Raw genomic sequence first — 138,827 nt, 5'->3', positions numbered from 1 at the left:
GGGATCGACCATATTATTTCTATGTGTGGGATCTTGATTGTCCCAATTGGGCCACTGTAAGGGCCATTTTAAATCTCTGGCTGGGCCATGTTGGTGTCTCTGATCCCAGTGTCTCATGCCTGCCATTCTGATTATCCCTCGTTCTTCATTTGTAAACAAGATCTTTAAAATAGCCTCCATCTCATCCCAAGTATAAATGTTGGGGCCGAGGAATTGATCAAAACATTCTGCTACCCCTAATGGGTCTTCTAACAAGTGTCCCATTTCTTTCTTAAATTCCCTCACATCCCCAGAGTTGAGGGGTACAGATACATATCCAACTCTGGGTTGTGGTCCCCCCATAGCAGTGTCCCTTAATGGATATAATAGATTTTCCTCCCTCCTTTCTCTAGTTTGACTTCTAGACATTCTTCGATTAGGAGGGGCCTCTTCCTCAGATTGGGGGGGTGCTGTTGGAAGAAGATCATGCTCAGGACCTTGTGGTAGCGGAGGAGGGGGAATATAGGGTGGGGGAGATACTGGAAGTTCGCCTTTTCTTTCTATCCTTTTTCTTTTCTTTTAATGGGAACAAATTAGCGGTCTGGGCTGTACCCAGGATCCATAAAAAGGCATATTCACTCTCCTCCTTATTAAATGGCTGTTTATTGTTAACACATATATTCAGTTGTTGACATATCCAATCCTCAAGGGATCCAAAAATAGGCCAATATAAATCCTTTCTTATTTGTTTTCCTCCCCATACTTCCATACAATAATGGACCATTTTCTCCTTGGACTTCCCCTTTCGAGAAGGGGAGGTGTCCCAATATTGGATCATTAGGCCTAACAGGCTATCCTGGGGTATATCGGGGAGCCCACCCCCACCCCATATCTCCTGCATGGAACCAGAAGCCTTACTCTTCTTCTGGCCCATCTTCCAAGAGTGCCTTCTTTCACTCAAAATTCACTCGCTTCCCTCCGTTCATTCCGTTCATGGCCCACACCCTCACGGACAATGGGAACCGCACTACAAGGAGGTCCACACTCACTTTGCCTGGTGGACTACTAAGTCTGGTAGACGTCTCAGTCACTCGCACCCCGGGTACCCAATCCCCGACCAAACGGAACCACAATATACTCACTCACTCCCAAGTCTTCATCTGGCTCTTCATGCACAAAAATTATGGGGAACTGCAGTATCTCCTTTCTCTTTCTTTTTGCTTTCCTATCTCAGTTCGGAAAATCCAGGTGAGCTAAGTCGGAATCTCCTCTGGGACCATCCGAAGATGGGGCGCCCTCCCAGAGTTGAATTCAGAGTCAGCTGTCTGGATCCGAGTCACGGCACCAAATCTGTTATAGTTGAATTTAAACAAATAGAGTCTGAAATAAATTCACTAAGTATTTATTAAGGCAGGAAAGCAAAAACAGCGCGCTGGGCGGCCAGGGAGTCGTAGTTCCATCCAGGCTCACAAATTCCAACAAGTAACACAGCCCTTTTATCCTCAGCTTCAGGGCCGATTTAAGCAAACAGTTATGCTCTCAGTCCCATAGCAGGAAGCTGTATATTACAAAACTAATCTATTTTTACACTAAGGTCTGGACAAAGACAAAGGTTGTCATAGTAACATGAGATTATGGTTTAACATTGGCCTTGAGAAAGTACATCTCAAAACCTCATGGTTAACTCTTTTGTCGACAGACAGAATGTTCTCAAATTTGTTGCAGCAAGATCATTCCTTTTGTTAAAAGCCCATTTGATCAGCAAATTACCCTTAGTTACTTATTACAGTGATCATTGTGGGGGGATACATGGGGTGACAACAGTGAGGAAAAAACAAGGAGGGACAATACAGAGGGAAACAATTGAGAACAAACACACAGATGTGGAAACATAGAGATGGGGAACACGGGATGGGAGAAAGAAGGCCAACAGCATCCTGGGCTGGATTAACCTGAATACAAACATCAGACTGAGGGAAGGGATTATCCCTCTCTACTCAGTGCTTGTTATACCACATCTAAAATACTGCATCCAGTGTTGGGTCCTCCAGTAAAAGATAAACATTGATAAACTGGAGTGAGTTCAGTGGAGGGCCACCATTATGGTAAGGTGGCTGGAGTACTTTCTCTGTGGGGAAGAACTGAGGGAACTGAGATTGTTCATCTTGGAGAAGAGGTGGTGTTACAAAAATTCACAACTGGCCTGTGCTGACCAAGGAGAGAGACTAAGATGCAAAGTATAGAATTACAAGGGTAATTATTTATTCATGCACATGAGGAGTCCCAGCCAAATTGGGGCACCCTGAATGTCATTTTACACAGGGTTCTTGTACCCTTCAAGCATTCAAGTATAACACGATTTGACTAATCACTAACACCCATGCTACCAATTGCTAATCATAGTAAAACTTTGCAAAGCAACTATATTTCTGCAGCATTCTTGCTGCTTGTCTATTGGTCCAGATGTTTCTGGAATCGGTCTTGCTACAGTCAATTATCTATGATGCCAGATTGTAGTTGACCAGCTCACAGATATGTGATTAATAGAAGGCCAGTCTGTTATTTAACTTGAAATTGAGACAAAATATGTAAATATCTATAATGAAAATTTGAAAAACAGAGGATGTTAGAAAAATCCTTACAGTTAACAAAACATAACCTAGAGAGATGGGAGAGACACCATGAATACCTCAAACTAAGAAATAACAAGCTCAAGGAGAACCAAATGGTTAATGAAACTAAACAGAAAATTACTGGAACTGTGTGTGAACTATCCTAATCAGCATACTAAAAGATCCACCCTCGAGCAAAGAGAGCCCCCTACTAACAAAGCCCCCTCCCCACAGAACATGCCTGGTGAAAAAAATAATACTGTACCTTTAAATGGAGACAAGGTGTTGGGGTCTGCAGCGGGTCTGCAGACAAGTTAGTTGACTTCAAAGACTTAGCCGTGTACCTGTTATAGATTTGCTAATAAGTTAAGATTGATTGACTTTATTTGATTGATTATTTGATTTTATAAAATCAATCATGTAATAGAAATATAGAAGGATAAGAAATATATTTTAATGAAACTTATAGTTATAGTAAAAAGCTGCTATAAAAAATCCTCTGTACAGCCCCGTACCAAGGCCGGAGGAATTGGTCAGAATCACCTAGTAGGAATGTTTAGAACTTAGATAACAGACTTAAGATTTGAGATGATTGTTTATATGTAACCTAGGAGGATGTACTAAAATGTCAAAATGAGAATTTATGTGGACTGGGAAGAGTCGAGTGAAGCAACCCATAGTTGCTGGCCAAGAAACAGTTACCTTAAGTGAAAGGTAATTCCGGCAGGGGGAGATCGCGACCACCGACTCATATACCACCTACCCAAATCATACCCCAGACCCATTTCCGGACCTTTCTAACCTTTATTGCGCAGAATCGGATATGGGAGGAGAGTATGTTAATGATTTATGGGAAACCTTATGATTATGCATGAATACTTAATGAATATGTATGAATAAGTTCTATATATGGTGTCTGATTTTGAGACCTGGCATGCGTTGATCGTGAGAGGACTCGCTCACGCACCCGGCCGTCAATAAAGAAGTGTCTGCTTATCTACATCACATTGGTGTCAATAAGTTCTTCAGTCCGAGATTTCGGTAACATACCTTTAAGACAGCCACAGATTGTCAGGTCTGTAAACAGGGTGTGAAGAACCGGAACTTAGAACCGCAGCATACGGGCACCTACAGCAACAGCAAATAGCGAGCAAGAAGGAAACAAAAGCCACGCAGACATAGTGTTTCTTTTCAGTCCGCCTCGACTTGCGTCACCACATTTGGTGACCCCGACGTGCCTATCTGATCCCAGTAAAAGGTATCAAAAAGAGACCCTGAGACTGTGCCGATGTGACCCCGGTAAGGGGTGTCAGGAGCGATCCTGAGACTGTGACCAGCGGGTTGCTGGGGAGGCGGAGCCTGGTGAAGCGGAGTAGCGCAGCGAGGGGCTGCAAGATCCCGGGAGAACGTGACACCGGTAAGGTGAGCCACCAGGGACAGCATGGGGAGTAAGTTATCTAAAGATACCATGGTGCTATCAATGTGGAAATTAGTATTAGAGAAGTATTAGTATTAGAGAAGCGTGGAATTACTTTAGATGGGCTTCGGTTAAAAAATATGTTATTGTGGGCCAAAACACATGGAGTGGAAGTGTCCCCCGCGACTGCTCTTAGTGTGTGGATCTGGGACAATTTAGGATCAACACTGTCAGAAGCTGTGGAAAAAGGAGACAAAGAGGCGTCCGGGTTTTTGCTTACCTGGGGACTGCTTAGACATGTTGTAGGGGGCTTCAAGAATCCGCAAGATGCAAATGGAGGCTTGCCAAATCAGCAAAATGTGAATGGAGACTTGCAGAGTCCACAAGACGCGAGTGGGAGCTTAAAAAGTCAGCACAATGCGAATGAGGGTACGTCGTTCAAACCTCCCCTGTATCCCCCTCCGGAATACTGACAAGAGGATGAGGGGGTGGGGGAGGGGGAGGGGGAGAGTCTGTGTCCCTTACCAGACGCCACTCCCCAATGCCCCGAATCCCCTAAAACTCTCCAGCTGCATCGACTTATACTTAATACCGATTCCGAGGACTAGGACGACAAGCAGAAGCCTCGGTGGACCGATCCCAGCCCCCCTGACTCCCCCCAGCCCACACTCCAGCCTCCCGCGGCTGCTCCGGCCCCCCGCCCACCCCCTCGGCTCCGGCCCTGCCTGCGCAGGATGGAAATGCCGAAAACCCGGATTCGGGTCCAGCTACGCCAACGTTATCAGTCACAGGCAATGAAGAAGGTGGAGGTGGTAAAAATCCAGTTTCCAGTGGTACAGTAATGACGCGCGACCCTCGGCGATTTTGGCAGGCTGTAAGAGATGGGGCATTGAGAGACGGGAACTGGGATTTAGTAGAACAGATAGGCGGACCGCTCCTTGATCTTCCTACTCCTTCCACCGATGCACCGCATGCATATCCTATTGTATTGGGAGATGTGGCTGCTGGTAATCCTCACGTTCACACACCATTTGCTTGGAAAGTGGTACAGGGTGACTGTGTTCTGTCACGCGGAAAAACTGTCTATAATCTACTGTATTACAGTGGTTGAAAGGTATTTTGCTGTTAAAAAAAAAAAAAGGAATTGTAGAATTGTACGGAACAGAGACAGTGGGTTGTTTTGACATTGATAATGTGCAGTTTTAGCCTTGCTTTGAATGATGTGCAGCTGCGATCCTGCAGCAAAGAGTTAAATAACTTTAAGGGAGTATGAGTAGAAACTAGGATGAGATGGAAGCGTGTGAACAACCTATCACCTTTTAAATAACAAAGTCTGCCTAGCGTGTGTATTTTTAGCTGGGGGTACACATTGGTGTGAGTCTATTAATAAAGTGGCACTAACTTAAAAAAAAAACCAAAACAAAACCAAAAAGGGGGAATGAAGGGAATGACCCCAGAGGCACGATTACAGAAAGCATGAGGGTGTCTTAGTACGCATGAAAGACCCTTGTACCGGGCATTGGTCGGGACCACATGAATTGTTGACTTGGGGGAGAGGTTATGCTTGTGTTTCTACAGATGAAGGTCCATGATGGATACCTGCTCACTGTGTACGGCCTGAGCTTAGCGTGCCGGATCGTGGGAGCACTGCTGCTGCCAGTCAACCCTACAACTAATGTGCGGCCTCCTTACTGAACCAGTCCTTGTTTGGTGTGCCCTTCCTTGAAACTGACTTGCAGACATTGTTGCAAAAAAGTGAATGTATGCAGGGAATGAAGAATCTTACTGAAAGTCTTGATATTTTCAATAATTGATTACCTCTGTCTAATGTTAACCCAAAAGAAGTTGATATTGTTTGCACTTTGAATGTCGATACCTTGTTTGTTAGGCAGTTAAGAATGTGCGTCAAATTTGCCACCATTACATACAAAACAGAGCAACTATTGGCTTTTTGTTGTTGGCTCAAGGACATGGCTGTGAGGATTTGGATGGTATGTGCTGCGTGGATTTTAGGCGCCCCATTGCAGCAACATGTTACCAAAATCTGAGAAAATGTCAGCCTTTTTGGCATCCATTCACTCAATTGGCAGTATTGTTTGTTTGCTATTGCCTTGGTTGCCGTCATGTTTGCAAGGGCCCTGCAGAACATGGCAAACCTGGTACTAGCTGTTCAAAAACAAAAAGGGGGAATTGTTGGGGTCTGCAGCGGGTCTGCAGACAAGTTAGCTGACTTCAAAGACTTAGCTATGTACCTTTAAGACAGCCACAGATTGTCAGGTCTGTAAACAGGGTGTGAAGAACCGGAACTTAGAACCACAGCATACGGGCACCTACAGCAACAGCAAATAGCGAGCAAGAAGGACACAAAAACCTATCAGGGTCTGACACCTCCACTTTCTAAGATATATAAATAGTTTATATAAACAATAAAGGCCATTTTGTCCGAACCCAGCCACGCAGACATAGTGTTTCTTTTAAGTCCGCCTCGACTTGCGTCACCACAACAAGGCTTGTAAGAACCAATGAGCACTTTGTGCAAACTAGAATAAAAAGATAGAGATACCTCTACTTGAAGTGTGAATTGGTGCTGCACACTAACAGACCCGCTTATAGGACAAGATGATAAAGAGAGAGTTTCAAAAATGTCTTAGAGGGGCTAGGATGATGGCATTAACTAGATTGTCCAGGAGTATCCTTTATCCGTAATGGACAGCTTTAAGATTCCAAGAAGCAAAGCCTTTATTTCCTGTGCCAGGCTTCCCTTCTGGTCCTTTACTTAAGTGTGAACAATACCAAAGTCTCCAGTAAAATTCCACTACCTCATTACATTGCAGTATGTAATGTAAACAAATATTTATTAACAATATTAATGCACTTTCATACTATAAAGAATGATTGACATAATATTTAGGAAAGGAAATTTTCATAACAAACGTTTAGGGGGGATTTATTAGCAGCCTTCTGTATCGGTTTTGGCTGGGATAGAGTTAAATTTCAAAGGAGTTTGTATGGGGCTATGTTTTGGATTTGTGATGAAAACAATATTGATAACTGTCATGGTTTTGGCTGAGACAGAGTTAATTTTCTTCCTAGTAGCTTGTGCAGTGCTGTGGTTTGGATTTGGTGTGAGAATAATTTTTAAATTATACCAATAATTTTAGTTGTTCCTAAGTAATGCTTATATTAAGTCAAGGACTTTTCAGTTTCTTAGACCCTGCCAGTGAGAGGGCTGGAGGGGCACAGGAAATTGGGAGGGGACACAGCCAGGACAGGTGACCTGAACTAGCCAAAGAGGTATTCCATACCATGGGACATCATGCTGAGTATATAAACTGGGGGAAGAAGAAAGGGGGGGTTGTTTGGAGTTATGGTGTTTGTCTTCCCAAGAAACCATTATGCGTGATGGAGCCCTGCTTTCCTGGGGATGGCTGAACACCTGCCTACCAATGGGAAGTGCTGAATGAATTCCTTGCTTTGCTTTGCTTGCATACGCGGCTTTTGCTTTACCTATTAAACTGTCTTTATCTCAACCCTTGAGTTTTCTCACTGTTACCCTACTGATTCTCTCCCCCATCCTGACACAAGTGAGTGGCTGTGTGGTGCTTAGTTTTCGGCTGGGTTAAACCATGCCAATAACAAAGAGATGTTTTAGTTACTGCTGAACAGTACTTAGACAGGGTCAATGCCTTTTCAGCTTCTCACACTGTCTCGCCATTGAGTAGGATGAAGGTGTCTGTTGGGTTTACATGGCAAGGTTTTGGTAGCATGGTGGCTATAGGGGTTGCTTCTGTGAGATGATGCCAAAAGCTGCCCCCATGTCCAACAGAGCCAATGCTAGCCGGCTCCAAGACAGACGCATCACTGGCCAAAACTGACCCAATCAGTGATGGTGGTAGTGCCTCTGTGATAACATATTTAAGAAGGGGGAAAACCTGCCGCACAATAGCAGCTGGGAGAGAGGAGTGAAAAAATGTGAAACAACCCTGCAGACACCAAGGTCAGTGAAGAAGGAAGGGGAGAAGGTGCTCCGGGTGCTGGAGCAGAGATTCCCATGCATCCTGTGGTGAAGACCATGGTAATGCAGGTTGTCTCCCTGCAGCCCATGGAGTTCACGGTGGATCAGATATCCACCTAGAAGCCCATGGAGGACTCCACAATGAAGCAGGTGGATGTGCCCTGAAGAAAGCTGCAGTTTGTGGAGAGCCCATGCAGGAGCAGGCTTCTGGCATGAACTCCAGCCCATGGAGAAGAGCCCACGCTGGAACAGTCTGTTCCTGAAGGACTGCACCCTGTGGAAATGACCCATGCTGGAGCAGTTTGTGAAGAACTGCAGCCTGTGGGAAGGAACCCATGCTGGAGCATGGGAAGAGCACGAGAAGGAAGGAGCAGCAGAGACAAAGCACAATGAACTGACTGCAATCCCTATTCCCTGTCCCCCTGCACTGCTCAGGGGGATGAGGTACAGAAAATTGGGAGTGAAGCTGGGCCTGGGAAGAAGGGAGGGGTGGGGGGAAGGTGTTTTTAGATTTGGTTTAATTTCTCATTACCCTACTCTGATTTGATTGGTAATAAATTAATTTCCACAAGCCAAATCTGTTTTGCCCATGATGATAATTGCTGAGTGATCTCTCTGTCCTTATCTCAACTTCTCAACAAGAAGTTGGGAGGGGACACAGATGGGACAGCTGACCCCAACTGAGCAAGGGGGTATTCCATACCATATAAAGTCATGCAGAGAAATAAAAGCTGGGGGAAGAAGGAGGATGTGGGTGGATATTCAGAGTTATGGTGTTTGTCTTCCCAAGTAACTATTACGTGTGATGAAGCCCTGCTTTCCTGGAAATGGCTAAACACTTCCTGCCAATGGGAAGTAGTGAATAAATTCTTTATTTTGCTTTGCTTATGTGTGCAACTTTTGCTTTACCTATTAAACTCCCTTTATCTCAACCCACGATTTTTCACAAGACAGAGCCAAGCTCTTCACAATGGTGCATGGTGGGTGGATGAGAGACAACAGCCATAAGTTGAAACAAAAGAGTTTCATACTGGATATAAGGAAACAGTTTTTCACCATGAGAACAGTCAAGCAGTGGAATAAGGGCTCAGAAAGGTTGTGTGGTCTCTGTCCTTGGAGGTTTTCAGGACCCAACTGGAGAAAGCCCTGAGCTGCCTTCATAGCCAACCATGCTTTGAGCAGGAGGTTGGACTAGAGACCTACTGAGGTCCTTTCCAACCTGAATGATTCTGTGATTCTATTCCATATTCTGTATTGCTCCTTTGCAATCTTAAATGCATAATAAAAAGCAATTAAAATTAGAATTACTTTTAAAGCTATATTTACTATATACTTAAGCTATATGCACGTCTTTCAACTCTCAAAAATTCAATTTTCAAAAACCATGATGAACTTGAATCTTTTTCATTGCAACTTGTCAGGACAAAAGTGTACAGGGGATAGCATGATGGGGAAGGCTTTTGTATTTCCCCTGGTGAAAGCAGCATGGGTGTGGGGGTGTGTGTGTCCATCTTATGCGCCTGTATACAAAGGCACACAGCATGGGAAATAAACAGGTGTTAGGAGTCCATGCACACTTGCAGAGCTATTATTTCACTGCGATTACAGAGATAAAATGATCAAGAACTTTTTGATAAGGATCACTGCTCTCCCCTTATCCACCAAGCTAGTCATCTCATTGTAGAAGGTTATCAGCTTGGTCAAGCATAACTTCCCTTTGGTGAAGCCATGCTGACTACTCCCAATCACCTTCTTGTCCTTCATGTACCTGGAAGTGGTTTCCAGGATTAGTTGCTCCATTGCCTTCCCAGGGATTATGGTGAGGCTGACCAGCCTTTAGCTCCCTGGGTCCTCCTTCCTGCCCTTGAAGATAAGAGCAATGTTTGTTTTCTTCCAGTCCCCAAGAATCTTTCCCAATCTCCATGACCTTTCAAAGATAATTGAGAGTGGGGTCTCAATGACATCAGCCAGCTCCCTCACACTCATGGGTGCATCCCCTCAGGGCCCATGGACTTATGTATGTCCGATTTGTTTAAGTAGTAAGGGCCAGGACTGTTTATCATTGTCCTGGTTTCAGCTGGGATGAAGTTAATTATCTTCTTAGTAGCTAGTATGGTGCTGTGTTTGGGCTTTGATGTGTGACACTTCAGTTCCTCAAGCCTTGCTAGCCAAAAGGCTGGAGGGGCACAAGGAACTGGGAAGGGGGGACAGCCAGGACAGCTGACCCCAACTAGCCAAAGAGGTATTCCATACCATGGGAAGTCATGCTTGGTATATAAACTGGGGGCTTAGCCGGGGCAGGCAGGTCATTGCTCAGGGACTGTCTGGGCATTGGTTGGTGAGTGGTGAGCAGTTGTGTTGTGCATTGTGTTCCTTTCTTCCTTTCCCTCTGGATGTTATTCTTTCCCTTCCCCTTTTCATTATAACTATTATTGTGATAATTGTTATTATTGTTCATTTGTATTCTATTTCAATTCTTAAATTGTTCTTCTCTCAACCCTTGCGTTTGACATACCTTTCCAACTCTCCTCCCCATCCCTTTGGGTGATGGGGAAGTGAGCAAGCGGCTGTGTGGTACTTAATTACCAGCCAGGGTAAAACCACGACAATCATAAAGAAAGATTCAGCAGAACTGTTTTTCTGAAGTCTCAAAAACCAAGGAACCTTGTTTTTGTAGTGTTGTGCAATTTAGTATACTACTTATATAGAACTTGCTTAGCATAACTTGCTTAGCATTAGTACCTAAATTTGCTGAAGCCTTAGGCCACAAGCTGTGAACTTTCACCCAGATATGCTGAACTTTTACCTAGCTAAGTAAAAGAAGGCCCCAGGGCTGGTTCAAGCCAGAAGATAAGGAAGATACAGTCAGCAGTTGATGCAGCAACCTTAGAGATAAGAGAAGAAAAGGCCCGCCTAGAGACAATGAAGGGACCCAATGAAGAACAGGAAGACTCCAGACCCTAATATTAGTACTGGTCAGAACTTTTGCATGAGGGGTGGGGAATTTAGATTGTAAGGGTATAATTGCCCAGGGTTTTCTTTGTTTGGGGTCCCTCTTCAGAGGCATCCAGCTTGAGCTGCTCTGCATGTCAGATAAATAAACCACTTATTTGCTCAGTGTATTGGCTACTCATCTACAAGCAGAAACCTAGGGCTGAGGCCTGTTGATGGTGGCATAATTCCTGCAGGTGGCATAATTCCCTCAATGTGTTGGCAAATGCTTTAGTCATAAAAGTTGAATAATATTTTGATATCATAATAGTCATCCACTGTAAGATTGTAAGAGATGTTTGAGGCTTCTTTGAATTGCATACAATATTAGCACAGACTGCATGTCTCAAATACTCATTAAACATACCTCAGTCACTCCAGATAGTATATTAGCATATACTAATATATTAGTATAAGTGAGTCAAAAGGATTCACATCTGCATATCTCAAGCTCTTCAAAATATGACAAACTGACTTTGTTATAGAAAAACTACTCATCTTTAACCAGTTCCAAATTATTATTTTCCCCCTCTTCCCCTCTATGCATTTAGTGATAAACTTAAAGCACTCAGAATACTTGAAGAAAACTCACTATATAGCTTATATGCACCTTTTGCTCTTTTTGGAATGTAATTAATAATACCTGAAACGGTTTTAAAAAGAATTTAAAAGTTAATCAAGTTTCAAAACATTGAGGGCTTGAAGGAGAAGCCACAGTCCTTTTTTACTTCCAGAATAGCATACTACAAACATTGGCCAATGCAGCAAGCATTTTGAGATTCCACCTTTAAATTGTAAGCTCCTTAGAGCAAAGAAAGCATCTGACAAAGCCAAACAGTTTTCAAGATCAAGTATAAGCTTACATTAAGTCCTTATTAATGCTAGGAAAAAAGTAGTTCAGAATCTATTTTTGGTACTAGTTGGCAAAATACAGTGGAAGCTCTCCACTGAGGAGTTCTTTATTAGAAGAGCACTCAGCAAAAAACACCAATAAATGTAATTAGTTTAGCAGTAAATGTTGTCTTCTAGTGTAGATGATGCAAAGATTTACTAAGCTGGGGGAGATGGACTGGTCTTTCAAAATAAGAGAAACTTAAAATTTTAGTTTCTTATGTAAATTTTATTGTACTATATGCTACAGACAACACTGGAATAAAACCCAAACAAAACCCCCAATGAAGTTTAGAGTATCTTCTGTCCATAAGCCCTGGTTAAGCCCCTTATATATAGCTTTTTGAAAAAGAAGCAACAACATTGGAACATATAACTACACATTTGCCATGGAAGAAAGAACATTTCACAGTACAACCAAATATAGTAGTTTTATTACAGACCACCAATGCAGTTTCAGGAGACGGAGAAAGAAGAAAAAAGGGATTGTAAATAATATACATACTGTGGGATAATCCATCTTAAAGGTTTCCAAATTGTTGATCAAATTAGAATCCACATCTTTTAATGGCTTTAGAAGTAAAGCACCAAAAGGCTTGCTATACAGTTGATTGAGTGTTGCATTTTTATTAATGTGGAGGTCTCTGCAAGGAGAAACAGCATATACCACATATTAATAAAAAAAAGATGAAAAAATTATTTCACTGAAGAAGTAATAGTCAAACTGACAGCAAAGTCTGAAAGTTTTTAAATTACTGCAAGTAGGTTAGCTTTGTTTGCAGAAGCATTAGCTATTTTTATACCTGCTAGTTGATGCATCAGAAACCTTGTCTAAAACCCTTAGAATTTTACAAAAGTTGCCTGATTTTGTGCCCTCCCTCAAAACTGAATAGTTACTAGTAAAAAGACATGAGTTTCCTCAAAACTCATAACAATATATCAAAAGACAAACGCGTGTGTTTGACAGTCTGTTCCTATTTTCATGAGTCTTTCATAAATTAAAAGGAAAGTGTTAAAAGAATAAAAGGAGTCTGAGTACAACAAAAAGACATTTGAAGTTACTTTTAACCTTTTAAAAATGAGTCAGAGTCCACATTAAAACTGATGATCAAAACATATCAGAATGAATGATCATAATACTTGTCACGGGGAGGGGCAACAGAGATTTTCTCGACTCTTAGTGTTTGATCTCTATCAGCACCCCAGGAAAGCTGAGACCCTTGTGCCCAACCAGTCTGTCAGCGTCCCATTATAGGGACCCTTCACTGAACAGACCCACTGGATCGGAGGGCGATTTGACTGACTTGTTCAGGGAAACATGTCAAAAGCATAAGGGAGACCCTTCAGTGGGTCTTCTTGCTTTATTTGAATATGTTACCCACTGCTGGTGACTGCTAGCACCCACGAAGGATTAACACTAACAGTTTACAGAATGACACTCTATTAATATTAAATCATGACAGAATAAGGTTTGAAGATTGCTGGTGATAAACACACTGACTGCAAGCAAGTTTTAAACAATATATCTAATAACAGCTAACATATGTTAGTCATAGAAAAAAGATTCTTACCCAATAGGCATCCCTATGAGGGACAAGACAGGCTCAGCCTGTCGACAGAGCCCAGAAGTTAAGGTGGACTCTTCCCTAACTTCTCCCCTCATCTGTCCACTTTTTATACTTCATAGTACATTGCATATTCATTCATCATACACCAGACCAGTTACAAGTTTCTAGCTTCTAATGCAAATTAGTACGCATCCTCAGATACCACTACTGAAGTACTCAACTAACTACACATGCTCCTCAAGTGGGGTTTTGCACTCTTTTGGAGGGGCTATTTGAGTTGGAGGTCAGAGTCTCCCACTACCACAATTAGTTTGTCCTATTGTCATGGTTTAACCCCAGCCGGCAACCAAGCACCACACAGCCATTTGCTCACACCCCACCACCCGGAGGGGTGGGGAGAAGAATCGGAAAGGAATGTAAAAGTCAAGGGTTGAGATAAGAACAATTTAATAATTTAAACAGAATAAAAAGGAAAGAAGAATAACAATAATGATAACAATAATAACAGTTATAATGGAAAGGTGGGGAAAAGGATAAAGCCCAAAGGAAAAGGGAGAAAGGAAAACAAACGATGCACAGTACAACTGCTCACCACCTGCTGACTGATGCCCAGCCAGTCCCTGAGCAATAATCCCCCCCCACCCTAGCTAACCCCCCAAGTTTATATACCAAGCATGACGTCCCATGGTATGGAGTACCTCTTTGTCTGGTTCAGGTCAGCTGACCTGGTTGTGTCCCATCCCAATTTGTTGTGCCCCTCCAGCCTTGGGCAAGGCCCAAGAAACCAAAAAGTCTTTGACTTTGTACAAATATTATTCAGCAACAACTAAAACCATCAGTGTCCTATCAACATTGTTCTCACATCAGAGCCAAAACACAGCACTGCACCAGCTACTAAGAAGAAAGTTAACTCCATCCCAGCCAAAACCAAGACACCTATTGATGTCAGTGGACTGCAACACCTTATCATCCTGTTTCCTCTCATAGCCAGAACTTTCCTCACTTGAAGGCTTCTCTCTGCGTAACTTAGATAACGGTGTTCTTTTCACTGTCTGTTCTGTGTTTCTCATGCTCCCCAAGGCTGACTCCCTTGATTAGAAGTCCCTTCATTCATAACTACTTCAGAGAGTGGGTCAGATTGACCTAGCTTTGTGAACACTGAATCAGAGTTGGGTAATCTGGGAGTTTAGACAACAATTCCCCCTGCCCTGGACTTATTTCAGTCCAGGACCAGTCCATTTCCATCACATTTGGGTGGAGCTTGAGTGACTCCAGTCATACATATTGTTGTTACTAACTGGTGTTGTGTGCCCAGTGAGGTGTAGTAGTACCCTGGAGGCGGGTAACTTTAAGATGGAGGTGTGCATTAGTATTACAATGAGATTATTTCAGCTGAGGAGAGTCATTTCACCACAATGGTTGGCTCAGCCACAGACATCTCATGGATTCTTCATGTGACAACTGGTATGCAGTTTATCAGCTGTGTGGTGCCATGAGTTCCCATTCCTGCAGGGAGCACAACAGAGCATGGCCGCAGTGTCTCCACTCTGCTCCACCCTCTGTCACTCCTATCAGCATGTGCTGAGCTGGCAGGGTGTGTTGCTTAGGGAACTGTGGTGATGTAGATTCCGTGCATGCCAACCATCCTGAAAGCGATAACTGTATTTTACCCTTTAAAAAGCTTTCTGTAATACTACGCTTCTATTAGGTTCCAGTTTTCTCTAATTCCCCCTCCAAAGTGATTTTCCCACAACACATCAGCCTCCATTACTTAAAATTTTGTATTAATTGTCTAGAGCAACTAGGAACCTTCTAATATTGAATCATCATTATTGATTAGGCATATTTCTTTGTGCCATGGTTTAACCCCAGCCGGCAACCAAGCACCACACAGTCGCTTGCTCACTCACCCCCCCCCACCCCCCCCACACCCCCCCACCCCTTTTCCACTGCAGGAAAGCATTTATCAGCTTGGTGACAGATCCTGACTACTCCTTGCCAAGTGTGGACTAATTCTACTAACAGTGAATAACCAGGGGAGGCTGTAAACTTCCACTGACAGCGTGGCTCTTTTCAACACACCGTCAACAATGGTGATTCTGTCCACACTTCCTCTGCCCCCAAAGCTCCCATCACTGGTTGCAGCAACCCTCACAACCCAGGACCAAGCACGGGAAGAGGACAACTCAGACAATGATTCCATTGACACTGATAAACCTTTTGTTCCAGGTCCTATAGATCCAGAAAAGGAACCAGACCTTTTTCCTCCCTCCCTGATGAGTTGACTGTGTTTTTGGGGGAGGGTGAAAGGGGGTCTGGAGGATCGGTGGCGGGAATGCAAGCAGGAAGCGCTTAAGTGAGGGGATTTGGGAATCGTGATGGCATGTCCAGTATTTTATCGGCCAAATCAGCCTCCAGAGTGGAAGCCTATGCAATATGAGGCTATTAAAGAGTTAAGAAAAGCAGTGCAGGAAGGGGGGATTCATAGTGTGTTTGCTATGACCCTTTTTGAAGCAATAGCAGAGTCTTATACACTCGCACCACATGATTGGAGGTCATTACTTCACATGATACTCACTCTGATGCAGTATATGATGTGGTTATCTGATTTTCATGAACTATGTGTAGTGGCCTTGCTTGAAAACCTTAATTGGGGGATTGCTGTTAACTGTGAGCAGTTGGCTGGACAAAATAATTATGCCGCTTCCATGACTCAGGCAGGGTATCCCAGGGATGCCTATTTACAAATTAAAGGAATAACTATTAAGACAGTCTGGAAAATACCAGAGTCTGGGTGTGCCTCTAGTGAGTCATTTTCTACAGTCTTGTAGGGTCCTAGAGTGTCATATACTACCTTTATTGATTGGCTTCAGAATATTTTGCAACAACAAAAGCAAATATTTTGCAACAACAAAATTCCTCGAGCATGAGGAAGCTCGAGGTCTGCTTTTAAAACAACTAGCGTATGATAATGCCAATGAAGATTGCAAGCAGACATTGCAGCCCTTTCACAATTGCAACCCTATGCTGTCAGACATGGCAAGAGCATGTCAAAATATAGGGACCACAGGACATGTTAATCCCACCATATGTCAAATGTTTGTAACACAGGCCTCACAGCAGACTGTAATTCTCAAGTTGAGTTCTGGAATGCAGCACAACGCATTTTCACTTCTCTAATCTCTTCTATAGGAACAACACACACCCTTAACTTGCTTAATAAATTAGGCTGCTGGCTTGCTAAAGCAAGTAATACTACAAACACTACTTTTTATGGCTTATTAGCTGATGTTGATTCTGTCCATCATGCGTCACTACAGATCCGAGCTGCTATTGATTTTTTATTGTTGGCACAGGGACATGGGTGGGAAGACTTTGATGGGATGTGTTATGTGAATCTGAGTGACCACTCTGAATCAATTCACAAAAACATACAAAACTTAAAAATCTTAAACAAAGATTTGCAGCAGAGCCAGGGGTGGGATGCCTTTGGTCTCTTCTCATGGCTGGGAAACTTCGAGCTGCGGATCAAAAGTATTGCAGGATGTATTCTAATTGCCTTAACCACTTTATTGATGTTTGCCTTATGTCTCCCATAACTTTTTTCCTGTATTCAGTGTTTAGTTGACTGTAACATAAATCAGGTCATGGTCACCCAGCTAAACACAACCTTTGCCTTGTCACAATTAACAAGCAAAAAAGGGGGAGATGTGGGAGAGGAGGATGGAGACTGTGTGATTGTTACTAACGGGAAGTAAGCAAACATCTGGGTCTTATGAAGGAAAGTAAGAAAGAAAAACATGTTTATTTGGCCAAAAGGTGTTTGCATATTTATAACCATATATAGCTATGTAACTGCATGAACAGCTTCCGCCCTGAGCCTGGTGGAACATACAGCTGGAATTTGTATCTGGGCTCAGAGATATAAATATGACCTTCTTTGCACAATAAAGTGTCTCTGGTTCCACCACAACCTGAGTCCGTGCCTTCATATGCCAAAGAAAGACATTGATAAACTGGAGTGAGTTCAGCAGAGGGCCACCAAGATGGTCAGGTGGCTGGAGTACTTGCACTATGAGGAAAGGCTGAGGGAACTTCTCTTGTTCAACCTGGAAGAAAGTTGATAGCAGCCACCCAGTACCTATGAGGAGGACAGCAAGACAGAGCCAGGATCTTCACAGCAATGGTGGGGGCATGAAAGATAACTGGTATGAATTGAAACAAGAGAGGGTCAGACTGGATATAAAGAAGCAGTTTTTCACCATGAGGACAATCAAGAAATGGAGCCACGGCCCAGAGAGGTTTTCGAATCTCCATCCTTGAAGGTTTTCAAGCCCTGACTGGAGAAAGCCCTGACCAACCTGGTCTGATCCCATAGCTGACTGCTTTAAACAGGAGATTGGACTAGAGGCCTGTAGAAGCCCCTTCTACCTGAATAGTTGTCTTAAGTTTTTTATTTCCCGCCTGAGAATGGATTCTGTGTAAAGTGGAACTGCCAAAGAAAAGACACGTAAGCACAGTGTCGAGTTTGGAAGGCAGCTGTTGCATTCTCTTGTTTAGTCTTTTCCTGGCAACAGCAGCAGGAAGAATTTGGGAATGCAGAGAAGCTACCTGAGTGTGCTTGTGTTCCCAAAGCTTTCAAGTTCTGCTGTGTAGACTGCCAACAGCTCCTTGGGAGCAGGTGCTGCAAAGCTTGCCACCTTCATGGGTAAGAGAAAGGAAACAGCTGGAATTCCAGGTGGCTCACAGCACACTGCCATGTGCTGCTGTCATTCTACCTACTCCTGTCCAGCCATCGCCTACTCCATAGCATGGTGGAACACCTCTCCTGTGGTCTCCTGAGGAGTATGTCCCAAGACTTCATCCCCAGTCATGGGGATAATGTCATGGAGACAATTCACATCCCAGATCAAATTGATGCAGCCCAACTCCTGTCAGCCAGCTCTGATTCCAGGTGCTCTCCACACCCTTCTACACTGTTCTGACAGTCTAGGGTGTGCATGCTCCAGAGGCAGCAGCAGTCCAGGCCTGTGTGACCTTCCCCACCAGTAGAAGTCCCTATGAGACAGGCATCAGGAAAGAGAGAGAAAAAGGGGCCATGTGGGGCAGCCCTGCCAGTGGAGAGAGATGTGAACAACCGCACACCCTCTCCCTGGTGACTCACCTGTTGTGTCTTCCATGCCACCTGGAAATGCAATTTGGAGATAAAAGTTGCCACTTCCGCTGACTAAACTTCACCACCTCACATACTTGATGACGTGGCAAGTACAGCACAGAAAACCAACTCGTGTCAACTACATGTGATCAAGAGAAAGAGCAGCTAGGAGAAGTGAGACACTGGAACAGGTTGCCCAGAGAAGTTGTGGATTCCCCATCATTGGAAGTGTTGTGTGTGCCTAGGGTTTTTTGGTTCACATATGAGGCATTGTAACAAGAAGGTGGTGTAGGACATTTGAAAGGATGAGTCCTCTGCAAGGGGTGTCAGGAAGGGCTGGTGGGAAGGAGGGAAGACACTGAGCAGTGAGATCCAATTCCTCCACCAGGCAAGGAGGGTTCTGCTCCCTGTACAGAGGAGGGGCAATGTGGGTAGAGTAAAAAGAGATATTTCAGGGGCATTTGGGGCATTCCTAGCCAGGAACTTCAAGTTGATCCATTTTCCCCCCCTTGTTCCCTCTTGCCTGTGGGAAGAGCTGAGTGGGGATGGACCTGTCAAGAGGGTCTGTGCAGATACAGGAGTTTGACTTCTGTTCTGTTCCTTTCTATCTCAGCCTTTTAAGGCTTGGAGAAGGACATCAGCCTCTTGATCTATTCTCTGGTGACTCAAACCATCCTCATTCTGAAAGCCTCAGGGAAAAAGTCTCCATACAGATACAGGCTATAAGTCTTGTGCTACCAGCTCAGAAGAGTGTGGGAGAGGTGCATCCCTTCTCCAGAGATGGCTATGTTTGCTGCTGGAGCTCTGCTCAGCCCTGATCCAAGGGTACTCTGCATACTGGGGCCACCTGAGCATGCTGGGAAGTCTGGGTGGTTCCTGGCATCAATACAGTAGAATAGAAGCTGGTGATGAATTTGAGGAGAATGACTTTCAGTGTTTTTTGACATGCCTCAGAACTCCACATTTGCCTTTTGTTGTATATCACAGCTATCGCTTGACCTCTGATTCCCCCAGGAGCTCTCTCTTTGTTGTTCGGTCTGCTACAGAGCCCTCCCTCTGCCCTCTGGTTATCTCCACCTGCCGTTTGGTATGCCCAAGGGGCCTCTGTGTGCTTTTTGGTTTGCCCCCAGGCCCTATGTGAGCAGCTGTAACCAGCAGGTCTTTAGGACCTGTATCTACCCTTGCTGATAATTTATTTTAAATTTGCCAAGAACAAGAGATTGGACAACTTTGGTGAGTTGGCAAGGGTTTACAAACCTTCGTACAATGCACTACCTTCTGTAGAATGTAGGGAAGATACTTAGTTGCTACATATTTGTGATCTGGGAGTTTAGATAAGGGGATGTAGAACCATAAGGGTATGTCATAAATAACCTTTGACAATGATAAACGAGTGCTACAAAGGAAGATGTACATTTTCTTTAACTAAAGTGTGCCTCTAGGTTTGCCCCAGCTGCCTCTGGGCCTTTCAGTGTAGCCAGGATGGCTCATAGTCTGTATTGGCCCTTCCCAGCTGCCTTGTTGTGCCTTTCAGCATGGCTCAGAGGCCTCGGTGTGCCTTTCTGTGAAAACCATGTACCTTAGTGTGTCTTTTGGTCTTGCCCAGGTACCTTAGTGTTCCTTTCTGTGTAGTTCAGCTGCCTCTGTGAACATTATGGCATAGTCCAGATGCCTCAACAGGTCTTCCAGTGTGACCCAGATTTCTTGGCATACCATTCAATGAGGCACACCTGTCTCAGCAGGCCTTTCAGAATGGAACCTTGGAGGACCTTTCTGTGAGTCCTGGCTGCCTCGGAAGGCCTTTCAGCACAGCACCACTTCCTCAGCAGGCTTTTTGGCATGGGCCAACTGCGTTGGGGGGCATTTCAGTGTGTCTGAGCTGCCTCAGTGCACTGCTTGTTGCCCAGCTCCAGCTGCCTCAGTGGGCCTCTCTGTGAGGGACAGTTGACTCAGTGGGCCTTTTTATCTTGGCACTGGTCCCTCAGGAGGCTTTTGAACACAGATCACATGCCTTGGGAGGCTTTTCTGAGGCCAAGATGCCTTGGTGAGCCTTTCAGACTCGCCTGGTTGCCTTAGAAGGCCTTTTGGTGTTTCTCAGCTTCCTTGGAGGGCGATTCTGTGAGGCCCATGTGCACCAGTGGGCCTTTCTGTGTGATTCACCAAACTCAGTGGCTATTTCAACATGGATGAGCTGCCTCAGCAGTATTTTCTGTGAAGCCCAGCTGCCTCAGTGTGACAACTGCTTTGGCAGGCTTTATTGGGTTTACACGGCAACATTTTGGTAGCGGGGAGCCTGCAAGGGTGGCCTTTGTGAGAACAGACATGTCAAACAGAGCCAGTTCCAGCCAGATCCAAAACAGACTCACCACTGGCCAAAGCTGAGCCAATCAATGAAGCTGGTGACATATCTGTGATAACATATTTAAGAAAGGGTAAAAAATGCTGCGCAACAGCTGTGAGAGAGAGAACTGAGAGAAACTGTGAGAGAAACAATCCTGCAGACACCAAGGTCAGTGAAGAGGGAGGGGGAGGAGGTGCTCCAGGCACCAGGGCAGAGATTTCCCTGCAGTCCTTGGAGAAGACCATAGTGACACAGGTTGTCCCCCTGCAGCCCATGAAGGTTCATGGTGGAGCAGATATCCACCTTGCAGCCCGTGGAGGATCCCACACTGCAACAGGTGGATATGCCCTGAAGGAAGCTGCAGCCCATGCCAGAGCAGGCTCCTGGAAGGAATGTATATTGTCCCATGGGTGACCCATGCCAGAGCAGTGCGTTCCTAATGGACTGTACCCTGTGGAAAGGACCCATGCTGGAGCAGTTCTTGAAGAACTGCAGCCTGTGGGAGGGATCCCACGCTGGAGCAGGGGAAACATGTGAGGAGGAAGGAGAGACAGAGAAGCAACATTATGAACTAAACACAAACCCCTTTCCCAGTCTCCCCTGTGCTGCTTAGCAGGGTAAGTGGTTGAAGAGTCGGGAATGAAGGAGTGAGCCTGGGAAGCTGAGACTGGGAAGAAGGGAGGGAGTAGGAGAAGGTATTTTTAGTTTTGTCTATTCCTGATTAATTTAATTAGATTACATTTATTGTGCTATGGATTTTTTATTTCTGTGGCTGTGCATTAAACTTTGACCCATATTACTATCTTGGGATGGACATGCTTTTTTAACTTAAAAGAAAAAATAAAGAAATGGTGTGCTCTTGCCTTTATATCGGAAGAGGTTCTTCTCTGGCCAAATCCATGTTATATGGGAATGTATAGTTGGGTCTGCTGTCAGTGTAGAAGTTGGCCCAGTACTATATTGTAATTATCTTTGTTATGTGTATTATTGAAAAGGAGACTGAGGGGCAACCTCATTGCTCACTACAGCTTCCTGAGGAGGGAGAGTGAGCTGCTAATCTCTTCTCCCTGGTATCCAGTGACAGGACGCATGGGAATGGCTCAAAGTTACATCAGAGGAGGTTGAGACTTGACATTAGGAACTATTTGTCTTGGTTTTGACTGGGATAGAGTTAATTATCTTCTCAGTATCTCAGTAGCTTTACCAAGACGGTGGTCAAACACAGGAACAGACTTCCTAGAGAGGCGGTTGATGCCCCATCCCTGTCAGTGTTTAAGAGGCATTTGAACAATGCCCTTAATAACATTCTTTAACTTTTGGTCAGCCCTGAATTGGTCAGGCAGTTGGACTAGATGATCATTGTGGGTCCCTTCCAACTGAACTATTCTATTCTATTCTATTCTATTCTATTCTATTCTATTCTATTCTATTCTATTCTATTCTATTCTATTCCATTCCATTCCATTCCATTCCAGTGCTTGAGTGCTTTTATATTGGGTAGCTAAGTGAACTTGGGTTATTTATCTCTGCTAATATTCTATCTATTTAAATAAGTAAAATTTTAAACCATAAACTCTGTTCAATATTAATATTAACTCTTTGATGCAGACTATCAAGAGATTCATTCCTGTAATAACACTGAGCCTTACTGTAAGTATGAGTTGTCATAGCAACATACATGCAATTTAAAAATGCAGTACAGCAAGTGTCAAAAAGTGGCGTAAATAGCTTTCCTTTGACTCCTTTACTTTGAATTTTAATTCTTAATTTCAAATTTAACCATTTTACTGATTCTTAGAATTTGTTGATTTAAAAAGGATCAATAACATAACTCTGTCTCTGCTATATGTTTGCATGTTTTCCTTCAGGAAGATGTTAAGTCTTACTGTTGTTTGTTCTGGCAGATCAGTGTTTCCAGTGCCACCTGCAGTTGGACCTGCTTTCAGTTTTGAGTTGGACATGGAAGATGGAGAGGTAGAAAACTATGAGGTTGGTGTGTGAAGTACAAATTCATGAGAAGCAAAGGTTAACTCATTACATGAACTTAAATGGTCTTTTGCTTTTCAAAGACAAAAATGGGATTAAATAAATGTAATGTTTATGAAGACAATCTAGAAACATTTTTTTCATACTAGTTTCTAACACTGGATGTTATAAACACTCTTATTTTTTATCTTTTGCCTTCCCCTAGAAACTATCCTTTCAGAGTAGCAATGGTTAAATTCCTCAACTTTCCATTCAAGAAGTGACTCTTCTTTTGGCCTTTTGCTTGATTTTGAAATATTGTGCATAAATATCCTAATTTGAATATGCTATAACTTAGTGCTTTTTACTCACCTTGCTAACTTTACAGATTAGTGTTAACATTATAGGATGGATTCAGGTAAATGTGATGTTGGCAAGAATCAATATATATTTTCTCTTGACAATAAGGAGAGTACAGCAAGTCACATATTTTGAAATAAAATTACAGTGGTGTCTTAGATAATTGAGAGCTGATCCCAACTCTTGTCCTTGCTGCTTCTCAGGCTGTTGGATTTCCATCAGATTCTGTTCAGAAAACCTCAGCTGCTGCCTACCCCTCCTTATGATCTATTTCTCCTTGATTCTGCTCAGAGCTGTATATTTATGCTGTTGTGTAGCATTTACAGTGTAATGACAAGCTCTCTATAATGCTTCTTGTGATAGTTAAAAGAAGCATTGTATTGTAGCTGACATTTTGGGCTAGAGGTTTTGAGCTATTTGAGTATCTGTACTCTGCATCTTTCATCAAACCTCTTAACTTCTGTGCTTCAGTTCTCTATCAAGTTGATACTAATTCTTTTCTGGAGCCCCTCATGAGAAATCAGAAATTATTTACATAAGGAGCTCTTAGGTACAGTGTTCTACCTGTATGAACAAGTACATTTAATTAGAAAGTGTCTCTATTCAGTTTGATATCATGCCTTTGTTTCCAAAGGTTCAGCATAAAATCTCCACTTCTCAATTCAGTTAGCCGAAGAAGTGGAATGGGAATCAAAAGTTGTCCCTTTAAACTCTTGGCCACATAGAGTTAGGCTCATTGCATATTCCTAGAAAGCAACTTTGTCAACATTTTCTTCTGGTTACTCACACTACTGTATGGGGGAAGGTTTTTTTGTTCCAAAGCAAAACATGTATCAAGCTGTGAATACAGCTGCAGGAGTGATTAACAGTTAGGTCATGGATATTTGGAAATCCCAAAGATACTATCTTACGTAGTTCAGAAGGATTCATCAATGATCAAACTTTGAAAGACATCTTTCCATAGTGCTTGAAGTTGGAGAGAGAGAGAGAAGCAAGACTAAACGTGTATTGATGGAGAGATGGGTTGTGTTACCTGGTGAGATAGCGACATGGCAGAAGAAATCACTTCTGGTAGATCTGCAGATTTTTTGAGAAATGAATGTTAAAAAAATCCAAATTCCTTGGCTTTTAGGCACTGCTGAATTTGGCAGAATGTCTAAGAGAAGCCAATCCTCAAGGACTGACAAAGGCAGACATTGAAAAGCTTACATTTTACAGGTTCAATCCAATATGGAATATCCCTTTGGCCATTTTGTGTCACCTGTCCTGGCTATGTCCCCTCCCAATTTCTTGTGCCTCTCCAGCCCTCTCACTAGCAGGGCCTGAAAAGCTGAAAAGTCCTTGACTTAGCAGAAAAACTACTTAGCAACAACTAAACATCAGTGCATTATCAACATTATTCTTATGCTAAATCCAAACCAGCACTGTCCAAGATACTAGGAAGAAAACTAATTCTGTCCCGGCTGAAACCAGGTCACTGAGCTTCAATGCAAAAAGGATGTGTACAGGAGGTAGAAGCAAAGGATAAACTACAAAGGTAAAATATAGAAACATTGCCTAGACATGCAGGGATGGTGTTAGGAAAGCCAAAGCTCAGTTAGAGTTGAAAGTGGCAAGGAATGTCAAGGTTGAAAACAAGAGCATCTACTTCTACATTAACAGGAGAACAATAACCAGGGGAAATTTGGGCTCTCTACTGCATGGGGTAGGAAATTTAACAATGGAGACACAAATAAGTCTGAGTTACTGTAGTGGTCCTATCTGGAAGACTACTGTACATCAAGGAGTTAATGATCCACATAACAGTTGACCTGACTATATGCAGACCTGTACTGTGCTGCACATATCATGTGGTCACAGGATAAACTTTTCCTTGTAATAGTAACTGTATTTGGCTTACATGGCAAGGTTTGGTAGCAGAGGGCTGCAGGGGTGGCCTCTGTGAGAAGAGACTAGGGGCTGCCCCTGTGCTAGACAGAGCCAGTTCCAGCCAACTCCATAATGGACCCACTGCTGGGCAACGTTGAGTCATTCAGCAAAGTTGATAGCATCTCTGTGAATACATATTTAAGAAAGGGTAAAATGCTATGCAGCAGTCAGAGAGAGGAGAGAGGAAAAAGCATGAGTCACAAAGGTCAATGTCATGGTTTAACCCTGGCTGGTAATTATGTACCACTGTCCTGGTTTCAGCTGGGATGGAGTTAATTATCTTCTTAGGAGCTAGTATGGTGCTGTGTTTTGGCTTTGATGTGAGACTTTTCAGTTTCTCAGGCCCTGCCAGAGAGAAGGTGGAGAGGCACAAGGAACTGGGAGGGGACACAGCCAGGACAGCTGACCCCAACTATCCAAAGAGGTATTCCATACCATGGGACGTCATGCTTGGTATATATACCTGGGGGTTGGCCGGAGCAGGCAGATCGTTGCTCAAGGACTGGCTGGGCATTTGTCAGCAGGTGGTGAGAAGTTGCACTGTGCACCACGTGTGTGTTTATTCCTTTCCCTCTGGATGTTATTCTTTCCCTCCCCCTTTTCATTATAACTGTGATTGTCATCGTTGTTGTTATTGTTCTTTCACTTTATTCTGTTTCAATTCTAAAATTGTTCTTATCTCAACCCTCGAGTTTTACATTCCTTTCCAACTCTCCTCCCCATCCCTCTGGGTGAAGGGGGAGTGAGCGAGTGGTTGTCGTGGTTTAACCCTGGCTGGTAATTAAGTACCACGCATAATAAACTCTCCTATCCTTTAACATAAATACACAGATATAATTTCCTTAGTCTATGGATCGTCCCTCTAAAGGCCATTGTGTTCATTTAGTCCATGATGTTGGGCTCCATCTAACTGTCTTTCTGGGCAGGGGAGATGGTATGAGGTGTTGTAGTGTTGCATGTTGAAGCCAGTTCTAATCCTATTACAGCTGCGCTGATCTGGTTTCACCAAAGTAATTCTTCATTGGTGTGGCAGTTGAAGAACAGTCAGGTTCAAATCTTCAAATCTAAAATGGTAGAGATGGGTGCCACAAGGAATCCAGTACTAATAAGTATCCAGTCTCTCCAGGGACATTGGTTTGAATCCTGCTGCTGCCACCAGTGTCAATATTCAATATTATGTAACAATTAACATCACTTAATTTATTAGCTGTTTTCACCACAAATCAAATACCCTTCCTTGAGGCACACATCGAACTTCCCCATCCTCCTGCATTACCCATCAAGTGATCCCAGGCCCTTGAGCAAAACTTTACTTGTCAGTTACGGATAACTAAATATTTGTTTGTGAATCTAAGCCACTGTCTGCCAAACATTCTCAGTTAGTTTTATTTTTTTCCTCAGTAAATAGATGTATTCACATTTTCTCATTTTATCTTTTTATACTCTGCTAGGATTAGAAGTAGAAATGTTACTTTTTATAGTTTTTACTGAAAAGATGGAGATTGTGTTGTTTGGATATACATGCTTTCAATAATTGCTGCCAATGGATTGTATTAAACATGACAGGTATTCCTGGTAGACCCAATAGTCATTCCTACAGAAGAGTTCAAGAGTGCAGTACAGGCTGTCTCAATGCAGATGGAGGAGTTGGGGGAACTGGAAATGAAGATAATAGAACTATGGTGAGAGCTTAGTCCTCTCTGTATGATAAGGAACTGAGGCATTACAATTTCTGTATCTTTAAATTACAGTCTCTTTCAGAGGTCCTCCTGTAGTGATATGGTGGCAGAATCTCACTTGTGAAGGCCAGTGACTAGTAACCAGAATTTGAAATTAGCTAAAAGTTATCAGAAATCAGTCATCTGTTCTTAGCATGCTTTCTTGTTGCATTGAGCAGAAATGTAGTAGGTTTGGAGCAAAAATTAAGCTACTGCTGAGTGGAAAAGCACTTGGTTACAAATCAGTCACTAGGTTAACCATGTAGTTTTTTACTAAGCCCTGTCCATCTTTATTTATAAAACTTCCTAGTTTTCACTTACTCTAGCTCACTTCAGTTTGATAGCTTTATGACTTATTCCTTGTTCAATGAAGTTAGAGTATATAAAAAGAAAATAGAACGCATCTTTTATAGTTTTTTGAAGGCTCATCTATGTTAATATTTTTGGTTTTCTCTACCCATTACTTTTGAAACTTTGAGATCATTGCCCAAATTTTTTCATCTGTTTGAGACTGATTTTTGAGTTATTCAGCCTCTTTATATGCTTGAACAAGAGGCACTTGATTGTTCCTCTCAGCTGCAAACATTTCCTGTTACCCATTTCTGATTTTTCCTCTTTTATCACCCATGTCCTTGTATTCTGGTGATATTTCCGTACAAGAAGGCTGCTTTTTGGCTCCTTTGTTTCCTTCCATGTGTCCTTAATTAATAGTGATACCCACTGAAGTAGCTAGTCCTTTAGGTAGAGCACTTGTGCTTTAAGGGAGTCACATGTAATGGAACAGAAGAGTCTGAATAGTTGTCTGGAGAATAGAATCCTGAATGGAAAGTAACATGAAAATGAAAAGTTTTTTCTGACTGTTTTAGTAATTTATAGTGTGGAGTCCAACCCAGGAGTTAGATTTAAAATTTAGCAATAGGACATCTGTGATCCGGTTTCTGTCTGTAGTAGCAAGTTACTGTGGCCAACAGACATCCAAAGAGTTCAAAATACTACTGCAGTATTTTTTAATGTGGTGAAGGAAAGCACACTGGTTTAAAAACTAACCTTACCATCTGTGGTGTTTCAACATGGAGGGCATCAGCTATAGATTTCTGTACATTCATTAAAGATCTGATTTCTCTTTCTCCCTTCTGTAGCTTCTGCTATTTCCACCTATACAAAGCAAGTGTAAATGAGAATAAAACACTGATAAGTCAGAATGGAACAGTTCTACATCCATTTTGTACAATTATAGTAAATTAAACAGCATATAATTCCACAGAGTAGAAGACAACAAAGTGTGCCTGTTTCTTTGTCTGGTGTACAGTTCTGGAAAAATAGCAGTTGAGGAATTGATATGTTCTTTCATAGACAGCATACACAGTAGTCCTAGAAGAGTTCTGACTGTTACTGGTTCTGGTTTTGGTAAAAATAAATAATTACAGTAGATGATATTAGATCACAGATCTCTTCATTAAGACTAATTGTTAGGTGTCTGATTTGGTATGTGAAAGGATCACATATTTAGAATAAAAATTGTTCAAGCTGCAGAAATTGTTTAAAATTTTCACAATAAGTCTTCTCCATCTACAAATTTGTAACTTTTACATGTCCCTAACGGCTTATAGATATTTAGCTGAATGAGAATTAGTAAGGGAGCTGTGTTTATCTGTTTGTGTTCTTTTTGACAAATCAGTCAATAGTAATAAAAAGAACTGTAAGACCAATTTCAAAACATCTTGGCGACCACATAAAAATAACAACTTTATTTCTCAGATAATTGCCCTGGAAGATTGGTAGGAGCTTAATGATCCAAACGTGATGTCAGTGTTTGGCAGGAAGTAGTACTCAGCAGCTTAGGTAAGTAGAATGAAAGTAGAAGTGGAAGCAGGTTAAGTAGAACTATAGTATATTTTCTGCATTTGACTAGTTTGGTGACGTTTAACAGAAGAACAGACAGTGCAATGTTTTGTTTTATCTTCCCTCAGAGGAAAAAATCTTTGGGTTTTTTTTATATGGAAAACTATTAAATAATGAAAGAGCATATAGAAATTATTGGCTAAAGTTACTTTGTGCTCCTTGTGTTCAGGTAATATAATAGCATGTCATAGAGGAGAGGAAAGGACACTACTGTAGTGTACTCAGTAGGAACTATACCTCTCTGCTTGATACTTCACTGCTTTTCCCACTGCTGCATGTTGACAGATGGATGAGTGGCAGAGACACCACGTTCCATATCTAGTACAAAAGTTAAGATTGTTAGAAATTGTAGTGTGTTCTACTCCAAATGTGTACAGACTGTCTAGTACAGCTACTATACTAGTACATTCTCTGTTTTGACTAGTTCACTACAAACAGTGACATTATAAAAATAATTTATGGCAATAGCACAGCATGTAATCTTGCTGTGTGTTCTGAGGAGGAGGAGGAGGAGGAGGAGGAGGAGGAGGAGGAGGGGACTGGCATAAAGAGTATGTTGGTATGTGATGGTAAAAGATCTTGTAGCAGCTGGCTAGGTTGGAGAGTGCTGTAACAAGGACACTAATTTTTTTTTTTATTTGTTTCTGGGTAATGTTTATACTTAATCAAGGACTTTTTCAGTTTTCTGGGCCCTGCCAGCCAGAGGGCTGGGGGGGCACAGGAAATTGGGAGGGGACACAGCCAGGACAGGTGACCCAAGCTAGCCAAGGAGGTATTCCATACCATATGACATCATGCTGAGTATATAAACTGGGGGAAGAAGAAGGAAGGGGGGGGACATCTGGCATTACGGCATTTGTCTTCCCAAGTAACCGTTACGCCTGATGGAGCCCTGCTTTCCTGGGGATGGCTGAACGCCTGCCTGCCCATGGGAAGTGCTGAATGAATTCCTTGTTTTGCTTTGCTTGTGTGTGTGTGGCTTTTGCTTTACCTATTAAATTGTTCTTATCTCAGCCCCTCAGTTTTACATTCCTTTCTGATTCTCATCCCCATCCCTCTGGGTGAGGAGGAGTGGGTAAGTGGCTGTGTGGTGCTTGGTTGCTGGCTGGGGTTAAACTGCAACAGTAAACAGAGAGGGTTTTATGGCTGAAGTGATGGTTGGTGGCTGTGTTGGCCACAGTGATTGTGAAAGGGTGGAGTTGAAAATCTTTGGTGATATGAGGGAAAAACTGTCAGCAGAGCTGCTACCCTGGATTTTGGAGGAGCAGACTTTAGGCTGTTCAAGGAACCAGTTAATAAGGTCTCCTATTAATCTGCTTTTAAGGGTGTTGGGGTCCTTAAATGCTGGTCATTTTTTAAGAGCACAGGAGCAGGCAATTCCTGTGTGTTGAAAGTTGAGCAATTGGGGTAGAATGCCAGCTTGGCTGAACAAGGATCTCCTTTTGGAACTTAAGTGGAAAAAGAAAGCATATGGACTTTGGAAGCAAGGTCAGGCTACCCAGGAGGACTACAGAGGTGCTGTTCACTACTGTAGGGAGAAAATTTGTATGACCAAAGCTCAACTAGTGTTGAAGCTGGCTAGTACTGCAGTGAATAACAAGAAAAGCTTTTTTTAATTATGTTAACAGCAAAAGGAGCACTAAAGAAAACATTGGTCCATTACTTGATGAGGTTGGTCACCTCACCAATAGGGATTAAGATAAAGCAGAGACATTTAATGCCTTCTTCACCTCTGTCTTTAACACCAGTGATGGGCCCTGGAGCCCCAGGCTGGAGAACCATGATGGGGGGAATGATAAGCTTCTAGTCAACTTTGAACTTGTATGGGATTTGCTGCTGCAACTGAATGCATGTTAGTCTATGGAGCCTAATGGGTTTCATCACAAGATACTGAAAAAATTGGCTGATGTTATTGCAAGTCCTCTCTCAGTTATTTATCAAAGGTCTTGGGAAACTGAAGAGTTCCCAGTCAACTGGAAGCTAGCAAGTGTTGTTTCCATTTTCAAGAAGGGCAAGAAAGAATACCCTGGTAATTATAAGCCTGTCAGTCTCACTTCAGTGCCTGGAAAAATTATGGAGAAGGTTATTCTGGGAGTTACTGAAAAACACTTGAAAGATAATGCAGTCATCGGTCATAGCCAACATGGATTCATGAAGGGATAGTCTTGCTTAAGTAACTTAATATTCTTTTACAATAAGGTTACCCACCAAGTGGACAAGGGGAAGGCAGTGGTTGTCATTTTTGGGGAGATTTTAACAAAGCTTTTGATGCTGTCTCTCACAGTATCCTGCTGGAAAAAATGCCCAGCCCAGCATACAGCTAGACGTGTACACAATACAACAGGTGGACAATTGGCTGAAGGGTTGGGCTCAGAGTTGTAGTAAATGGGGTAACATCTTGCTGGTGGCCAGTCACTAGTGGTGTTCCCCAGGGCTCAATTTTAGGGTCTGTTCTCGTCAATGCTTTTATCAGTGACCTGGACACAGGAATTGAGTGCACACTAAGCAAGTTTGCTGCTGATACTAAATTAGGAGAAGTTGTTGATTCCCTTGAATGTATGGAGGCCTTACAGAGAGATCTTGATGATTAGAGCTCTGAGCAATCACCAAATGTATGAAATTTATAAAGGACAAATGTCAGATTCTGCACCTGAGATAGTGTAATCCTGGATGTACGTATAGACTGGGGGAACAAGAGGCTGGAGTGCAGCCCTGAAGAAAGGGATCTGGGGGTTTTGGTTGATGGTAAGCTCAATATGAGTCAACAGTGTGCCCTGGCAGCTAAAAGGGCCAACCACATCCTGAGGTGCATTAAGCATAGTATAGCTAAACCATTTAAAAGAAGTGATTGTCCCACTATACTCAGCATTGGGTGCAGCCTCACCTTGAGTACTGTGTGCAGTTCTGAGCTCCACAATGTAAGAAGGATAGAAAAATATTAGAATGCACCCAAAGGCAGGCAAGAAAGATGGTGAAAGGACTAGAGGCTGTGACTTATGAGGAGCAGCTGAGGATACTAGGTTTGTTCATCTTTGAGAGGAGACTGAGGGGTGACCTCATTGCTGTCTAAAACTTCCTCAAGGGGGGAGCAGAGAGGGAGCTGCTGATATCTCTGGTGTCTGGTGACAAGGGAATGGTTTCAAGTTCAGGGAAAGTTCAGACTGGATATTAGGAAAACATTCTTCACTGGGGGGCTGATCAAGCACTGGAACAAGCTCCCCAGGGAAGTAGTCATGGAGACAAGCCTGTTGGTGTTCAAGAAGTGTTTGGACAATGCTCTTGGAGATATGGTTTAACTTCTAAGCTGCCTTGTGTGGAGTCAGGACCTCACAGAATCAGAGAATGGTGTCCTGTCCCACCAAGAAGGAGGGAGGAGTGACTGAGACTCACTGATTCCCTTGATTGTAATAGGGTATACACAACATCGGAGGTCCACAGGTGAACAAAGACTTTTATTCCATAGCTAGGCTCATTGGTAAATAATTAGGTAGCAGAAATGCTTATCACTTGCCATACGTACAAAGTTTTATGCCTTGCGTTACTTACTAGGAAAAGGTAAAAGAAGAAGAGAGAGAGAGATCACCAGTCCAGGTTCTAGTGTTGGCCCAGCCAATGGGGGTCTATGGTCCATAGGAGTGCTCATCCAGAAGTTTTTCTTCTCTTATTCTCCTCAATGGCACTTGCCTTCCTCTTTTATTCTTATCCTTCAATGTGGACCACCTCTTATTTAAATTAGCCATGCTTGCTATGCAAATTAGCACACATGCCCCTTACAAGTGTGTGGGGGCAAGTCTTTTTGGTCTTGAATTGAGTTGATATCTGCTGACTCTACTGCTTCTTGGGCAATCATCCAGCCTTCAGCAGGATGTTCTCTCTTATCAGTCTGTCAAGTTTGAGACATATCTCAGACAGGCACAGGGGGGTTCCATCCCCTGTTCCCTTATCAAGTTTTGTCTCCTGCCATTGTCCATACCCTTCTGGGAAACAGCCCTTTGTTCTAGGGGATTACCAGCCCTTAGCTTCCAGTTGGTCTCCTACAAATGGGTTGGGTTGGAAGGGACCTTTGAAGATCATTTAGTCTTTCACTATATGCTCAAAGCCCTGTCCAAGCTGACCTTGAACACTTCCCAAGGAGGGGGTATCCACAACTTCTCTGGGCAACCTGGTCCAGTATCTCACCAACCTCACAGTAAAGAATTTCTTCATAATATTTAGTCTAAAACTACCTTCTATTAGTTTCAAGTCATTACCCTTCTATCACTACAGGCCCTACTAAAATGTCTCTCTCCACCTTTATTATAAGCCTCCTTTGAGTACTGGAAGGTCTTCCCAGAGCCGCCTTTTTTCGAAGCTGAACACCACCAACTCTCTCAGCCTTACCTCATAGGAGAGGTGTTCCAGCCCTCTGAGCTTTTTTTGTGGCCCTCCTCTGGACTTGTTCCAACAGGTCCGTGTCCTTTTTTTGTACTGGGGACCCCAGAGCTGGACACAGGACTCCAGGTGGGGTCTCACGAGAGTCAAGTAGGGGGGCAGAATCGCCTCCCTCAACCTGCTTGCTGGCCACACTTCTTTTGATGCAGCCTGGGATACAATTGGCTTTCTGGGCTGCAAGTGCATACTGCCAGCTCATGTCCTATTTTTCATCCACCAGTACCACCAAGTCCTTCTCAGCAGGGCTGCTCTCAATCCCTTCATCCCCCAGTCTGTATTGATACTGGGGATTGCCCTGACCCAGGTGCAGGACCTTGCACTTGGTCTTGTTGAACTTCATGGGGTTCTCATGTGCCCACTTCTCCAGCCTGTCAAGGTCCCTCTGGATGGCACCCCTTCCCTCAAGCGAATTGCAGATGGCACCAAGCTGAGTGGTGCAGTCAAACTTGCTGAGGGTGCACTAAATCCCACTGTTTATGTCATTGATGAAGATATTAAATAGTATTGGTCCCAGTACAGACCCTTGAGGGACACCACTCACTACTGGTTTCCACTTGGACATTGAGCTGTTGATTATAACTCTTCGGATGCAGCCATTAGCCAATTCCTTATCTATCTAACAGTCCATCTGTTAAGCCCAGCGCTCTCCAATTTAGAGGTAAGAATGTTGTGGGGGACCATATCAAAGGCCTTACAGGAGTCCAGGTATATGACATCAGTTGCTCTTCCCTTGTCCACTGATGCAGTCGCTCCATCGTAAAGGCCACTAGACTAGTCAGGCATGATTTGCCCTTGATGAAGCCATGCTGGCTTTCTCTAATCACCTCTCTGCCTTTCACATGTTTTGATGTGTCTTCCAGGAGGATCTGTTCCATGATCTTACTGTGAACAGAGGTGAGGCTGACTGATCAGTGGTTCCCAGCGTCCTCCTTATTACCCTTTTTCAAAATGGGTGTGATGTTTCCCTTTTTCCAGTCACTGGGGACTTTGCCTGACTGCCACGACTTTTGAATTATGGTGGAGAGTGGCTTGGCAACTGCATGAGTCAATTCCCTCAGGATCCTGGGATGCATCTTGTCAGATCCGATGAACTTGTGTATGCTCAGGTTCCTCAGGTGGTCTCAAACCAGAATTTCTCCTACAATGGGAGGGACTTCATTCCCCCAGTCCCTGTCCTGAAGTTCAGGGACTCGAGAGATGTGGGAAGAGAGTTTACCATTGAAAACTGGGGCAAAAAAATTGAGTACCTCAGCCTTCTCCATGTTAGCTTTCACCAGCTCTCCTGTCCTATGTATTGGTGGGATACATTTTCTTTAGTTTTCCTTTCCTGGCCAGCATACCTGTATGTTGATGCTCGATGATACTTGTGGGTTCCTTCCAACTCAGGATATTCTATGAGTTTACAAAGGGAGGAGTAGGCAGGTGTAAACCAGGCCAGTTGTGTGTAAAATGGTGTTGGTTAGTAGGCTTGTCTGGCTTAGCCCTGTGCCTGATCACCATATTCTGTCCTAGCTTCTTATATTTTCTTATTATATCTTTTCTTAACTCTCACTCTGCGTAATCTCACTCTCTATCCTATGTGTATGTGTGCTGCAAGGACTAAGTGCCAGCTACTGGTGAGGGGGTGTGTGTGTGTGTGTCACACTGGGGATGTAGGCACCCTGCAACCTATGGTGTCAGCTAGTGGGGGTCCTAGCATCAGTAGTTGGAGGAGACGTAGCTTTCTCAATCCAGGGAGGGTCTTGCAGATTGTAAACACAGTACCAGCTACTTGGGTGACTAGTGTGAGTGAATTTGGTGACAGCTACTGGAGTCGACTGGGAATGTAAGCACCCCTGGCCTGTGGTGCCAGCTACTGGAGCTAGTGGGAGCCTTTTACCTCCAGCCACTGGGTTGGGAACAGTATGTCCTGAAAACCAGCGTGAGTGATTAGAAACCATAAACTAAACCGTGCTATACAATTCTGTGCTACACTACTTGTAAAATTGTGCTATGTGATTCTGCATATTAAAAATCCTGTGCTACTCTGATCATAAGATTCTAAGCTATGCTAATCATAAATTTCTGTTTAAAAAATAAAGTTTTAATTGAAACTACAAATTAGTGATGTCATCATTTTGCCAAAGATCCCTAAAAGAACCTGTTTCCATAGCATCAGGTGACAACAGCACTTAACCTGAAACTTTTCCTTTTTTTTAATTATTAATTAGGTTAAGTTACAATTTGGCTTCACAATATGATTGCCTTGAATCAAACTCTTCTTGACTCAAACAATTATTCATGGCTGTCTTGATGCATTGAAGTTTTTGTCTTACAATGTAACAGAAAAATGTCATATGTCATGCTATACCTGTCAAGGTATACTTTGAAAAAAAACCCTGTGCCTCAGCTGTTCACCTGTTTTGATTTTTGAACCAATTACTTGATTGGACAGAGAAGAATATAATCTTACTTATTGATGTTTTCCATTTTGTTCTTTGTCAATCTGAAGCTATGAACAGCTCTTGAAGTTATATCCTTGAAAACTGTAAACAAATGTGATAGACTATGATTTGGTGACAGCACATCTTATTTTTTCCATTTTCTCTAAATTTTTTTTCATTTCTAGTAGGTGTGATTGTCCTAGTTTTGGCTGGGATAAAGTTAATTTTCTTCCTAATAGCTGGTACAGTGCTGTTCTGGCTTTAGGATGATAATAATGTTGATAACACACTGATGTTTTTAGTTGTTGCTAAGTAGTGCTTATCCTAAGTCAAGGACTTTTCAAGCTTCCCATGCTCTGCCAGTGAGCAGGTGCACAGAAGCTGGGAGGGAGCACAGCCAGGACAGGTGACCTGAATGAGCCAAAGGGATATTCCATACCCTAGAACATCATGCTCAGTATATAAACTGGGGGGAGTGGGCTAGGTGCCACTGATTGCTGCTCAGGGACTGGCTGGACATTGGTCAGCAGGTGGTGAGCAACTGTATTGTGCATCACTTGTTTTTGGGGTTTCTTTCCCTTGGATTTTGTTCCTCTCTCTCCCTCTCTTCATTACAATTATTATTGTTTTTTCTTCAATTATTAAACTGTTCTTATCTCAGCCCATGAGTTTTACCTTTCCCCTGTGTCTCTTCCCCACCTCGCTGGAGGGTGGGTAAGGGGAGTGAGGGAGCAAGTGGCTGCATGGTACTTAGTTGCTGGCTGGGGTTAAACCACAACACTGATATAAATTGAGACCACACAGTCATTAGGAACTAAGAACATTATTAGTGTATAATTGCTACATCATTATCTGGAAACCCAAGACCCCTGTTAAGGACAAGTAAGGAAACCTCTGTTCTCACAAAAATTATCTTAGATATAGAGCTTTCAGTTAATCAACAAAGAGAACCATGAATTGCTGATGCTTAATAACTTTGCAGAAGTTGATGACAAACATCTGGATTAACAGATAAACCACAAGGATGCTGACAGATAACAATGCTGCAAGATTTAAAAAATATATTTATGTTGCTATGCTGTACCATGTTTCTGATTATCTAATTAGAAATATGCATTCATAGGTAATTGGATTATTCATATCATACCTTTGTAGTGCAAAGTATAAAACCCCTACTGAAAAATCCCTTGGGTGCACCCAGTTTACCTGAGACGTCTTATGCACATGAATAAATATTTACTTTCGTAATTCTATACTTTGCGTCCTAGCCTCTCTCTTCAGTCAGCACGGCCGAATTTGTAACACAGGATATCCATAACTGATTTTTCTTTCCTATGATGGTGAGGAGGCAGCAGAGAGCCGCTGGCTCCCAAGGCCTCTTTAGGGAAGCAGTGCCACTGCTATAAAGCATTGTTGCCACCTCATGAAGCAGCACTGGACCCACCGCGCTGGGTGGGCGGAGAAAGGTGGACGTTCACCGCCCCAGGGCCTAGTGGCCTGCGTTTGGAGAAGGGCTAACAAACAGCAGACGAGCAATCTGCAGATGAGCCCACACTACCCTCCACTACGACCGCCGACGGAGCGTTGGGAGACAGCAGCAGCAGCGCCTGCGCGCTAGCAAGTAGTGGTGGACTAGGTGGAGGTTTGCTTCCTGCCCTCCTGTCGCAGTTCGGAATTTGCAGTGCGCCTGCGCGTTGGTGGAGGGGAGGAGGGCGGTGTCCGGCCCTGTGTTTTGAACGTCTCGATGCGGATAGCTCACTATTTGGCAGGAAGGTGAGGAGTCCTCTATCATGGCGGTAGAGCTCGTGTACGGAGAGTAGGATCCAAATGTGGCAGAGGCGAACAGGAGGCAGCAGTGGTGACGGCGGAGTGGGACAAACGAGACAAGGGGAGCAGCTGTCCTTACTGCTGCCGCAGAGAATCTGAGTAGCCTAGTGAGACAGGAGGATTGGTGCGATTGCAGCGCTAACGCTTCTACGCCGTTCTCCTGGCACTCCCAGGCGCCCATCCCCCCCAGCAGGTAAGCGAGTAGCTAATGGGGGGGGATGGGACGGGCACGACTCAGCCTGTCGCGCCGCCCTTGGCCTGGCTTAGCCTAGCCTAGTATCGGGTAGAGCCGGAGGGAGTCGCTGTGGGATGGACTTGAAGCCGTTGCTCCTTAGCTTTCCCTCCCCTCCTTCGAGGCTGATGTTATTTATGTACTTGTGGTGTTCCGTCTCTGTTACCTTTTCTTCTTTACTGCCAGCCTCAGAGGTCCGCCCGGAAATCGCGGGAGGCGGGTGAGAGTGGGGGCCCTTGGGCTCGTGTTGCTGTTTCCGTCTTCCTTTTTCACGTAGCGCCCTGGCTCCTTGGCACCCCTCACTTTTCTGGGCTCCAGGGGACTGCTGCCTTCTTTTGGCACTGTCCTTCTCGCTATCTACCTTCTCCCTACCCCCGCCCCACTGTCTCTTGCTGGAGGGGAGGGGTCGCAGCTGCGTATCCCCCCTTCCTCTCTGTGGAGCTATTGTACTGTGGGTTGGGGCCCGCCGAGGGGCTCCCAGCAGAAAAAGCTCTCTGTCGATAGTGCACGTTGGGGGAGGTAAGTCTCTGTCCTGTCATCCGTTCGCCCCCGCCCTCCCTCTCCGAGAAAATAGGGTGGAGCGGATATGAAGGTGGTGGCAGGGTTTGGCCGCGCTGCAGTAGCCAAATGCTGGAGCTGGGAGAGCTGCTAACGCGCCGAGCTGGCAGCGCTGGGGTTGCACACGCCATTGCTGCTGTCTGGGACACCCAGAGTGAGTGCCTGTGTGTGTACACGCTCCTTTGTCTGCTGCTGCTGCCGCCGCTTTCCCCTCCTCCCTCGATTTCCTCTCTCCTCCCTCCCCTCCCTTCTTTCTCCTCTCTCCCAGACTCAAAACGCAGCTGCAGGTTTGTAAATACTGGACCAACACATACAATATGGCTGACGCTCGCCCTGCTCCCTCTGTCTCCGCCGCTTAGCCTCTCCTCCATTTAGGCTTTTGTTTCTTCCCCTTCATCTCCCGCTAAAAAAAAAACAAACAAAAACCCAAACAAAAAAACCCCAAAAAAACAATTCACCCTCCTTATTGCGTGCATGGCGGGATTTCAAGGGTAAGGATCCTCGCTTTGGAGGCTTTCTCCTTCCGTTTTGCTGTTTACAACAAAATGAAACCTAAAATCAGATGGGGGTTGGGAACTTAACAAGGCCTAGAGGGAGGGAGGGAGGGGGAGAATTGGCTGAGCCCTGCGGAGAGAGGCTTGATTAGGGTGCGCTTATCTTTGAGGGAGGGGGCTGGTGCACCAAAGCTCTGGCGGAGGTGAAATACTGTATTATGCTTGTAAAATGAACTAGCGCCGTTTCTTTCATTTTAGGATGTAGTTCAGTATAAGGTATCAACTCGGCACAGACTTATTAAAAAGACCTGAACTAGTTACGCTAGAATAGGCATTGTGTAGTGAAAACACGTAGTATAGGTTTTTGGGGGTTTCTTGGCTTTCTCTGTATTTCCTTGCTAGTATTTTAAATAGTTTGCAGATCACAGGCTATAAAACTGGAATTAACGCTTGCCGGGTCTCTTTGTGTTGCTAGTTTTCTGTCTGCGATCAATTTGCCCTTGTGATGACAATGGCACAAAAGGAAGTTGTTTGTTGTTCTTAAAAAGGAGCGCTTTTTCTTAGAAAAGGTATGGCATCGTGAACTGAAGCGCGATACTGAGCTACAAGACAGCGTGTTTCTGACCTCTCCTAACAAAAGACAAATGTTCAGTTCAGCACCTCCCAACCTCAGTTATTCAGAGTACCCCCGTGTAGCTTCAATGAAAATAGCATATATCTTAATATATCTTATTGCTTGTTTTTTTTTTTTTTTTAAAAAAAAACCACCCACAAAATAACATTTCTTAGGCATATCTAAAATGATCTGCTGGAGAACGGCATGTCTAGGTTTTAATTTAAGGATGAATGCTCAAGGTGCCAAGGATGTTATGCTTTCTATTGCTTTCTAAACATGTGTGTTACTGTAACTCATAGTAAATATTTCATTTTTCAAAGATTATATTTAAAAACACAGTCTCTAATCAAAGCATGTACACATTGATAGCTGTGACTTCTATCAGAGTAGTGCTCTAAAACAGTGTCCTAAATCTTTGGCTACTTTGCTTTGGAAGCTTCTAGTGGAGAAGCACTGGCATAGCATAATCATAGTTTTTTACTGAGAGAGTAGTTACTGCATTTTAATGCTAGAATTAAGTATCATATATTAAACAATTATTTAAACCTGTTTGTTGGTTTTTCTCCTGCTTTTCTCATCCCCATTAATCCAGTTGATTAACTGGAGGAGAAAATATAGTATTGAGTTTACCACAATGTAAAACTTGAGTGGAGTCATCCAAATTGCATTTTGGATTCTGTATTCATGTCATGGCTCCTAAGCCAACTGTAATACTTATAGATGGAAAAGTCTGAGCAAAAGGCTGTAACTTGATATTTCTGTGGATTTGTGCAGTGCTCAGTTACTCTTAACTGTTGTTAAATAATTTGTATTTTATCGATGAACAGTGAAAATAGGGCCTGGGATCACTAAAGTAATTTTCAAGTAATGGTGAAATTATTTAATTGAATAATATTCAGTACTTATTACTGTTTTCACTATTTGACAGGTGTTGGTTTTAACTTTGTCTTAATCTAAAATGTGAATTTGGTGATGGCATGCATAATTTAGCCAAATCAATTCACCACCTATCAGAGAAGTTGAGAATGTTTCTAAAATTGGAGATTACCTTTTTATATTTCCGTTGTGTAATGTATGTTGTAAAACTGCTGTCAATCCATGTTATGTGAGGTCTTGTTTAATTTGCTTGGAAACTTTATTGTATGTATTTCAGCAGGTTGTGGGACCATTACAAATTGTTGTCATTAACTGTGGTCTTTATATTAGATTTAAATATTACCTAATTGCAATAGTTTGCAATTATTGCAAGGTGGTTGAGATGTATTGTTATCTTTTATGATGGGACTTTCTTAGAGATCTACCTGTAAAATAAGCATTACTGACACTATAAACATTTACAGGTAGATTTTTATAGTCTTTTTCTGCAAAGGTTAGTTTTTAGTGTCTCTCTTTTTAATGTTATTGTTGAATGCTCTTCTGTGCTATTCAAGGTTTGCATCTCCAAATAGTGGTAAGAGTAGATAGAGCTTAATTAGCTCTATGGATTTCAACAATGCTTAACATGCAGATAAGCTGCTGAGCTTCAGGCCTTTGATTGCAGGTGGTAGTTTGAACAGAGAGCTATCTCTTTGTCTGTTTGTTTACCAATAGTATTCCATTTGTTTTTATATGGATGACTTACAGTAGCCATTTATAGTGAGCACACTGTTATCAGTGTGACCAACTGTTGAGTCCATTTGTCATCTTTGAAGTAATCTCTTTATTTTCACTCACTTCTTCTGGCATAGCTGTATACAGATCCTATTCTTTGACCACATTGTAGCTGATAGTCCCCTTGTACTAACAGTGCTAGCCACTTTAATTGAAGTGCCTTGTATTCAAATCCCTGCAGTTCCATTTCCTGGGAGTGATCAGTGGTGTGTGGTAACCTGGCTAGTCTTAATATTCCTTTTTGGAGTTTTTGGTTTGTTTGACTTAGTGTCAGAGTTCTGGGGAGCTTATATGTCTGCTTAAGTGTAAGACTGTATCTGCAAGTTTGGAAATGCTTTAGGATGAAAGTGCTCTAATAAAATATGTTGCTATGTTTAAGGTCACTGGTTGGTCTCTCCTCCTGTTCTCAGAGTCTTCCTGGTGGTTTAGAGGTAGTCCTGAATCCCAAGTTCCCGATGTAACTTTGGGCATAGCCTATTAAGATGACAATTCCTTCTGAATGTGTACCTCAAAGGCTTTTTAATTCTATCCACTGTATTGCTTCGTGGGTTTTTTGTTTTCCCCAGATTACTCTTAGGTCAGGACAAGTAATGAATATAGGGAACATGGGTAACTATTCTGTTTTAAGATTACTATGCTGACTAGGTTGTAAAGTATAGCATTACCTACCAAATTGATGTCTACTACTGGTGCTGCTTCTTAAGGTGATATTACTTTCCCCAGATGTTGTCAGTCACTTCTCAAGCTTATTTCTTCATTTTACTTTTTCAGTAATGTTTATTGACTTGTTCTAAAGCATACTAAGTTGCCATTATGGTGATTTCTGGAAAAAAAAATATTTACCTATCTACACCTTAACTTGACCCCCCCTTTAAAAAAACATAAATTAATCTTTTTCTAAACCTGTATTCATCACATTTAAATGTAAAAACTAACTTTACTAGATTATGACCTCTTACCCTAAGAAGCACAACTGAAAGACATATCAGACTTCTGGTCTGGTAAGTGTTAAGATCAAATAACTATTTCTGTTGCAAAAATTGTGGTGGTTTGACCTTGGCTGGATGCCAGGTGCCCACAAAGCTGCTCTATCACTCCCCTCCTCAGAAGGGGGGGAGAAAATAAGATGGAAGAAACCATGTTGGTTAAGATAAAGGCAGTTTAATGAAGTAAAAGCAAAGGTTTGTGTGCAGAAGCAAAGGAAACCAAAAGATGTTATTCTCTGCTTCCTATCAGCAGGTGATGTCCAGCCACTTCCCAGAAAGCAGGGCTTCAGTATGCATAGCAGTTGTTCTGGATGACAAATGTCATAAATAATGAATGCCCTCCTTTCCTCCTCCTTTCTCTTAGCTTTTATATCTGAGCAGATGTCATATGGTATGGAATATTCCTTTGGTCACTCTGGGTCAGCTGTCCTGGTTATGCCCCCTCCCAAGATCTTGCCCACCCACAGCCTACAGGTGGTGAGGGAAGGTTGGAGAGACAGCCTTGATGCTGTGGGAGCACTGCTCAGCAGTAGTCAACACACTTTTCCTAGCTACCAATACAAAGCACAGCACTGTGAAGGCTGTTATGGGGAAAGTTACCTCCATCTCAGCCAGACCCAATGCAATTATTTTCCTAGTTAAGTATGTATTTTCTTTATGGAAAACTCTTCCCTAGTGTGTTCAAAAAAGGTAGCTTAACTCCACTGTATAATTTTGATTGCTATTGAGATTTTTAAATCTGGAAGTTCCCAGCAGCATAGAAGAAAGCATGTTCTGGAATAGTTCCCTTGTGATGTTTTGTATTGGGCATAACTGGCGAGGTTGAGGGGGGAGCAGGGTGGGGCTGCAGGGGTGACCTCTGTAGGAGAAAGTTGTTGGCTGCCCTGTACTGATTACATATGGTTCTAGCCAGCTCAGCAACAACCCCTTTGCAGGCCAAAGATGGGCCAATTGGCAAACTTTGTGGTGCTTCTGTGAAAACAAAACTGAGAAAGGGTGGTAAATACTGAAAAGAAATAACATCAGAGCAGAGGAAAGAGGAGAAAGATGACCATGCTGGAAAAGTAGGAGAGCAGGAGCTTGAGTGATAGCCTGAGCAGGGGCCGAGAGGTCTGACTCTAAAGGCACTGCTACCTGTAGAGAAACCACCACATGCTGACCCCCACTTTCTTGTGCTGCCTGTTGCCTCATCGAAGAAAATGTTTTGTGTGGTGATGGGATTGGAGAATGAACAGGGGGGAGGAGAGGTTTTGCAGCGTCAAGTGGTGATGAGGTGGATTGAAAACTGGATAAATAGCAGGGCCCAGGTGGTGATGATCAGTGGCACAAAGTCTAGTCAGAGGTCAGTAACTAGTGGTGTACCCCCCAGTATTTGCCCCAATACCGGGTTTGATCTTGTTCAACATGTTCATTAATGATCTGGATGACGGTGCAGTGTACCCTCAGCAAGTCTGCTGATGACACAAAACTGGGAGGAGTGGCTGATACACCAGAGGGTTGTGCTGTCATCCAGAGGGACCTGGACAGGCTGGAGAAATGGGCTGACAGGAGCCTCATGCAGTTCAACAAGGGGAAATGCCAATTCCTGCCCCTGGGGAAGAACAACCCCATGCACCAGTACATGCATGGGGCCACCCATCTGGAAAGCAGCTTTGAAGAAAAGGACCTGGGGGTTCTGGTGGACACCAAATTGAACATGAGCCAGCAATGTGCCCTTGTGGTAAAGGTGGCTAATGGTATCCTGGGTTGCATTAAGCAAAGCATTGCTAGCACATCAAGGGAGGTGATCCTTCCCTTATATTCAGCACTGATGAGGCCACACCTGGAGTCCTGTGTCTAGTTCTGAGTTCCACAGTACAAGAGAGACATGGACATAACTGGGGAAAGTCCAGCAAAGGGCCACAAAGATGATTAAGGGACTAGAGCATCTCACATCTGAGGAAAGGCTGAGAGAGCTGGGAATGCTCAGTGTAGAGAAGTGAAGGCTCGGGGGTGGGGGGGGGAAATGTGTGTCTTAGCAATGTATAGAAATACCTGAAGGGTAGGTGCAAAGAGGACAGAGGCAGGCTCTTTCCAGTGGTGCCCAGTGACAGGACAAGAGGCAATGGGCACACAGTGAAACACAGGAGGTTCTGTCTGAACATCAGGAAACACTTTTTTTTTTTCTTTCTTTCTTTCTTTTTCCCCTCTGTGAGGGTGACTGAGTTGGAACAGGTTGTCCAGAGAGGTGGTGGAGTCTTCCTCTCAGGAGATATTCAGACCCTGTCTGGACATTGTCCTGGGCCACCAGCTCAAGGTGGCCCTGCTTGATCAGGGGTATTGAACCAGATGACCTCCAGAGGTCCCTTCCAACTTCAACCATGCTGTGATTTTGGAGAGAGAGTGAGTGTGGGGTTTTTTTGTTTGCTTCAGTAACAGAATTGATAATTAGAAGTTTTTAATTGACAATAAATTGAATTGATTGAAATTTCACAGAAATCAATAAACTTGTTTTGCCCACAACACACTTATGTTAAGTTTTCATGCTATCCTTTTACAAATGCTGTATCAAGCATATCTACTAAAATTCAGTACAGTGCTTAGGTCTCTGGTATGCTTAGATAACTACTTTTCATACTGATAAGCACTTTGTATGTTTTGTATGTCTAACTTATCTCTGGTCTTCAACTTGAATTGTAAAATGTTTGGGGAGTAAACTTTTTTAATTTTCTAGGATTTATATGAATAATGAAAATATTGCTTGGAGGATGTAGGTTCTCTAACCCATCTTGTACTCAAAAGACATTCAGCTACACTTGTATGATTCTGGATGGTGGTTTGCCCATCCTGTTCCTTAATCTCATGTATTTTGGGCAGTCAAAAGATCTTTGACTTGATGTTGAAAGACACAAGGTTTTGTTAATGGTTGGTTTACCATCAGTGGAACTGCAGTTATAGGAGATCTCATCTGTCAAAATATATGCTGCAGGAGTATCTTCATAAAACAGCTTAACAGAAAATTCTGTTCTGTGGTGCAAATACTTTTTTAAGAAAATCTGACTCTTAAATGCTTCTAGAGTTACAGGGTACACAGGTGTTTGATATTTGGGAACTGGAGATCATTGGATACTTACACCTGACATCTTGTGAGTAGGGGGAGTATTCACAAAGACTGCCCTCGGATCCCAGAGGGTCATTTTTCTACTGAAGAAAAGGCTTTTTCTAGAAGTGAATCAAGATAGAAATCTTTGTTGGCCTGTAGACAGCTCAGGGCACCTCAGGTGACTACTGGGATTTTTTATTAGCGTTTGTGAATTACATCTCTTGATCTTCTGCCCCCTCCTCCATTTTATCAGTATAAACATGCTTTGCTGTTAGGCATCACCCATAAGACAGTGGGCAAGCAACCTCTCTTCTGGTTTATGTGCTGTCCTGACAAGTTTACTTGTTTAAAGTTGTGGGAGGTGTTTCACTCCTCTGTTATAGCAGTGTTGGCTTGTATAGAGAGGATGATGAGGCAAACTTATTTCATATGATTAGAGATGTAGCTGTATCAATATTGGATGAAAAGTACATTTTTAAATGGTAATGACTTAGGACAAGATTCTCTGCTGTAAATAAACATACTAGTTTTCAGTCATGCTTTGAGGCCTCTAACAACAATTCTGGGAGACTATGTTTGGGTGGGGGTGGAACAAATTAAAATACGAAGCAGGGATATGGTGAGTTGGCCCTGACTGGCAGCCAAACTCACCCAGCTGCTCTTTTATCCCCTCCCCCAGTGGGATGGAGGGAGAAAATAGGAAGAACAGGAGCATGAAAGCTTGTGAGTCCAGATAAAGATAGGGAGATCACTTAAGTCTGTTTTGTCCACAACAGTTAACTTGGGGAATTTAATTTATCGCCAATTTCTCATTGTCAACTATTGCCAATATAAGAATAAAAAATTGATTCAAGTATTGGGAAACAAACAAAACAAACATTAAAAGACTTCTAGAGAACACACTTTGGGAAAAAAAGGGAGGAGAAAGTGTTTTCCCTGACTTGGCTCCATTCCAAACTCTTCCCCTTGCCCCTTGTTATGTCTGCAAGTTACTCAGTCCCTTCAGTGATGCAGAGTGTGTGTGTGTTGTTATAGTTAGCATCTAGCAGCTTCTCTCTGCTGTTCATTCCTTCTCACTTTTTCTCTGTTCCAGCATGGGTTCTCTACAGGCTGTAGTCCTTTCAGGAATATCTGCTCTGGCATGGGTCCTCTGCAGACCCCAGTTTCTGCAGGACTACTTTGCCATGAAGCTCTTTCTATTCTGACCTTGGTATTCCCAACGTTGTTTTTCAAATTTTTTTGTTGTTCCTTTCTCCCTTCTCCGTTTAGTGTCTTCTCCCATTTTTAAAATGTTTTCACAGAGGTGCCACCAGCTTTGCTGATTAGCTCAGCTTTGGCCTGTGGTGAATCTGTTGCTGAGCAGGCTGGAACTGGCTGTGACAGGCACAGGGCAGTCTCTGACCTCTTGCCACCTACCGTGAAAGGCAGAAGTGTCTGTTCTTGTGTGTGCTCTGTTTACCTATAGTATAGAATTCCAGAAAGCCTCACCTGTTTATAAGGGGAGAGATACACTGTTTTCTGAGATCCTTTTCCCCTTTTCTGGATTTCTGTTTTGTCCTTTTCTCTGCACTTCAGTTCAGTAGACTCAACCTTATTTGAAGTATTAGAAGATAATTTAATCTGTGTCTCTGTGAGTGTGTATTTCCAAAAGGGGGAAAAAGACTTTTTTTATTACTGATACAAAGATCGGCGGCAATATCCAGGTTTCCCTTGCTTTCTAACTTTCCTTGCAGAAGTGGGAAGCTAGGTGTGGCTGTGTAAGGAGTCTGATATCGACGTGTGGAAAACAGACTTCACAATGACTAGACTGTAAAGTAGGTATGTTTATTCAGTGCTGGGCTGCATGGGGGGGGGTAGTCCCACCAAAATCGTGCATGCCTTTTTTAACCTTTTCAGACCTATTTGTACATGTTACATTTCTTTATCTAAAACCACACATAATCTTGGATACATTGATTATATTCAGCCTCCAGGCCACACCTCCGCTGCAAAACATTGATTATAAGTAATCAGCAAACATGCTACAATGGTAAACACATCTAAGTAACGCCAAGCGACTTTTATGCTGACTCATCGTGACATATAATGCTTCTAAGTTGCTAAGAGTTATATGTGCAGTATTGATTAAGTATGTGTTTGCTTATCAGGCTAGGATGCCTTGGCTCAACTCTCCCCTTCTCTTTTTCTCATGCCCTTTTCTAAGGGCTTTTCTTCACTTTAAGCATAGTTGAGAACATTTCATTAGCGCAACTGTTTGCCCTTCCTCAACCTTGTATTGTTTGAGGGGTCCAGACCTCAAGCCATGCATCTGCCAATACTAAGCACATGCTTACTACAATTATTTCAGTATTTTTCATAATTGTTTTTGTCTTATTCATATCTTCAGTTTTCCATCTGATTCACTTGTCCATTTACTTGGTGCTTTCTTCACCCGGGTATGGTGGATCCAAGAGTCTTGTTCCTTGATCTTGATGGCAGTAAAGGTGGTCAGAAGTACTTGAAACGGTCCTTCCCACTGTGGTTCCAAAGTCTTTTCTGTAAGAGACTTACATATACATAGTCTCCTGGCTTAATATTATGCACTAGTTCATCAAGACCCGTTCCCCAGGCCCCAGTCACATGTTTTTGGATTTTATTTGTTTCCCTAGTGCTATCATATAAGAGGTTATAACCTTGTCTACTGATTGGATAGATATTCCTCTCTGTATCGCATATGGTTGTCCATATAAAACTTCAAACGGATTCACTCCCTCCTTAGTTCTAGGTTTTGTCAGTATTCGTAAAAGTGCTAAAGGTAGAGACTGGGGCCAGGCTAAGTTTGCCTCTTGCCCCAATTTAACAATTTGTTGTTTAATCAAATGATTAATCTTTTCCACTTGACTGTGGGCAATATGGAGTGTGTAGTTGCCAGTCTATACCCAAATAATGGCTAACTTGTTGTACTATTTTGGAAATAAAATGTGGTCCCCTATCTGATGAAATAACTGCTGGGACCCTGAATCGTGGTATAAGATCCTGTACAATTATTTTAGTTACTTCCCTTGCCTTTGCTGTTCTAGTTGGAAATGCTTCTGGCCAACCTGAAAAGGTGTCTGTTAACACCAATAAGTAATGATACCCCCCTTTTCTTGGGAGTTCAGTAAAGTCTATTTGCCATTGTTGTCCAGGTCCATTACCTTTCTCAATTTGCCCCATCTCTAATTTGGGAGTATTTTTAGGATTGGTCCGGAGGCATATTTCACATACCTGTCTTATTGTAGTATCTAAATTTCTGGCCACAATTTCCCTGATTAGGTGTTTATATAAAGCCTCGACTCCCCAGTGTCTTTTCCTCTGCTCTTCCTGTATTAAAGGCCACAGTAAGTAAGAAGGAATAATTAATTTTCCCTGTGGGGTATAGGCCCACCCTTCTTTGTTATATGAGCCCTCTAAATCTGTAATAAGTTTTCAATCTTCCTTAGTATATTCTGGTTTGCTTTTTAGGGAAATTTGTCAGGGATTAAAGCCCCCTCTATTTTTACCTTTATTTTGGCCGCTTGTTTTGCCTCTCTGTCCGCCAACTCATTCCCTTTTTCCAAATCCAAGCTCATTTTCTGGTGTGTCTTTATATGTATGATTGCTACTTTCTCAGGGAGTTGGACAGCTTCTAATAACTTCAGGATCTCTTCTGCATGTTTAATGTTTTTCCCTTGAGAATTTAACAGTCCTCTCTCCTTCCAAATTGCTCCATGTGCATGTACTACTCCAAAAGCATATTTTGAGTCAGTATAAATGTTCACAACTTTGCCTTGAGCCAATTCCAGGGCATGAGTTAGGGCAATTATTTTTGCCTTTTGTGCAGAAGTGTTCATAGGCAAAGCTCCCGATTCTATTACCTCTTTGCTGGTAGTGACAGCGTATCCTGTGTGTCGGTTACTGTTTAGCACATAGCTGCTTCCATCTGTGAACCAGTTTTTCTCCAGTTCACACGGGGAGTGTTGTTTTTCCAAGATGCTAGGTATCTTGTGTTCTGAAAAAATGCTCTAGCAAGGGTGTGAAGGGTGTGTGTCTAAGCATTGAATGTAGTGTGAATTCTTGAGCTAGTGTTGGTTTTGACAGCTCAGTTAAAAGAAATTCCTTGGCTTAAACCAGTTTTGCTAATTTCTGAGCAAAACCTGTTCATATACTCACAAACTCATGCAGGTGTTCTCTGAAAGTAGATTATTCCATAGTCCAATAAATAACTTTCCACCAAAAAAACTTCGAAGTTATTTGTCCTCTTAAATACTACTTTAAGATCTTCCACTTTAACGTGCAGAATCAAACTCTACAACTCAAGGAGAGTTATAAAGCAGGTATGTTTATGGTGGCACCAGGTGCAAGGGGGATCACTCCTTCTAACTTGTACACCGTTTCAACAAGCAGCTGGGTATTTATTATACAAAGTCATACATATACATAAGGTTTCAGAAAATTCAGAATCTCTTCCCTCTGGCACCTCTTCAAGATGTACTTTTCACCTTCTGGGGCAGTTACCTAAAGTTCCTGTTTATCTTTGCATACATTAGCAGTTCTTGTTGTTTAGTTTATCTACTATGCCATCCATTATCTAACTTTTATTCAAGTGTTTAAACATCTGCTAGCTAACGCTGAGCCCTTCCTTATTTTCCACTCTAAACATGTCAAGCTAATACATGCCCACTGGGGCTGGTTTTAAATCTATATCGGCATGATCAATCCCCGAGCAGGGGATCCACCCTCTTCAGGGTGGGGGCCATTAGACTAGGAGGTTGTGATCTCCCACTACCACAATTTTTTTTAATCCTAGTCTAAGAGGGTCCCCCATGTAGAGTTGGCCAAGTCACAACAATCACACCAATATGGCTACATGCCGTGCTCACTTTATTAAACAAACAGGTCATATTTATAATGTAAACCAAGCACTCACACGACTTTACACACAGGTGATTGGATAAATGTTTCTGGTCACCTGGGCATCCATGTCACTGATCGGTGAGCATGCTGCAGGCGCCTGATCAGTGTGCCGATGAGAGTGTGCTGATTTCGCGGTTCCCAGGACTTGCTCTGCACCTGGCTTCTTGTTTGTGCAGAGCTTGTTTTCCTTCTCCCACTGCTTGTTCCCAGAACTATTTAAAACTGCTCTGCAGCTTCAACTAACAGGCCTGGGTTGTCCAACCCGGACAATGGTAACATATGTCCTCGGTCCTTTAAAAATCCCTCTACATATCCCCCTTTTTCTTTTTGGACAACCCATGTCTGTCTCACAATGGATGTTAACCCTTTCTTCAAGCAAGAAAATAAACGGCTAAAAACATTACAACAGTGATTATAACAAAGTGTATTCCTTCCATCAATAATGTCTTTAACCAGCCTGTTATCCCCAGTCCACTCAACCATTCATCGAAGAGATTATCATCAGCAAGAATATGCTTCATGTTTCCCTGCAGTTGTGACAACTTCTTGTGGATAGATATGGAATGATCGGAAAGGTTCACACAACACATCCCTTCAAAATCCTCACAACCGTGTCCATGTGCTAATAGCAAAAAAATCTATTACAGCTCTATTTTGTAATGTAGCATGCCTAACACTATCTACATCAAGCAATAACAAACTTAAAATCTGTGACGTAAGATTCAATTGTTTCTCTCCCCAGCACGCTAACCTTTGTATATTCTTAGCATTTAATGCAGCCATTGTCCCCGGCATAAATATGGAGGCTAGGACATTTGCTGTTAAAGACTGTCGATCAACTCTGTCCTTACATGTTTCATCAAAGGTGCGCAGTGCCCTCCGTGATCTATGAGATTGTTTGCTCCACATATGAAAGACTTATTAAAAATGACTCCACAAAGTCAAACGCCCTAAATAACATGGTCCATCGACAGGATACAAAGGAATCCCTGGCCGTGCTCTGTCCCCACATATTAGAAAGATTCCCGGTGGCAACTGATAACCCCCTGATACATCTACATGGAAACCCCCAGTTTTTAATTCACCCCAAATAAGTGAACCGGTTAGATTTTGAAACCCTGTATAAAACCCCCGTTCACCTTGACGTGTTAGCCATAACCGCCACGGGTCACCAAACCAAATTACTCCAGTGCCATTCACGGGTTGAAGTGGTGATGACATGTGGGTACAGTCTGCCATATCAGTCGCAGTAACATTAACATATACAACAGGTACAACGCTAGCCAATAGGTCTAACTCCTGCAAAGATAAATGATGTGGCCGATTTAAATGCTCAATAACCGTCTTCTGCCACGCTGCATTACACATAGAAGGCCAAACAAATTGCCCATTTGGACTCATACATGTACCATTCTGATCGGAAGTCAGATCCACTGTTTTAACATTCCAAAAAACCATCAAAATTTGTTTCATTCCCTTGCAGGGGAATACCAATTAAACAGGTTCTAAAGAGGTTGTCTGCCTGTTGCAGACTTAAAAAAAAAAGTCTGTTACTCCCTTGATATTTGCCCTTGTCACCCATATGTTTGTTCTAGGCAAGATGTCAAAAATACTTTGGCCAATGGGTAAAAAATTCATCAAGACCGTAAACCAAGTCCACCACTCAAACATGTTTAGTCCTACAAATTCCATTTTTTTTTTTTTTTCACCTTCCACCCCACAAATCTGTGCTTTCACAGATTCTGATGATGTGTACTGTCTCCAGTCAGCATGGTATTACACTAGTCGTATGCTTTCTCTTGCTTCATGCCCAGTTACTAATCAAACACGTGCACTCTTTACACCATTTACATTTAAGCTTTGGCTTACAGAACCGTTTTACCCCACACAGCATACATCGGCACAATACCCGCGGGTTACATCCCTTACAAGATAGACAGTTTATTCTGTCTGCTCTCTCTCTGAGTCTTCTCTTCCGTCTTCTGATCTTGACATACAGGTCGCACAAACTTGCTAGGGACCCATATAGGTCCTTTATCTGTGGAGATACAAAAATAACCTCTACCATTAAATAACACGGGATTACGTCCTTCCCATACACCTGAACCCATATTTTTATACAGAACATTCAAACCAGGAACTGTAGTTGTTTGGTTCCCTTGCGCTGTTTGGTGATGTATAACAACAGGTGGTCCCTCTCTACCCTCCGTAAGGGAGAGATAGTTTAAGGTAAACAACACCTTAGTCAACCGTTTAGTTACGTCTATGTCCTGCGATACTTTCTGTCTCTGAAGATAATCCTTCAGGGTACGGTTTGCCCTTTCAACAACTGCTTGGGGAGTGAGGAATCCCTTTAACGTGTTTAATTCCCCAAGTTGTCATAAACCTAGCGACTCGTTGACTACTATACTCTGGACCATTGTCTGTCTTTATTTCTACAGGTACTCCCATGACAGCAAAACAAGACATTAAGTGTCTCTCCACATGTAATGCCTTTTCACCAGTTTGTGCAGTGGCCCATATAAAATGAGAATAGGTGTCAATTGTGACATGCACATACTTAAGCTTCCCAAAGTCAGGTACATGTGTTACATCCATTTGCCAAACCTGAAGTGCCTTCAGACCTTTTGGGTTAGTGCCCACCCCTAAACCAGGTCCATGATGACTACACTGAGGACAGGAGTGGACAATACCCTTTGCATCTGCTATGGGTATTTGATACTGTCGATGTAAAGACTTTGCATTCTGATGAAACATCTCGTGGCTGTTGTGAGCTTCTTCAAACTTACTTGTTGGTGGAGTTATTGCCAGACAGCTGACTGCTTCATCAGCTCTAGCATTACCTTCGCCCAACCCAATGGTCCACTGATGACTTCTAATATGCATAATACAAAATTCATGTTTTCTCTGTTGAAGAGTACTACGCAGCTGTAGAAACATTTCACCAAGATGTTGGTTCTTTGTCTCTCTCAACAAGGCATCTTCAATGTGCTGTACTACACCAACTACGTACAATGAGTCTGATACTATGTTTACAGGGGTGTCGTTCCAGCTTCCCAATGGCCAACACACTGCTTTCAGTTCTAAGGTTTGAAGGTTGTCCCGTGGTTCACACCCGGTGATCACGTGTTTCTGCCACTGATTATTGGATTGCCAAACACACGCAGCCTTCTTCATCTTTTGTCCTGCATCTGTAAACACCATTGGCCCTTCAACTGGTCTTTTTGAGCATAGCGGTCTTGCAATCCACTGGTAATGTTCTAACATCTTCCAGAGAGGTCCTTTTGGCCGGTTGTTGTGTACAACACCTGTATAACCCATCAAGGCTTCCTGTATGGCTGCTGAATGTCTCAGGAGCCACTCATAATCATCACCACGGACTGGAATACTGATATCTGCCGGTTCAGTCTCATCAATTTCAACAATCCTGTCTCTTCCTTTTCTCACCAAGGCCGCTACTGCTTCAGGGCGACTTAAAATACGATGTCTGGGTTGCAATGGCAAAAACAACCACTCTAAAACGATCGCCATATTTTCCCCCTTTTTCTTTTGCCATTGCAAAATAAGGGCAAAAGGTGAAGTGGCAACATTACAAACCAAAAAAGATAACAGATGATTTGCCGTTCGGCGACCACACCAGCCAGTCCGAATCTTGCGGGACATAACTTCTAGGGCAGCCCGCTGCTCTGGTGAACAAGTTTGGGGACTGTTGGCTTCAGTGCCATGCAACCAGGATCGGAACGGTTGCAAATCATCGTTAGTGAGGCCAACTATGTTACGAACCCACTGTAGGTCTCCTAAAAGCCTTTGAGCATCATGCAGATTAGTTATTTGTGTAGTAAGGGTCACCTTCTGTGGTCGGATCTGAACATCCGAGATGAGCCAGCCTAGATATTTCCATGGGGCTGAATGTTGAACCTTCTCGGGCGCCACAATCAAACCAAACGATAGAAGGTGGTCAACAAGCCATTTCAGTTGATAGTCTGAAATCCCTTGTTCAGCAGCCAATAAAATATCATCCATATAATGATAGATCAGAATGTGAGGCCAACGTAGTCGTACTGGAACAAGTGCCCAATCTACAAAAGTCTGACACATTGTAGGAGAGTTCTTAATTCCTTGTGGTAAGACCGTTTGGCTGGAGCGGCACAGTTTATTGATGGCAGAGTGAATGCAAATCTTTGTGTGTCGTCAGGATGTAAGGGAATTGTGAAGAAACAGTCTTTCAAGTCTATCACGACAATTTGCTAATTCTGAGGGATCATCGTAGGAGTTGGAAGACCAGGTTGCAATGCTCCCATTGCTAACATCTGATCATTAACTTCACGTAAATCATTTAAGAGTCACCATTTCTCAGTCTTCTTTGTTATCACAAAAATATGAGTATTCCAAGGACTTGTAGAAGGTTGAATATGACCTACTTTCAGTTGTTCCTGCACCAATTCCTCAGCAACACACAGCCGTTTTTCTGTTATCGGCCACTGGTCTACCCAAATTGGCTTTTCTGTTAACCATGTAATCTTCAGTATGGGTGGCTGCCGATCAGTGGCCGTGGTGCAAAATGCTGGTCAATTGTCATAACTAGTCCCAATTGTGACAAAACTTCCCGTCAAATCAACCCAGATAATGTGGGTGGGAGTTGCATTACGTATGGCCGAATTACAATAGCCCGGCTGTCTTCAAACTGCAAAGTAATCAAGTCTTTACTCGGCTTCGGGACTTTTGCACCTCCTACTCCTACCACTTGGGTGATAGGAGCTTGCAGTTCCCAATTCTGGGGCCATAGATGTTGATTAATGATGGTGACATCTGCCCCAGAGTCTAATAGAGGTTCCAGAGTAATTTGTTGACTGCCTTTCTTCAATTGAATCTTCTGATATGGTCTGTGATTAAGATCTAATATGAAACACATCTCAGGTCTGGTAAATCCAAAATAGTCTTCTCCTCCCATCTTAGATGGCTGGCATTGTTGTTTGAGTTGCTCATAGGATTGTCGATGCGCAGCAAGGCTTTCATAGGGAAGTATTTGAGCAATTTTACTTCTTTGTGGAATAGTAACAGGTGGTTGTAATGCATAGGCCATAACTTGTACATGTCCCGTAAAATCTGCATCAATTAACCCAGGTAAAACAATTACTCCTTGCCTTCCTGTTGAAGATCTCCCTAATAAAAGTCCTCCAACTGGAGAATTCACGTTAGACAAAGGTCCTTTTACTTCAGTTGGAATTAAAATAACTTCTTTAATGTTCAAAGTTACATCTACTATGGTTGCCACGTCCACCCTGAGGCTCCCCCGGGTGGGTGGGATGCGCTGGTATAAGAGACCACATTTCTCATCTGCTTTGGTAGGGCCTGTACTTTTGTCTTCGTGCGTAGACCCGATGCGCTGCGCTGCATGTTTCCCGACCTGTTATATCTACAAACAGCAGTAGCATGTGTATCTAAGTTACATTTGTGACACCAAACAGTCTTTGAACAAGTACGCCTCGTGTCCAGATTCACCACATCGATAACAAATACCAAATCCTGATTTACCATTGTTGCCCTTTCAATGTCCACCTATATGATTTGTTAAGGCTGCTGCGATTATATGCCCTTGCTCCCTCATCGCAGCAGTAAAGGCAGCCGCTTGGTTATTTTGTTCGGCTCAAGTAGCTCTAAGTAACATTTCATCTACGGGACTTCCTTGGGGTAGTGTTGCTAAGACCGCCCTTGTTCTTGGGTTAGCCGCTTCAAAGGCGAGGGTGCGGAACAAATGTTCCTGCAGGTCCAAAGGTAAATCAGAATTGTTCTTTAATGCTGCAGACAAATGGTCTACAAATTGTCCATAGGGCTCCGTTGTCCCCTGACGAACAGTGGTATAGGAAGCAGGTTTCTTCTTCTCTGGCACAGACAAAAGGGCTCGATGTGCTAGAGTTTGAGCAAGTTGATGCATTTGTATAGGATACTGCAATTGAACCTGCGTAGTAAAGTCCCTGCCCAGTTAACATATCTGCCCGTATACCATAAAGCGGATCTCCTATATCTGGGTCTTGATGTCTATTTGCTTCCTCTACAGCTAGTCTCTTCCACTCCCTCTCAAACAATAGATATTGAGAAGGAGTCAATAACAGGGAAGCAAGTCCAGCACAATCAGCAGGTGAAAGAACGTCTGCTGTGAAAATAAACTGGATGATCTGTCATGCAGCCTCTGAACGCAGGCCATGAGTAGTAACTGTTTGCTTTGCTTGTTGCAATATTTTCCAGTCATGCGGCTCCCATTGTGCACCAAGGTTATTAACCAGTACTGGACAAGCTAATGAGCTGGTCACCTGCCAATCACCCTCCAAAATAGCATCACGAGTAACACCAGACCAACGCTGTAGAATTGGATCTTTTCTCGAGTTCAGCATCAGTGGGGTAGTTGGGCTAACTGGAGGAATTACAGGTATTGTAGTAGGCAGGTTCATTTCAACTCGCTTTTCCAGTTTTCTTAATTTATCTATTACCTCCTGTAAGGATTTATCTGTATTGTTATCACGAGGTTTCTCCCCGCCTTCCTCCTCAAATTCGTCCAATGATGTTTCAGGAAGAGGAGAATACACATCGGACGGCGCTTTTGCCCCCCCTGATTTGACCAACGAGCTGTAGCCACCCTCCGTTTTGGTCTTGCTCCACCCACAGCTCCGATTGGTGCAGCAGGACTCGCTGCTCCTCCTTCTTGGGGAGGCTCAGCCGCCTCTTCCGGGTTCGGCTCAGGTACAACAGACCCCCGAGGAGTAACTTCCGGTATGTCTGCTGTCTTATCTAAAAGCTCCTGCACTTTTGAACACGCAGGGGCTGACATACCCTTCCTAGGACGAGTATGCCCAACTCCAAAAAGTGTAGCCAAGAGAGAAGGCTTAGGTGAATCACCCTTCTACTCTATTGGCTATTCTACCACATCTCCTCCCTACGCTTCTATGGCTGCTGTTGTCGCTACTTTTTTTTCGCTTTCATAGTTTCCAGAGTGTTAACTATCGACTGCCACGTAGCTCCTAACGCTTGAGCTTCTTTTCCTTCTTTGCCTCCCTCGATCGTAGTATCCCAGAGGCAATTTCCCACTTCTCTCCATTTCGCAATATTAAACAGTAACACGGGCTCGAGGATCTTACTCTTTTTTCGTGCCCAGCGAACTAAGGTCTCCACTTCTGTCTCTTTAACGCCCTCCCCTCTCTTAAAGAGGATGCCAGTTAACAGTTTAACTGCTGCGTCTAATTCCATCGATGTCTTCTCAGAGCTCCCCCCTCTCACAGAAAGGGTATCAGCGGAGAAGCCCCGCCACACTCGTTGTTGCGGTCTTCTGTAGTGTGCCCCCCCCCCCCCCCTCACAGAGAGAAAATCAGTGGGGAGCCCTGCTGTGGTTTATTCTACGTGGTCTTACCTCTGGCGGGGTGCGATCTGCAGCTCTACACCGAACTCTGGACTCCGCTTTTCACCTTCCAGGTTCCGCCCACCTCCAAACTATAGCTCCCTAATCGGACAACTTCCCTTCGGGTCCGATGCACGGGGACTTCCGCATTTAAGCGAACAGCATTTAAGCTGAACCGCATGTAAGCGAATAAATGGGTCCCTGTTCGGGTGCCAGACGAAGAGGGTCCCCCATGGAGAGTCGGCCAAGTCACGACAATCACACCTATATGGCTACATGCCGTGCTCACTTTATTAAACAAACAGGTCATATTTATAACTTAAACCAACCGCTCACAAGACTTTACACACAGGTGATTGGATAAAAGTCTCTGCCCACGCGGGCGTCCGTGTCGCTGATCGGTGAGCATGCTGCAGGCGCCTGATCAGTGTGCCGATGAGAGTGTGCTGATTTCGCGGTTCCCAGGACTTGCTCTGCACCTGGCTTCTTGTTTGTGCAGAGCTTGTTTTCTTTCTCACACTGCTTGTTCCCAGGACAATTTAAAGTTGCTCTGCAGCTTCAACTAACAGGCCTGGGTTGTCCAACCCGGACAATGGTAACATATGTCCTCGGTCCTTTAAAAATCCCTCTACACCTAGTATCCTTGAGTCTTAAGCAGTTTGTTTTCTTTTAGCAGTTAGCATGCCCTAGTCAGAAGGCTCCTTATTTACATTCTTGTTGAGCTCATCTACATCGGTACTAACTGTCCCTTCTCCAAGTGCCAAGTGCTAAGCTCCCGCCCTTCGTTAATGTTTCTGTTATCTATGCAGCTTCTGTCTGCAGCAGGGTTTTAGGTTTTTCACTATATTTTCTCGTATCAGCTTCTCATTTATTTTCATGGATATGCAAATATGCATTAGTATCAGAGCCAGTTCCTTGTCTTTGTGTTTCTCTTCTTCCTAAAAAGCACCAACAGTATCATGATAACTGTTCTCTGCTTTTTTCCTCTCCTTCTGGTAAGGGCCATCGGTTTTACAACTTTATTTCCCCCTCCCCCCCTTTTTTTTGTACTTATGCAGGATGTTACTTGTTTACCACCAAAAACCTGAAAGACCTGTACATAAACCTAAAATAACATATGGTGTTATGATGGTGAGGGGTTTAATCTTCTGTAGGAAAAAAACCCCAAACGCACGACACAACAGTATAGTAAGCAGTTTAAGTTCTTCTCATTTGCCCTTGCTGATGATTTGTGTTGACTACAATATTTAAATTATTAGTATTAAAGGGCTCTGATTTATTTTCTACAGCCCTACTACTCTTCTACAATCAATGCTTCAAAGAACTATTTTTCACAGACCCTTCAAATTTATAAATATAGAGAGAGTAGTTAGCTATAGTTAGTGCTCCTGATATAAAATATAGTAACAGCAAGGCACTGAGCATTATAACTTTGACACCTAATGCAGCTATTCACTACTTAAAGTTAATAAAATTCTCAGCCTAAAGAGATTATAAACATCATAGGCAGTGGGTGAATATTCTGCTGCTGGTCTGGAAATAAAAAAATAATCATGTTATTGGGTAGTACCTATGGCAAGACCTGCATTTAACAGCAAATGCTTTCACTTAAGTGATTTCCTTTCCTAATGTAAACAGTTACTTGAATGCATTTACATGAGAACTGCTTTAATCTAAGCTAAAATGATTTAGTTCTTAATTGTGCAAAGGCAAGGAATTTTGCCACTGATTTTAATTCCCTAATCTCCCAGGGAGAACTGCTAACTTCTCTGTGCTTTGGGTAGGGGCTTATGATCTTGGTGTAATTGTGCATCGCTGTGCAAAATACTAATATTTACTCTTTCACTGGTAGTAGTTTCTAATGAAATTATTTATCCATTTTCTTGTGACTAGAGGAAGTTTCTTCAGGCCTAATTTACCCATATATATCATATATATATATATATATGCAAATATGTATGTTTGCACTAGGCATTTTCCTTCAGAATGATTGGATGAGTCTTTTAATTTTGGAATGATGTTTCTCAGACTTAGAGCAATTAAATTCAGTCTTCACACAAAAGCTAATGACCTTAATATCATGCATGAAGAGACTCTTGGAGAACAGAAAATATTAAAATAGATGTTCCCCCTCTATTTTCCAGAGATCTCTCTTCATCACTGTTAATCAAAACAATCTGTGTAAACTTGCTCACAACTACAATAAACTATTTGGATCAACTTCATTTGTAAGAGAATGAGTAAGGAAAAAATACTTGCATTCTGCTATTTGAAGTTCACTTGTGTCTACCTATGGTGGGTTGACCTTGACTGGCTGCCAGGTATACAGTAAGCTGTTCTGTCGCTTCCCCCTTGTCAACAGTATGGGGAGAAAATAACATGAAAAACTCATGAGGTGAGATAAAGGCCATTTAATGAAGAAAAGCAAAGGCTGTGCACAGAAGCCAAAAAGCAAAAAGATTTATTTTCTACTTCCTATCAGCAGGTGATGTCCAGCAACTTCCCAGCAAGACCTAACTAATTTGAAATGCTTCTATGATGAGGTCACCTGTCTAGTGGATGAAGTGAAGGTGATGGATGTAGTTTTTCTGGATTTTAGTAAGGCTTGTGATACTGTCCATCACACCATCCTTCTGGACAAGTTGTCCAACTGTGAGATGAGCAGGTACACGATACACTGGGTGAAGAACTGTCTGAACAGCAGGGCTCAAAGGGTTTTAGTGAATGGGACTACATCTGGCTGGTGACCAGTCACCAGTGGTGTTCCTCAGGGCTCAATTCTAGGGTCATTTTGGCTCAATGTTTTTATCAATTATTTGGATGCAGGAGTTGAATGCACCATTAGCAAGTTTGCTGAGGATACTAAACTGGGAGGTGCTGTTGACTCTCTCTAGGGACAAGATGCCTTGCAGAGGGATCTAGATAGATTGGAGCATTGGGTAATGATTAATGGGATGATATTTAACAAGTCCAAATGCTGGATTCTGCACCTAGGACAGAGTAATGCCGGGCACAAGTATAAATTGGGAGAGGAGTGGCTGGAGAGCAGCCCTGCAGAAAGGGATCTGGGGGTGCTGGTCAACAGCAGGCTCAATAGGAGTCAGCAGTGCCCTGGCAGCCAAGAGGGCAAACTGCACCCTGGGGGGCATTAAGCACAGCATAACCAGCTGGTCTAAAGAGGTGATTATCCCTCTGTATCTAACATTGGTGAGGCCTCACCTTGTGTGTTGTGTGCAGTTCTGGCACCACAACTGAAAAAGGATGTGAAGATCCTTGATTGCATCCAGAGGAGGGCAACAAAGCCCGTGGAAGGGCTGGAAGGCATGTCCTATGAGGTGCAGACAAGGACTTTGGGTTTGTCTAGTTTGGAGAGAAGAGGGCTGAGGGGCGACCTCATTGCTCTCTACAGCTTCCTGAGGAGAGGGAGTGGAGAGGGAGGTGCTGAGCTCTTCTCCCTGGGATCCAGTGACAGAATGTGTGGGAATGGGTCAAAGCTGTGTCAGGGAAGGCTCAGGCTTGACATTAGGAAACACTTTATTGACGGGGTGGTCAAACACTGGAACAGGCTGCCTAGAGAGGTGGTAGTTGCCCCATGCCTGTCGGTGTTTAAGAGGCACTTGGACAATGCCCTTAATAACATGCTTTAAGTTTTGGTGCACCCTGAAGTGGCCAGGCAGTTGGACAAGATGATCATTGTAGGTTCCTTTCAGTTGGAAATATTTGAAGTAGGGCCCCAGTATTTGTAGTGGTTGCTTCAGAGACAAATGTCTTAATAAAGGTTATGTACTCCCCCACACCCTTTCTCTTAGCTTTTATTGCTGAGTATGATGTCATATGGTATTAAATATCCCTTTAGTCAGTTTGGGTAGGCTGTCCTGACCTTTTGTGTGTGTGAGGGTGCTTGGAGAGACAGCCTTGATGCTTTGTAAGCTCTAGTCAGTTGTCGCCAAAACATTGGTGGAGCTCCAAATACAGAGCATGGCACTATGAGGGCTTCTTTGGGGAAAGTTAACTCCATCCCAGCCAGACTCAACACAATCTTCACTTGTTTATTCAATACCATTCATGTCATGCTCTAGGTCCAACATAATTAGATACATTTACTATCTTCTTACCATCCCCTTGCATCTATTTCTCATTCTGGAAACCCCCTCTTACCAATGCTTCCAACTTTATACTATATACTTAAGCTAATTTATACCCAACATATGGACTTACATATTCTCATTAACTACTATCCCCTGTCCCTTAACTGATAGATATTATTTTCCTATTCCGTGGGTTTCCACTGTTCCTGCAAATGTTCATAAGTACAGGCTATGACTTGGGCCCCATCTGTTAAGGTGGTTGCTTTAAGATAGGAGAAGCAGCATCTTCAGTTGCTGGGCACAAACACCAGCTTAGTTTGGGTCATTGCTGCACTCTCCCAATTCCTTGTGAAGCTCACTCTCCATCAGTTCAGACAGTCCCTGCTATGCTGCTTCCTACAACAACTCTCATCGCACATTATTTTCCCCAAGGGTTAAATCTTGTTGAGGCACACTTCCCATCCTTTCTCATGGACACCCGGGTCCTTGAGCAAAGACAGTCCTATGAATGGGCTTGCCTTTTCCCAAGCCACACTGCCTTCCCCAGCCACTTCCCTTCTTCCCTGGCTTCTGTTAAATTTAAATCCCAGTACCCAATACTCTCAGTATAGTCTTTAACACTTCATTATTTCTCAGTCTTTCTGGAAGCTTGTGGGTGATTGGGCATGTGATACACCCAATCAATGCCATGTTTCTTGGCCTAGGAGTTTATAAGGTTATTTCGGAAAGGAGTCCCACTGTCTGACAATTCTTTCTGGAGTAGCATGTTGCCACAGAACTTGCTTTTCAAGCCCTAAGATGATGTTTTGGGAAGTGGCATGGCTTACAGGGTATGTTTCTAGCCACCCAGTATTCACTTCCACCATGGTGAGTATGTAGCGCTTGCTTTGGCATGTTCATGGCAGTGATCCAATGCAGTCAATTTGCCAAGCGTCGCCATATCGAAAACCCAGCCACTGCCCTCTATTCCAGGAAGACTTTACTCATCTTACTTGCTTGATTGGAGCACATTTCACATTTGTGGATGATCTGCATGATGGTCTCCATGGTCAGGTCCACTGCTCTCCCATCTGTATGTTGCATCTCTCCCTAGATGTCCCGATGTTTTGTGGGCCTGTTCAGCTACAGATAGCTCACCCTTACACTACCAGTCCAGGTCCACCTGAGCCACTTCAATTTTGACAGCCTTGTCTACCTGTTCATTGTTTTGATGTTCTTCAGTGGTATGGTTCTTGGGCATGTGAGCATCCCCATGCTGTACCTTCACAGCAATATTTTTCTACCTAGGCAGCTATGTCTTGCCACAGTTTGTCACAGTCCCTTTGGATCACTCAAATATACAGGACAACGTACTCTGTAAATGAAACTTTATTTCTTATATGAGCTCATAAAATAAAGAAACAAACATTACAAGCAAGGTCTCGGTTCCTGTTACACAGACTAGTCTATCACACAAATTCACTTATTCACCATGTAAGTCACCAGGTTTCATAACTTCTAACCTGTAACTCTTAAGTCATACACCTATGAGAAAAATTGTTACCTAGCTGTTTGTGAGAGTGTTCATCCTTCCTCCTCCATCATGGTGCAGGCATCCCCTGTATGACACTGGGAAGCATGAAAGCCTCAGCAGTCTAGCTGCTGTTGGATCTGCTTCAAAAGCTTTTTGGATAAGCTGATGGTTTTTATACCTTCTAACTTGCAACTTTGGTCTATACCATTTCCATGAGCAGATTCTGATGAAACTAGCAGACAACCAATAAGCAATGATGATGGTTGTAGGAGAGGAGACAGCAATCTGTAGGTGATAATGGCTGTATAATGGCCTTTTAGCTCTTTCTGGCCACCTGGGTTTACTGGACTGTATGGGTTTGATGACCTGGTACAAGCCCCACAGGAGTATAAAGCTCTAGTGGACAGTGGTGCACAGTGTACTCTAATACCATCAGATTACAAAGGGGCAGAATCCATCTGTATTTCTGGAGCAGACAGAAGGATCCCAAGAACTGTCTGTGTTGGAGGCTGAGGTAAGCCTAACTGAGAATGAGTGGCAAAAGCATTCCATTGTGGCAGGTCTGGAGTCTCCATGGATACTTTGCATACACTATGTCAGGAGAGGGTACTTCAAAGACCCAAAAGGGTAGCAGTGAGTTTTTGGTATAGTTGCCTTGAGTATGGAGAAGATTTAAGCAGCTGTCTAGCTTGCCTGGTCTCTCAGAGGATCCATCTGTGGTGAGGTTGCTGTGAGTTAAAGAAAAGCAGGTGCCAATTGCTACCATGACAGTGCACTGGCAATAATATTGCACCAATCGAGACTCCCTGATTTCCATCCATAAGCTGATCCGCTGTCTGGAGAGTCAAGGAGTGATCAATAAGGCTCACTTGCCCTTTAATAGTCCCATGCGGCCAGTGCAAAAATCTAACAGAGTGGAGGCTAACAGTGGACTATCAAGGACTGAACAAAAACACACCACCACTGAGTGTTGCTGTACCAGACATGCTAGAGCTCCAGTATGAACTGGAGTCAAAGGCAGCCAAATGGTATGCAACAATTGATATTGCAAATGCTTTTTTCTATGTTCTTTTGGCAGTAGAGTGCAGTCTGCAGTTTGCTTTCACATGGAGGGGTATCAGTACACCTGGAATTGATTGCCTTGGGATGGAAACAGTCCTACTATTTATCAAAGATTGATACAGACTGCATTGGAACAAGGCAAAGCTCCTGAATGCCTGCAGTTTGACATCATTTTGTGGGGCAACACAGCAGAGGAAATGTTTTAGAAGGGGAGAATAATCTAGATTATTTTGGAAGCTGGTTTTGCTATAAAGCAAAGTAAGGTCAGAGGACCTACACAGGAAATTCAGTTTTTAAGAATAAAATGGCAAGATGGGCGTCATCATATCCCAATGGATGTGATTAATAAAATAATAGCTATGTCTTCACCAACTAACAAAAAAGGAACACAAGCTTTCTTAGGTTTTTTGGAGAATGCATATTCCATGTTATAGCCTGATTGTAAGCCCTTTCTGAGCGACCTGGAAGAAGAATGACTCTGGGGCCCTGAGCAGCAGCAGCAGCAGCAAGCCTTTGAGCAAATTAAAGGGGAGATAGTTTGTGCCGGTAGCCCTTGGGCCAGTCTGGAGAGGACAAGATGTGAAAAATGTGCTTTACGCTGCAGCTGGGGATAACAGTCCCACCTGGAGTCTCTGGCAGAAAGCACCAGGTGAGACTTGAGGTTGACCTCTAGGGTTTTGGAGCCTGTTACACTCGAACTGAAAAGGAAATATTGGCAGCATATGAAGGCACGTGAGCTGCTTCAGAAGTAGTTGGTACTGAAGTAATGCTCCTTTTGGCACCTTGATTGATTGTGCTCGGCTGGTTGTTCAAAGGGAGGATCCCTGCTACATGTCATGGAACTGATGCTACTTGGAGCAAGTGGGTCACACTGATTGTACAGCGAGCTCAAATAGGAAACCTCAACTGCCCAGAATTCTTGGAAGTGATCATGGACTGGCCAGAAGGCAAAGATTTTGGAATGTCACCAGAGGAGGAGGTGACAGGTGTTAAAGAGGCTCTACTGTATAATAAATTACTAGAAAATGAAAAGGAATATGCCCTGTTTACAAATGGATCCTGTCATATAGTAGGAAAACGTTGAAGGTAGAACGCTGCTGTGTGGAGTCTTATATGACAAGTTGCAGAAACTGTTGAAGGACAAGGTGAATTGAGTCAATTTGCAGAGGTGAAAGCCAGCCAGCTGGCTTTAGATGTTGTTGAATGAGAAAAATGGCCAGTACTTTAAACTGACTCATGCATGGTGGCAAATGTCCTGCAGGGGTGGCTACAGCAATGGAAGCAGACCAACCAAGCGCACAGAGGCAAAGCCATCTGGGCTGCTACATTGTGACAAGATATTGCTGCTCAGGTAGACAACCTGGTTGTGAAAGTACATCACATAGATGCTCACATATGCAAGAGTCGTGCCACTGAAGAACATCAAAACAATGAGCAGATGGACCAGGCTGCTAAAATTGAAGAGACTCGGGTGGATCTGGACAGGGAACATAAGGGTGAGCTATTTATAGCTCAGTGGGCCCATACCACATTAGGACATCTAGGAAGGGATGCAACATACAAATGGGCTTGTGATCAAGGGATGGACTTGACTATTGATGCCATTGAACAGGTTATCCGTGAACATAAAGCATGTGCCATTATCAAACAAGCAAAGTGGAAGCCTGGCAGATTGTTTATATCACGCTACCACAAACCCACCACGGCAAGCACCATGTACTTACAATGGTGGAAGCAACCACTGGAAGGCTGGAAACATACCCTGTGACCCATGCCACTGCTCAGAATACTATCCTGGGCCTTGAAAAGGGTGTTTTATGGCAACATGGCACCCCTGAAAGAATTGAGTCAGACAATGGGACTCATTTCTGAAACAACCTTGTTAAAACCTGGGCCAAGGAACATGGTGTTCATTGGGTATATCACATCCCCTATCATGTACCCAGCCTCCAGGAAAGTTGAAAGATGTAACAGACTGTTTAAAAACTACACTGAGAGCAATGGGTGCTGGGACAATCAAGCATTGGGTTACACAATTAGCAGAAGCTACCTGGTTACTTAACTGTAGATCAGGGGTCCTCAACTTTTTAACCAGGGGGCCGGCGCGGATGCAGTGGCAGGCAGTCATCTGCGGCTGCTTGGTTTCCCCCCCCAACCCCCGGCGGGGGGGTTCTGTAAATACCGGGGGCCGGATTGAGGACCCTGGGGGGCCGTATCCAGCCCGCGGGCCGTAGTTGGAGGACCCCTGCTGTAGAGGATCTGCTAGTCAAACTGGTCCTGCCCAAACAAAAATCCTATGTACTGTGAAAGAAGATAAGGTCCTTGCAGTACATATAAGGAGCTTGTTGGGAAAAACAGTCTGGGTTATTCCTTCCTTGGGTGAAGGCAAACTTATTTGTGGGATTGCTTTTGCTCAAGGACCTGGATGCACTTGGTGGATAATGCTGGAGGATGGGGAAGTCCAGTGTGTACCTCAAGGTGATTTAATCCTGGGTGAAAATAATCTGTGATTTGAGCTCTTTAATGGCTATTGTGGCATCCATATGTCAAAGGTATTAAAGCAGGAACCTCTCGCTGCTAGCCAAGCAAGAGGCAAGAGGAGGAGTTCATTGCAATGTTAAACCTTATAGCCTAATCCAAAGGGACCAGGAGTGGAGATGGTAATGGATATACCTTTAAATTTTTGTCTGTGTATATACCAAAGGATGGGAAGGGGGTGGTAGTTAATGAGGATGTATTGGATAGTGTTGGACCTGAGCATGATGTAAATGGTATGGATTAAGGGGTGGAGAATGTGCTGGGATAGAGTTAAATTTCTTCATAGTAGCTAGTATGGAGCAATGTTTTGGATTTATGCTGAAAACAGTGTTGATAATACAGGGATGTTTTTGTTATTGCTGAGCAGTGCTTACACAGAGTCAAGGCCTTTTCTGCTTCTCAACCTACCCCACCAGTGAGGAGGCTGGGGGTGCACAGGAAATTGGGAGGGGACACAGCTGGGACATCTGACCCCAACTGACCAAAGGGATATTCCATACCATACAATGTCATGCTCAGCAATAAGACTACAGGGGAGGTTGGTGAGGGAGCCACTGCTTGGGGACTGGCTGGGCATTAGTCAGTTGGCAGTAAGCAGTTGTTTTCAGTTGCATCACTTGGGTTTTATGTCTCTCAGGTTTTTGGGTTTTTTTTCTCCTTTTTATTACAAATTATTATTACTATTTTTTATTTCAAATATTAAACTGTTTCTATCTCAGCCCACAACTTTTCTTACTTTTACCCTTCCAGTTCTCTCCCCCATCCCTTTGGGGGGCAGTGAGTGAGTGGCTCTGTGGTGCTTAGTTGCCAGCTGGGGTTAAACCATGGCAGTCCCACTCAAAAATGTTGTTCTTTCAGGTTGCTCAGTAGAGAGGGCTCACAAGATGACTATAACCTGGAACATGCATTCTCCAGAACCCCACAAGGTCTGGGAAAGCTTGTGTGTGTTTCTTGTTAGCTGGTGGGGACATAGTTGCTATCTTATTGATCATATCGATAGGGATGTGACAACATGCGCTCCCAAGAACTGGATTTTCTGTGCAGGTCCTTTGACCTGGCTTTTTTTTTTTTTTTTTTTTTTTTTTTTATGGCAAAACCACCTTTCAGAAGAATCTGAATTATTCCTTTCCCTTCTTAAAACACTTCTGCTTTGTTGCCCCACAAGCTGACGTCATCGGTGTTTTGTAGCTGTTCAGGAGTATCACCCTTTTCCAGTGCAGTTTGGTTTAATCCATGACAAATGGTAGGGCTCTGCTTCTACCCCAGGGCAGTCGATTCCAGGTGTATCAGATACCCCTCTAAGTGAAAGAAAACTGTAGCCTGCACTCTGCTGCCAAAGGAACTGAGAAAAAAAACACATTGGCATTGTCAGTTGTTGCATATCACTTGGCTGCTTTTGACTCCAGTTCATATTGGAGCTCTAGCATATCCAGTACAGCAGCACTCAGTGGTGGCCTCACTTCATTCAGTCCACAATAGTCTACTATTAACCTCCCCCCTCCATCAGACTTTTGCATTGGCCATATGGGACTATTAAAAGGTGAGTGAGTCTTGCTGATCGCTCCTTGGTTCTCCAATTGATGAATCAGCTTAGGGATGGAAGCCAGGGAGCCTCAGTTGGTGCGATATTGCTGCCAGTGCATTGTCATGGTAGCAATCAGCATTTGATATTCTTCAACTTGCAACAATCCCACCACAAAAGGATTGCCCGAGAGGCCAGGCAGGGTAGACAACTGTTTAACTTTCTGTGTGTTTGTGGTGGCTACAGCGAGAGCCCATCGGTACCCTTTTGTGTCCTTGAAATACCCTCTCCTGAGGTAGTCTGTGCCAAGGATACAAGGGGCCTCTGGGCTGGTCACAATGGAGTGCTTCTCCCACTTGTTCCCTGTTAAGCTCGCCTCAGCCTCCAATACAGACTGCTGTTGGCATCCTCCTGTCACTCCAGAGATCCAGATGGGTTCCATGCCCCTATACCTTGATGGCACCAGCATGCACTGTGCACCAGCGTCTACCAAAGCCTTGTGCTTCTGTGGGTCTGATGTGCCAGGCTATCAATTCCACACGGTCCAGTATACCCAGTCATCCCTCTCCTCCTCCAGGCTGAAGGCAGTGTCCCTCTATTCCTCTTCCTGGTCACAGTATTCACTGTCTGACACTTGCAGTGCCAGACCAGAAGTCCCCTCACCAGGATCAAGGGAGGTGATTTCAGTTGTTCTGTGTTTGGGAGAGCGTTGATTGCCTTCTTGTGTCTCTACAGCAACTAAGTTGACAGCCTCCTTGGGTGGCCCCTTCTTAACAGCTGTCTTCCCTCTCAGTTCGCATACATGGGTTTGCAGCTTAAAGGTGGGTTCACCATCCCGCTTTCTCATGACCTCCCCCTGGTCACAGAGGAAGAACCAGCCTGGGGCTTCCTTTCCCTCTGACCGGTGCAGAAGGGGACTAACACCATGGGGTGCCCCTGACAGCCAAGGTGCTGGCCCATGGGGACAAGGAGGAACAGAGATTTTCTTCAAAGTTTTGGGGCCAGGAAGACGATCTCTCCACAGTTGCTGTATCTGTATCTGGGCAACACATTGTTGCCAAGCTGTTAGAATATGTTGCTGGTGCATTTTGGACCACCTTCCTCCACATGGCCTGTATACACAGGATGTTGTCTGGGTATTTGGAGACCTTGTCATCGCCTAGATCACTGTAGATGACTTCCAGCACCACTAATTTTCTCAGGTGCTGGATGCCTTCATTGGCGGTAGTCCACTTTCCTTGGTAGTTCGCATGATCTTCCTTGAATGGATATCTTGCCCTCATGCTGGAGAGGAGCCTCCCCCTGAGACTGCAAATTCCTACCTCTTTTCCAATTCCTTTGCCAGTTCCCCAGTTCCTAGCAATCCACTCATCTGGCTGGCAGCTGCAGTCTTTCTGCATGTCTCAAAGTTTTTCAAGGTCAGGACTGGGTAGTTTCCCCTCCTGTGTGATTTCTCTCACTTCTTCCTCCTGTTTCTTTGCTGAAGGACTGGCTTCCCCATCAAACCCTTTCTCCTCCACCTCCCAATTAGTAAAATGATGTGGTATGGACCCGTTGACCTCCTTGCCCACAGTTTCCTTTTCACTACCGGGGCAATAACCGTAGTTTTTGTTTGTGTTCCTATCTCAACCATGGTGTCCTCAGGTGCAATTTGGGTCCCTGTCTCGACTATCATGTTCTTAGATGTAGTTTGGATCCCGATCTCAACTGTCGTGCTCTTAGATGCAGTTTGGATCCCAGTCTCAATCATGGCATTCTCAGAGGCGGTTTGGGTCCCTCCCTGTCTTAACCACAGTCTTCTGAGAGTACTGAACTGTGGCTCGATAGGGCCAGGCCAAGCCCCAGTACAGTGCTAAAAGCTGCTGGCTTTCATAGGGCAAGGCACCCTTCTATCAGGTGGCACGTCCGTTTGCCAGGGTTACTTGCCTGTTCAGGTGTAAAGTCCCAGGCTATGGGAGGTGATAACCACTCTAGGCACCTGCCCAAATCCTTCCACACACCCTGCCACCCAGGGATCGACTGCCTCGGGGCACATTTCTGTATCACCTCACCCAAAAATTGTCTTCTCTTATGCCAGGACAACACCAGATTCCACAAACCCAACAATAGGCTGACAATGTTAATTAGTAGTATTAAACAGCTCACGTAAGGGTGAACAAGGACCTCAGGAGCCTGCGCAATAAAACCACCCACATCAGTCCTGTATGGGAAGAGACAGGTGTATTCCCTCATCTTCTTCACAGGATAAGCTCCCCCAGCACAGTAAGGCATCAATGCCAGGGCAAAGTGCATAGCCATTGTTTGTATTAACATGTTCCCAAGCTCATCAAAACAAAGAGATAAGCGGTGCAGATAGCAACTCCATGACATGCACAGAAGCTTGCCACTTAATAACTACTATAACTATAGCACACTCAATTCAAAATTTCCATTGTCTCACACCCCACGTTGGGCACCAAAAAGAACTGAGGTGGGTTGACCTTGGCTGACCACCAGGTGCCCACCAAGCTACTCTATCACTCTCCCTCCTCAGTGGGACAGGGGCAGAAAATAAGATGAAAAACTTGTGGGTCAAGATAAGGTCAGTTTGATAAAGAAAAGCAAAGGCCGTGCATGGAAGCAAAAAAAAAAAGATTTATACTCTACTTCCCATCAGCAGGTGATATCCAGCCACTTCCGGAAAAGTAGAGCCTCAGTGTGCATAGCGGTTGCTTCAGAAGAAAAATGCCTTAATAACGAATGCCTCAATTCCTCCACTTAGCTTTTATTGCTGAGCATGATGTCATATGATATGGAATATCTCTTTGGTCAGTTTGGGTCAGCTTTTCTGGCTATGTCCCCTCTGAACCTCTTGCCCACCCCCAGCCTTCTGGCCTTTGGGGGAGTAGGAGCTCGGAGAGACAGCCTCGATGGAGCACTGCTCAGCAGTAGCCAAAATATTGTTGTGGTATCAACACCTTTCTAGTTACAAATGCAAAATATAGTACTATGAGGGCAGCAATGGGGAAAGTTAACTCCATTCCAGTCAGACCCAATACATTATACATTACCACAGAATGGTAGTAAACACATAGGTTATATAATAATAAGCTACTGCTATCATATCCTGGTTAGTAGTTATTTTTGTGCACATGTTGTTGGGTTCAGGGGAAGAGGAGGATGGTTACCTGTTGTTAATGAGAAACTAAGCTGCTTCATATTTGCCATGATGCAAAAATGTGCAATTGTGCTAACCTGTGACAGCTTGTTACCCTGGTGTCTGTGCATGTTCTTTTCCTGCTGTTAAATGCAAGGTAACTTGGAGTGAACAATTAGGTGTGAGTTAAGAGTACCTTTCTATTTTGGAATTAAGATTTGTATTTGGGTGGAGCTATATGGGTAAAGATTTCTTGGTTTTGAATAAATACCAGATCTTTTCTTTAAGTTGATGACGAAGGTGTTATTGTTTAAGATTTTTTTTAAAATATGGAGGACTCTATTTATTAAATGAATAGTCAGCAAGTTGTAACATATACAAGGTTTACTCAGCAAGCAGATTTTTATTACCTGTAAGTATGCGGATGCTTTAAAAAACTCATTGTGCTTTATAGAGTCCTGTCACGTTATGTCGAGGAATTGTAGCAATGGGATGAATAGAAATGAAGTCACATCTTAATATTTCCAAATAAGTGATAAACTTTGCCGCTTTTTTTAAAGCTAGTTGGCTAAACTGTTATTGTTGTTTACAGTGGTTCCATAGAGGGTGGAATACTGAAACTCAGCTGTTGAATTCCTGCCTTCCTAAGCCTTGTTCTGTTGGTATAGACAAGTCATTTCAGAATAAATATGCATCCATGCTGCATGAGGGAGTAGAGCTCTGAAAGAATTCTTTAAAAATGCTCTGTGCATATGTCTTTAGTGTCCTTGTACCTAAGGCGTAAATAATTCTGCAATGAATGACTGTTAAAGGTTTGCATATAGCTAAATATTTCACTAGTTCTTCCCAACTGTTGGAAGGGAAATGACTAGAAATTGGAGTTTTAATTTAAAGTATATGTTGATAAAAGTACATTTTACTCTTTAAATTAAGTTGTTGCAAGCTCAGTTGGCAATAGCCAATTCTCCTGTTTTTCCTATAGCCTGATTCCTTTTTAGTGGAACAGACAATGTGTGTGTTTTTAATACCAAACTTCAGATTCAATTTTTTGTATTCTTGTTTTCAATTTCAGTATGTGCTTTTTGACTAATAAGGGAAACAAGAAATTCTTCATAGGGCAAGTATATGGTAAAATGTTATTCAGTCCATTAGCCAAATAATATTGAATCTGGTTGTAATGTTGCTAATGTGGGAGGCAGATGAAATAAGAAGCTATTACATTTCAATTATTTTAATTTAGACCAATGTTTAATAACTGGCATGAGTGTTGATCAGCCCTCCAAACCAGACCAAAACTTTGAATTTTTTTGGGATACATTATCTTGGAGAACCTAACTTTCTTCTTTTTTTGGTTTTGTGGGGTTTTTTGTTGTTGTGGTGGTGGTGTTTGTTTTTTTTTAATTGCAAGCAAGTAGCGCTTTTCCCCATGAAACCTGGAGGGAATTTCGGAGAGCTAATTTTATTTAGTATGAGACTAAATTTGAAACCTATAATTATAATGACCTTTTTTTTCTCTCTCTCATCACTCTGAATATGGTATGTATGTGTAATTCCCCATTCCCATTCCTATTACCTCAATATTTTCATTTTTCTGTACTGTTTTCATTACTTTAGTTTTGTATCAGTGCTTTTATTTTTTGCCTTTATGTGTTGATATCCAGGGTTTTTTTCTTTCATCAGAATCCTATGCCTATATCTAATTGTAACCATCAGTTGACGTACTGATAGCTTGTCTGGTTTAGTGAACATGTGGTGGTGTTATCACTGTCATTTATCTTATAATTACCCTGCATGTCTTCAGGTTTAGTGTTTAAAGTCCGTAACAACTGGTATGGTTCCTTCAATAGCAGGTTATAGGACTTTCTTGATCTTTTTTTCTTTATCTAAAGAATTGCAGGGACATCCAGAGCAGCATACAATTAAATAGAATGAAGAAGACTGATCAGATGTTCCAAAAGTATCTCCAGTTTATTCAAAGCTCAGCACAATGGGAGAAGCCATAATTTGCAAACTATTGAACTGGACCAGCCAAGATGATCCATCCTTTTTGCAGGCACCTCTATCTATTCATCAAGGGGAGATCAAGAACTTTGAAAAGCTCTGGACAGAGACAATCTAATTCCTACACAATACTGGTCTGAATGTTATATCCGTCAATGGTTACATTCCTAATAAATTCTTCCTGCATTTCATATGAAAAGCAAAGGATGAAAAATAGATAAAACATTATAAAAGCACACATTTCTTCTGATGAAAGTAATGTTAGTCATCCCCTTTCTGTACTTTGTCTTATTTTTCTTGCAGTTCCACAAATGAAAAAATTAGCTGGCCTCTGATTAGATTGTTTGCTTGGGGAGGGGAAGGAATTAGTTTGGATTTTTTTGTACATCTGCATTTCCAGTGCTATTGCGAAGGCCCCTCAGCTTTAGTGTATACGGCTATATCCAGGTGTGGCTGTGCAAGTTCCTAAAGCTCAGAGAAGTGTTTTAATTTGTTGGTTGTATCTAATACAAAAGTATAAAAGTTATTTTGTGTTGTCTTAACTTTAGTGACTTATCTCTCTAATACATAAATAAGACTGCAACTTGAAAGATTATTGTGGAGCTCTTCTAGAATATTTTATGGAAGTTTAAACGTTCACAGATTTTACTGAAGCGTAATATTTCTGAAGGTTTGCACAGTTCCCTGCTGTGCAGAAGGAATGATTCTTTCTCTTGATGGTTTGGGAATCTTCTCTGAACAGTTTAAATAGTAAGATCAGTCACTAGTGGGTTGGAATGGTGCAAAGTGAAAGACTTCTTGCTTTGTTTGAACTCAGTATTCTGGAGTGGCAGATAGCTTTAACAACTATGGTTTAAAGACAAATAGCTTTAACAACTATGGTTTAAAGACAAATGGTTTTGGCAGGTCGAGAGACCTGGCCAATCTGAAAGGAAAACTGGTGTGTAATCGATGTGGGCAGAGCCGGGCAAAATAGATAATGTCAGTGGCAAGGACAACTTAACCTGAAACCCTCAATGAGAGTGCTTGGATGTATTGTGAGCCGTGGAATGAACACTTGCAGAAGGCTAAGTACCCTTACGGATTTAGAATGTAACCTATATATGCAGTATTAATGGACACTGTTGTGCACTCATTAAGGCTTATCTCACCTCTAAAGCAGTTAAAATCCAGATATTTTAAATGTTATGGACTTTCAGAAGAGCAGAGCTCTAAATTTGGAGATAATTAGTTCAAAGTGGTATGTGACTAGAGTGAATGTAATGTGTGCAAGACTGCCTTTAATATTTAACTCTTATTAAATAGTAATGTATTGTGCATGCAAAGCACCAAGGATCCTATTGAAAGAAAAAAAATGTTAATGATTTAGTTACATACTTTAGAACAATATAAAAAATTCCTGGAAGCTTCTGTTGAATAAAACTCTTGAAGAAAAAAGAAGTATTTAGAATTAATTTAGAAGCTGTGGATGGTAGGGGTTTTCTTTGTTTGCTTGGGGTTTTATTTTATTATTTATCAAGCAATATTTGTATGCAAAGAGGTTGAATTTTATATTTCTGGGGATTGGTTTTTGAATTGTACCTTAAATGCATTTTTTATAAAGTTGAAATGTTTTTTTATTATTATTATTTTATATTTAAAAGAAGAGAGATCAGTGAGTTAATAAATAGAATTTTTCACAGGTTGAGATTCCTACCTAACTTTATACTTAGGAAAATTAAGAGAACACTTCCACATCTCTGGTGGATCAGATTTCAATTTCTGCATTTTCTTACTAAGAATCTTTACACATCTTGTTCTTAAAGCTTTTTCCTGCCCCACTGAAGATTAAGTTGAAAATCTAAACTGGTACAACCTGGATTGTCATAAACCTGAAGATAAATGCCAGTTCTCTTATGGTGTGTTCAGACATACTTAAAAGGTTAAATTGTGTTTGAATAGGATGAAAGTACTGTGTTTACGCATGCAGAAGGTTCTACAAAGGAAGAAAGGCCTATATTCTTTCTAAGGGAATACTTGAACAGCAGATGAAGACAATGGTATTATGTAAAAGTGCCTGTCTACACATTTAGGTAGATAAAAGATGATATGAAGATTGGTGGCAAAGTACTGAGAGGGAAAAAAAATAATAATGAAGTCCACACAGGCTGTACTACTGTACACGCTGTCTAGTTTTGACAGCTATAAAAAGGCTATCTGTACCACCTTTAATCTAGATTTTAAAAAAAGATAAACCAAAATGTATTTGAGGTACATCTGTGCTATCAGTGTACAGATGTTCAGATAGCTATTGGGCTCTACCAGACTAACAGCTGCCCTGCCAGTTGAGTCCTCTCAAGTCAATTTATCTTGGATAGTTCTGGTGGGTTGACCTTGGCTGGTTGCCAGGTGCACACCAAGCCACTTTATCACTCCCCTTTCTCAACAGGACAGAGGGAGAAAAATATGACGAAATGCTCATGGGCTAAGATAAGGACAGGGAGATCGCTCAGAAATTACTATCTATATTGCATTTATGTGGCAAGGGTTTGGTAGTGGGAGGGGGGGGGCTGCAGGGGTGGCTTCTGTGAGAAGATGCCAGAAGCTGCACCCATGTTGGACAGAGCTAGTTCCAGCTGGCTCATAGATGGACCCATCACTGGCCAAAGCTGAGCCAATCAGCAATATTGGTAACACCTTTGTGACAACGTATTTAAGGAGTAAAAACTGCTGCGCAACAGCAGCTAGAAGAGACGAGTGAGAATATATGAGAGTAACACTCTGCAGACACCAAGGTCAGTGAAGAAGGAGGGGGAGGAGGTGCTCCAGGCACCAGAGCAGAGATTCCCTTGCAGCCTATGGAGAAGACTGTGGTGATGCAGGTTGTCCCCCTGCAGCCCATGGAGGTCCATGGTAGAGCAAATTGCACCCTGCAGCCCATGGAGGACCCCACACTGGAGCAAGTAGATGTGCCCTGTAGGAGGCTGTGACCATGGTCCTCTGCACAGAAGTGTTACCAATGTTGCTGATTGGCTCAGCTTTGGCCAGTGATGCATCTGTCCTTGAGCCAGCTGAAACTGGTTCTGTCCAACATGGGTGCAGCCTCTGGCATCTTCTCACAAAAGCCACCCCTGCAGCCCTCCCTGCTACCAAACCCTTGCCACTTAAACCAAATACAACAGTTTATTGTTCATTCTTGTTTCCACCAGTGGCTCACTGAGTGAAATTTTTGATGCCTGTAAATACAGTGCTTTTCTTAGGATTCCCTTAGAATTGCATATATTGTATGTCACTTATGGAGGCATGAATGCTTCCACTTTTTAAGGACAAAATCCCATGTTCATGTTGGGTATGGAATTTCTACTGTATTCTTAAGGCTAACAAAATGTCAAGTGTAGATTAGATTACTAGAATGTCTGAAGTAATCATTTGATTGCCATAGGATTTAGAAGTGCATGAAAAAGTTCCTTCTTGGTATGCTTCTAAAAAGTAGAGTTTCAATTCTAGATACCTAAACTTTCAAATAAGTAGTTCTTGATATCTGGGAAAAATTTACCTCCTTCAGTGCTTAATTTCTAGGCAGCTAAACTTAGACAGTCAATTTCAGTGATGTGGCACTAGTGTTTTTGAGTTGGAAAACATTTGGGAAATCTCACATTTTATGGTGGTTTTCATATGTGAATTTTATTTATTTTTAGAATGCAATGTATACTTCTGTGAATGTTTGAGGCAAACACTCTACCCTTCGTTGTAGGGTGCTTAGAATTAGCATCAAATTGATCTCTTTGCCAGTAATACAAAGCTTTTGAAATATCTCCAAACTCTTGGTCCTTGAATTGGGTATAGTGTGGTGTTCCTGTAATTTAGAGCAGTTGTCCAGGTTTGCAGTGTCAAATGTAATAACTCTGTGTTTGGAGGTTTTGTTACGTTTGGGGTTTTTTCCATGAAAGGTGGAAATGTCCTACTGGGCTTTTTTGTTTAAGTCTATTGACAGATGGGTGCTGTAATGCAGACAAGAACACGCTTAACTTTCATGCCTTGTATCTCCCACTTTAACCATCTATGAAGGCATAAGGGTGCTACAGACTAGGCTAAAAAAAATTCTATAATATTTCTGTGGAAATAATGTTTTTTGTACTTCAACTACAATAAGATTTTTGAAACAGAAATAGGTGCTTTGTGATTTGGGGAGGGTGAGAATCCTATGCTTTCATGCTCTCTCTACTGGTGTTTTCATTACAGTTTTCCAATATAGTATGTGAGTTGTGAAAATTAGTCTTGTGAGGTGATACTCTTCTGAAGTTAGGAGTGTGGTCATTGAGCCCCTGAAACTTAAAATACTAAGCAAGTTCATTAAAATACTATTTTATAATACTGACTTTAATGAAGTTCTTACTGCTGCCTTTACTGCTGAGTTAAGTATATACTCCATCTGTGATTATTTCAGAATATATCTATTGCAAAAATAAGACCCCTTAAATGCTGCATTGAATGAAGTGAGAAAGACTGAGTGCTTTAACAATGTACATCATGAGGAAAATCCAGTGGAAATAGGGAACAAACTCTATTGCTTGTCTTAGTAATAACTAGATCTTGCTAATTCAAGGGGATGAACAAGTATTGCAAAAGACAGGAAATGGTAATTTCAGGATTTCTGTCATTTTTTAAAAAATTAACTTTAAATGCAGTCTTTGAGGGTTACAATTTACATGTGTTCTCATAAAACTAATGTTTCACGATCATGAACCTCATGTTTCACTGGAAGTACTATGTCTAACTTCAGCAGAGCTAAGTTAAGGACATGTGCTAAAAGGTGGTTTAGAAAAAACTTGTTCAAACTATTGATTCAGAAGGTTCTTTGTAAAGCTACCTACCTAGTTCCAAAACATTTTGAGTATTACCTTATTGTGGTTTAACCCCAGCTGGCAACCAAGCACCACGCAGCCACTGGCTCACTCCCCCTCACCCAGAGGAATGGGGAGGAGAATCGGAAAGGAATGTAAAACTCAAGGGTTGAGATAAGAACAATTTAATAGGTAAAGCAAAGGCCATGCAAGCAAAGCAAAGCAAGGAATTCATTCAGCACTTCCCATGGGCAGGCAGGTGTTCAGCCATCCCCAGGAAAGCAGGGCTCCATCAGGCGTAACGGTTACTTGGGAAGACAAACACCATAAATGCCAGATGTCCCCCCCTTCCTCCTTCTTCCCCCAGTTTATATACCCAGCATGACACCATATGGTATGGAATACCTCTTTGGCTAGCTTGGGTCAGCTGTCCTGGCTGTGTCCCCTCCCAATTTCTTGTGCCCCTCCAGCCCTCTGGCTGGCCAGGCCTGAGAAACTGAAAAGTCCTTGACTTAGTATAAACATCACCCAGCAACAACTAAAACCATCAGTGTGCTATCAACATTGTTCTCACATCAGAGCCAAAACACAGCACTGCACCAGCTACTAAGAAGAAAGTGAGCTCCATCCCAGCTGAAACCAGGACATACCTAAAGGGGGGGAGCGGGGGAGGGGGAATCTTGGGATAATTGCTCAATTGAATATTACTGTTAATAATTGTTCTTCCAGTATGTGTTTTGGGGGGTTTTAGAACTCCTAAGTTATATTGATTTTCATAGTTTTATGTTATAAATTTATCCATTTGTTTATGCTAAATTTTTTATTAAAAATAAAATGTAATATACTTTCTCTTGCATTCGATATTGTTGAAACAAAGTTGAAAGATTAAAGTTTACAAAAATATTTGAACTTTTTCATTCAGTTTCAGGATCATTATGAAATATTATATTCTGATCCCTAGAATTCATTGAGTATATGCATGTGCTGAGTATAAAGGCCTGTATTTATCTGAATATAATCTGGTCTGATTTTCTTCTTGCTTCGCTTTTTAAGATGTTTTAACTTTGGTGGTGGTAGAATGTATTTTATTATGCTGGCTATACTGAAAATATCTGTATACAGTGCATTGCTTCTCTAAATATTTTCATATTAAACGTAAAGAAAAGCAGATAAACTTTAGGTAGCACTTTTTTCTTTCCTTTTAGCAGTAATGGTACAGCATTTATAGTCCCACTGTCAACAAGAGTCAGTTGTATAGACACCCTTTCAACAAGAGATGGTTTGTACAAATTTTGGATTATTTTAACTTTCTTTTTAATAATCTACAGTTACATCAATATAGCATCTTAGAGTAAATGTAATTTGCAGTTTTATTTTTATATATAAATATATATACACATACCTGTGCACAGTTTGTATACCAGTACTGCTCATTTCTGTACACTTCTAGGCAAATAACAATAAATCTATGGATAAGAGGATAAGCTGTAGAGGATATCAGAGGAGAGGGAAAGTAGTGCTTGATTTGGGGTCTGTCAACTAATAAATCCGTCATTTAAATATATTGCTCGTTGTGGTTGTCAGTTGTAAATAATTTTTGTGTTTGCAGAGCTAGTTTACTATAATCTCTCTTCCCAGATGTCAGATGTTACTACTCCTACTAAATCCTAATGTTAGGGGGAATAAAAGTTCTTAGTAATTGGTATGCCAGATGAGTCTGTAGGATACTTTCATGCACATTTGGAATTTGAGTTGCTGAATTTTCATACCTCAGGAAAGTGAAAATGTCCAACACAAACTAAAAGCAGGTGTATATTTTTATATTCCCCCCTGTTATTTAGAAGATATTTTAACATTGATTGTCTTGGGGGGAGGGGGGTGTACAGAAGACTTGCATAGGGTCACCCATTCCATTCATGTGATAAGAATTAGGGAATCTAAATATCAGACCTGCCTCATCCAGCTTGTTAGTGTCAAAATTATTATACTACAGCTGAAATGTATATCAGCAATTCTGAATTGAGTTATAGAAATAAAAATATTACATACTAAGAAATCTCTTCAACTGACATATTTCCTTTCAGAATTACTTTGTTCATGGAAGAATAGTCTCATGTGGTTTACAATTAAGGGTTTACAGAGGGGATTAAAGTTGTTCATGAGGAAAACTGCATAATCTGTGCTCTGAGTGTACATGCTGGTTTTTCCCCTCTTTTGCCTTTATGCTGGGGAAAAAAAAGAAGCTCTATTTTATTGTCTTGATATTGTGTCTTCCTCCTTACCCTGATAGCATGATTGTACTATTATCATTAAAACTTGTATGATGACTGACAATTTGTAGGCCTTGCTGGTTTTAATCTATCATTTAACCTGTCTTGTGTGAAATGCTCCAAAATAGTTAGAACGGTGTTCTATCATACAAAGTATTCATCTAACTTGCTTATTGTTTTTCTTATGAAAAACAATGTGAAAAACATGTGTGTTCTGACCTAAGAAAGAAAACACACTGAGGGGTTTTGGGTGTTTTGGTTTTTTTGTAAGCAAAACACTTGGGCTGGTGAGTAGTTGTAGTTGATGGCTAATCAGAAGAATGTTCTTTAAATGAAACCTGCAACTGAGCTGTTGGTGACTTGTGCAGTCAGGTGTGGGGGCAATCTGTTCCAAACTGATAGGCTGTGATGCTTTTCTAAAAGATATTGGTAGTCTGTAAAGGCTTAATGTGTTCTGGATGTGTCAGTTTGGATCAAAAAAAGCTACCTGTGTTTTATTTGCTATATGTAAGAACAAAGTAGTGGTTTTAGAATTGGTTCACCAAACTGTTATTAAAAAGGCTGACTTTCAGAAGTCATACTGAAATATTTTGAAGTGACTTAGTAGTTTCTCATTTGTTCAAGATGTTCTCAAAGTATATCAATTGATCTTAAAATAAAGAGGAATAAAATGAGATTATCTGAACGCCTTTAGAACTTTCAGTGTGAAACTGACATGTAAGGAACTCAGAGTACTAATTTTATGAAAATTTTAAGTTTAATTTCCGTTCTGTGAAAATCTTAACTGTTGAATTTGTGGAAGTTTCTTGGCTTAGTTTATAGAAAATGTTTGAATTGCTGAATCAGCTTTTCACTTCAGTAGTCTTGTGTCCTTTGGTTCAGAGAGCAGAGTGAAACGTTGCTTTAAGTGTTAGCAAATGCATTGTGATTTTAAAAGGATTAGGAAGCTTTTTTCTTTCTAAAGAGTACGTCTTTGTTAGTGTAGTAGTGATTTGGGACAGATAATTCCAATAAAATGCTTACTAACTGGTAGAAAGAGAAAACTTGTGTGTTTATTCCAGGGGTCCTCCAATTACGGCCCGCGGGCTGGATACCGCCCCCCAGGGTCCTCAATCCGGCCCCCGGTATTTACAGACCCCCCCGCCCCCCCCCCCACCGGGGATTAGGGGGGGAAACCAAGCAGCCGCAGATGACTGCCTGCCACTGCATCCGCGCCGGCCCCCTGGTTAAAAAGTTTGAGGACCTCTGGATTATTCATTTTTATTTGTAAATATAGCTACTTTAAAAAAAAAAAGGAAACTAAACAGTCTGTACAGCATTTTAAAATTTCCATTTGCCATTGTGACTGACAAACCCCTACAATGGAAGAAGGCTCAGTGGAGATGGGAAAGGGGATGTGCGCATGAAGCTCATAGAATAATGCAGGGTGTGGCTGACCACAGCTGATGCAAAGAAAGCTGACTTTTAGATAAACAGCTATCCCAGTTGAGTGGACCAACTGGTGGTGTAAATGGTTCTCCCCGAGTTCTTTAAGAGTGTGAATATCTTCCTGAGTTAGTGAGAGCAGCATGGGGGAAGTATCTGGAGTCTAACACAGAGTATAAAAACTAGACAACTAACAAAAAAATTTTGAAGAGAGTGACGTGCGGAATTAGACTCTATAACTCGAAAGTTATAAAGTAGGTATGTTTATTGCGCGCAGATGCACGGGGGATCGCTCCTCCACAAGCATGCATGCCCGAAGTGACGAACCATCTCACATTTATACAATAAAACAAATGAATATTCAATTAACGCCTATACATATTCGTTACCTAAACCCCGCTTCGTATGTTAATTAGCTTATCAGTCCGTTTCCTGGAATGTGGTGGTCTTGCAGGTTTGTAGGCGATTCATGTCCTTGTGACCATCCGATCTTCTTCAGGTGATTGTGACCACCCAATCTTCTCCAGCAAGGAGACTTAGCACTCCCTCCCTCTAGATAGCATTTGAATGTCTCTTATCTTTTTCTCATTCTCTTTTAAATAGTCCCTTTGTTAAAGAAAGAAGGGCAGGTGTCTCCCCTTTGTTAGAGGAGGAGGGGCAGGCGTCTCCTCAAAACTGTGGTTGTCACCGCACCCATGACTAGTCACCATACCCACACTCCTTAGGCAGACACATACAATCACAATCCATGTCCATTGTCCCCATTTCACACTATTTCTCCATATCAATCCCCCCTTTTCTATCAAACTAAGTAAATTCTTTTACTTAAGCAGTCTTCCCGAATGATATAAAGCATCATACATAAGTGTTACCCTTTTAAACATTCTCCAAACCCACAAATATAACACAATGGTTAGTATTAAGGAAATTCCTAAACTGATCAATAAGATCACAATGGGGTGTACTAGAGTGTTAAGAATTCCTGTTCAGAAGGTGACCAGCCAAAGAGAGTATCCCACCAATTATGGTTTCCATCCTGTTCTACCTTTTTAAAACTTTCTTGATCCCCTCTACATCATGATGGATCATAAGAAGAGTTTCGTGTCCCTTTTCTTTGGTTTCTTCCAGTATACGTTGTAAATATGCATGTTTTAATAGTTCTTTTATACTGCTTATATTATAGTCCTATGGGGGTAGGAATTATTATCTGTGATAGGGTAAAGTTGGATTTTAAGAATTGATGAGACACTACTGCGGCTGAGTAACTAAAATCGCATCCTGTGATAGTAGTAAAATTACAAATACAATAATTTGAATACTGTGCAGTCTCCTTTACCTCCCCATCTACGGTTATTGTGTTACACTTAGTTCTCAAACACGCACATCCCTTCCCTGCATATATAATTACTGTTTTCAAGTTTGCATTTGGTCGGGCCTCGAAATGACATATTTTCTGATCTGTATCTAAACAAGTATCCTGAGCCATTATAGTATTGCTTTCACAGAGGAAGCCCTGCTGTTCTCGCATAATACAAGATTCTAAATCTACTGTTTGCCCCTTGTTGCCTGTCTTTCTGGCCCATGTTCTATGTTCAAAAGGGTATAGGAGCACCCCATTATGGTTAATTCCAAGGGCTACAATGGGGTGTATGGTAATTATTACTGCATTATGTATGGTCAACACAAAAGCTGTGATGGTGTGTGTGTTGGGGTCATAGGTAAAGTTCACCACATTCCACCATGACTGGAGTTTTCTTTCTACCTCCGTAGCACTGTCCCAAACCATCTTTCGAATTTCTGTAGGAAATATGCCTTCCTCTCCTTCTCTTATTATGGATGCAGCTATTGATTGCATCCACATTTGGGCTTGGATGCAACTTAGAGCCGGGGCGACGTCATCCTGTAAACTGCCTAATGCCTTAGTGATGAGTTGATGATCTTCCATGTTTATTTGTTCCCACCTGGGGAGTACCTTCGATATCAACCATTGGTGTGCCCCTAATGCCAATAATGAAGATTTTAGTGGTTGTTGTAGTTTTGATAGATCGGCCGTGGTGGCGGCTAGTTTATTCATTATCACCTCTGAGTCTATGGAATTTAATACTCCGAGTCCCGTTCCCAACATTCCAGTTACATCTCTCACTATTCTGTTTCGATAAATATTTCCCCTTTTTCTTAACCAAGTTGTCCATCCCTCATAAGAGGTTCGTAAGAAGGGGGAACAGGATGGCTTAACATCAGAAACATTGACTTGTATTTGTAACTCTATTCTTTTAAGAGACCATTCTGGGTTAAACAACATTTGTTGCTGACCTGTATTTCTGATTACATATGGTCCAATTGTATAAATCTTTGGATCTGGTTTAGTTAATTTAAGATCAAGCGTTAATGGGGTTGTTGTAACTGTGGTGGTGGTAGGAACAGTGGTTAGCATGATTGTTATTTTGATCTTATAAGTCAGAGCTGTTCTTGGGGATTCCTTTCCTAGGCATGTTATAAAGATGGGCTCGGTTAAGGTAAAATTGTGCCAACATTCCCGTGAATTAAAGCACATGGTTGTATTTAGAAGGGTAAATTCCTTATCTACCTTTCTGACATTAATCAGGGTGTCTCCCAAAATCTTGGTGTTATCCTTTTCATTATATGTTTGACACCCTACTTTTATCCTATCTCCTAATTTTCCCCATAATCGGTCGACTTTGTGTACATCCTCCCGATCCCATTGATTCCTTTGGTACACCTCATTTTCAGAAAAAACCACCATAGCTAGTTTCGTCTTTGAGTCCACCTTTCCCATTATTCCAGTGTGTTTTTTCTGGGCATGATTCCAAGGCCAATTATCAGGCTCTTGGTTGTAGGCAAGAGAGAGGGTACAAAAAACCACAAATGGTTTAAACCCACTATTGATCATTTTAAGAATCTAAACGTTCCTCATATATACATATAAAATCTGTTTTGATCAAAATATCTTTGTTTGAGTTGGGGCTTACTGATAACAAGTTGGGCAAGACTGGCCACTGGCTCAGTCCCCGACTCTTGTTCTATATTGTTTGTTGTGGTGCCCTTCCCATATGGTGGATCCGCAACCGCTCAGGTTCACTTACTTGCCACCCACATTGTTCCCATTTGTCCGAGTAAATTTGAGTTTCAGTTCTTTTTTATCTGGGGTTACTTTCCACGAAGTTGCAGGGGCTTTCTTAATCCGGGTATGGTGAATCCAAGAATTCTGTCCCTCAACCTTGACTGCAGTGTAGGTGGTGAGTGGGACTTGAAAAGGTCTGGTCCACTGTGGTTCCAGGGTTTTATCTGCAAAACACTTAACGTATACATAGTCCCCTGGTCGTATATCGTGAACAGGTCCATCCAGACCCCTACTGCGTGTTCCCATCACATGCTTCTCAATTCTTATTAATTGTTTGTTTAGTGCCACCATATAGGAAGTCATTGTTTCTTCACCAATCTGTGAAGACATCCCCCTTTGTACCCCATAGGGTCGTCCATATAAAATTTCAAATGGGCTAAGCCCCTCTTTTGCTCTCGGTCTAGTTCGAATTCGTGTAAGAGCTAATGGCAAAGACTGGGGCCAAGTTAGATTTGTTTCTTGGCCTAACTTGACAATCTGTTGTTTGATTAGATGATTCATCTTTTCCACCTGGCCACTCGATTGTGGTCTGTATGGGGTGTGTAATTGCCAATCTATTCCTAGATGGTGGCTGATCTGTTGCACTATTCTGGACACAAAATGTGGTCCTCTATCCGAGGACATTACCGCTGGGACTCCAAACCTAGGTATTATCTCTTGGAGTAGTATTTTGGTCACTTCCCGGGCTTTAGCAGTTCTGCACGGGAAGGCTTCTGGCCAACCTGAAAAGGTATCTGTTAGTACCAATAAATATCAATACCCCCCTTTTCTAGGAAGTTCCGAGAAATCGATCTGCCAATGTTGCCCTGGAACATTTCCTCTGCTAATGTTCCCTAGTTTTATTTTATTTGCTGTATTGGGATTATTGCGTAAACACATTTCACATTGCTGAGTCACCTGTTTTATTACAGTATACAAGTTTCACCCTATCAATTTCTGATTTAGACTTTTATATAAAAGTATCAGCTCCCCAATGCGTCTTATTAATAATAGGGCTGTGGTCCATATTAAATTGGATGGTACCACTATACGACCATCCCTTAAATAAGTCCACTTATTTATTTTTATTTTATCATTCATGTCCTGAATTACCTTTAGGTCTTCTTTAGAATAGTTTGGCTCTTGATCTGTACTTACAGTTTGGATTTTATCGTCTGGTATTAAGGATAATTCCTCCTTTCCTACCTCCTCTGTTACTCATCTGGCCTCATGGTCGGCCAGGCGGTTTCCAATTTCCAAATCAGTGCCTCAGAGTGGGCCATTCCTCACATCAAGGCCTGGCATGGCACATGTTCCCACCGCTCAACGCCTACTGGGTTGCAGCCAACAGCAGAGCTCAAGATTCTTCTTGGTGGCAAACACAGAGGCCAACCCAGTCTTGCCCTTGACTATGGTAGGAGGCACCTGACCAACCTTATTCCTTGTACTTCGTTGTCAATGCAGTTTCATCTGCACATCCCATAACAAGTCACTGTCATGGCAAAACACACAGATTTACATTAGTAGATCTACTACAGAGTGTATTTTATTTCAGTTTTTCTGCCAATATCCCCACAGCCTTGCTGACCAAGGGATATTGTTTTTATCTGAACTGAGCAAGCCTCCCCCTTATCATTTTACTGTAACAGGTAAAAGCATTTTTCACCTTTCCTGGAATTTATTTTCAGATACACCTGGTTAAAAATTTCTCTTACTTAAGGGAGGTCCTCTTTTCCTCTTTTCTGCTGAATTAAAGATAAGCTCAATATTTCAATTAATTGATCATATTTAACTTTTAATTTCATTTCCCCTTCTTTAAACGTCTAGATGTTCTAATAAATCTCATCCCAACAAAGATTTTGGTGAATTTGGCATTCTTATTTGTTTTTTTTAGTTTGTACTTTAAAGGTTTCAGGATGTTTTCCTGGTGGCCAGCAGCTCCCACAACTGTAACAATTTTTTTTTTTTTTTTTTTACTGAAGTTTTAACAAATAAGTTGGTTTTGTATTCACTAAAATTCCACCTCATACCCATTCCCTGCCCTAAAAGGGGCCGTTACCGGTCCTGTTGTACTGCAAATGCTGCAGCAATTGGGGTGACATTGTCAGGTCCTTCTGCTCAATTGTCAGCAACAGCAACCCCCTCCTCCTCACCAGCAGAAGGGTTCGGGGCAGGAGATGCTCTTCCTGCTCTGCAGGTTACACAAACCTGCCTCTGCAGCAGCACTTCTGTTTTAACTCTTTCTGACCCTGAATGCAAATCTGCTCCTTGTTGCTTTAAGTCTGTTATTACATATCAGGCCTTCGCAGGCAAACAGCAAACACCCTGCCATGCGTCCCAGCATGATTCAGTCGCACCTTCGAGGGGGTACGGGGGTTTGTACAAACTCACCCCAACACTTTCACAAGGTCTTTGATTCTCCACACACACACACGCCTCAGGTTTTACATACATCAGTACAAGTTTTTAGATCTTACAACGTGTTTCATTCTGGTTGCTCCACAGAAGGAACCGCAACCTGAGCTTTTTAACACAAAAATTTCAACGAGAACATCTTTCTAGTTTAGGGCTCTAGAAAAGGATGGGAAAAACTGAGACACAATCAAAGATCAGGTGATGTTAATCCCGCACTCTTTCTAGTGCTAGTACCATAGGATCCCGAGGGGGTACTAATCCACAGTCCTTTTGCCACTCAGGTTTGTCCTGGAGGGCGAAGAACATGTCTGCATACGATACTTCGTCCCATTTTCCTTCTCTTCTCAGACACAACATTAATTGCAGGAGAGTGTTATAATCTAACGTTCCTCCCTCCTGAGGCCATTTCGCATCACTCCCCAATTTATACAAAGGCCACCACTGATTACAATATTTAACCAATTTCCTTCTATTTTCGGTGCCACCCTGTCCTACGATATCTCTCCAATGTTTTAATATACAACCCAAGGGCGATTTTTCACAGGGCTTACTCCTTCCATTTCCCATTTCGCAATTTTAATTACTTTGTTTTTCTCCGGCCGCCTTAGCCACCCAAGGTCGGAAACGCGGATAGAGCTTCTTACTCGTTTTGCACTCAAACGCCTGTCTCAAGCACTCTTGCACTCACACTCAGTCAAAATAATTAAGCTATACACGGAAAATCAAAATGCGCATCTCAGTCACACCATTCACACTCTCCGGGCAGCCCGCAGTCACACAAGCAGTATGTTATACGGTACCGTGCACTTACGTACAACTTTTAGGAGCACTAACAGTTCACAAAGTATGCATTTCAATGAACAATTGCCAAAAAAACCCAAACAACAAACAAAAAACCAAATTTTTCCTGGTCTTAAGCAGAGTGTTAAGTTTTCCGCTATTTGCCACGAATTACCAGAATAGTAATATTTTTCAACATACATTTCATAACTCCGAGTTTTGAACATATAACAAGACAACACATAGAACAAACAAGACACAGAGCGCTATTTCAGTTGTTACATTCCAGGAATTCCCCAATTCTTAAGACAACCTAAAGGAAGTTTTTAGCTTCCTCTTTTTCCTACGCAAAAGTTTCCCTTTTACTTTTGCTGTGAGGTCCCTCTTGTTCCTGTGAGATCCCGCCTTATTCCGTCCCGCCCCCCGCTTTCCGTCACGAGGCCTCCGGGCTTTTAGGAATGGCAGTAACCTCGGGTTTGCTCGATCTGCCCTCAAGATCGCTAGCGGCCACCCCTTGGTCAGCAAACCCCCTCCCAAGGTACCTTTCCTCCTGGGGACTACGCTGCGCGCCGGACGTCTCCGTGCGTCTCACCAGCCGCCCCGTTACTAAACATACCGTTTTATCCGCGGATCCAGGGGTTTCTCTTCTGCTCCCGGGTGAACAGCTGAGAAGAGGAGGCTCCTCCGAGGAAATCTCCCGGGGCGCGCCTAGGAGCGTCCGCTCCGCAGCTGGTCCCTCAGCCGAGCAGAAATCCTCCTGCCTGGCTCGCCAAACTGACGTGCGGAATTAGACTCTATAACTCGAAAGTTATAAAGTAGGTATGTTTATTGCGCGCAGATGCACGGGGGATCGCTCCTCCACAAGCGTGCATGCCCGAAGTGACGAACCATCTCACATTTATACAATAAAACAAATGAATATTCAATTAACGCCTATACATATTCGTTACCTAAACCCCGCTTCGTATGTTAATTAGCTTATCAGTCCGTTTCCTGGAATGTGGTGGTCTTGCAGGTTTGTAGGCGATTCATGTCCTTGTGACCATCCGATCTTCTTCAGGTGATTGTGACCACCCAATCTTCTCCAGCAAGGAGACTTAGCACTCCCTCCCTCTAGATAGCATTTGAATGTCTCTTATCTTTTTCTCATTCTCTTTTAAATAGTCCCTTTGTTAGAGAAAGAAGGGCAGGTGTCTCCCCTTTGTTAGAGGAGGAGGGGCAGGCGTCTCCTCAAAACTGTGGTTGTCACCGCACCCATGACTAGTCACCATACCCACACTCCTTAGGCAGACACATACAATCACAATCCATGTCCATTGTCCCCATTTCACACTATTTCTCCATATCAAGAGCAACAGCTTGAGCTGGCTTCAACCCATGTATTCCTTCCCTGTGACTGGGGATGCCCAGCATCATGATGATGAGCATATTATAGGGACAATTAATGGGAATCACATTGTTATTGTTATTGAATTGCATATTGCAATTGCTATATTTTGCTAAATGTAACTTACACTGGTATTGTGACTTCAGTATATTGCTGGATCACTCTGCTAAATCAGAAATCCCATGTAAAATCAACTGTCTTCAAATAAGTAAATTTAATATTAAACTTCACGTCCACCATGTGTGGAACATATAAAACAGCCTGGTCATGTTATCCCAAATCTGTGTTCTTCACCCGGTGTACAAGAGCTGATACACACAGAGAGTTTACAATATTAGGTTTAGTCACACTTAGTTTTCATTCTTACAAGTCTTGTCTCCGTTTAAAGGTATGGCATTCTTACACACAAACACACACCGTGCTTCTTCTGTGGGGAGGGGGCTTTTTTTGCTGGAGGGTGGATCTTTTATTATGCTAATTAGGATAGTTCACACATAGTTCCAGTAATTTTCTGTTTGGACTTATTAACCATTTGGTTCTTCTTGAGCTTATCTTGTTATGCCCCAGCTTGACATATTTATGGTGTCTGTTCCTTCTCCCAAGGCCCTGTTTTGTTAACTGTTTGTAAGGATTTAAATAACATCCTCTGTTTTTCAAATTTTTTCTTGTTTTTCCCTATATATATTTACATTTTCTCCCTCTCTTTTTCTTTTTTAAAGTAAATAATTCTTATTACAGTCAGAGAGCATTAGACTCTGGTAGCTATGGATTGGAAATCTGGAGAAAAAACCCACGTGTAATACATACAGATATTATGAAATATTTGCAACTTCCTGGATGACAAGTCAACAGCTTACTGGAAAGGGTATTTTAATTAAGTGCTGATGTTTTTCATGTGTGTGTGGTTGGGGTTTTTTTTGTTGTTTGTTTAGTATAAAAGTATAATGTTAGATTACAGATTATTCTCTCTAAACCATAATCTCTCATCTCGTCTGGAGGAAAAAAAGTTAATTTCTTTTGCATGTGTACATAGTCCTTGTGAGACTGAATATGAAAGTGTATTTTAAACTATAGTGAAATAATTTTGATGTCTTTGGTATTGTCAACAAGACTACCTTTAATTGGATGATTATTTAGGCGGTGACCAGACAAGATGAAAAATAGTGATTCTAAGGCTCCCACCAGCATATGATGAGTGAAAATGTATTAATAGATAGATTTTAAAAATAAAGATGAAAGTCTTGAAATTATTTTCAAAACTTTCAAAGGGGGGTAATGTTACAAAGATTTGAAATCAAATGAGATTTAATATAGAAATATAAGAATATAAGTTTGATAGAATGGGTATAGTAATAGAAGGTGTGCTGTGTTTTGGATAACTATAGAAACAATATGTTCTGCTTTATTATCTATAGAGTTAAATGTTTGAAATAGGATTGTTAATTTTGAAACAGGTAACCATAGATACCTCACTAGGTAGTTACTGGATTTTTCTGTGTTTTGTTTTAAGAAACAGAGGAGACAGTCATGGATACTAGTTATGTACAATGGACACCAGTTATGCTGCTTGGAAATCCCCTTACCCTTCCCATCTTGATTTGCATATCAAGGATTCCAATCAGTAGAGCTAAGTAGATTTGACCAATGATTATAGTAAGATTGGAATATTGATGAGATCCTGTGATGGGTGAAACCAATCAATGTAAAGGTTAAATTTAAGAGTGAGCATAGTATGCATTTTTATGTAAAAGAACTTATGTAACAATGACTTGACTGAAGAAGTGTATAAAAACTCTTGAATTTTGGTGCTAAGGTGGACATGTAGGCAAAGCCATCCCCCATGTCCGAGTGCTGCAATAAAGGAGTACCAGCTTCTTAAAACTACATTGGTGTTAAGAGGTTTTATTCCTGATTTTGGTTACAGTTTAAAAAAAAATTGTTCTTGTGTTCTAGTGAAATAGCTATGCAGGGTAATTGCTTCCTATTGTTTCTTCAAATGTGTTTTAAACCTTGAATATTGTTCCTCTGGTGCTGTTCAGCATTACTGTATATATAATAGGTAGTTTTCAGGAAGAGATGAAATATGGAAAAACTGATAAGTTCCTTTAAATAGATATTTAAGTTTAATTTCACATATTCTTATTGCTTTCTGGCTGAATTTCTAAAAAGATAGTTCTTCCAAACATAGCACAGATGTTTCCAAAAACTATAAAATGCTAAATACTTGCTTAAACTAGAAACATGAGAAACTAGTATTTAATTTTGTTTGTGTCTATTGCTCTTTATTCCTAGTAATATTCCTCTACCTTGGTCTAATATTCCTAGGAGTTAGTGGATGTGGTTCATGGAAGAATTGGTAAAGTGTTAGTAGATGTAAATGCAAGTTTCAGCATAGCACTTGTATTATATGCCTTTTCCCACAGCTGGGTCACTAGTTAGGGGGATTCCTCTGTTTTTTACCCTTTTGTCAAAATTAACAGCAGGTTCCAAAGCTGCTGTTGGGAAGAAAAAAAGTGAAAGTGAGAAGGCCACTTTTTTATAGATTACAGAGTACATGATTACAGCAATCACATTTCTTAAAGAAACCAAGCTCAAATGACAGCTGACCTAAACTGTAGTTTTAGCCTTGTGCAGCACTGAAATGAATGGATTAGTTAGGAAAAATGTTTGCTGTACAAAAACATTAGTCTGAAATAGTTAATCTGTAATTCTTCAAAATTTTGGGTGATAACAAGTGCCTGTAATTTAAATCTTGGAAAATACTTTAAAACACTGTCCTCCTATATCCCCCTAATCTAGAGGAATGTGATTACTAAATGTTTCAGATATCTGAATTTATATGTAGCAAATCACCAATGACTTTTGTAGATCTTCTATATGTTGTAGTTTACCTATCCAATTAAATGACAGAGACTGGTCAATTAAAATTTTCATTTAATAAAGCAAGCGACAAGTAAGCAGAACAGCGCTGGGCGGCCGGGGAGTCTCCTGTTCCACCAACGGCGCGCAAATTCAAGCAAGCTGAGCAGCTCTTTTTATCTTCCCCGAGGTCGCTTCTGACATCTTCAGTACGCCCCTCTGCTGCTTCTGTTATCGTGGCTTCTTGTCAGACAGGACGTTCCCATGTTTGGTGCAGCAAGATAACATTGTGGACATGTCTCTTCTTGTTAAACAGGAAGTTCTTAAGACCACCACAATGGGTTCCTTCCTCTTGCTTAACTTGGTTGATCAGCAAATTACCTTTAGTTACTTATTACAATTCCCCCCTTCTTTTATTTATAAATAATTTGCTGATCAAACCTAGACAATACCTCACAAGCTGCATCTAATTCAGGATTTTCATTTGGTATGATTTTCATCTCTAGTTCCAATTGCTTCATCACCATTAGCTGCACTTCTTCCAACCTGCTTTTCACAAAAGTTACAAATTTATTAATGATACAGGGTCCGAAAGTCAGAACCAATAACAACATTATGAGGGGTCCCGCCAAAGAAGAAATTAGTCAGCCAGGGTGACTGTGGTTGTAAAATTCTTTACCTTTAGCTTTTTCTTTTTACCTTTTTGTTCTTTAATAACTCTGTTGAGTCCCACTGCTTGTGGCGTTTTTAGTTCATGTTTCTGAATAAATATTAAGACCCTTCTATCAGCTCCAGGTTCCCAATATCTTATTCCCCAGGTTCGTCCTAATAGCCATCCGTGGTCATTAGGCTGCAGGATTTCTAGTATAACATGCTTACAGTTGCCAAGATGGGGGCCCTCTACGTGTCTATCCCAGCTAGGAGCTGGCGGATTGCATCCTCTGGGTCCCCATGTTATATTTAAGAATCTATTTTTAATGGCTACGTCCCAGTTTGAAGCTATGGTTTCACATCCCCAATATGCACAGTAATAGTGATTAAGGAAATTGCAATAGCTTTTCCCTGGATTCGAACTGGGGCAGAGATAAAATGGTTTTATTGCTCTTTCTCGTCGACCGGGTGGGTCTAGTTCAGAAAAGACTAAATCTTCCAATTTAACTTGGAATTTTGGGGATCCGGCTGTCACGTTATACCGAACTTCTATTGAATATTCCCATCAACCTAAGGTCCAATTGAAGGGTTGATGTTCATTTTTTTTTAAAGTCATGGTAATCAATACCATTAATAGGATAGTAGCTTTCATTTCCCCACTGTTCAGTACCTCTCTGCCTTTCCTCGTCTACTGTTTTGCAGAGAGCAACGGGATATCAATATCTTCTCGGCAGCAGCAGGTAGTCTTCAGGGGAATTTTACTGTTATCCTGTCAATAATTTCCAAGGTCTAAAGAGTTAGTTATCTCTTAAATATATTTCCACCTGTTTGCTTGTTGTGCCCGTTTCCAGGCGAATCTTATAGTACGCTGTCTTAAAACTCTATACCAGTCTGTTTCATATACTTCCCAAAGTTCAGGTACTGACAGTTCCCATCCACAAAATAATTTACGAATTTCCACTTGATCCTCTGGTCCCCTGGTACGTATCAAATCATTGTGACATTTCATACAGTAAGGTTGTCTCTTAAATGAAACACAGGACCAATCTCTATTACAATTTAGACATCGGCAAACAACCTAACATAAATGTCCGGAAGTAGGGTGTTTTAAGTTGGGTATTCCCCGGAGATCTCCTCTTCTGGGTGATTCGGGTATCTCCGTCTCTGTGTTGTTTTGCGGTCAGCCAGCAATGGTGAGACAGATAGCGATGTCCCAATAACGTCCTTCACACCGCCCCGTGGCTCAACATTGCTGCTCCGTGGGTGGCATAGATAGAGATAGAGAAAAGATTCTGCCAACTATACAAACGAGGTTAACAATCTTTATCTAAGCATTAAACCCATTTACCATTATCAATAAACAGTAACAGGCAATAACTACAAATGACTAACAAGAACTACAAATCCCTAACAAACGTTAGCTAACAATTCAAAACTCAAACATGTCATAAGCTAATTTCAAAACATTATCATAACAGGATTACATAACAAAACACAATACAACATTTCTTAGCATATATAAGGTTTGTTTGTGGGGGTTAAGAATCAAGAGCCAAGAGGTGGGCATTTAAAGGGGTAAATTTTCATGCCCCTTTAAGGTTAGGCCGCGCATGTGTTTTCATTGTGCAGTTTTGGTCAGGGCATTAGCCTGAATCTTGACCAGGAGGGTCACGGACCAATTTGTTTGTCTCGCCACAAACAATCCTTATCATTTTGGAAAAGATGGGAGCAGGAGACGACACACTCTGTATGGTTTTGCTGTTCAGCCTTTGTCTCATCGTGACTACAGTAACCATCAGCATGTGCTTTTGTGAGTGTTTTTGGTCACGCCGGTACAGAAGAGTGCGATCTCTTCCTCGCAGTCCGCCCCAAGTAGTGGAACCCATGGGATACCAAAGCAGAGTGCGAGAGACTGTTATATAAACAAAAGAAACCTGTTGATCTCCAGCAAAGTTACCATGTGACTTGTCATTGGTTTCTGTTCATCTTTGTTACCTCGTGAAGAAAAATACCAAGGACCAGAGACAGACTATTGTGGAGGGAACAGATGGAGTTACCACCCCGACATTATTCAGGACTGTGCTGGACTCACGAGTGAAGAAGCCTGTTTTCCACGTCACATGAGACTTTGCTGGACTGTTATTCTGTTATTCAACTTCTAGTTCATGTTTGTTAATAAATGGTTTTTTGTTGTTTACTGGTTGTCAAATGGTTCATCGAAGTTACTTTGCGTCAAACACATGGTTTCCAAAATAAATCCAAAGGGTTGGGTAATACATATAATAATAACCTACAAAAACAAAAGCTAAAACCAACACTTATAACTATACATTCCACTTAAGTAATAAATGAACTATAAATACTATAGTTTCGTTAAACATTCCTTTTTTTCTTTTTTTTTTTTATTATATGCGTCACTATCATGGCTAGACTATAGGGATTTCACATGCGCGGTCTTTCCAGATTTTTCCAATACATTCTGTGGGGTTTAAAATTGTGCATGTGCATGTTCAAAGGCATACACGATAAAAAATGTCTGCTGAGTGTCCAGATGAAGTCCTGGACCCGTTTCCCGAGCTTACCACTCCGGTAAGTTTGTTAATGGTAACATTTATGGCACTATGGCCAAATGACAGGTCCTTGCTTGCAATGCAATGTTTTCTCACCATCAGACCGCCACGTCACCTGCCAGGGAGGAAGGGTCTGGAGTGCGCATTTCCCCCTCTGAACATCCCGTAAGGTGAGTGTTTTTTAGACGTCTAACCTGTATGGTTCATTATAAAGGGGAATCAAAACCTTTTTTTTTTTCATTGTTTAGGCAGAGGGTGCGTTTTTCAACTGTCACACGTCAAGAACTTATGGCGGAGGTGGAAAAGTATAAAAGACGTTACCACATCCTCGTCTGTGCGTTCCTGACGGTTGTTTTCTTTGCTATTCTATTTGTATTCTTAGTCAGCCTACATTGTTATATGAATTGTTAATAGTTAATTATTCCCAGATTCCTGTTTGCTATTAAATTGTTATTGTGTTAACTATATAATCTGTATTGTCGACTGTACATTTCGGCGTACTACTCGAATTTGTTTAACGCCATTGGATGAAATCCTAGTAGCAAATTGCATGTTAGTTATAACGTGTTGAATTAATCTTATAAAACATGGAACAGCACATGACAAAAACAATAAGGTGGCTAATCCACATAACAAATAAAATAGGATTCGTTTTACCCAGGGGCTCCCGAGAAGCCAGGAAAACAGGTCAATATTCCAGTCTTTCCAAGTTCGGATGGGAACATGGGCTAACTTCCCTATCTCTGATGTGATTTGTTTAACTACCTCACCATTGTCATCAATTTTCAAACAACAACTGGAAACATTTAATTTACCACAAACACCTCCTTCTTCGGCTAGCAGGTAATCGAGAATCATTCTGTGTTAATAAATTGCATTTTGTATTTGAGTTGCTTGGTCTGTTAGTAATGATTTCCAAGACAGCCTGTAGCCGAATGATACGATTCAGATTGTAGATAGGTTCTTGAGCACCGCTAATGAGTTCATTGTGATTCCAAGTTGCAGGTCCATAATACTGTATGATATGTTGGGGTGTCCATTCATTTAATAAATATCGGTACCCCCCCTTTTCTTGGGAGTCTGGAAAAATCAACTTGCCACTGTTGCCCTGGCTAATTTTCAAACACATTTCACATTGCTGAGTCACCTGTTTTATTACAGTATACAAGTTCCACCCTATCAATTTCTGATTTAGACTTTTATATAAATTATCAGCTCCCCAATGCATCTTATTATGTTCTATTAGGGCTGTGGTCCATATTAAATTGGATGGTACCACTATACGACCATCCCTCAAATAAGTCCACTTATTTATTTTTATTTTATCATTCATGTCCTGAATTAGCTTTAGGTCTTCTTTAGAATAGTTTGGTTCCTGATCTGTACTTACAGTTTGGATTTTACCGTCTGGTATTAAGGATAATTCCTCCTTTCCTACCTCCTCTTCTACTCGTCAGGCCTCGTGGTCGGCCAGGTGGTTTCCAATTTCCAAATCAGTGCCTCAATGGGCCATCTTATGTTCTTCCTTCCTGGATGACCCTCTTATAACAGCGGGGGCCGTTCCTCACATCAGGGTCTGGCATGGCACATGTTCCCACCGCTCAACGCCTACTGGGTTGCAGCCAACAGCAGAGCTCAAGATTCTTCTTGGTGGCAAACACAGAGGCCAACCCAGTCTTGCCCTTGACTATGGTAGGAGGCACCTGACCAACCTTATTCCTTGTACTTTGTTGTCAATGCAGAGTTTCATCTGCACATCCCATAACAAGTCACTGTCATGGCAAAACACACAGATTTACATTAGTAGATCTACTACAGAGTGTATTTTATTTCAGTTTTTCTGCCAATATCCCCACAGCCTTGCTGACCAAGGGATATTGTTTTTATCTGAACTGAGCAAGCCTCCCCCTTATCATTTTACTGTAACAGGTAAAAGCATTTTTCACCTTTCCTGGAATTTATTTTCAGATACACCTGGTTAAAAATTTCTCTTACTTAAGGGAGGTCCTCTTTTCCTCTTTTCTGCTGAATTAAAGATAAGCTCAATATTTCAATTAATTGATCATATTTAACTTTTAATTTCATTTCCCCTTCTTTAAACGTCTAGATGTTCTAATAAATCTCATCCCAACAAAGATTTTGGTGAATTTGGCATTCTTATTTGTTTTTTTTAGTTTGTACTTTAAAGGTTTCAGGATGTTTTCCTGGTGGCCAGCAGCTCCCACAACTGTAACAATTTTTTATTTTTTTTTTTTACTGAAGTTTTAACAAATAAGTTGGTTTTGTATTCACTAAAATTCCACCTCATACCCATTCCCTGCCCTAAAAGGGGCCGTTACCGGTCCTGTTGTACTGCAAATGCTGCAGCAATTGGGGTGACATTGTCAGGTCCTTCTGCTCAATTGTCAGCAACAGCAACCCCCTCCTCCTCCCCAGCAGAAGGGTTCGGGGCAGGAGATGCTCTTCCTGCTCTGCAGGTTACACAAACCTGCCTCTGCAGCAGCACTTCTGTTTTAACTCTTTCTGACCCTGAATGCAAATCTGCTCCTTGTTGCTTTAAGTCTGTTATTACATATCAGGCCTTCGCAGGCAAACAGCAAACACCCTGCCATGCGTCCAGCATGATTCAGTCGCACCTTCGAGGGGGTACGGGGGTTTGTACAAACTCACCCCGACACTTTAACACTTTCACAGGGTCTAGATAGCAGCGGGAGGGGAGTGAGGGAGGTGGTAAGGGCTGGGGGGGGTGGGGGGCGGTGGAGGTATATAGGGAGGGGGAGAGGTAGGGATCTCATCCTCACTTCTGCTATTCTTCTTCTTTTTCCCCCCTTTGTTTTCTTTTAACGGGAACAAAAGGGCCCTAGTTTCAGACCCTACCCATAAGGAAGCATACTCACTTTCCTCCAGGCAAAAAGGGTGTTCTGAATTCACATATATATTCAAAGCCTGGCATATCCACTCTTCAGATGCCCCGAAGACTGGCCAATAGGGGTGGTCGCCCCTAATTTGTTTCCCACCCCAAACTTCCATACAGTAGTGTATCAATCTTACTTTACTCTTACCCTGCCTAGAAGGGTACGCATCCCAAAATTTTATCATGAGTCCTAGCGGACTCTCCGGTGGTATCTGTGGGAGCCTAATCTGGACCCCAGAACCACCCATGGGATCAGAGGGCTTGCTTTTCCTCTGTCCCGTCTTCCGAGGCGCCTTCTTTCACTCGCGCAGTCGCTTCCCCTGGTTCGTGGCGCAGCCCCTCGCGGGGTCTGGAAACCGCACTACTGAGGGTCCGCACTCACTTCGCCCTCCCTGGGCGTCGCACACAAGCACGCTTCAGGATACCCAACCCCAACCGAACGGTTAACCGGCCTATACTCATGCGTCCTGCGTCTTCATTCGGGCTTCGTGCACAGAGGTTATGGGGTAACCGGTTTTATTTGCTTACTGTCACATTTGAGGTTCGTCGGTAAAGGATTTGGCGTAGAAGCACCCTGACAAGGGCCGCTTATCCAGCGGGGCGCCTCCCCTGCCACGGACCTCAGGCCAGACTGCCCTTATCCGAGTCACGGCACCAAAATTGTTAGAGTTTACCTGTCCAATGAAATGACAGAGACTGGCCAATTAGAAAATGTGATTTATTAAAGCAAGCGACAAGTAAGCAAAACAGCGCTGGGCGGCCGGGGAGTCTCCTGCTCCACCAACGGCACGCAAATTCAAGCAAGCTGAGCAGCTCTTTTTTATCTTCCCCGAGGTCGCTTCTGACATCTTCAGTACGCCCCTCTGCTGCTTCTGTTATCGTGGCTTCTTGTCAGACAGGTCGTTCCCATGTTTGGTGCAGCAAGATAACATTGTGGACATGTCTCTTCTTGTTAAACAGGAAGTTCTTAAGACCACCACAATGGGTTCGTTCCTCCTGCTTAACTTGGTTGATCAGCAAATTACCTTTAGTTACTTATTACATATAAACTTATCAAATTGGTAGTTTGAGTATTGCAATAGAATCTGTGGGGGGTTTAGTGCAGATTTTTCTGCTTTCAGGCAGGGTTTTTAAAGTAGTAGTCATTCTTCCCTGTACTAAGCAAAGTTGGGGGGTTTTAATGAGGTTTTTCTATGTGTAGCTATCTGTGGATGACTTCGATCTGATACAGAACTTGTATTCGGTATATGAGGAAAAGTACTGTTGTCTCACAAATGGAGTATGTTACCCAGTGTGCAAAGAGCCAATCTTACACACAGAGCCAAGATCATTTATTGCAAGTCTGCATAGAGATGGGTGCTAGGTGGTAAATCCACAAAGCTAGCATACCTCTTAAAAGAGTAAAACATTTTATACACTCTGAACAATTGTTTACAATTATGCTAAGTCACACTTAATTCTCATTGGTTAAAGGTACAGCATTCTTCTTTCCCCTACTTCACTTGTTCTGTGGGGAAGGGGCTTTGTTAGTAGGGGGCTCTCTTTGCTCGAGGGTGGATCTTTTATTATGCTAATTAGGATAGTTCACACATAGTTCCAGTAATTTTCTGTTTGGTCTTATTCTTCTTGAGCTTATCTTGTTGTGCCCCAGCTTGACATATTTATGCTGTCTGCTCCTCCCAGGACTGTGTTTTGTTAACTGTAACATCCTCTGTTTTTCAATTTTCTTGTTTTTCATTATAGATATTTACATATTTTGTCTAAATTTCAAGTTAAATAATAGACTGGCCTTCTATTAATCATGTAGTCGACCAGTTTGAGACTATCTAAGAATACTTTTCTTTAGATAAGTCTCATCTTATCTCCTGTTCGCATTATCAACATTGAACAACATATACAGGCACATACAAACACTAACAATCCAATTATTAATATGCTTAACAACGTTTTGATCCATGTGGTTAAATTAGGCAACCAAGATGTTAACCATTTCCACGTTACTTCAAATCTTAAAGAGGTATAATTCATTTGTATTTTATGTAAAATTTTAGTTTGTTTCCAAATTTCATTCAAATCAGTAGAAATGCATCCACTTTGATTCACATATACACGGCAACTAGTATTTAGTACAGTATACACTCCACCTTGTGAAGTTAAAAGCATATCTAAAACCATTCTATCTTGAATTGCAATGTCAGCCAGTTGTTAAACTTCCTATTGTAAAGCCACAATGGCTTCAGCAGTTTCATTTCTATTTTTTTTCTATAATTGCAGAGATATTTACAATAGCTTTTTCTAATTCACTTACTCCTAGCCACAGTCACCGAGCAGAAGAATGAAAAGCTGTAGGTCTCTCAATCAGTGGATTATGGTCTCTTTTATGTCTCTCTAAACAAGTTCTCAACCAGACTTTAGAAACTAATTATTCCATTACTGTAGTGCTCAGAACTAGTGCTCCTAAGGTACATATTCCTGCCCAATTCTTTGGTAAATTTTTTCTAGCCTTTTTCCCGCAAAGCCAATACCAGCCTTTTCTTTCTGGAACAGGCCAGGACTTTTGAAAATTCCCTCCCCAATTAATGATGTCACTGCACTTAGAATAGTTTCTTACTATAACCATGTTATTATTACAGTCAAATTTACCAATGCCTTTTGGAGGAGTACACTGCTGGACACATTTACCATAACCACTCTGGTGATCTGGAATTTCTCTATCCCATTCTTGTTGGCTATTTAAACTGGTATTGAGAGAAGTATTTCTCCATAGGTTTTGCTGAGATATTTCTGCTGGAACAGGGATTCCTGTAAGTGAGATTCCTTTCTTTGCATGTTCAGGGAAGTGTGTACAGATGCAACAATTTGTCTTATTTGCAATTTTCATTGCTCCCTCAATTAGTTTGAGGTAGATGTTACAGTCCCATGGACTATCCTGGTTCCTTTTGAGCAGGGGTCCTCAAACTTTTTAACCAGGGGGCCGGCGCGGATGCAGTGGCAGGCAGTCATGTGCGGCTGCTTGGTTCCCCCCCCAACCCCCGGCGGGGGGGTTCTGTAAATACCGGGGGCCGGATTGAGGACCCTGGGGGGCCGTATCCAGCCCACGGGCCGTAGTTGGAGGACCCCTGCTTTTGAGCATTGGTAACCTCAAGTAAAAGAAGACTATCAACCTATTTAGTTCATTCATTTCTAATTCCAGAAGTCAGTATACTTGTAAAGATACAATAACAATGTTACTATTCCTAATAATACAAAGTATAATAAAATTTCTTCCTGTATACAATCTAAATGAACTACTGATTCCCAATTTGTCCAGGTGCTTTACTGTTCATTGATTCCGTGTTAATTTCAGTTTCAGAGGTCTGGTCTCTCTTGACTTCCACCCTTCCAGAAGGGCACTCTTCACTCGAGTGTAGTAAATCCAAGAGTCTATTCCCTTTACCTTGATCACTGTGGGTGTGATTAATAATACCAAATATGGTCTTTTCCAGCATTCTTTCAGAGATTCATCTTCCCAGGTTCTGATATAAACTAGATCTCCTGGTTGGAAGGTATGTACTGGGGTGTCTAGATGTACAGGTGCTCTTTCGTTCAGGCATCTATGAAGTGACGATAGAGTATGCCCCAATGATAACATGTATTCAGTAAGTATCTCTTACTTTGCCTTGTTAGTTCAACATGGGAAAGCTTCTACCCATCCAGAAAATGTATCTATAAGTACCAGCAGATATTTATACCAATTACATCTTGGTAAGTCAGAGAAATCTATTTGCCAATATTCCCCTGGACTATGTCCTCTCTTAACTTGTCCTGGAGGGGGTCTTTTCTATATTTTTGGATTATTTCTGCAACAAATCAGGCATTGTTTTACAATAATATTAGCAAGCTGTTGCATTCTCGGCCCTACAGCATAACGCCTTATGCTTGCCACTATTGCCTCGGCTCCCATATGGGTTTTCTGGTGAGTTTTCTTTATTAATTCCCTCATTAATGGAGCAGTAACTATAATCCAGCGTCCATTGTTCACCATCCATTTTCACTTTTGGTACAGTTCAGAAGTTTTGCCAATTGATCATCCCTTTCAGAGTAATTTGGAGGCTCTCAATACTAACTTATCAATAGGAATCAAAGCTCCCATTATAGAATTTGATAGAGTTATTTGTTTTGCAGCTTCGTCTGCTCTTCGATTAACTCTAATTACATCTGTTTTTCCCTTCTGGTGAACCTTGCAGTGAATCACAGATAGTTCTTTTGGTTTTTGAACTGCATGTAAGAGTCTTAAAATTTCTTTCCCATGTTTGATTGCAGTTCCTTGTGAGGATAAAAGCCCTTGTTGTTTCCAAATGGCCCCATGAGTGTGTACTACCCCAAATGCACATGTTGAATCCGTATAAATATTTACTTGTTTATCTTCAGACAGTTCTAGGGCTCGAGTCAATGCAATCATTTTGGCTTTTTGAGCTGATGTATTAACAGGTAACGGCTTAATTTCTACTTCATTTTTCAAAGTTACTACAGCATATCCTACTTTTTGCTGCCTGTTGTCCATAAAGTTGCTTCCATCAGTGAATAACTCCCAGTCCAGATTCTCTAAGGGTATATCTTTCAGATCTGGTTGGCTGGAGTACACCTGTTCTATGACATGTAGACAGTCATGTTCCAACTCATTATTTTCATTAATGGGGAGTAGGATTCAGGATGGAAGTCACCTTCAAAGTGACATCATCTTGTTTGATCAGGGATGCCTGATATTTAATCAATCTGTTTGGGGGCAACCAGCGATGGCCCTTCTGCTCCGATACTGCCAAAACAGCATGAGGCACAAAAGCAATAATGGGTTGTCCCAAAGTCAATTTTCAAGCCTCTGTAATTAATAAGACCATTGCCGCCACTGCTCTGAGGTATGCTGGCTTTGCTCACTTCATCTAATTGCTTAGAGAAGTATGCCACCAGCCTTTTCCAGTCTCCAAGGGTTTGAGTTAGAACTTCTAAGGCCACATGTTGTTTTTCATATATATATAAAGTGAAAGGCTTACTCAAGTCTGGCAATCCCAGAGTGGGAGCCCTCATAAGTTCCACTTTTATAGTGTCAAAGCTTTTACAACATTCAGGAGTCCATTCAAGAATTTTTTGATGGCAGCATATTATAATGGTTTAGCAATTAGACTGAAATTTGGTATCCACAGGCAACACCACCTGGCCATTCCCAAAAATCCTCTTAATTCTTTCTTTGATTTTGGAGGAGCTATACGGTATATTGCCTCTTTTTGTTCTGCTCCAAATCTTCTCTTGCCCTGCAAAATCTCAAAACCCAGATATTCTACAGTTAGCTGAGCAATTTGTGCTTTTTTTTCTGTGATACTTGGTACCCAGCAAGTCCCAAGAAATTCAGCAAGCTAATGGTGGCTGCCTGACATTCCTGTTTCATTGTGGCTCCCAGTAGGATATCATCTATATACTGAAGCAAGGTAATCGAAGAAATCTTACCTTGCCAATCTTCCAGTTCTTTGGCCAATACATTACCAAACAAAGTAGGGTTATTCTTGAATCCCTGGGGTAACACATTCCAGCAGAGTTGAACTTTTCGTCCCGTTGTGTTTTCCCCTTTCAAACACAAAAAGTTTTTTGAGTCTCCTCCTCCAGGGGTATGCAAAAGAAGGCATCTTTTAAATCCAATACTGTAAAATAGACATTGTTATTAGGTAAAGATGATAGCAAGGTATGAGTTCGGAACCATGGGATGTACATCAACTGTGATTTGATTAATTTCCCTCAAGTCTTGCACCAATTGGTATTCTTGAGTCCAGGGGTTCTTAACTGGTAAGATTGGGGTATTATATTCAGACTGACACTCCTTCAATAGTCCATGTTGAATAAAATCATTTATTAGTGGTTCTAAACCCAAATGAGCTTCTAACTTAATAGGATATTGCTTTTTTTCTTACTGGTTATGGTCTGGGTTTTAATTCAGCCTTTACTGGTACTGTGTTCTTTGCTCTTCCAGGTCTGTGGGTTGCCCATACAGTGGGTGTTACAGCATCCAAAATTTCCTCTGGGATGTTTGCATCTACCCATTGTTTCTCCGTTAATAAACAGATTTGAGCCTTCCAAGCTGTTTCCTTTGGCAGGTGTAGCTGTATTCTCTTATCAGAGAAAGTTACCTGTGCTCTTATTTTACACAACAGATCTCGCCCTAAGAGGGGTAAGGGACATTCCAGCATATAGAGGAATTCCTGAATTACAGTTTTACTTCCAATTTTGCATTCCATCAGTTTTAAAAACAGTTTCAAAGCTTGCTTTCCCATGACCCCCACAACTGGCATATAGCTATTACTTAAAAAGGACCCTTACAACTAGTTACAACTGAATATGTCACTCCAGTATCGACCACAAAATCAATAGTTTCATTCCCCAGCTGAACTGGAACCCAGGGGATCAGCTCAGGAAATTTTAATATTGTCCCCTGGTCCTCTTCAGTCTGAATCTGAAGCCCCCAGCATAATCAGATCAGCTTCAGGGGTCTTTTCCCCCTTGGGGAATGGTTGTTCTTTTTGAACACTTGTTTTTCCAACATCTCTTTCCTTTACAATAGGCACATTGATTTGGCCCCATGGAACTTTCTAAAATCAATCCAGAATTCCAGCCCCAGCCTCTACCTCTAGCCCAGATATTTCCTCGATAATATCTTCAATGTCTTCCCTTGCCTCTCATTGAATTCCCAGCAATCATAGCAGCTAACAAATTAGCCTGAATTTTGTGATCTTTTAATCTTTCTTTTTTCTCTGTTTCATCTCGATTATTATATACATTATAGGCTACCTCTGTGATTATTATATACTTTGTAGGCTACCTCTGTCAATTGAGAGATAGTCATTCCTCCTACCCCTTCTATTTTCTGTAACTTTTTTCTTATATCTGAAGCCAATTGTCCAATAAACAACATATTAAACATTCTCCTATTAGTTTCATCTTCAGGATCTAAGTTAGTCCACCTTCTAGCTGCCTCACACAATCTCTCATAAAATGCTGAGGGATTCTTATAATTTCCTTGTCTAACTTCAAATAACTCTGACACATTCTTTGATTTTGGGACCCCATGTTGTATACCATATAAAATCAATTGCTGATACTGTTTAATTGTTCCCCTCCCAGCACCAGAATTTGGGTCCCATTCTGGATCAGTTTTAGGCATAAATCTGGCAGGATCATTGTTAGCATTTCGCCTCTGATTCTCTTGTTTGGCTTTTTCCAAAACCAATCACTTTTCTTCTGGAGTAAAAAGAGTGTTTAACAGTGTTTGCATGTCACTCCAGATAGGATTATGATTCAGCACAATTGATTCCTCTGATACATTTTATCTGGATTTTCTCTATACAATCCCACTGATTGTTTCCGATTTAATAAGTCTGAGCTGGTAAACAGGATATGTGCAAACAGTGGCAAACCTTCAACTCTCACTGCCTGCTGGAGTGGTGCCTGTATCACCAGGTGCTGAACCAGAGTTCTTCCTGAAATGGGAGAGAAATTTCTCTCTTCCATTTGGGGAGATTGTTCATCAGAATTGCTACCAGCCTCTTGTCTGATTGGCGGGACCAACAATTGTATATCTTCCTTGTTTCCCTTAATACACCCCTTCCCAATATCACAAGCCAAACAGCGCCTCTGAGTCTTCTTTAGTCCACTTTCAGCCAATGCATAGATACCATTCAGATCATTGTCTAACAATTTACATTTCTTCCTCATTTCATGATTATCATGCAAGGCAAAGAACAAACCAACATATGGTACTTCATCCCATTTACCCACTCTTCTACAGAAAAGCATTAACTGCAATATAGTGTTATAATTCAAAGTCCCATTTTCGGGCTGTTTCTCACCATTGTCCATCTTATACTTTGGTCACCATTGATTACAAGATCTGTGTAATTTTCTTTTAGTTAAGGGATCCCTGCCAAAATAGTTCCAATTTTTCAGGATGCATCCTAAAGGAGTGCAAAGGGGTATCTTGATGGAGGAACCAGAACCCATGTTATTTCCTAGGAAATTTTCTTTAACCAGAACTTCGTGTACTCAGCAAATGGAAGGTAATATAATTTCCCTTCTCAAGCGTCTACATACAGAAGTCAAAATAAGCTACTGCTGCGATCCTCAGGATAGAGTGACTTACAGAGAACAGACCCGAAACCCAGACTGGAAACAACAGATCAGAGCAGAATTTTCCACTCACCGAGGCCCCCTTGCAGTTCCTTAGCTGATACCTCATTAGGCTTGCATTGCACTATCATGTCACTTAGCGCTTGAGCACAGGAGGGAAACTTGGCAGAGTCCCCGATCAAACTGGTCAGTGTGCACTAGAGTCTGCTTCAGTCACCACTGTTCTTCAGGATAGCAAGACGATCCAGGCAAGGCTTGTCCCACCTGGGTCACCAAAAATTGTTGCCTCACAAATGGAGTTTGTTACCTGGTATGCAAAGGTGGTAAATCCATAAAGCTAGCACCTACCTCTGTGCAGACTTGCAATAAATGATATCTTGGCTCTGTTTGTGAGATTGGCTCTTTGCATGCCAGGTAACAAACTCCATTTGTGATACAACGGTATGAGCCTTAATATTTGGCTGTTGTCTTGCCTACCCACCCTCTGTTTACTGAATGAAAGGACTTCTGATCGAGTATGAAAGAAAAAATATTTTGTTTCATTTTTATGTTTATTTTAACCAGGTCTCAAATCAGACTGTACTTTCTGGCTTGTTTTTCAGAATGATATAATTGAAAGTGCTTCTCCTATTTTTGAGGAAGAACAAATTGGTGATTGGACGGTGGATTAATAAGTAGCTGTTGTATTACGAGAGTAAGAAGATATTTTGGGAGGAACTGAATTTTCACCCTAGTCTAGCAGCTTTGCTGCTCACTTAAACACAGATGAATGAAGACTCCATTTGGAAAATCGCCAGGTCAGCGGTCCAGAGCTGATGCAGGTGAGATGTTACTGAATTTGGGGGTTTTGTTTGTTATTTTTAGTGGGTAAAAGTAGTGTCCTTATTTTATAGATTTTTCTTATGTACTTGTGGTTTTATGAAGCTATTACTGTTTGTTTGTGGTTGGGGGTTTTTTTTGGTGTTCATTTTTTTAAAGATAATTATTGCTTTCATTATAGAAACTGGAATTGAAAGGATATACATAAATTTAAGCTGTACAGATTTACATATAAGAAGTACTGGTTTTGATTGGGATAGAGTTAAATTTATTGATAATAGGCTTGCATGGTGCTATGTTTTGGATTTGTGCTGAAAACAGTTCATAACATACTAATGTTTCAGTTACTGCTGAACAGTGCTTACAGTGTCATTGCCTTTACTCCTTCTCATGTTGCCCCCTCTCAGCGAGTAGGCTGGGGGTGCACAAGAAGTTGAGAGGGGACACAGCCAGGATACCTTACCCCAACTGACCAAAGGGATATTCCATACCATAGACTAACACTTCAAGGGGAAAATTTCTCCTTTGCTTATCTTGGAAATGCTGGAAAAAGTAATCTAGTCACCATATATTTAATAACTTGCTGTAAAATTTTAAATGATTTTATAGAAATTGATCAGATAGTAATTGTGAAAGAGTATCTCTCAAAAACACTTCATAAGGGTTTTTCTAAATGTATATAGGGATTGTTGCTGCATTGTGTGTTTCATAAATTGAACATTATGTAGAGGGTGATTTTTGTGAATGAAAATAGGTAATTTTATGTGCTGAGTAGATAATTTCACTTTTTGTCCTCTTAATTTAAAAAGAAAAAAATATTATTTTAGATGGCCACACTGTCTATTGTTATTAAATTTTATACTATAATTGGCAACTTCATTTTTCACCATGCAAAATTATTATAATTGACACTCAGATTTCTTTAGAGGCCAATTTTGCTTTTTAGTATTTCTATACAACAGTTAATATTTAGGTCTTTACTTTTTTCTGTATGAAGCCTGTTTAATCTTAACTGGGGAGCCCTTAATTTATCCTCTTGTCTGATTAATGTAGTATTGCTGTCTTTTTGATACACATCTCCAAGTTGTATACATTTGTCATGGTTTAACCTGAGCCAAGCTGGCAGCTAAGTAGCACGCAGCTGCTTGATCACTCCCCCACCTCCCCTGGTGGGATGGGGAGGAGAATCAAAAAAAGGTAAAACCCATGGGTTGAGATAAGAACAGGTTAATAACTGAAATAAAGAAAATTTTAATATTAATAGTTATAATAGTAATAATTGTAATTAAAAGGAAAAAGAAAAAGAGAGAGAAATTAAACCCAAGAAAAACAAGTGATGCACAATACAATTGCTCACCACCTGCTGACTGATGCCTAGCCAGTCCCTGAGCAGCAATCAGTGCCTCCCAGCCAACTCTTCTCAGTTTATATACTGAGCATGACATCATATAGTATGGAATATCCCTTTGGCTCATTCAGGTCACCTGTCCTGGCTCTGCTCCCTCCCAGCTTCTGTGCACCTGCTCACTGGCAGAGCATGGGAAGCTTGAAAAGCCCTTGACTTAGGGTAAGCACTACTTAGCAACAACTAAAACATCCCAAATCTGAGTTCTTCACCTGGTGTGCAATAGCTGATCCACACACAGAGCTAAGATATTTGTTTATTGCATATCTGCGCAGAGATGGGTGCTAAGTGGTAAATCCACACAGCTAGCACACCTTAATACATGGAAAAATGTTTTATACACTTTGAGCAACTGTTATCAGTTCTTTTATAATTATGTTTAGTCACCCTTATTCTCATTAGTTCTTGCAAGCCTTGTCTCCATTTAAAGGTACAGTATTCTCTCTTTTCACTTCACATGTTCTATGAGGAAGGGGGCCTTGTTAGTAGGGGGCTTTCTTTGCCTGAGGGTGGATCTTTTAGTATGCCGATTATGATAGTTCACACACAGTTCCAGTAATTTTCTGTTTGGTCTCATTAACCATTTAGTTCTCCTTGAGCTTATTTTGTTTTCATTTCTTAGCTTGACTATTGTGGCTATTCCCTCTCCCAAGGCTATGTCTTGTTGACTGTTCCTAGGGGTTGATTAACATCCTTTGTTTTTAAAATTCTTTTGACCTCTTGTTTTTTGTTACATATATTTACATATTTCTTTAAAGTAAATAGTTTTTCTATGAACATCAGTGAGGTATCAAAATTATTCTCATACTAAATCCAACACACAGCACTCTACCAGCTACTAGGAATAAAATTAACTCTATCCCAGCTGAAACCAGGACATTATCCACCACTTATTCCATACCAATTATGTCATTCCAAGGTCCCACACTTTCCAATGCATCCCAGTCAACCACCATCACCTTTCTGGTCCTTTGTTATATATATATATATATATATGTGTACACACAGATAACATTCCCTTAGTCTATGGGCCATCCCTATAAAAGTCTATTCAGTTCATTTGGTCCATGACACTGGGATCCATCTGTCATAACAGTCTTTCAGGACTGGAAAAATGGCATGTGGTGTTGGATTGTTGCATGCTGAAGCCACTTCTGGTTCCATCACCGCTGCTCTTGTCTTGTTTCATTAAAGTTCATTTTTTGTTAATCTGGGTGATTTCACTGTAATACCCTTGGTATGGCATATAGCCACCATAGAGGTGATAATGTACAGTGTTAGGTAGCAATCAACATCACACAATTTCATTCACTGACTGTTCTGTCCCAAAATCAAATGTCTTTGAGACACACATGTAACTTCCCCATCCTCCCCCATTACCCACCAAGTGCTCCCAGGCCCTTGAACAAAAGCAATGCAACAAATGGGTTTCCCTTAACCTGAGGCAGGAATGACCCAGACTGTTTTCCCCAGCATGTTTTTAAGCTCCACTACAGGAACTTTATCCCCCTCTACAGTACGCAAAAGCTTTGACTGGGCAGGACCAGCTCAGGTAGCAGATCCTCTGGTATTAACCAACCAGGTAGCCTTTGCTAAATGTGTATCCCAATGTTTGAAAGTTCCACCACTCATTGCTTTCAGTGTAGTCTTTAACAGTCTGTTACATCGTTCAATTTTCCCAGAGGCCGGTGCATGATAAGGAATGTGATATACCTACTCAATACCATGTTCTTTGGCCCAAGTGTCTATGAGGTTGTTTCAGAAATCAGTCTAGTTGTCTTATGCAATTATTTTTGTGTTACCGTGTTGCCATAAGAGTTGCATTTCAAGGCCCAGGATAGCGTTTTGGGCTGTGACATGGGATATGTTTTTAGCCATCCGGTAGTAGCTTCCACTGTTGTTAGCACATGGCACTTGCCTTGGCAGGTCTGTGGGAGTGTGATATAGTCAATTTGCCAAGCCTCCCCATATTTATATTTCAGCCATTCCCCTCCATGCCACAGAGGCTTTAACCGCTTGGTTTGCTTAACTGCAGCACATGTTTCACATTCATGGATTACCTGTGCAATAGTGTCCATGGTCAAGTCCACCCCTCGATCCTGGGCCCATCTATATGTTGCATCTCTTCCTTGATGGCCTGAAGTGTCATGGGCCCATCAAGCTATGAATAGTTTACCTTTGCGTTGCCAATCTAAATCTACTTGAGCCACTTCAATCTTGGCTGCTTGATCTACCTGCTGATTGTTTAAATGTGCCTCAGTGGCCCGACTCTTGGGTACGTGAGCATCTATATGATGTACTTTTACAACCAGGTTCTCCACTGGAGCAGCGATATCTTACCATAATGCAGCAGCCCAGATGGGTTTACCTCTGTGCCAATTACTTTGCTTCCATTGCCGTTACCACACCCACAGGGTATTTCCCACCATCCATGAGTCAGTACAGAGGTAAAGTATCGGCCATCTTTCTCGTTCAGCAACATCTAAAGCCAGCTGGATAGCTGTCACTTCTGCAGACAGACTCAATTTACCTTCTCGTTCAGCTTTTTCTCCAACTTGTCGTAGGGGATTCCATACAGCTGCCTTCCACCTCCAATGCTTTCCTGTAATATGGCAGGACCCATCAGCAAACAAGGCATATTGCTTCTCATGTTCTGGTAATTTATTATACGCTGGGGCTTCTTCCGCTGATGTGACCACCTCCTCTGGTGACATTCTGAAATCTTTGTCTTCTGCCCAGTCTATGATCACTTCCAAGATTACTGGGCAGCTGGAATTTCCTCATTGAGCTCACTTTGTGATCAGTGTGACCCACTTACTCCATGTAGCGTCAGTTGTGTGATGTGTAGATGAGACCCTCCCTTTAAAAATCCAGCACAGCACTGGTAAACAGGGTGCCAGGAGGAGCTATGTCTCGGTGCCAACCACTTCTAAAGCAGCTCAAACCCCTTCATAAGCTGTCAGTATCTCTTTTTCAGTTGGAGTATAGCAGGTTTCTGATCCTCTATATCCCTGACTCCAAAAGCCCAAGGGTTGACCTCGAGTTTCCCCTGGTGCTTTCTGCCAGAGGATCCAGGTAGGGCCATTCTCCCCGGCTGTGGTGCAGAGCACATTCTTTACATCTTACCGGCCCAAGGGCTACTGCTTGATCTATCTCTCATTTAATTTGTTCAAAGGCTTGTTGTTGCTCAGGACCCCATTTGAAATCATTCTTCTTTCAGGTCACCTGATAAAGAGGGCTTACAATCAGACTGTAGTTTAGAATGTGCATTCTCCAAAACTCCACAATGCCTAAGAAAGCTTGGTTTTTTTATTGCTAGTTGGTGGAGACATAGCTGTTATTTTGTTGATCACATCCATTGGGATCTGATGACGTCCACCTTGCTATTTTATTTTATTTCCTGTGCAGGTCCCTTGACCATACTTGGGTTTATGACAGAACCAGCTTTCAGAAGGATTTGGACTATTTTCTCCCCTTCCTCAAAACCAACTTCTGCTGTATTGCCCCATATGATGATGTCATCAATGTATTGCAGGTGTTCCAGTGCTTCACCCTGTTCCAGTGCAGCTTGGATCAGTCCATGGCAGATGGTAGGGCTGTGTTTCCACCCCTGGGGCAGTCAATTCCAGGTGTATTGGACGCCCCTCCAATTGAAAGAATCTGTGGCCTGAACTCTGCTGCCAAAGGGTTGAGGAAAATGCATTTGCACTATCAGTAGTGGCATACCACTTGGCTGCCTGTGACTCCAGTTCATATTGAAGTTCTAGCATGTCTAGTACAGCAGCACTCAATGGCGGTGCGACTTCATTCAAGCCACAGTAGTCCACTGTTAGTCTCCATTCTCCATTAGGCTTTTTCACTGGCCATGTGGGGCTATTAAAGTGTGAATGGGTTCTGCTGATCACTCCTTGGCTGTCCAGTGAAAGAATCAGCTCCTGGATGGGAATCAGGAAGTCTCAGTTGGTGCGATATTTCCATCCTACTACCTCATGTACTGTCCATGGTCCTGCAGGTAAAACCACAACATACCCTGTGGTATGTGCCCAATATATCCTCCCTCTTGAGCAAAAGGGCGCTTACTGTTAATAGAGATACAGGTCCATATGGCTGGGGAGTTAGGATCTATCCTTGTCAAAGTGCTGGACCAGTTTCTCCACAGCCGAAGATGTGGGAGGAAGAGAGATTGTCTTTCTATTCCTGGAGTAGGTGAGCAACTTCATCCACCACCAGTGCTGCTTCGTCTCTCCAGCTCATTACTGCCAATGAATTGGTATACAATGATGGTGCACTCCATAAAAGTATCTGCCACGTGGGTCAATGTACATTGAACTTTGTCTGGATCTGTGGGTAATTGCATGTTGTTCTGGTCATTATAAATCATCTGTAGCATGGCTAATTCCCTCAGGTACTGAATGCCTCTTTCTAGTGTGGTCCAGTTGCCTGGGTGACATATAACTTATTCCTTGAAGGGATACCTTTCCTTCACACTTGACAGGAGTCGTCTCCAGAGGCTGAGGACTTGTGTCCCTCTTCCAATTGCCTGTCAATGCCCCCTTCCCTAGAAAGTGATCCCAGCTGCTTGGCTTCCCTACCCTCTAATTCCAAACTATTAGCCCTGTTATCCCAGCATCGAAGCAGCCAGTTGATAATGTGCTCACCTGGATGACGGCTAAAATCTTTTTGCAGATCCCACACCTCATTCAGGGATAGGGATCGAGTGGTTACCTCTTGTTCTGGCTCTTCCTCCTGTTTTTGTGATAGCCCCACTTCATCCTCCTTTACTAAACAAGCTGCCTTTTGTGTCCATTTGTTTTTGTGTATGGGGGTGATTGATACCAACATGGGTTGGTTTTCTGTTTCAGCTGCATCACCCATCACCAGGATCTGAGTAGTTGTAGTGCCTGTAGCCAGGGTTTGCATAGCCACAGTGCCTGTTGTGGGGGTTGGAGTAGCTGCAGTGCATCACACCGGGGTTGGAGTAGCTGTAGTTCCTGTCATGGGGGTTGGAGTAGTCAAATAGTTGCTTAACCCTACACAAAATCTGAAACACATTCAGCAACCTGCTGGTTCCTAACAATAAGGACCATGCTAGTTTCAGGATATTCCGAATTTCAAAATTTTCAAATGCTATTGTAATTACCCTGGAGAAGAAGGGGAACATAGGGGAACATATGGGAAGATGTCTCCTCCATAGGTTGGCACTCTGAGGAGGAAAGGGAAAATGTCTAATTATTAATAGCTCCCAGTAGATGACTCCCAAAGTACAGATGTGATGGCAATGCTGAGTACGCATACAAGATTAGTTTTACAACCAGCAATTCTGTAATATCATAAGCCAGTATCACAAAGAACAATAGAATGATAACCTTAGCCTGGGCCCCAAGGGTGATAAACACTAAAATGGGGAACAAATACTGCATGTAAGGTGTTACATAACACAACTCGGAGACCAAATGCAAAAACCCTGAGAGCAAATAAACCAATATTGTGACCAGCAACTATTAAACTAATATAATGAATGCTTATAACAAATTTGTTTTAACATGCTCTGGTCAGATCTGTTGTTTTTGCAACCCTTTGTGCCCCACCTTGGGTGCTGAAAAGGACTGTCATGTTTTGACCCCAGCTGGCAATTGAGTACCATGCAGCCACACACATGCAGCTGCAACCATGGGTTGAGACAAGAACAGGTTAATAAATGAAATAAAATGTAGTAGTAGTAGTAATAATAATGAAAAAGAAAAAGAGAGAGAAATAAAACCCAAGAAAAACATGTGATGCGCAATATAGTTGCTCACCACCTGCTGACTGATGCCTAGCCAGTCCCCAAGCAGCGATCAGCAGGCCCTTGACAACTCCCCCCAGTTTATATACTGAGCATGATGTTCTAGGGTATGGAATATCCCTTTGGCTCATTCAGGTCACCTGTCCTGGCTGTGCTCCCTCCCAGCTCCTTGTGCACCTGCTCACTGGCAGAGCATGGGAAACTTGAAAAGTCCTTGACTTAGGGTAAGCACTACTTAGCAACAACTAAAAACATCAGTGTGTTATCAACATTATTATCATCCTAAAGCCAGAACAGCACTGTACCAGCTACTAGGAAGAAAATTAACTCTATCCCAGCTGAAACCAGGAAAATGTTTGGTCAGTCTCAACTCTTCACATTGTCTGGACTTGGATGTTCCGAGCTTCCAACATCCTGGTTTTGGCTGGGATAGAGTTAGTTTTCTTCTTGATGGCTAGTGCAGTGCTATGTTTTGAATTTGGTGTGGGAACAGTGTGTTTGGGGACTTTTTGGTTTCTCAGGACTTGCCAGTGGGAGGGCTGGGGGGGCACAGGAAATTGGGAGGGGACACAGCCAGGACAGCTGACCTGAACCAGCCAAAGGGATATTCCATACCATGGGACGTCATGCTGAGTATATAAACTGTGAGGTGTGCTGAGGCCTGCTGATTGTTGCTCAGGGAATGTCTGGGCATCGGTGGTGAGCAGTTGCATTGTTTGTCACTAGTTTTCTTTTCTCCCTTCCCTTTGGATTTCATTCCTATCCTTTGTTCCCTCCTTTTCGTTATAACTGTTATTATTATTAATATTATTGTTGCTGTTTTGTTTTTATTTTATTTCAATTATTAAATTGTTCTTACCTCAGCCCTCAAGTTTTACATTCCAATTCTCCCCACCCCTCTAAGGTGAGGGTAGAGTGAGCAAACAGCTGCGTGGTACTTAATTACTGGACAGGGTAAACCATGACAACTATATTCACATTATTCATCTAAATGCCATAACTTTGTGTATTACTGAGCAGTTCTCAGCGTATTTAGTTGGTTTTTGTTTGGAGCTAGGTACATGGACAAGCGAGTTCTTGAAATCAGTCAGGAACTGTCAAGCTCTTTTTCACTTAACAATAAAAAAGGGTAGTCTCAAACTCTTAGTTCAGTGTTGTTGTAAATATTTGTTAGTTTGCTATGTGCCATTTCATGCATGAAGATGGTGTATGGATAGCCGAACAATTTTGGACATAATTTAATTTGAGAGAAAAACCATCTGACTATAGAGCTTAAGTCCTATCAAAAATAAGAGGTGCCGAAGATGAGCAGTTACTGAACAGGGCAAACACTTATTCTGAGTAGCATGCATAGCTTCTCCTTTGTGGTTTTTGCAGCTTCTGTAAATAGATCTTCCTTCAGTATACCTGTAGAGTTCCTTTTGTTTTGGAAGGTTAAATGTGTTGCGCTGTATAAGATTCAGAGTCTCTGAGCAGAGGACAGAAAACAAGTTTGTGCTGAACCACCCTGCTGAATATGTGGGTGTTATTTCTATAGCATTTTAACTTCCTGAGCTGATTTAGTTAAATCTTGCCTTGTGTCATCAGCCAGTAATGGAAAATGTGAAATCTGTGTGTTCTAGTTCTTTTACTTTGTGAGAACATGTTTCTTTTTTTAAGAAGTATGTTTTTAAACTTTTTTCCTCATATAACTAGGGTGGCTTATGATATGATGAGAATGCTTGTTTAGTGGTTGCAGTCAAGTCCCAAAATCTTTTGGGTTTCTATTCAGACTTTTTGTGATACCTTTTTGTCGCGGCGGAGGGAAGACACAGTCACTCAATATGAGCGATCAGCAGACTTCGTTTATTGAACCTTACAGTCACCTTTTATGCCTTGTTATAATTAGCTCATACATATTACAAAAGTTAAGCTCATTATTGGTTAGTTGCCTAAATACCAAGCCCGCCCCTAGTTTCTCTTCTGTAGTTATCTGTTCCCACCTGCAACATTCTTTTCCCACCAAAATCTTCCTGTTACTGTGTAACAAGGACAGCCAAAGACAGTGTATTTTGCTTTACTTCAGATAAGCTGAGAGCGATGTGCATTTTTGTCCAGCCAGCTGGACTATGTCTATGTGACCCTTTTCAGCTAGCCAGTTATCCACACCTTTTATTTTATTTTCTAGCTGATAGTTCTTATAAACATGTTCAAAAGGAAGTTCTATTTACTTGTTCTTTTAATAGTCAAAAATTGCAAATAGGATCTTTACTGTAGCTATTTGCATGGAGATCCTCATTTCTGAAAACTTAAAATTCCAGCTGTTGTTAAAACTGGAGTTGCATCTTTCCATGGATTCAGTACAAGCTTGAGTGTTGGAAACAAGATGTATGTAGTCTTATTTTAATTCTGCCATTTCTGTCACTTGATATATGTCCTCTTTATTTCTCCATCTGAAAATCCAAAGATTAAAATACTTATGAAAATTTTTAAGGTTAATTGCATTTTCAGTGCATAACTCTTGTGACATTACTGCTATTATGAAAATTAATTTTCAAAATACATATGCCAAAGCTATGCTTGGAACATGCACATAATGTTAAAGAATTTGTTTGGATCTGTAGAGAAACCTCAAGTATTTCTCTGTAGGTGTGAATTTAAACATCTATAGATTAAATTCTGAATGTGTTTCTACAGATACATGAGGGGGTTTTTTATTGATAACATGCATGTGTCCATCATCTCTGAATGGGTTCTTTCAGATATTCTATATGTAGAGGGATTAATGTTTAATATCAACTTTAGGGGTTTTAAGTTATTTGACATTACGTGGGACTTTGATTTAGCAGAATGATACAGCAATTTACTTAAATCACAGTACAGATTACATTTGGCAGAGTATAGCAGTTGCAATATACAGTTGAATCATGATACAAATGTGATTCTCATTACTGGTCTCCATCACGATGCTGGGCATCCCCAGTCATTGGGAATGAATATGTGGGTTGAATCCAGCTCAAGCCTGTTGTTCTCTTCAAAGTTCTTTTGGTTGTACAGTTTTTATACTGTATATGCTATACTAAGTCTTTATGCTCTGTTTTGGCTCTACACTTACTTTTTATACTGTTCGGCTGAACCGTGTATACACCTACCTGTTCTGGCCTTGCTAACTCAGGAAGATATGTATTTGCTGCTTATTATTATTATTATTAACTCAAGGGCAGTTACACAGCCATTTGAGTCCCTCAACTTTTGTAGCCATTTATCTAGAAGAAAGACTACCTCCCATCTCCTTTGTGTTAAGTTCAGCTTTTTGTAACAGTTGTCATCAGTCACTCCCTACTTCTTCACTTAGCTTCATGAGTACATAGTCTTTGCCTGTCTCCTCAGAGCCTCCTTCCATTGTACGAGCTCATTGATCAATCACAACATGAAGTGTTTACATTTTTTTACTTGAAAAAGAGAACTTTTCTGTAAGACACCTTTTTGACATTGTGTATAAACACACCTTATTGTTCAATAATTCCATCATTTATATTGCAGGTCATGCAGGAGTCTCTGCGAGCATGATGAAGAAAAGAACTTCCCACAAGTAAGTTGCTAATATCTTTCCTAAAGTATAATTCTCAGTAATTGGAAGTACCTTTCTAGAAATATATCTGTGTTGTTCCAGTCATTTTGCTCTTGAAAATCATGTGGAGTAGTATTCAGACAGTGTATGTATGTAGAGTCAGACTTTAATTCTTTTGGGAGGACAGTGGAAAAGAATGCACCATTAGTAGAGTTCTAAACATCATTTTGAATGTTACTCTGAGAGAAATTATCCTGTCAATACAATTCTGTTATTTATAATTCAAAGACAAGAGGTTACAAGCCAGAAATTGGGCACATGTACTCTAGGATTCATTACAGCTTTAGTTTTTCAAAAGGATTTTTCACCTTTTTTAAAAAAATAAAGAATATACTGAAATACTTCTATAAGGTGGCTGCTATTTGTGGGAAAGATACTTGTTTGTCCTATACATTCATGGCATATCTGGCTGCTTCTCTGGTGGGTGAACTCTAAAATAAGCTGGGGAAAGGTGAAATTTATTAAAATGTTGCTAGTTATATTTTGAGTATGAAGTCCTATAGTGGTGATATACAACATGCATCAATCCAAAGCAATTTGTCTGGCAGAAATGTCTTCTGTAATTATCATTTGAATTAGTATTAACTGTTTCCCAGACACAACAGCTGATGTAAAGCTACTATAATTCCTTCCACCAACTCTTCACTATTCAGTCTTGTCTATCTCCTTACAAGGCAAAGATAAACATTTATTTGTCTGGAGCCAGGTAGAGTTAAAATTTAATTTCTCTTGTTCTTTTTCAACCGCTCAGAGAAAGGAGTGTATGATGGGAAGACTATCAGAGGTGGGTTGCCTTTTGTACTTGAGGGTGGCTAGATTTGTCTTTATTGTTGTGTTGATATACACTTATTTAAATACCTAAATAGGTTGTATTTTTTTTAGTATAAAGGCTTTTATGGGGCATTTTAAGTCATGATCCTAAGTCACATGATTTTGAGGAATCTAACTTAAGCGTCCAACTGAGTTTTATGTTAATTTAGCCTAGTTTAATTGTTTAAGAATTGTTTGGTAAAGGTTTTATTTTATACCAAACCAAGATGACTTTGTGTGCTGCTTACTGACTTCTGTGAGAATGACAGAGACTAGTATAGAGTTGTTTTTATTTGATATTCATTGCTTACATTTTTTAAATGAACAGTAAGTAGTGCTGTAGACATGTTTATAGTAAACAAGCGGGTTATGGATCACTATTTTAAAATGTATGCTGATACTACTATGAGCTGTTACGGCAGACCATGAATTAGTAATGCATACTTTGTCATTGATTTAGTTATGATGACTTTTACATTCCTCATTTAAAGAGGAACAAGTCTACTGGCACTTGAAGGCCATAGGTGAGATTCTAAACTAGGTTTAGAAGTTCATGGGGGAGGGAAGAGCCAACAGGATGGAACAGGGCATGGTCCAGTAACTGAGGAAGTGATAAAATGAGCTGTGTGAATTAGTCTTCTGAATTCTTCTTAACTAAAATGATAGTTAACCATTGACTCTTTTGGAAGGAGGTCCCATGGTTATAGGTCAGCTGCAAAAGGGCACTTCTTCTGAGTGCTCTGTCAGTGTCAACGGGTAGTGACAATCTCTGAATATGAAGCTGACCTTATTTGTGTCAGATCAGTCAGTAGTCTTGGCTGTCATCTTTTCCACCCTTGGTGCATAAGGAAAGAGTACACAAAACAGTGTCAGTATAAAGTCTTCCTTATGCTCTCCAGGTTTCTCATAGTTGGCAGTTCAAGGACTTTGAGGTAGAGGTTGTATCTGCAGTTTAAATACCACTGTACTTATCCCTTGTGAATTTGTGATCACAAACTAACTTCTTGTGGCGGGTTATACTTTGCTATGGGCCAAATTCCCACCCATCCACTTATTCACCCTCCTCAGTGGGGGAAAATAGGATGAGAAAACTCATAGGCACAGTCAAGATAAAGACAGGGAGATTGTTGACCAGTTACTGTCACAGGCAAAACAGGCTTGACTTAGGGAAAATTAATTTATTGTGAACTAAAATAGATTCAGGTGGTAAGACACAGGAAGACAAACATTAAAACACCTTTCCTCCCCACTTTCCCATGCTCAACTTCACTCCTTCACTCCAGACTCCTCTACCACCTACTATCCCCAGGGTGGTACAGGGGAAATCAGGGAAGGAAGTTTACAGTCTGTACATAATGGTTGCTCTCTGCCACTCCTTCCCTCTTGTACTTTCCCCCTGCTCTAGTGTGGGTTCTCTACATGCCACAGTTCCTGTCAGGAAAATCTGCTCTAGCATGGGCTCTTCTGGGGGAGACAGTCCCGTCAGGAAAACTCTGCTCTGGCATAGGTTCTCCATGGGTTCTCCAATGGGCCACAGTTCCTTCAGGAAATATCTAACTGCTCCAGCATGGGTCCTACACAGGCTGCAGTGTGTATATCTGATCTAGCACCATCGAATACCTCCTTTTTTGAACTTGGTGTTCCCTCTGCTATTTCTCACACTATTTTTCCCCCTCCTCCTCTGCCTGTCCAGTGGTTTTTTGCACTTTCTTAAATATGTTTTCACAAAGGTGCCACTAACTTCGCTGATTGGCTCAACTTTGGCCTGTAGTGGGGCCATTGCCGAGCAAGCTGGAACCAGCTGTGCCTGGCACAAGGCAGCCACTGACTTCTTCTCATAGAGGCCACCCCTGCAGGTGTCATCTTGAGTGTGTGTATGTGTGTTCACTACCAAAACCTTGCCATGTGTACCCAATATACTTGTAATCTTAAGAAAATTAATTTCACAACTGAATGAGGGCTTTTGAAGGATTACAGGAAGTACTTTAAAACTTCTGTCTTTAGTAATGTGCCTCATACTCTGAATACTGAGGAAAAATAGTTTATAACAGTTCTCTGATCATACAATTCCCTGTTAGTGACAGTCTGTATTAAGATCAAAATTCTAATTTGGACCCTACTTTTAATAACTTTTCTACATGACACCGTGAAATATAGAAATTGTACTGACCATTGCTACTCTGCTTCGTTTCTACTGTTTTCTAAATTTCTTTGGACTTTCCATGATCTGGTTCTGCTAATAAGACTTTTTAATGTAACAAGATTTTACTTATCAGCTTAATGCCTTCAAAATATTCAGTTGCTGATGTGAGCACCTAGAGTGCTCTAGTGTGGTGCACAGGGGAATTTCCTGAACCAGGGAAACCTCAGGGGGAGCAGAGACTCACCAGGAGCTCATGCAACAGCGGCTGACAAGACCTGAACAGGGCCAGGAGCAATGGCGGCCAAGCCCCCCCTACACCTATAAAAGAAGCCCCTATGGAGCACTAGCAACCAGGAGCACTGCAAACAGGGCGGGCAAACAGGGCATGGTGTGTCAGCAAGGGTATGGCATGGTAGTTTAAAAGGTATGGCATGCAGGAAAGGCACTGTAACTGTGCCAACCTGGCCAGGGAGCAATGGTATACACCCAGCAGAAGGCTATGTCCTCTGTAATTCTGCACCTGCCATGACTGACGCAGCTTCCCAGACAAAGCTCTGATGGGAACACACTGCTACCCAGGTGTCAGGCTACTGTGTGTGCCCTACTCTTATATCAGTATTGGATGGCAGTAGTGAGCACACCTGTGGGAGGTGCACCCAGGTAGAGGAACTCCTCCACTTAGTGGCAGAGCTCTGGGAGGAGGCGAGTAGGTTGAGGAGTATCAAGGAGTCTGAGAGAGAGGCAGACTACTGGAACTGCACCCTACCTTCCCTGGGACAGGTCCATCACACATAAAGGACACATGATACAGAGGATTCCCTATCCTCTCTCCACCTGGCAGAATGTGGTGGCTTAAGGGATAGGGGGCAATGGTGACAAGTTCCTTCCCAGGTGCCCTTGCATAACATGTATGAGGCTCTGCAAGTGGACCTGAACAATGATGAGGACGATGGTTTGTCTAGGTTGGTGTCACCAAGGTTAAGTCGGCCTGTGTACTGTGTCAAAACCACTTCCATTAAGAAAAAAGAACAAGTTATTGTCATAGGAGACTCTTCTGCAGGGAACAGAAGGCCCAATATGTTGACTAGACCTACTTCTTAGGGAAGTCTGCTGCCTCCCTGGGGCCCAGGTTAAAGATGTGATGAAGCTTGCTACCATGGTACGGCCCTTGGGATTATTATCCATTATTGATTTTTCAGGTAGGCAGCAATGAAGTTGCAATAAGAAGTCCAAGGCCAATCAAAAGATACTTCAGGGCCTTGGGATGACTGGTTAAAGGATCAGGAGCACAAGTAGTGTTCTCCTCTATCCTTCCAGTTGCAGGGAATGATGAGGGAGGAAACAGGCAGACCCATCTAATCAATAGCTGTCTCCAAGACTAGTGTCACCGGCAACATTTTGGGGGTTTTTGATCATGGGTCGGTTGATATGACACCAGGCCTGCTGGTGACAGATGGAGTACACCTGTCTCAAAGGGGGAAAAGGATCTTTGCACAAGAATTAGCAGAGCTCACTGAAAGAGCTTTAAACTAGATTTGAAGGAGGAAGGGGATAAAAAACCAGGCTCACTAGAGATAAGCCTGGGGGCAGCACGCCAGTGTTTGAGGGACAGTGCACTAGCGAGGTACTTCGGTCTGCTCCACAATGTGCCGAGTACACTGGAGTACACTTGAAATGTCTCTGTATTAATGTGCACAGCAGCCTAGCCATCTCAGTGGAGGTAAGGGATGGAGATCCACATGGCAGCAAAGATGCAAGGGTTGTTGATGTGTTAGCAACCATGGAAACACCTGAGAACAGTCACAAACTAATTAGAGCTTCTCCCCCCAAAAAGGTGGCCTAACTGAAGTGCATCTACACCAATGCACACAGCATGGGCAGCAGACAGGAGGAGTTGGAAGCCATTGTGCAGCTGGAAAACTGATATAGTTGCAATCATGGAAACATGGTGGAATGACTGGCACAACTGGAGTGCTGCAATGGATGGCTAAAAAGTCTTCAGAAGGGATAGGCAAGCAAGGAGAAGTGATGGAGTAGGCCTGTATGTTAAGGAGTGTTTGACTGTCTAGAGCTTGACAATGGTGATGAAAAGGTCGAGCGTTTATGGGTAAGAATCAGGGGAAAGGCCAACAAGGCAGATATCATGGTGGGAGTCTGTTATAGACCACCCAACCAGGATGAAGAGATGGATGAAATATTCTATAAGCAGCTGGGAGAAGTCTCACAATTGCTAGCCCTTGTTCTCATGAGGGACATCAACTTACCAGATGACTGCTGGAAATACAGTGCAGTGGAAACAGTCTAGGATGTTCCTGGAGTCTGTGGTTGGTGAGTGAACCAACTAGGGAAGGCAACCTGCTGGACCTGTTGTTTGCAAACAGAGAAGGACTTGTGGGTGATGTGATGGTTGGAGGCTGTCTTGAGCACAGTGATCATTAAATGATAGTTTTCAATTCTTGGAGAAGTAAGGAGGAGGGTCAGCAGAACTACTACTGTGGACTTCCAGAGGGCAGACTTTGGCCTGTTTAGGGGCGTGGTTGACAGAGTCCCTTGGGAGGCAGTCCTGAAGGGCAAAAGAGTCCAGGCAGGCTGGATCTTCTTCAAGAAGGTAGTCTTAAAAGTGCAGGAGCTGGATGTCCCCATGTGCCGAAAGATGAGCCGGCGGGGAAGAAGGCCGGCCTGGCTGAACAGAGAGCTTTGGCTGGAACTCAGGGGAAAAAAGAGAGTTTATGATCTTTGGAAGAAGGGGCAGGCAACTCTGGTGGACTACAAGGATGTCATGAGGTTATGCAGGGAAAAAATTAGTAGGGCCGAAGCCCACCTCGAACTTAATCTGTCTATTGCCATAAAAGACAATAAAAAACATTTCTATAAATACATTAGCCACAGAAGGAGGGCTAAGATCAATCTCCATCCTTTACTGGATGCAGGGGGAAACATAGTGACAGTCTGAGTTACTTAATGCCTTCTTTGCCACAGCCTTTAATAATAAGACCAGTTGTTCTTGGGGTACCCAGCCCGCTGAACTGGAAGACAAGGACGGGGAGCAGAAAGCAGCCCCCATAATCCAAGGGGAAATGGTTAGTGACCTACTACACCACTTAGACACACACAAGTCTATGGAGCTGGATAGGATCCACCCAAGGGTACTGAGGGAGCTGGCAGAAGTGCTCACCAAGCTTCTTTCAATCATTTATCAGCAGTCCTGGCTAACCAGGGAGGTCCCAGTTGACTGGAGGTTAGCAAATGTGATGCCCATCTACAAGAATGGTTGGAAGCAGGACCCGGGAAACTACAGGCCTGTTAGTCTGACCTCGGTGCTGGGGAAGGTTATGGAGCAGATCATCTTGATCATCTTGAGTGCCATCAAATGGCACGTACAGGACAACCAGGTGATCAGGCCCAGTCAGCATGGATTAATGAAAGGCAGGTCCTGCTTGACTAACCTGATCTCCTTCTATGACAAGGTGACCCACTTAGTGGATGAGAGAAAGGCTGTAGACGTTGTTTACCTGGACTTTAGTAAAGCCTTTGACACTGTTTCCCACAGCATTTTCCTGGAGAAACTGGCTGCTCATGGCTTGGATGGGTGTACTCTTTGCTGTGTAAAAAATTGGCTGGATGGCCAGGCCCAAAGACTTGTGATGAATGGAGTTAAATCCAGTTGGTGGCTGGTCACAAGTGGTGTTCCCCAGGGCTCAGTATTGGGGCCAGTTCTGTTTAATATCTTCATCAATGACTGAGATGAGGGTATCGAGTGCACCCTCAGTAAGGTTGCAGATGACACCAAGTTGGAGGGGGGGAGGTGTGGGACTGTTGATCTTCTTGAGGGTAGGAAGGCTCTGCAGAGGGATCTGGAACAGGCTGGACTGATGGGCCGAGACCAACTGTATGAGGTTCAAGAAGACTAAGTGCCAGGTCTTGCACTTGGGTCACAACAACTCCATGTAATGCTACAGGCTTGGGGAACAGTGACTGGAAAGCTGCCCAGCAGAAAAGGACTTGGAGGGGTTGGTCAACAGCCAGCTGAATATGAGCCAACAGTGTGCCCAGGTGGCCAAGAAGGCCAGTAGCATCCTGGCTTGTATCAGAAATAGTGTGGCCAGCAGGACAAGGGAAGTGATCATCTCCCTGTACTAATCACCGGTGAGGCTGCATCTCAAATACTGTGTTCAGTTTTGGGCCCCTCGCTACAAGAAAGACATTGAGGAATTGGAGCACATCCAAAGAAGAACAAAGCTGGTGAAGGGTCTAGAGAGCAAGTCTTATGAGGAGTGGCTGAGGGAACTGGGATTGTTTAGCCTGGAGAGGAGTTGGCTCAGGGGAGACCTTATCGCCCTCTACAACTACCTGAAAGGAGGTTGTAGCAAGGTGGGTGTTGGTCTCTTTTCCCAGTTAACAAGTGATAGGATGAGGGGAAATGGCCTCAAGTTACACCAGGGGAGGTTTAGATTGGATATTAGGAAATTTTTCTTCACTGAAAGGGTGGTCAAGCATTGGAACAGGCTGCCCAGGGAAGTGGCTGAGTCACCATCCCTGGAGGTTTTTAAAAGACCTGTAGCTGTGATGCTTAGGGACATGGTTTACTGGTGGTGGACTTGGCATTGTTAGGTTTACATTTGGACTTGTTGATCTTAAGGGTCTTTTCCAACTTAAATGATTCTTTAGTTGGAAGGATGGATGACCTGGGAGGAATAGAGACACATTGCTTGAGCATGCAGGAATGAAATTAGGAAAGCCAAAGCCCACCTGGAGTTGAATCTGGCAAGGGATGTCAAAGGCAGCAAGAAGGGCTTCTCTATGCAGACAGGCAACAAAATGAACACTAGGGAAAATGTGGGCCCTTTACTCAAAGAGATGGGGGGCAAGTTTACACAGGACATGGAAAAGGCTGAGGTACTAAATGCCTTTGTTGCCTCACTCTTTACTAGCAAGACCAGCCCTCAGTAATCCCAGGCCCCAGAGAGAAAGGAAAACATACCCTTGGTAGAAGAGACTTAGGTCAGGGAATACCTAAGCCAACTGGATATACATAAATCCATGGGCCCTGAAGGGATACACCTATGAGTGCTGAGGGAGCTGGCAGATGTTATGGCAAGGCCACTTTCAATAATCTTTGATCAATCATGGTGAATGGATGTGGTGGTTCATCACACCCTGTCCCCTGGGCCACTCTACGATCTCAGGAATCCCTGTTAGGCCTTGGCCTCTGTGTAATGAGTTGGACAGTTAAGCATCCCTTGACTGTATCAGCAACTTTTGCATGGCTGAGGTGGGGACCAGCACTAACCATACCGGAAACATTCCTTATCTGAATCATAACATCCCCTGACAGCCTTGGAGTATTCCTTATCTGAATCATAACCTGAGTGGTACAGTACCACTATCACTGGATGTAAGGGATGAAAATAAGTTGACCTTGTAGAGGAACAAGGCTGAATTGGCAGAGCTGTTAGTGTACAGATAAGCGGCCAAATTTGGCAGTGAAACCGCAAGAGTGTGAACAGCTCGTAATAAGTAACTGCTTTGCTACACATAGACAAATTCCCAGGTGCTTGCTGCACGTAGCCACATTCCAGGGCAGAACTTGGGTAGATAAGTGTGCCCAGGTGGCCAAGAAGGCCAATAGAAAGGACATGGTTTGGTGGTGGACTTGTCATTGTTGGGTTTACATTTGGACTTGACGATCTCAAAGGTCTTTTCCAAACTAAATGATTCTATGATATCTATGAAATTAGCAGATCTGAGATTCACTGCAACTGAATGACCATTTACAATGACAGCATAACTGATGCATCAAGAACTATTTTTAGGACTTTGTGTTTTCTGGTTTTCCCGGCTCTGTGTTTTATATATGTAGGGCAATTGAAATATTGAATGTCTAGGGCAGGAGTCCTCAAACTTTTTAAACAGGGTCCGGCGCACGGATGCAGTGGCAGGCAGTCACCTGCTGCTGCTTGGTTTCCCCCCCCAACCCCCGGCGGGGGGGTTCTGTAAATACCGGGGGCCGGATTGAGGACCCTGGGGGGCCGTATCCAGCCCGCGGGCCGTAGTTTGAGGACCCCTGGTCTAGGGCATTGAAATGTTATCCCAGTCTTCAAGAATAAATTTTTGTTTAATTTTAAAGATAATTCTAATTAAACAGAAGGGAAACATTTTGGGGTTTTTGATTATAGCATCTCAAAACATTATGTACATATGTGTTACTCTGCTTATTACAGAAACAGCATACTATTGATTTAAAAAGAGGTTTGAGAAAGTTACTATTATCTTATATGGATGTATACTGGTAGATATTATTATACACCCGTTTTTTATATTATCACACCCATTTTGAAAAAGGGTAATGAGGACCCTGAGAATTACCAGCCAGTCAGCCTCATCTCCATGCCTGTTAAGATCATGGAACAGATCCTCCTGGAAGACACATCAAAACATGTGAAAGGCAGAGAGGTGATTAGAGAAAGCCAGCATGGCTTCATCAAGGGCAAATCATGCCTGACTAGTCTAGTGGCCTTTACGATGGAGCGACTGCATCAGTGGACAAGGGAAGAGCAACTGATGTCATATACCTGGACTCCTGTAAGGCCTTTGATATGGTCCCCCACAACATTCTTACCTCTAAATTGGAGAGCGCTGGGCTTAACAGATGGACTGTTAGATAGATAAGGAATTGGCTAATGGCTGCATCCGAAGAGTTATAATCAACAGCTCAATGTCCAAGTGGAAACCAGTAGTGAGTGGTGTCCCTCAAGGGTCTGTACTGGGACCAATACTATTTAATATCTTCATCAATGACATAAACAGTGGGATTTAGTGCACCCTCAGCAAGTTTGACTGCACCACTCAGCTTGGTGCCATCTGCAATTCGCTTGAGGGAAGGGGTGCCATCCAGAGGGACCTTGACAGGCTGGAGAAGTGGGCACATGAGAACCCCATGAAGTTCAACAAGACCAAGTGCAAGGTCCTGCACCTGGGTCAGGGCAATCCCCAGTATCAATACAGACTGGGGGATGAAGGGATTGAGAGCAGCCCTGCTGAGAAGGACTTGGTGGTACTGGTGGATGAAAAATAGGACATGAGCTGGCAGTATGCACTTGCAGCCCAGAAAGCCAATTGTATCCCAGGCTGCATCAAAAGAAGTGTGGCCAGCAAGCAGGTTGAGGGAGGCGATTCTGCCCCCCTACTTGACTCTCGTGAGACCCCACCTGGAGTCCTGTGTCCAGCTCTGGGGTCCCCAGTACAAAAAAAGGACACGGACCTGTTGGAACAAGTCCAGAGGAGGGCCACAAAAAAATCTCAGAGGGCTGGAACACCTCTCCTATGAGGAAAGGCTGAGAGAGTTGGGTTTGTCCAGCCTGGAGAAGAAAAGGCTCCAGGAAGACCTTATTGCAGCTTTTCAATATATAAAGGGGGCTTATAATAAAGGTGGAGAGAGACTTTTTAGTAGGGCCTGTAGTGGTAGGAAGAGGGGCAATATTTTTAAACTGAATGATGGTAGATTTAGATTGGACATAAGGAAGATGATGAGGTTGGTGAGACATTGTGACAGGTTGCCCAGAGAAGTTGTGGATGCCCCCTCCTTGGGAAGTGTTCAAGGTCAGCTTGGACGGGGCTTTGAGCAACCTGATCTAGCGAAAAATGTCCCTGCCTATGGCAGGGGGTTGGAACTAGATGATCTTTAAAGGCTAACCATTCTACAATTATTTGTAGTCAGTTAGAAACCCATGGGTTTTTTTCTCATTACATTTTCAAATGCACGCAAAAATAGTTCTTCTTTGGAGATTCATTTGTTTGAAAATCATATTTCTTGCTTTATGAACCACTGCAAATGAGAAAGAGCAGCACAGTAGCACAGACTTCAGACCAAGTAAAACTTGAACTGCGAGTATACCTAGCTGCTGCTTGATTTGTAACTGCATTTATAATGCTTTTTGCTCTCTCCGAGTCATTTTAAAAGGTAGTTACAGATTTGAACTTAATTATGTAGTCTTTTACCATCATATTTTTTAAAATTACTGAAGCTTTTCATTAAATTTTGCAAATTTAAATGTTATGAATATGCTTTATAGGCAGAAAGTAAAATTGACTGTGTGGTTAAACAAACATGAACAGTATTGTTTTACCTTTTTCAACTTTAACATTTTAGCTTCAGTAGCAGTTGGTTTTATTTTGTGAGGATTCCTTAAACTGGAATTAAGATTCATTAAAAGTAAATAAATTAATTGCATGCAAAACAAACTCATTTTCATTGTGCCCAAGAACCAGATCTCTCATCTCATTTCTTCAGTAATAAAATATTACTGAGACTATTATAATTTTATTAAAAAAGTAAGACTTGGGCAAGAACTAGTATTTGAACATGTATTCAAGTTTCTGTGGAAAAATAGAACCAACTTTGCAGAGGAGTTCCTCTTAACTGGAGGAGGTTAGCATTTCTATAATACTTCTAGCTTTGACAACACAGATTATGAATGCAGAGTGACCTCCTTAATGAGGTTAAATCATCATGAAAGTTACATTTGACAAAAGATTTTATGGAAGTCTGCTAAGATTTTAATGGAGAATGAAAGTCTGGAGGTGGGACAAGCTGCTGAAGGAGTTGTACATCTTGTTTTTAATAGAGTTATGATTACATCTTCAGCATTACTAATTTTATGTACTGGTTTTATTATTCTTTAAGACTAATTATGAGACTTTATTTATATGATTGTTCTTTGTGTCTTTTGGATCTCTGTTATACATGGGCTGCTCTGTGAGCTTTCATTGTTCCTGGAGACATTTCTCTTTGGTCACTGTCACTAATCTAAGTATGGATGTTGTTTTCTGCAACTGATTTTTCTTTTTTTAGATGTTGCTTTTAAGCATGCTAGCTATGTGTATATTTTATTGCCATTTAAATGAAGTGTACTATAACTGGTAACTAATCCAGAAATTAATTTTGGAATTAGCTAACATTTGTGAGAATTTTAATCAGGCAACCCTATAAATATAATTTTAGTAATGAATATGCATATTGTAACATGCTAAAATAAAGATAATATACATTTATCACCAATGTACTGTCATAATATTCATATCTTTCTTTATACGTTGTATTCACAACTGTCAATTGCTGGTTGTTTTTTTAACTGAGTGGAATAAAACTTGTGCAACACTGGTTTAGTAGGTTGAAACTGTCAATAGCTTACACTGTTTATCAGAGCAACTGATTTCACCAGAAAGAATCTTTCTGTGCAAGTTGGATTAAACTGAGGAAGGGTAAAAAGTATGTTTAATTTTTTCTCTGCTTTAAAGAGTGTCCCTTCTATTGCTGTGACCTTTGCATATCATTTTTCTTGTGTTGTACTAAAAAGGAATGTTAGAAGAATATTGTCGCTACAATGTGTCTAAAAACACTTGAAGTCAAAAATACCTGTAAGTGCAGAGGGAAGCGAAATTTCCTTCGGGTGACAACACAGGTTAGGGAATACAAATGCTTTGAAGAATTTTAGTCAACCACCACTAATGTTTCCACTGACTTCTTCCTCCTGGGGTAAGGGAATTATGTTTACTGTTCTGCAGAGAGCAACAAACTAGCAAAAGTATTATACTGTTAGGTAACATTGCTCTTTGAGACCTGATTTAGGATTTTAACAAGCAAGTTTTACTTTTGATGTTTAGTGTAGCAATGGCTAAAATAGTTCTTTTGAGTTAGGCAAACTAGTATTAGAAACTACTATTATGAAAGCAACCTTATACAAAATGTTGAAAGTGTTCCACTCCTTTTCAGTGTGGGTATTTTTTTCCTTTTCCAGTACAATATAATATGCTTTATACCCTAATTTGAATAAGGTGCACTAAGCCTTATGTGTTAGATTTTAATGTTTCTTTATTAATATGCAATAATATATTGCTTTTTCAAAGAATACAGCTCTTGTCCAGAGTAGAATTTTGAGTATGTACTTGTTTAATGTTATGTTTGTATCTGTGTACAGAAAGCATAGAAACAATGTTGGACCAAGCAAACCTATTTCTCAGCCACGAAGAAACATTGTAGGCTGCAGAATACAGCATGGCTGGAAAGAAGGGAGTGGACCTGTAACACAATGGAAGGGCACAGTTCTTGATCAAGTTCCTGTAAATCCCTCCCTCTATCTTATAAAGTATGATGGATTTGATTGCGTGTATGGACTAGAACTGCACAAAGACGAAAGAGTTTCAGCACTTGAAGTCCTTCCAGACAGAGTTGGTAAGAGGGTTTTTTCCTAAATGTACATATCTTGTCATAACATTTAAATTTTATTAAATTACTTTTCATCACATGGCAGATAATCTAAATGCTCTGTTTAATTTTTCTTGATTTCACAAAGATTTGATGATACCACAGAGCATAGTGCTGTCTTTTGTCTCTAAATGGTATGCAGTAAATTCTGTATTTTTTCTTGTTTAGAGTCTTATCCCTAACAAGCTTATGTACATGTAACATTGATATTTCTATTAAAATTTAAACTCTGAGCCAGCTGAGAAATATCTTGGCTATGTTGTCTTGTGTGTGTTTGACAGTAAGTATGTGTTTGGTTGTTGGGGTTTTTTTATGTGCTTTCTCTAGGTATTAATAGAAATGGAGGGGAAAAAAAAGCATTTTCTAAGTGAAATAATTTGACTAGTAATGAGGCTTTTATTGGTTTTCATAATTAGCACTGAATTGTTAAAACTGCAGGTTTTTCCAAACTGCAAAGTTCAAAGTTTACCTTAGTAATTACTTATTTCTGAATGGATTAAGTTCTTGTTTTTCCTGAATGCAAAGAGATCAGTAGCAATCTCTAGAATGGAGTTATGGGGTTAGGGGGAACCAAACCAAACACCTTCATTAACTTCATACAGCTGCTCTGTGATTTAACCTCTCTTTCTCCCCCGCCTCCCCCCCCCTTTAAAATACAGACTCTATTCCTTGCTATAGCCTATATTGGTCTCCCTTTACCTTGTATTATGATAGTTTGATTAATTAGGGGGTGGTATAGAATGATGGAAAATGTCAATAAGAGTGTTAACATGTTAAAATAATTCTTCAGGTTCTGCAGTTCTTTGGTCTTCAACTCTCTGGAATGGACAGTATTTGTTTTGTATGTGAATTGACTGACTATCAAACAAATTTATTCATGAATCTGGATAAAGATTATTTTTTACAAAGACTTATTTCTGTACTTTTAAATAGACATACTTATGAACTGCTACCATTTCAGCTTCATCTCGAATTAGTGATGCCCACTTGGCAGATACAATGATTGGCAAAGCTGTGGAACATATGTTTGAGACAGAGGATGGCTCAAAAGATGAATGGAGGGGGATGGTCTTGGCTCGAGCTCCTATTATGAACACATGGTTTTACATTACCTATGAGAAAGATCCTGTCTTGTACATGTACCAACTCTTAGATGACTATAAAGAAGGTGACCTTCGCATTATGCCTGATTCCAGTAAGTAGGCCAGTTACTTTTTTCTTCTGGAAAGTGGCATCTCTCTTTGTATTATTGTTTGGCTTATGGTTTATGTATGGAAAAGAGAGTTGACAAACAAGGATCTTTTTAACTATCAAAACTAACAAAGGTTACAGCACAACAGAAAATACATCTGTATTAACTTCTGAAACATTTTACTTGAATCAGTAGTGAAACATGCAATAAATACAGGAAAATCCTTTTCCATAATAATTCCTAAAAGTGTCACAAATCAAGAGCCATCTCAAGGAATTGTATTTCTGAAGTAATTCTTATAGGAATAATGTTTTGGGGCTAATTAAAATAGATTAATTTAGTTTCAGTAGGCATCTTCAGTTTGGAAAGCTTTTGAATAGTTTATTGGAGGAAAGAAGCACTAATCTTTTGAAAATCATCTTCTCTCATGTATAAACACATAAAGAGGAAAAAATTTTTAATAGGTTAGGATGGGTATTTTTTCTTCCTTACTTGAAGTGAAAATTGGTTTTTTTCTATAAATATAGGAGGATTTTCACAGAATCAGTATTTTTCAAGAGATTTGGATAGCTAGTGCAATAAAAGAAATAGTTTCTCAAGAATATTGTACTCTCGTTTCTCTCTTGCACCTAAAAAGCACTTCTCTGACAGAGAGGCAGTTTTGGCTTTAAAATAAATTATTAATTAGATAACTAGTATTTGGCTATGCAGCACACTATTTAAATATTATTTAAAATTCATTCATTGAGTTTCTGAAACTGTCTTCCTTCAGATCTAGCACTGATAACAAATAGTCTGATGGCTAAGTAAACAAGTGGCACTTATTTGCATAATCTCTGTAGTAATCCTATGGTTTTAGATTTTTTTTCCAGCCTAACAAAAAACAACATATCTGTGGCTTGAAGAGAGTGAGCCACAAATGTTAATGGAAAAAGTGACTTTCCTATTCCTAAAGAAAAAAATAAAGCAAGCTCTTTCAGAGTTGGCACCTCCATATACCTTGCAATTCCGTTTTAAATTTTGCTTTGCTTTCTTCCATCTTAGAAAAAGAAGATAAAAGGCTTATGCTTTCCATATATAAGAATTAAGGTTTTTATGTGCTCTTTTTTTTCCTGAGACTATTGTACTACTTACTTCTGTTTCTAAGACACTCTGAACTATGAGCTACCTTCCCTGAATCTAGATCTTTTACAGACAATGTGAATTGTGTTCTTAAGGATACTTCTGTGTAGATTTTGCTAGAAAAGCAAATAATATAGCTAGACGTCTCAACAGTATCCATTCTAGTGTGAAATCAAAATCCCCTTTTAACAGCATTATTGATTAAGGACATTATACTTAGCTTGGAAGATGTGGGTTTGTTGCAATGGCATGTTTGTATTGACATTTTGGATAAAGCATGTGGGGAGAGGGAGTTCTAACACACCTGCCTTTCTGTTAAAGAGACTCAGTGCCTTGTTCTGCTGGGGGCTTAAATTCAATTATCTACAAACATGTTCTGGAATTGGTGTGTAAACTTTCATGTCAAAAGATTTACTTTTCTAACCAATTGAAGTGCTATTTTTTACTTCATAAAATTGAAAATAGTATTACCTAAAAAAAGAAATAAATTCCTGAGACTGTACTTTGTAGAAGCATGGCAATAGTTAGGTGCTTGTCTGAACAACTCAACTTGTTTTAGACATACTCTGCATTTTAAACTTGTAATCATTTCTTAACTTTTAAAGAAGGCTCTGCAGTTTTGTATATTGGAAAAAATCCATAAATGTCTACCAAAGTACATTGTATTTTCATATTACAGATGATTCACCTCCTGCAGAACGGGAACCAGGTGAAGTTGTGGACAGCCTGGTAGGCAAACAAGTGGAATATGCCAAAGAAGATGGCTCAAAACGGACTGGCATGGTCATTCATCAAGTTGAAGCCAAACCATCTGTCTATTTCATCAAGTTTGATGATGATTTCCATATTTATGTCTACGATTTGGTGAAGACATCCTAGACATCATCATGAACTTCTGCCAAATTTGTGGAACTATTAAATGTAAAATTTGTAGACACAAAGACTTGACTGTTTTTCAGTTAAATGAAAGCTTACATGTCCCTGCGAACCCACAATCTCTGCCAGCAAAACTGTTTTGTTCTGAATAATACAAATTTATGTGAACATGACACATTTTGCATAAGAGAACTCCTTTTCTTGAAGGAAGTTGATATATTTGGGTTGGGAGGAAGTTAAAAACAAAGAACAGCTGCAAATTCAAGATGTGTGAAGTCAATTTAGTATTATAATCTAGATTTTTTCATAGATTTTAACTTTTTCTTCAACCTTGCACTCACCTGTTCAACTGCTACATGCAAGTGTAGTTTGCTATTTTCAATATGCCTTCTTTTGTAACATTAAATTTAATTTCTTGGCTACTGGCAGTCCTTGTTTTCTGGGCTGGGACAGAAGTGACTCTTCTGAGAACTTTTAAACAGTTTGTGCAGCAGTAAGGAATGCCTAACCCAAGTAACATCAATATACTGTGTTTCTACACTTTATTTCAAATTAAGCTTTTTAAGAACTTATATGGAAATACTTGTGCATTTTTACTAGTCACAGGGCAGTAGGATATCAAGTGTTTGATTTGCACCTTTAAGTGAAAAGGCTTTAAACTACAAAAATATATTTAATCTTTATAACCAGTTAACTAGAAAATGCAGGTTAAGGGCCTGTGTTTACAAGTTGTAGGAACCAGTAAAATACACACAACAAAGCTGCCTTTAATCCTAAATGTTGTACTCTGTTTTGTTATACACATTTCTTAGCAGAACCCAAGTGCTTGGTGCCACAAGTTTAACAGTATATATGCTACTTAAGAAGACTTTAGACTACACATTGGCAATGGTAGTCTCTCATTTAATATCAGAACCTAGCAACCTGGATGTTTGTGTGTGGACTTAGAAACCTAACAGTAGTTAATCTTTTACACGGTAAATACAATCTTATGGGAGTGGAGGGTCCTTTTACACTGAACACCTCCTTTAGAGAAGAAGCATTTGTTGCCTTCTGCTCAGTCTGCTGTATTCCTTTGTTTTGTTTTGGGTTTTGCTATTGGTTTTAATCATTTTTGTTCAAGAAGGCACCTTCTCAACATATTCTTTTTCTGGCTTTTCCATGTAAGGAGTGTCCAGACAAATCTACAGTTTAAACCTGTTGCCTTTTGTGGTATACTTGCTTTGAGGTATGCTGTTAACATGAATTTCATTCTATGAACACTAGAGTTCTGCATGCCAGTGGTGTACTATCTAATGGGAGCTATAGACAGTCTCAGTGGTTCAGTCATCTGCATTAGATTGTGGATGTAAATAGCAGCCCGCAACAGCAGAATCCTTTAACAGTTTTAATCTTGCAAAATAGTTGTAAATCAAGATTAGGGTATTTGTTACTTTTTAAGTGTAGCAACTTTTAAAAGTATCACAATTGTAACAAGGATCAGCACAGCAACAAAATTCAAAATTTTCATGTTAAAACAGAGCTCTACAATCTTCAAAGCACTGCTTCACAGAAATACAGTATGTGAAGAATGTGAATACAGTCAACACTATTGATGGAAAGAAGGAATACATAGATATCCAACCTTATGCTGTTAGTGGAAGGATGCAGGAGAGGTACTGTTAATAAGAGATCAGAGGTCTGACCTCTATTGTGGGTATTCTTGATATCAAAGACTCAGTGGTTTAAGTCCCTTTCTGTCCATTTTTTTGGCCTGACTTAATATTTTAGCCTTAAGGCTTGTGCCTCATTATGCTGTTAAATGGTAATACTGTATAAATATGGTATCTTAATTCTTTATCCCTTGCTACTATATTGCATTATATCCTGTATTTCATCATGGGCAACCAAAGGCAGGCTATTGTCTTTCAGTTCACAGCTTCTCAATCCAGTCTTTAAGCACTAAGTACCTGAGTCAGTAAATTTTCATTGTCTTTTGAATAAAGTGAGCAGATTTGCAACACAGTGCTTCCATCCTGCAGATCTGTTATGTGCTTTCTATTGACTCTTAAGAGTCCTGCATGTAAATCTCAAAGCTGAGCCTGGCTCCATGAGCCCAAGTTAATATTTGTGGCACAAGAATGAGTGTATTGATTACACACAAAATACATTAATAACTTAGTACAACGAATTTGGGGCTTTACATCTAAGGAATACAAGGTTTGTTTTAAAATATTTGAGGTTTAGGTCTACTGGAATGCTTTTAGCATTAGGCTTGCATTTGTGGGTTTTATGCAAGCCACTCTAATATACCACATATTTTGCTAATTAGAATATAATCTATACACTGTCAAATTTTATGATTGTTTTCAGATGTCCCCATTATCTATTGCATGGGTTTTTTCTTTTCATTTTTTTAAGGTTGGGGGGGAGTGCTTTAGGTTTTGTGGTTGGTTTTTCTTAATAGCCTAAACCACCTTTTTGAGACTTGAGACTAATTCCACTCCCTGCCATCTGCTTTGGGCTTTATTTTAGGCTCATGTTTCAGATCTGCATGCAGTGCTTGCATTACCCTAGTAACTGCATGTTGGTCCCTTGTTCTAGGGGTTCAACATTACTTTCCAAATTTATTATAGGTCTTGTGATGGCACAAGTCATGGATCTTTGTATAAAAGTTATTGGCCTCTCTCATTTAACTGCTGTAGTATTGTAATATATTGTGTGTGTGCATGATGTCAGGCTGCCATGTAAAACTTTTAAAAAGGAAAAAAACCACAAAAACTTAAATGCAGACCATCCTTTTTTGCATGCTTAGAAGGTTAGAACGTTTAATGTAACAAACTAAAGTCGCATGTTATAATGTTTATGTTTGGGTTTTGTTCTGTTTTTATTTTGTGTTCAGTTTTTTGTGAATTTGCTTATTGTGCTGTTTGAATGGTTGTTAGTAGGATTAAATGCACTGGTGAGGCGATCATAGTGCCAACGGAAGGTAATTTTCCAGTTGTACGTGTCATACAGCATTTGAAGGGACCATGTATTCTGTTTGATAATAAATAAAATCACAATCGATAAGTAAAACACTACATTTTTTTCTTTTGAGTGCCAAACCCTAAACTAAGTTGGACTACATAAAGACTGAAATACTTTGGGGAAAATCCTATTTATTGCAATAGGTATAAGCCTTCTTTAAATGAATTATTTAAAAATGGAGGCTTTATCTTCAAATAGAATAGATTACAGTTGATTCAGGGAAAAAGAATTATGGTAAAAGCAGTTTCTGGTTCCTTGGAAATGCTGTGCTTTTTGTATTTTACATCATTAGTGCAATTTGGATGGTTCTTTGTATGTGTATAGTTCAAAGGTCTTCGTGTTCACATTTTAAAATTAGGCAATGGCTTCATCTTTAGAGCTCAGTTTCATTATTTTTATTTTATTTCTCTGCATTTAGAAGTATGAATACTTTAAATCTGTTACTTAATTCTGTAAGTAATTTTTATAATTATGTAACTCTATCCTTAAAACATTTAAAATAAATCCTTTATGTGTAACTCATGACTGTAAATTTTATTCTCATGAGCAAAATGTAGTGATGTGTCTTTAGTTTATGAAGAAGCAGGTTTTTCAGTATTTTAATTAAAAAGGACTTAGCATTTTAAAGTTGAGCCATGTATGCTGGTATAATACTTTCCCCTATGGAATGAGTTTGCTTGCTAAGTCAAATCTTTTTTTTTTGTTAAGTAAGTATGAATGTCAATAAGATGGAATTTAACTGAGGTAAAGCATAATGCTTAAATTGTATTTCACCAAAAGCAGAAAAATTCCTCCTCGGGGGTTTATGCAAGTCTGTGAGGGAGCCTCTTATTTCCAGAACACACTGTAACTCACACTGTTAGCATTAGTTCAGCAGCAGGGAGCAGAAGTGTTTGTCAGTGTTTAGCTGATACATTTGTCTGCTTTGAATTAATGTGCTTAACTAAAACTTTAATTTTATTTTACTCACTAAATTAAAAAAAAAATTAAGATGATTAAGGGACTAGAGCATCTCTCCTATGAGGAGAAGCTATGTGTCACCTGGCTCTATGGGGACAGACAGGTTCTTTTGGGGATCCTTGGCAGAATGATGACGACACTAAGTTTTAGTTACAATTAAAGC

The 138,827-nt window shown here is 41.7% G+C and overlaps 1 protein-coding gene and 1 long non-coding RNA gene across 22 annotated transcripts; both read left to right on the top strand.

The window, feature by feature from the left end:
- Positions 1 to 3,450: 3,450 nt before the first annotated feature.
- Positions 3,451 to 6,459, top strand: LOC130141876 (uncharacterized). The gene is made up of 2 exons (XR_008819220.1): positions 3,451 to 4,013; positions 4,611 to 6,459. It is a non-coding gene; the product is annotated as an uncharacterized LOC130141876 (long non-coding RNA).
- A 30,645-nt stretch (positions 6,460 to 37,104) lies between these two features.
- Positions 37,105 to 138,222, top strand: LOC130141871 (spindlin-Z). Of its 21 annotated transcripts, XM_056323115.1 has the most exons (10): positions 37,105 to 37,717; positions 37,943 to 38,468; positions 39,284 to 39,377; positions 95,710 to 95,777; positions 95,856 to 96,450; positions 107,272 to 107,490; positions 118,201 to 118,249; positions 131,219 to 131,472; positions 132,467 to 132,700; positions 134,499 to 138,222. In XM_056323115.1, exons 6-10 carry the CDS (start codon positions 107,439 to 107,441, stop codon positions 134,696 to 134,698), a joined length of 789 nt encoding a protein of 262 aa, XP_056179090.1. In that variant the 5' UTR covers positions 37,105 to 37,717; positions 37,943 to 38,468; positions 39,284 to 39,377; positions 95,710 to 95,777; positions 95,856 to 96,450; positions 107,272 to 107,438; the 3' UTR covers positions 134,699 to 138,222. The 21 variants fall into 21 exon arrangements, with proteins under 21 accessions (XP_056179090.1, XP_056179097.1, XP_056179091.1 ...); XM_056323122.1 differs by lacking the exon at positions 37,943 to 38,468; XM_056323116.1 differs by lacking the exon at positions 39,284 to 39,377.
- Positions 138,223 to 138,827: the final 605 nt, after the last annotated feature.

This window comes from Falco biarmicus, chromosome W (genome assembly GCF_023638135.1).
Source record: "Falco biarmicus isolate bFalBia1 chromosome W, bFalBia1.pri, whole genome shotgun sequence".
NCBI lineage: Eukaryota > Metazoa > Chordata > Aves > Falconiformes > Falconidae > Falco > Falco biarmicus.
This window is presented reverse-complemented; position numbering and strand designations above follow the sequence as displayed.

Coding starts and splice junctions, on each gene's coding strand:
- LOC130141871 (XM_056323135.1), top strand. CDS start 107,439: ATGAAGACTCCATTTGGAAAATCGCCAGGTCAGCGGTCCAGAGCTGAT. Junction 118,250..131,218: donor AAGAAAAGAACTTCCCACAA/GTAAGTTGCTAA, acceptor ATCTGTGTACAG/AAAGCATAGAAACAATGTTG. Junction 132,701..134,498: donor TCGCATTATGCCTGATTCCA/GTAAGTAGGCCA, acceptor TTCATATTACAG/ATGATTCACCTCCTGCAGAA.